Source organism: Delphinapterus leucas, chromosome 10, assembly GCF_059928025.1.
Source record: "Delphinapterus leucas isolate spDelLeu-1000000601 "Yukka" chromosome 10, BTC_Dleu_Yukka2, whole genome shotgun sequence".
NCBI classification, from domain to species: domain Eukaryota; kingdom Metazoa; phylum Chordata; class Mammalia; order Artiodactyla; family Monodontidae; genus Delphinapterus; species Delphinapterus leucas.
In genome coordinates, this window is record NC_143138.1 from 23,132,213 (window position 1) to 23,266,542 (window position 134,330).

The window sequence follows — 134,330 nt, forward strand, 5'->3', positions numbered from 1 at the left end:
GTGAGGTTCTAGCCCACAGGAACTTCACATTATTGTCTTTGTATTCAGAAAGTAGGCCAAAGTACTTAATTTCTCTGAGGGACCCAGGAGCTTTTGGAGTATTCATTCTTCAGGTTGTGAAAGCTATTTCAGAAGATCCCTCTGAAGATTTTGGAAAGAGCTACATAAATGCTAATTCGCTTTCCCTAAACTTTGGATCCAAAGAATGCTCAGAATCCAGCCCTGCCTCCCAGTCCGCCCCCGACCCCCACCCCCACCCCCCACCCCCACCCCCCCACCCCCACCCCCACCCCCACCACCCCCACCACCCCCCCCCACCCCCCCCCGCCAAGAGTTTGACACCCAAGACCTATTTGTGCCTGTGGTCCTTCCTTCATCCTTCTTTCTTGGTTCTATTCACTTCCTTCTGGCTTCTGCTCACACTCCTCAAGGAAGTCTCTTCTGGTCAAGGTCACTAACATAGTACTGTTAATCCTAATGGAGATGTCTCTGTCCTCATCTTTCTTTACCTCTCAGCAGCTTTCCCCATACTTGACAACTCTTTCTTTTTATTTATTTTGCTCAGTTCTTTTGGATTTACTTCACAAAGCTTCTACAAAGTAGTTCTAGTTGGAAGAAAAGAATAGAGAATTATAAGAAAGCTTTATGGAGGCACCATGCAGGTTTGTCGATTTGTAACTTTTTAATATCATTTGCTATATGTGGTATACATAGTAAACAGTAGAAACATGCAGACAGTCTTCATTTTGCGTGGTTTTGATAGGCGTGTGTTTCAATTAACATTTTCCTGGCCAGGATGGCTTGGTGTGTGTGTGTGTGTGTGTGTGTGTGTGTGTGTGTGTGTGTGTGTGTCTTGAATTTGGTGCATGCTTTTCTTACTAAGGATTTTTAAAATCCTCTTGTTAGGTATATTTTAAGACTGTATAAATTGTTTCTTGCTAAATGTATCATTCTGTAGCACACTTTTTCATTTAACATTGTATATGAGATGAATCCACGTTTATACAAATAGTTCATTTTGTTTTCATTGCTGGATAGTAGCCATGGTACGAATATGCTACAATTTCTCTCTCTTTTTCCTCTTCATTGACTTTTAGTTTGTTTTTATCACAGACATGGCTGCCTGCAGTGAACATTTTTGGGTATCTCTCCTTGGTCCCTTGTGTGTCCCGCTAGGATATGTTTGTAGGAGTGGAATTATTGCACTTCTTTACTACAAGATGCCAAATTGTTCTCCGAAGTGATTGTATTAATATATATATATGCTCTGCCCACCCACCCCCCATGCGCCCTGCGACACCTAGTTCTAGTTTTCTTCTTACCACCCCAGCTGCTCCTTCTCAATCTCCTTTGCCGCCTCCTTTTGCTGTAAATTTTGACATGTTTAAGAGCTTTAACTGGACTGCTTATTCTGTTCTTACTGCTTTCCTAATCGCTCTAGTTTCACCCAGTCACAGGATTTTAAATATCATCTATACACAGATGGCTCCCAAATATGTATCTCTACATATTTTCATAGTTTAAAAAATAATCGTGCCAAAATTGGTACTCAAATATATTGCAGATCGGATTGTAAATTGGTAATGTTTTTATGAAGGACAATATGGCAATCTCTGTGCAAATTTTTATTTTTTAATTAATTTTTTTTGATTAATTTATTTATTTGGCTGCGTTGGGTCTTCGATGCTGTGCAGGGGACATATATACACTATTATGTATAAAATAACTAATAAGAACATGCTGTATAAAAAAATAAATAAAATAAAATTCAAACATTCAAAAAAAAGAAAAGCATTGCATATCTATACAATAAAGTACCATAAGAATTAAAAAAAAAAAAAAGGGACTTCCCTGGGGGTCCAGTGGTTAAGACTCTGAGCTCCCACTGTAGGGGGCAGGAATTTGATCCCTGGTCAGGGAACTAAGATCCCACATCCACATGGTGAGGTTAAAAAAAAAAAAAAAAAAAAAAGGACATAGGAAGATTTTTTTTTTTTTTTAATGAATTAATACTTGGCTGCGGTGGCTTCTCTTGTTGTGGAGCACAGGCTCTAGGCACGCGGGCTTCAGTAGTTGTGGCGTGAGGGCTCAGTAGTTGTGGCTCGCAGCCTCTAGAGAGCAGGCTCAGTAGTTGTGGCCCACGGCCTTAGTTGCTCCGCGGCATGTGGGATCTTCCCGGACCAGGGATCGAACTCATCTCCCCTGCAGTTGCAGGCAGATTTGCACCACCACTGCACCACCAGGGAAGTCCCTGCATTTACTTTCTTTACATATCTTTCAATCATCAAAAGGTAAAATAAGGGCATGATTAGTTAACAAATGCAAGTTGTTTGGTCAAGAAACCGACTGTTTTATTATTGTTTTTTTGGCCACGGCGCATGGCTTGCAGGATCTTAGTTCCCTGACCAGGGATCGAAGCTGGGCCCACAGCAGTGAAAGCGCCAAGTCTTAACCACTGGACCGCCAGGGAATTCCCATTTTAAAATTTTATTTTATTATTATTATTATTACTGACCAAATCTTGATTTAAGCAGGGAAGCCCAATCTACAGGGCATTTTTTTTGGTGGTTGGACACAACACTTGTAGTTTCAGCAATCTCAGGACGCCCTCTAGTGTCCATGTGGGCTCAATGCCTCAATAATTAGAAGAAAATCACTTTGGAGTTTCACCTAGGACATCTGATTGAAGCCATTTACCAACACTTCAGGGCTCTCATTATTGGCCCATTCTGTTATCCTTCAAGTTTGCCCATGCCTGTCAGACTATGTCACCCTATCTTTGGATCAGAAAGTGTGATCAGAGCCCCTCTGTCACATCATAGGCCCAAACAGCCAAGGTATGGTGGAGGAAGGCCTGGAGGTCAACGTGCTGAGGGGTGAGGAAGGCCCTGAGGGTGTAGGAGCCAGTCTGGGGGGCTGCAGCAGCCCCAGGTGCTGAGCATAGAGCACTGCCTCTGGATCACCCTCTCTGACCTCCACGTCTGGTCCCTACCTGTCTGTCTGCCATTCCTGTGACCCCAAGGCAATCAAACACTGGATCACCGCGGTGGGAGTGGGGTTCCAGGGTCAGTCAGGTGAGGTCTGGTTTATCCGATATGGTCTTTCATAGACATAGGGAATTGAAACAGGAAACTACAAGCCAAGAATGGCTGGGAGATTTTCCAAATCCTTTAGTTGGAACACAGAGCTCACTGAGGTTTGCTTTTGGAATCTTCTCATCTGTCTTCTTCTCCTCTCACCAGGCATTTCCTTCCCCTCTCCAAAGACCATCTAGTAGAACATTACCTTTCAGGACTGCTTTCCAGATCAGCCAAGCCCAAATCTCCAGATAACTTGTGTCTTGGATCCACACGCTCAACGGCAACCCTGAGGGTAAGTTCAGTGAAATTTAGATTATCCAGTTGGGATCAGTCACTTGGGGGTGTGTGTGGGGGGAGCACTTGTTGGTCTTAACATTAGGGAAGTTATCTATACATCTGTAAATAGAAGCCTGCTTGATGTGGGAAGAAGGGAGGGAAAATATCGTTTTAGTATGTGTAGGAGTCTTCAGGAAAAAAATTACAGACAGCTCCAGAAATGCTAGGACCCACACTGAGTGACAGAGTGACCCACTCATCTGTCACCCAGGTGGTGCCCAGGTGGGCTTCCCAGGAGGTCCAGTGTCATTTAAGTTTCAAGGCCAACATTTTTTGGAGAATCCAGGCCACACATCAGTACATCGGGGACTCAGATTCTCAAGCTGTGAAAATGAAAGAATCCATGCTACTTTCTCAGGTGTGGTGACATTAAAATTACGTAACAATCAGTAATCTATAATTGATGGTATTCTTAGTGTTGCCTTTATTGCTCAGCCAACTCCCAAACCCAAGAATGGATCAAGGATTGTGGAGGAAGAGTTCATTTCTTCCCTCTGGAGGACCATCAGTAGGGATTTCTGCCCTGTGGAGTCCAAAGGAGAGATGTTGCTTCAAGCTGAGTTGGGAAAGGAGACTTGGACTTTTTCATTAAAATTTCGTTTTGCACGTTTTAATACTTCATAATAAGTACTTTATCCTATTAAAAAAGTAAAGTTTGCTCAGTCACAGACAACATATAAAAATGTATAGAAGCAGTCACAGACAACATATAAAAATGTATAGGGCTTCCCTGGTGGCGCAGTGGTTGAGGGTCCGCCTGCCGATGCAGGGGACGCGGGTTCATACCCCAGTCCGGGAAGATCCCACATGCCACGGAGCGGCTGGGCCCGTGAGCCATGGCTGCTGAGCCTGCGCGTCCGGAGCCTGTGCTCCGCAACAGGAGAGGCTGCAGCGATGAGAGGTCTGCGTACCGCAAAAAAAAAAAAAAAAAATGTATAGAAGCAGAAAGATGGGAAACCATCTGGTGTCTCCACTGGGAGGATCATGGTGAGCCCTTTGACAGGCCCTTAGTTCCCACCAGCTGTTTCCCATGTATTCATGTGTCTGTCCATACAGGATTGCATAGCTGTAGTTAGCTGTAGTCATACATTATGAATTACTTTGAATCTTGTTTTTGAAAACATTATTATTATCAGTAAGCAACTTTATATATGATATTACAAACTCTCCTTAAACACTGCTTTTACCAGCTGTATACTATCTCCAAAAAAAAAAAAAAAGGATATACCTGCTCTTCTGTATCATTTTTTACCATTATAAATAAAATCTGATTAATATTCTTTTTATTTTAGGCCACGCTGTGAGGCTTGTACGGTCTTAGTTCCCTGACTAGGGATCATACTCAGGCCACAGCAGTGAAAGCACCTAGTCTTTATTTATTTATTTATGGCTGCGTTGGGTCTTTGTTGCTGAGCGCGGGCTTTCTCTAGTTGTGGCAAGCAGGGGCTACTCTTTGTTGCAGTGCGCAGGCTTCTTGTTGTGGTGGCTTCTCTTGTTGCGGAGCACGGGCTCTGGCGCAAGGGCTTCAGTAGTTGTGGCTCATGGGCTCTAGAGCTCAGGCTCAGTAGTTGTGGTGCACAGGCTTAGCTGCTCCATGGCATGTGGGATCTTCCCGGACCAGGGTTAGAACCCATGTCCCCTGCATTGGCAGGCAAATTCTTAACCACTGCGCCACCAAAGAAGTCCCTGATTCATATTCTTATGCTTAGGGAGTTCCCTAGTGGTCTGGTGGTTAGGATTTGGAGCTCTCACTGCAGAGGCCCAGGTTCAATCCCTGGTCAGGGAACCGTGATCCTGCAAGCCACCTGGCATGGCCAAAAATTAAAAAAAATAAAATTCTTACACCTAAATATCCTTCTATATTTTATTTTAAAATCATAGATTTGTTGAATAGAAATTACTGGGTCAAATGGTATGAAGATTTTTTTTTTTTTTTTTTTTTTTTTTTGCGGTACGCGGGCCTCTCACTATTGTGGCCTCCCACTGCGGAGCACAGGCTCCGGACCCACAGGCTCAGCGGCCATGGCCCATGGGCCCAGCCGCTTCGCGGGATGTGGAATCTTCCCGGACCGGGGCATGAACCTGTGTCCCCTGCATCGGCAGGCGGACTCTCAACCACTGCACCACCAGGGAAGCCCGGTATGAACATTTTTAAGGCTTGTCATACATGTTTTCAAATTGCTTTTCAAAACCACTATGCCAGCTTATATTCAACCCATATTTACTGAGCCCCTACTATGTACTGGGACTGTTCTACATGCTAGAGATACAAGTGGTGACGAGTAGACAAGGTTCCTGCTTTAAAGAACATATATTTCAGTGATACAGATGACAAAAGCAATTATTCTGCTATCAGTGATAATTGCTCTGGAGAAAAATATGGCTGGGCTAGAAGATTGGTGGTGGCAATGGCAGGGCAAATATCTCAGAGAGTTTGTTGGACATGATGTTTCTGAGGACTTGACCTTGGGACACTGGACCTGAATGGAGGAGGGAGCACCCATGTGAGTCTCTGGGGAGGAGGTACACTTGGGGAGTCACAGCAGGGACAGGAGCCCTGGGACAGGACTGGGCAGTGTCAGAGGCCCATGTGAGTAGATGAGTGAGCCGGGCTGCCAGTGGCGGGCTGAGGCCAGGGTGGCCAGAGGGTCCCTGTCATGAGGGGCTTGTAGTCAGTGGTGAGGGACTGGGATTTCATTCTGCCTACGAAAGGAAGACACTGCAGTGTTCTGTGGGATGTGGTGGTGAGCATGTAGTCTGACTCACAGTTTAAAAATTCATGTCATCTGTTACGTGGGTAACAGACAGCAGGGCATGAGAGCCAGCAGGGAGCCCACCTAGAAGGCTAGCCTGTTTACTATTGTGGGGAGGACAGTTCTAGGACGGAAGCAGTAGAGCTGTGAGAAGTGACTGGATTTAATGTTGATACATTTTAAAGATGGCGTGAGCAGTAAGTCAATGAAGAACCACACATTTATTTACTTATCTTAATTCCACACTTGATTCCACGTGGCTTACGGCAACAAACTCAGTGTAATATACACGAATTATTTAAAAAGCAATATAAAAATATAAATTTTAAATGTTGAGACTGGGTTCAAGTTAGAACATTACTAGGCAAGCTGGAATATCTGAAACATTTGTTGAAATGGAGAGTTTACTGTTTACCTAGCCATGGATTTCACTGGCTCAAAATCTCTTATGATTATTGCCTAAAAGAGCCACGGGGTGGGGCCATAGCTCAGGGTCAGTCCCTTGTTTCCTGCTTCCGGTTCTGTACTTAGAGTAAAGCAGATTAATTCCAAGATGTTCAAAGATTAAATCAACATCTACAAAGTCATTGAGTAAATGTAAGAACCTCAGGAATTCAAGGAGATTTTACAGTTTTTCTCAGAAATGACCTCACTGTATGCTGCTGAAGAGATCGTGTCCTTTCTGGGGGCCCCAAGATGTAGGGGCTATTGAGCTATAGCCCTAAATAGAGTTGTTCTTTCTACCTAACGGGTCCCACAAAGCCTTACAGCCAACTTCAGTGGTGTCATCTGAACTAGGATTTTGGTTTTCTGAAGTTGGTTCTATTTGAGCATTTGTGTGGGCTTAAAAGTGTGACAAAGGTTTCCTTGCAATGATATTTCTTTGAGGGAATTTGACATCCACCCTCAGTGGCTCTGACCCTGACCAGTCCCTGGAGGGAATGGACTGTCCTGCACCGCTTTTCAGTATCCCTTTGTGTAGGAGTGACCTGTAGACTTGGAGTCACAGGGTCACCCCATCTCACCTTCCTCCCGAATGCAGAGTGCTTTAAGCCTTTTTTTTGGGGGGGGGGTGTTTGCAGTCTGCTGATCTGATGAGTGCCATTGTCCCATATCCAGAAATAAAGGCACACGTGACCGTAACACCAAAGTCTTGAATGTAGTGCCAAGGTGGGAAGGTTTCCTAAATTTTGACTCTCCATTTACACCAGTGGTTCCCAACTTGGGTACCCGAGATTTACACAGAGAGAGAGCTGGAGGGGGTGGTATGGGATGTCTAGAGGCGGAGCCACAGGTGCCCTTCAGGGTTTCTCTCAGTGGTCTTTGCCTCTCTTTTTTCCTGCGGTTCAGAGGAGTTTGTACTCCAGAAGTCTTTTGAAAAGGGTGAGAGATATTCAGGGATGGCTCTGGGGAGGGAAAAGGATGAGGAGTAGAGACAGAGCCGAGTGCAGCTGGACGAGAGGCGGGGCCTGGCAGGAGAGGGGGCTGGCCTGAGGGCAGCAGGTCTGGAGCCCAGCAGTTCACTGTGTGGAGTCCTAAAGCAAGTGAGGAATGGGGAGAGTGCAGACCTTCTACTGGCCAGAGAAATCAGAATTTGACTTAGTTTTGTTCTTGTGTTTCATCAGGTTCCTTCCTTCCTTCCTCCCTCCCTCCCTCCTCCCTTCCTTCCTACCTTCCTTCCTTCCTTCCTTCCTTCCTTCCTCCCTTCCTCCCTTCCTCCCATTTTTGGCCGCACCGCGCTTCTTGCAGGATCTTACTTCCCCCACCGGGATTGAACCCAGGCCCTCGGCAGTGAGAGGTTGTAGTCCTAACCACTGGACCGCCAGGGAATTCTCAGTTTCTCTGCGTCCTCTCCTTGAGCCACTGCAAACCCGCGAGCCAGAGCGAGCATCGCCCACATGGGCTGGATGCTCTGACCGAGACACTGCCATTGACCAGCATTCTTGAAACTTTACATCAGAAAGTCAGTGTCAAAAAAAAAAAAAAAGAAAGTCAGTGTCTTGTTCCTCAGACTCGCTCTGAAAGCCTTTATCTTTTCTCAAGGACAAATCGAGGCTCAAGGAATAAGGTTTGCCCCGACCTTTTCTCGGCTGGAGGACACTATGGCACCGCGGGTTTGGAACGTGGGTTGAGGATAAATGTGACGGGATCCCTTGTGTCCCCACTGATTTGCGCTTCTTTTTATTAGAGTCCGAGCCTCTCATAAATGTTTGTTTATATTCCGTGTACTCCACTAAAAACATCCCTTTGCAAAGCACTTTGAAAGATTCAGGGCTACGAAAATGTGAAGGATTATCCCAAAATACAGTTTCTGGTGTTGGATTTTAGTTAACATTTTGGTGTTTAAAAATCTGCAACTTATTGACTTTGGGGCTTAGTGTCATGATATTTTTAAGTGGAAATATTCACTCCCTGACCCCCTACACAATATAAATCCCAATTTACACTAAAAGAAGATTCCAATATTTCAGATAAATTTTAAGCCATGAATTATCTCACTCCTTGGAGATACCACTGTCAGAACTTCGGTGAGCAATCTTCCAGGGTTTCATCTATTTAAAATATATATTTTGGGGACTTCCCTGGTGGTCCAGTGGGTAAGACTCCGAACTCCCAATGCAGGAGGCCCGAGTTCCAACCCTGGTCAGGGAACCAGATTCAACATGTCACAACTAAGAGTTCGCATGCTGCAACTAAGACCTGGTGCAACCAAGTAAATAAAAATAAATTTTAAAATAAATGAGATATATATTTTGTAAGTGGTGTTAGTGGCATTATAATTCAGTACGTTCTCTAGCTTTTACAGAAGCTTAAAAGTGTGTTGGGCACATCTTTTCATAGCAATACATTAAAATCTATCTTACTCCTTATATTGGCTGCATGGAACTATGTCGCAAGGCTTTTCTTTGGGGACAGTGGAAATGTTCTACATCTTTACTGTGGTAATGGTGACATGGGCGCGTAAATTGCCAAAACTCAAGCCAGCTGTGCATTTCAAATAGATGCATTAAATTGTATATAAAGTATGTCCCTTCAAAGTTGATTTTTAAAATATTATCCTTTTTGGAATTTGTACTTTGGTTAGGTAAGCAAAATAAACAAAACACCTTGTTCTTGTTGCTAAGAGCTACACCCTGCACATCTGGAGGTGAAGAGTCCTGCTGTGTGCAACTTACTCTCCAGCAGTTCGGCAGTAACAGTAATAGCCGTCTATTTATGCATTCAGAGAGAGATCAAACAGCTATAGCAAACCTTGAATAAATGACAGAACTAGATAAAGAATAAAAATAAACGTTAGAAATCATAAAATTACATCGTTAAAAGTTTATTTCCCCGTAACTTTTTTCTCCCTTTTTCTTCTCTTTTCCTTTCTTCAACCCTTTCCCCCTTCCCTTCCTCCCTGCTTTCTCCACTCTCTCCTTTAGGGCTTATCCCCTGCATATTCAAACACACGAACACACGTGACTCACCTCGGACAGGTCTGGTACCGACGCCCAAGTCGATGCTCACCCGGGCGTTTTGTAAACGATGAAGCGTTGCCCAGCTCCACTGTTATCGTATCATTTCAGGCAGTCACCCCAGTCTTTGAAGGAAGTCACACTGAGTCTAAAGTAGTTTCCTCCCTGAACGTGGCAGAACCTCGGTGGTTTTTTGTTTTTGTTTTCTGGATCTCTGCTTTTCATTCGGGCAGGAAGGACTGGATTCAAAGGCCAGTTCCGCAGCGGGCGCTTTCCTTCCCGGGGGCGACGCGAGGCTGTAGGAAGTGTACTTAGATCCTAGAATCTAAGGGTGGGCCCCGCAGCGGGGTGGGCTGGAAGAAGCAGCTCCGAACTCAGGATCAATCCAGGTGCGGTTTAAAATAAGTCGAGGGGCTTCCCTGGTGGCGCAGTGGTTGAGAGTCCGCCTGCCGATGCAGGGGACACGGGTTCGTGCCCTGGTCCAGGAGGATCCCACATGTCGCGCGGAGCGGCTGGGCCTGTGAGCCATGGCCGCTGAGCCTGCGCGTCCGGAGCCTGTGCTCTGCAACGGGAGAGGCCACAACAGTGAGAGGTCCGCGTACCGCAAAAAAAAAAAAAAAAAAAAAAATTAAAAAAAAATAAGTCGAATTCCAGATCTCTCGTCAGACCTACCGACTCGGAATTTCCGCGGACCCAGGCAGGTCTGCATTTTCGCAGCCTGCAGATGTAGTTGCCGAGCAGTGTGAGGACCAGAAGCCTGAATGCAGCTCACTCCTGTCCCAACCTGCCCATAAGAGCCTTTATTCTGCTTTTATATCCACGAACAACTTCTATTTCCTTTAAACCAGAGTTAGGGGTTGGTTGATCTTCTGAGGGTGCAGTGGGGCCGCGCCTTGGGTTATGGAAGCATCCGCGCTGGCTGCTTTCGGTTTCCTTTCGGGACCCAGCAGCAGTGCGAGAGGTCTGCGCAGAGAAAGATGCCAGTGTGCCGGTGAGCCCAGGGGTACAAAAGGGAGAGTGGAGGGAGAACAGGTAGTTTATAGGGCAGAGCAGGGGAGGCTGGAGGCAGCGTGGCGTGGAGGGAAAATACTTTGTACAAGAGACTAGCTGCGACGCTTGATGAGGGAGGGGCAGCCACGCCCAAATCCGGGAGAGCACCCCAAATCTGGAGTCGTACCTCTCACGAAGAGTAGTTGGCTTTATCTCTCATTGCAGTCATCTCTAAATGCTGTGAGACAAACCTAACATATTAGTATTAGTATTAAAAGTCTTTTTGGGGGGAGAGGGGTTGCGACTCGAATGAGAGTTTGCTGGAGCTGCCACACCTAGCAAGTCTTCGAAAGACGATGGTCTTGGAGGAAAGGGCTTGTCCAGGAGAGCTGGGTTCCATCTGCCTCTATACTTTCACTACCCTTGTGACCTTTCGCAATGAAAAGAAGCTCTCTGAGATGGGACAGGACCCAATCCCTGACCTGCCAAATAAATTATGATGGTCAAAGTAATTAATTAATAAAAATGATGTGAAATCTAAGAAATTGTTAAAACTTCCTGAGGCATGACATTTCCATCCACAGGAAAAGTATTGGAAAAGGATCTTAGTGGAATGGTTACTAATGTGAGGCAGAGTACAACTTTAAAAAAAGCATTTGCAGGGAGACAAAGATGAAATGAACACAGTTCCTGATCCTAAAGTGGCTCATTTTCTAATGTGGGGAGTATAAAATGGTCAGATGGGGTTCAAGGCAGGGCACACTTGGTTCCATCAGGGAAGTTTCAACCAGGGCTAGACCAATGATTCTAAAACTTGCCTACATATTTGGAATCACTGAGGGGGCTTTAAAAGATATGAAGCCCTAGGTTCAACCCAAGGGATACTGATTCAGTTGGTTTTGGCCATGGCCTAGACATATGGATAGTAAAAACTCCCCAGGTGGTTCTATAAGCAATCAGGTTTAAGGACCATGGCGTAGGTATTCCAAAGACCAAGAGATGTGGGTTGGGGATAAGGCACAGCTTTCAGTAGAAGGAGGCTTTCAGGATGGCATTAAATTGCAGGACACCACGCCAGCAGAGCATATATGTACCCAGAGGACAGGGAGGGTCTCCGTGTGCAGAGTCACGGCGGGGAGGCTCTAGGGGTCTGGGGGAGAGGAAGGGCCCTGGCCCAGGAGCAGTACCTGTTCTCTCCCTGAAGCCTGTCCAGGATTCCAGGTAGCCCCGCAGTCTTCCACAAAGCTCTCCCTGCACATGGGCCTGGTAATACTTGCTTTGAAAGCCATCTGTGTCCCAGGACTTCTCCATTTCCATGGCCAAGTTCTGAGCCAAGGACTGGGGCGCTGTAGTGGGTCTCTGGGTGACAGGAGAGGAGGAACTCCCCATCATAGTAGCGAAACCTGAAGCCCCAGGCATGGTTGTCTTCTCGGATTTCACAGCCCAGATCTCCTGGAGGGAATTCACACCTGCAACCCACCCCACCAGCAGTGACTCCTCCAGTCCCTGCTGTCCCTCTGTCCTCACACCCAAGTGAGAAACTCCAGCCAGAGGGCACCCTCCCTGCTCCCCTCCATGTCTTCCCAGGGCTGCTGAGTAATGGCCACCCCCCTGCTGAACTCACAGACCCCTATCCTCTGGCCCCTGCCCCCAAATCCAGTGAAAGGCCTCCCAGCACTCTCAGACCCTCCCCACTGTCACCTCCTTTCTCCTCCTGCAGGGCCAGGATTTCTGCTAGAAGCTCTCTGAGGTCCTTCCACGTCTCTGTCAAGTCCTTGGACTCTGTGTCCCACGTCTCAGCTCCCAGCTCTTCTGCCCACAGCCCCCGGGGTTCTACCCTGCCTGTCTCACGGTCATAGCGCAGGAGGGCCTGGCCATCCAAGCGTCCCGCGAAAAAGCTGAACTGCACAGATCCATCCCGGGACAGCGCCGTGAGGTTGTAATGAAGACTGTGTGATCCTGGGGAAGGGGTAACCGCAGATGAAAGAGCTTTCCGGAAACAAGTGCACATCAAATGTTTAGCAGACAAGTTCTGCTGTCCTGACCTGCTCCAGGACTGAGGATGCAGAACACGCACATGTACAAGGGACCACAATGAGAATTTTTCCAACACAGGGGAAAGAAGAAAAAGAGAAGGGAAGGAGAGGGGAATTGAGGAGTGGAGGGAGGGGTGGAGATGGGCAAACACGCAGGACAAGTGCCAGGACAGGGAGGCACCGGCTCCCTAAGGGTCCAGGCAGGAGGCCAAGGGGAGAAGCTGGCCTGCAGGGGGCAAGGGAGAGGCAGGAAGACCAGGGTGAGGGGAGGTGGAGTCAGAGGGGAGGGAGGGGCAGTGTCAGGCCCAGGATCAGAGGCATCCCTGGTCAGAGGCGGGTCAGGTGAGATGGAGAGCGAGGGCTGCTGCCCGTGGGGCAGGCTCATCATGGACAAGGTGGGCTCAAGGGAGGGTGAGGCACGAGGCAGAGGGGCCTGAGGGGCTGGGCTGTGGCCCTAAGGGAGTGGAAGGTGGGCCAGTACCCCTGGTGGAGGTGAAGCAGTGGGTCTGGGCCCAGAGTGCAAGAGGCATGGGGAGGCCCCAGGTGGGGAGGTGGCTGGACCTGCCAGTGTCCCCTGGGAGAGGTGGGTGTTGGGGGCCTGAGTCAGTGCCATGTGCCCAAGGGTCATGGAGAATTAGAAGGAGGGTTGGCAAGAGAAAATAGAACTGAAAAGCCAAGGTGCACATTGGGAGGGACCTGCATGGTGGGAGTGGTTGGGGGCAGGTCACACCTCCACAGAGGGTGTGGGTCAGGCAGGCAGCACAGGAAGGCAGGGCTAGGGGAAGACCCCCTGTAGGGAAAGGCCAACTGACCAAGTGGCATCAACGAGGATTTTGGATACATGGTTGAGGTAGTGAGAGCCCACTGGGGTCAGTGAACCCAAGAGAGGGTGATGAAGGCCAAGGAGGTGGGCAGTTGGACCAAGGGTAGTATTCCTACTGGGGAGGGAGTAAGGGCAAGGGGCTGCAGAGGAGACAGTGGTGAGGGTGGATTGGGGGGCAGGGGATGAGCATGCCTCAGGGGTGACTCTGGGGGACCTTGGGTTAGGGTGAAGACAGGAGAGGAGGGGTGCTCTGGTTGAGGGAGGGTGAGGATGGCGTGGTGATTCCTGGGAGGAAGCTTGTGATTGATGAGAACGTGGTGATGGCCCCAGGCACTCAGGCAAGGAGTGGAAGCTGGGCAACGTGCCATGGGGGTAGGTGCAGAGGGACCAGGGCAAGTGGAGTCCAGCACCTGAGGCCTGGAGAGTGGAGGTCTCAAGAGGGTGAGGTTTAGGATGCAGGAGTGGGGAAGGGGCAGTGCTGGGGGAAAGGCCCACACTGAACGAGGGCCAAGAGCAGGTGCCTGCACTGGGGCAGAGGTAGGAGGATGGGTGCCAAGACCAGGGGACATGTCCTCCCACAGGGGCTGTGCACTGTGCTCAAGGCCCAGTTATCATTAGCAGCAGAGCTCCCCCTGGTGATGAAAATAGGGTAGTGATGAGGGAGGGAAGTCCCCCTGGGCAAAAGTCATCCCCAGAAATGTAAGGTTAGTGAAAGCTGGGGGGTGGTAGGAGCCATGTGGGTGTCTGGTCCTTGCAGGTCAAGACCCATGAGGGGAAGAGAGGGACCTGTGGTGGGAAAGGGGATGAGGGTGAGGACGCCCTAGGAAGGGATCAGAGAACTGTAGAGAGGAGGGGACAGCAGGAAGGGGCAGGACAAATCCTGAGGGGGCGCAAGAGATGGCAGGGGAGGAGGCAAGGAGAGAACCAGGGGTGGGTACACGGGCACAGCAGAAAATAAGAGTGAACATGAGTGGGGGAGGGGGGAAGTAAGGGAGGAGGGAGGGAGTAGAGACCATAGAAACCACAGGAAGAATCTAGGCCCCAAAGCCATCAGATTCACTCTGTCAATGAAATTAATCAATAAACAATCTATAATAAGAATAGAAAAGAGTTTTATTTGAGCCAAACTAAGGACTAGCCCTGAACCCAGCAGGGTTTTCAGCACAGCACAGGCTTTTATATCTTGTCAGAACAAAGAACATTAAACAAGTCAGGGCTACAGCACGTACACGTGCAGCACATACAGTACGGCCTTGGCACCTGGGAAGGGAGTCTTATCATCAAAGGTGAACCAGCGTTGGAGTCCCAGGAAGAGGGGCATTTAGTCTTTTTTTTTTTTTTTTTTTTGCGGTATGCGGGCCTCTCACTGTTGTGGCCTCTCCCGCTGCGGAGCACAGGCTCCAGACGCGCAGGCCCAGTGGCCATGGCTCACGGGCCCAGCCGCTCCGCGGCATGTGGGATCTTCCCGGACCGGGGCACGAACCCGTGTCGCCTGCATCGGCAGGCAGACTCTCAACCACTGCGCCACCAGGGAAGCCCTAGTCTTTATTTTTAACATGGAGATTCTTTACTTCTGGCCAATGTGCCCTTTTCCTTTAATAATTAAAGCAGATGTACAATGTATGTCTGACAGGCCACAAAGAGGCAAGTTACTTAGCCCAAAGTTCAACTTAGTTCATGTATAAGACAGAATGACTTCCCTGTATCTGAATATGGGAAAACATTTTTTGTCGCTTCTCTCATTGAAAGCCAGGATCGGCCACGGTGCCCACAGCGGTAGGAAGTGTGGTTCAGGGCCCTTGGGCCCTTCCTAGAGCTCCAGTCACTAGAAAGAGACCCTCAACTCCAAGGCCTGGGGCCCTTGAGCGCTGCCTGCCTGGAAGCCCCCTGATTCCCGAGGCCAGAAACGGGAAAAGGGCAGAGCTGAGAACAGGAGGAGAGGACAGCGCTCAGGGGCCTAAGAGGGCACCCCACACACCGGTGGGAAGTGGCCGCCTGAGCGTCGGACCTCCAAGAGCCCTTGATCGCCTCTGACGGGAGCAACCCGGGCTTGGGGGCAGCCTTCCCACCCAGGGCAGTCAGAGGACGCGGATGTGTGAGGAAGAGGAAAGCAGGGAGGGCGGGTGCAGCAGGGGGAGCAGAGGGTGGGAGTTGGAAAGAGACTGAGAAGCGGGAACGTGCTGTGGTGGCCACAGGCCGCGAGCCGCTCCCGGCCCCTCCCCGACCTCCCCCCGCCCCCTACTCCCCCCACTCCCCCCCCCCCACTCCCCACCCCGCTGCACCGCAAGTGAGACGGTCCCCGCGACGCTCACCGAATCCCACCCGGACCCTGAAACCGCCCCAGGCTCCCGGCTGAGGACCTCAATGAACGCCACTCACCAGCGGCGGTAGCCGGGAGCACAGAAAGGGCAGCGCCGGCTAGAAACGGCAGGACAAGGAGTAGCGCCATGGCCCAGACCTTGTCAACCTCCCAGAGGCCCCGGGACAGCAGCCGAGCGGGCGGCACTGAGCTGGGCAGCGGCGACGCACTGGCAGTGGAGACGGCCCGCACGGAGCTTTAAAAACTTGGCCCCGCCCCGTCCCCGTCCCTGTCCTCCCTCCCCCGAGCAGGGACCGCCGTCCGGCCGCTTCCGCTGCCTAGAAAAGCCTGGAGGCTAGAAAAGCCTTAGGATCCCCAGGAAGGTGAGACGGAGGGTGAGTGCAGACAAATGCCGAAGGGACAGGCTCTGAGCAGCAGAAAGTTAGGGCGGCCCCCACCAGAAGCGCCCAGATCACCGCCTCCCTCCTCTGCAAAGAAGACTCCCCGCCTGCACCAGGGAAGGTCTCACAAGGCTGCTTCAGAGACACCCCACGTTTCCGGCCTTTCGGGGCTTCTTCCTTCAGGCACAACTTCTCTACCATAACCCCCTCCCTCCACCTTGCACAGCAGAGGTACTGGCAACAGTCCGCTGAGACCAGATTTGCAGATTTCAGCAGCTCTGCCTCTCAGAAGCCACTTGCCCAGATGAAGGACTCTTCCCCAGAGTTCAAACTCTTCTAGATGTTTCCACCATTATAATCTTCTCCTCCCACTGACTCCAAGACGGAGCCATGTGTCTTTTCCTGTGGCCTCTGCCTATAGGTATCCACACTCTCCCAAAGCAGCCTCTTGATTCAGGCCCAATGAGGTGGCTCCCCATGATCTACCCCAACACCAACCTCTCCCAACTCCCTTTCCAACCTGCCTCAGGACAACTGCGCCTCTGGGCCCATCTGCCCCTCAAACCCAACAGATGTACAGGCAAACTCTACCCCTCTCCCTGCACACCAGCCTCTCTCCCTCCCCAAGTTCTCTTTAAGCATCACCAGCTTGGTCCCTTCTGATCCCCTTTCCCCTGCCTCTCATGGGCTCACAGTCAGCTCCTCCAACCCCTTTTCAGTCCCACTGCAGCTACCTTAGTCCAGGCTTTCATCTACCTCAGCCTAGAGAACTGCAAAGCCTTCCTAAACACCTGCCTGTCGCCAGTTATAACCATAAGGCCCCAGCCATCCACAGCTGCCCCATCTGCAGAATTAACACATAAGGTCTCTACTCCACCATCAAAGCCTGCAGTTGCCACAACCAGCTGTCTGGCATCATCTTCCACTTCTCTGGTGACATCTCCCCTGGGTTGCAGTAAAAGTGGGCTCGCCCCATTTCCTTACCCTGTCCCATCAGGATGCCACTCCCCTCTCATGGATTGCTCTCCTCTGCCTTCCAGCCCATCAGAACTGCACATCCTAAAAGATCTCTTTTACATAGTGGGATTGGTGGCACAACCTCTGGATTATACTAAACACCACTTAACTGTAACTTTAAAAGGGTGAATTATGTGATATATGAATTATACTTCAATAATACTGTAATAACAATAATGCCGTCCTGAAGGCCTCCTTCTCCTGAAAGCTGTGACTTAACCCCAGCACTCATCTCTTAGTCTCTGGAATACCTACACCATGGTCCTCAAACTCAGCTGCTTATTAAAACCAGCTGGAGAGTTTTCACTGTCTGTATGTTCAGGCAGTGGCCAAAACCAATTGAATTAGTATCCCTTGGGTTGGACTTAGACCTTCATATCTTTTAAAGCTCCCTTGGTGATTCCAATGTATTGGCAAATTTTAGAACCACTGGTCTAGGCCATGGTTTGAACCTCCTTGATGGTACCAGGTGTGCTCTCCCTTGAACCCTATCTTACCATCTTATACTCCTCCCATTAGACAATGAGCCACTCCAGTAGCAGGAACTGTGTTCATTTCATCTTTGTCTCCCCTGCAAATGCTTTCTCACATTGAACTCTGCCTGTCACTACTAGCCATTCCACTAAGACCCCTACCCTACACTTTTTCTGTGGATGGAAATCTCATGCATCACAAAGTTTTAACCATTTCTTAGATTTCACATCCATTTTTATTAATTACTTTGAGCATCATAATTTATTTAGCCATTCAGGGATTGGGTCCTGCTCATTCTCAGAGAGAATCTTTTCACTTCTAAAGATAGCAAGAATAGTGAGATGTAGAGGGGCAGATGGAACCCAGCTCTCCTGACAGCTGGGCCCAAGCCCTTTCCTCCATGATGTCAACACTCCTTAGAGGACTTCTTAGGTGTGCAAATCCAGCAAACCGTCTCATTCAGCTCACCCCCACCCTCCCAAAAAAGACTTTCAATACTTTAACGCTAATATGCTAGGTTTGTTGCACAGCATTTAGAGACGATTGTAACTAAAGCCAATCCTACTCATTCTGGGGGTGGAAGAGGCCCTGATGGTATAGGGCTCAGGGTCAGGGTTGCTCCCTGGATCTAGATTTGGCTGCCTCGCCCCCCAACACACACCGGCCCCCCGCCCAAGCTTCCCAGGTTGTCTTTTGTACAAAGTGTGTTCCCTCCACCCCACCCTGCTTCCAGCCCCCTCTGCTCTGCCCCATGAAAGACATTTTCTCCCTCCACTCTCACCTTTGTACCCCTGGACTCACCCGCACAGCGGCATCTTTCTCTCTGCAGACCTCTGGTGCCACTGCTGGGTCCGGAAAAGGAACCTAAACCACCCAGCACGGATGCTCGCAGAACCCAAGGCGCGGCTCGCAGGAAGGCCCTGAAGTTTTCTCTGCTGGGCCAGAGTTTACAGTGAGGACTGGAAATCACCCGTCCCCCAAACCCTGGGCTGAAGGAAATAAAAGTCGTCCACGGATTTAAAAGCAGAATAAAGGAACTTATGTGCAGGCTGGGAGGGGAGAGAGCTGCATTTAGGTTTCTGGTTCTCAAACTGCCGCTTGAGAAAATGAAGACCTATGTGGTCCTCGGAAATTCCGAGTTGGTAGATCCGGAGGGGGATCTAGAATCTGACTTATTTCAAACAAGGTCTTGGTTGATTCTGAGGCGTGTGAATAGGGAAATGCTTCTTCCAGCTCCGCCCCGCCCCGGGCCCCGCTGTTAGATTCTAAGAACCAAAAACTCTTCCTCCAGCCTTGCTTCCGCCCCAGGAAGCAGAGGGCCCACTAAGGATCTAGGAAATACCCGCCGAGAATGTTCCTTCTTCTGTGGGGAACATAATTTAGAGCTGGTGTGACTTCCTTCAAAGACTGGAGTGACTTCACTAAAGGACACAGCAACAGCGGGTCCAGGCACAGCTTACAAACTGCTCGGGCGAGCACCCACTCCCCTGTCTGCCCGCATCTGGCCTGAGGTGGACAGAGTCACCTGTGTTCACTGTGGGGCTCGAATGTGCAGGGGACAAGATGTAAAGAAGAGACCAGGAAAAGGAGGGCGGGAAGGGAGAAAGGGTTGAAGAAAGGAAGAGAGAAGATGAAAAAGGGTGGGAAAATCTACAGGGGAAATAAATTTTAAAATATATTTTTATTATTTCTAACTTATATTTAGTTCTGTCATTTATTAAAATTTTACCATAACTGTTTGATCTCCCTCTGAATACATAAAAGATGGCTATCATCGTTATTGCTGGACTACCTGAGAGCAAGTTGCAAACCTTAGGACTCCTTACCTCCAGATGTGCAGGGTGTCGCTCTTAGCAACAAGAACAAGGTGTTTTGTTTGTTTTGTTTACCTAACCAAAGTACAGATTCCAAAGAGAATAATAGTTTTAAAACCAACTTGGTTGGGGCATACTTTACATACAACCTATATTTCTTTTTCCTCTTGAATATTTTATATAGATCATTAGGTTTCCTTGAAGGTTTGGTAGGACTTAACCTCTAAAACATTCTGGATAAGGTTGAAGGGAAACAATTTTTATAACTGCTTTAACTTATTGACTTGTACTGTCTTTTCCATTGACATAAATTTCTTCAGTTTTAAGATTGTTTAAATCTCTTCTTTGTCTGCAGTGACATATCTCAGACAACTATGTTTTGTTCTTAATTTTGCCTATTTTCTCTTTTTAAAATAACTATTTCAATTCAGTATTTTACTTGGTTTTCTTCTTATAAATCCTCAACTGATACTATTTATTTATTTACTTATTTTTGGCTGCGTTGGGTCTTCGTTGCTGCACGCGAGCTTTCTCTAGTTGCTGAAAGCGGGAGCTACTCTTCCTTGAGGTGCGCAGGCTTCTCGTGGTGGCTTCTCTTGTTGTGGAGCATGGGCTCTAGGGGCGCGGGCTCAGTAGTTGTGGCGCACGGGCTTAGTTGCTCCACGGCATGTGGGGTCCCCCCGGACCGGGACACGAACCCGTGTCCCCCGCATCGGCAGGTGGACTCCCAACCACTGCGCCACCAGGGAAGCCCCAAAGTGATGCTTTTAAAGGTGAAGTCCAATGGAATATACTCAGCCATAAAAAAGAATAAAGTAATGTCATTTTCAGCAGCATGGATGGCCCTAGAGATTATCATACTAAGTGAAGTAAGGACAGAGAAAGACAAATACCATATGATATCACTAATATGTGGAATCTAATTTTAAAAAAAGATACAAATGAACTTATTTACAAAACAGAAACAGACTTACAGATATCAAAACAAACTTACAGGGCTTCCCTGGTGGTGCAGTGGTTGCGAATCTGCCTGCTAATGCAGGGGACACAGGTTTGAGCCCTGGTCTGGGAGGATCCCACATGCTGCGGAGCAACTAGGTCCGTGAGCCACAACTACTGAGCCTGCACGTGTGGAGCCTGTGCTCCGCAACAAGAGAGGCTGCGATAGTGAGAGGCCCGCGCACCGCGATGAAGAGTGGCCCCCGCTTGCCACAACTAGAGAAAGCCCTCGCACAGAAACGAAGACCCAACACAGCAAAAATAAATAAATTAATTAATAAACTCCTACCCCCAACATCTTCTTTAAAAAAAAAAAAACAGTTACCAAAAGGGAAACGTGGGGGGGGAGGGATAAATCAGGAGCTTGGGATGAACACACACACACTACTATGTATGAGATAGATAACCAACAAGGACCTACTGTATAGTACAGGGAACTCTGTTCAATATTCTGTGATAACCTATATGAGAAAAGAATCTAAAAAAGAAAGAATATATGTATATGTATAACTGAATCACTCTGCTGTACACTTGAAACTAACACAACATTGTAAATCAACTATACTCCAATAAAATAAAAATATTTTAAAAAATCAAGAAGTCATACCATGTCCCTCTTCTGCTCAAAACTATCTTATAACTCCCATCTCCCTCAGAGCAAACGTCAAAACCCTTCCAGCATCCTCCAGGCCTTACATGGTCTGGCTGTACCTCTGATCTCATCTCAATTAATCTCTGCTCCTGCCGTACTGGCCTCCTCACTTTAACTGGGACACACAGACATGCTTCTGCCCTGGTGCATTTGCCTGAAGGTTCCCTCTGCCTGGAAGGAACCTCCTCCAGACATCCTCAGCGATAATTCCTCCATGTCCTTCAAATCTCTCCTCAAAGGTCACCTTCCCAGTGAGGCCCTCCCTGACCGCCCTAGTAAAATACCCATTTTCCCTGTCCCCGTACTCACACTCTGGATCACCTTCTCCACTGCATCTTTTCCATTGTACGTATCCCCTAGTAACAGAACACTTTCCTTATTTACTATGCTGATAGCACATAGTCTGTCTCTTCCCACTAGAATACATGCTCCACAAGGCCAGCAATTTTTCTGTTTTTACTTCAATGATGTTTCCCAGATGCAAAATACTGTGTCATATATCTGGCACACAACTGTATCAGTTGAGTGAATGTTCAATGTAAAGCACCTCCCTATTCTAGAGACAGTATCTTTATTACTGTGACCTCAGGCCAAAAGCTGTTTTGTGGCAGCTACAGAACAACATCTACTCACATTGACGTCAGTGCTGCCGGTGTTTGTCTCACAAGTGCTGTTCTCCCCTTCCCACCAACCAACCTTCCTCCGCACTGCCTCACACAAGTATATTTTTCTTTTCAGAAAACAATGATCCTTGACTTATGGGTCCTATTTTCCAACCAAGTATAAACCTAAATTAGACTCTGCTTTACTTTTTTTTTTTTTTTTCTTTTTTTGGCCACACAGGGTGTGGAACTTCCCTGACCAGGGATCAAACACAAGCCCCCTGCAGTGGAAGAGCAGCATCTTAACCAACGGACCACCAGGGAAGTCCTAGACTCTGCTTTATAAATCCATGAGTTTGTACTGGAGCCAGCACTGGGATTACTAGAGCTAAGGGCAGGGAGAGTGGGTAGGCGAGCAGAGCAGAATTCCGACAGGAACTTACCTAAGACGAGACATTATGGTTTCCCGCCTTTCTGCTAATTCCAGAATCTGGATCCTTTGAGAAGGTTGGGGGAAATATGGAAAGAACAATCAAACCCTAGACAAAGGGCAAGAGCTGGATGAATCTGAAAATCCACCTCTGGACACCACAGACTCTCCTGTGTGCAGGGGCAGGCTTGGGCCTTGTGGGGACCACGACAGGCCAAACGACTCCTCCAGCTGTCAGAGGTGGGGGACACCCAGAGGAGAATAAAACACAAACTCAGGCAAGAACCTCTAAAGAAAGAAATAAACAACAAATAACACCCAAAAGATAGGGGCTGAGGACTGGACACAGGTCTGAGCCGAGGCTGACCTGGTGACTTCTTCTGAGATCACAGCTGCTGGTGGGACAAAGTTCTGAAGAGACAAGGACAAAGGAGCTGAGAAGATGTGACCAGGAGTGACCACCTCAAAGCCCACGATGCGGTGAGCACGGAGTGGGCACAGGCCACGTCCATGCTCAGCTCCTCATCACCTCCTCCTGTCCCACCGGCAGCAGACAGAGCACAGCAAGCACACAGATTCTGGAAGGTTCTCAGCGCTTCCATTTATTTTCTCTCTCAAACTTTAAGAAGCCTTTCCTTTATTATCCCATCAACGCCTCATGGCAGGAATTAGAAAAAACAAAATTCATATACAGATTTTATTTCCAACAGGCAAGTAAGACATTATTATTCAGTGTACCACGAAGTTAAGACAGGGATGGAGGTGGCCCAGCCCTGCCTCTGCTGGAACAGGCAAGTGGATCAGGGAAGAGAACACAGGTCAGGGTGGGGAGGGGTCGTGGTGGGCAGGGGTGGGCCAGTCTCCCCACGTCCTCACATTAGGCTACGAGGAACACAGACACATTCAGATGCAGCTGCAGAAAGAGGAGTCACGGGACCTGAAGCCACAAAGTGGGACCGTGCATCACCCAGTTCCCACAAGGCTGTTGCCTCACACTGTGAAAGAAAATAATCATGAACAAATTCAGGTCAGTCATGTAAGTGCTGACCTTCCCAACAGCCCCCCACATGCTCAAATGTCCCATTCAAGGATCCCCACCACCCGGGGCATCCCCTCCGCCCCAACACCTCTCCCAACCTAGGCCCTCCAGGGTCTCACCTTTAGGATCCGTGAGAGACACATCAGAGCCCTGGGCACTGTTACTGCCTGGGGGAGAACAAAACCAGGACGTGGTCAGAACCCACAGGAGAGAAACTAGAGAAGGAACTTTAGGACGGTGAGGCCCCCATGGCCTCCTGTCTGCACCCTCACAAGGGTCTCAGGAATCACAGCCCCTCCACACTTACTTGCAGCCTGAGCGTAGCTCCCTCCTTTCTCACCTGTAAGAAGAAAAGCTCACGTGAGAGGCCAGGGAGAAGACTGAGTTGTGAGATCCTAGAGGAAGCCCCTAGTCCTGGACCGCAGAGAACTTTCCAGAACTGTAACCAAAAATCCAGGACAGGATCAGGAACATGAAGAAAGGAGATGTGGGGGGACTGGACCAGCTGCCCTCCTGGGAGTCTGTCCTTAGCGGGACCTTCCCCCTCTGACCTTCAAGTGCTGAGAAACAGGCCCTCAACTGGAATTATGAAGGTGAAAAATCTGTCTTTCGTTTTCATATGTACTTTATGAAAGGGTAAGTGTTAGCACTCAGCTCCATATTCCACATGTGTGTGTAGGGTACTTTCCAGTAACGAGGCAGGCAAACGTCTACCTGGGCTTGAAGCCCCCAGTGAGACAAGAAAACTCAGATCCTTCCCCACCTTCCCTACCTGAGTGCTTCTTCCTCCAGATCACAGCTCCAGTCACCACGGCTCCAGTGACCACCAAGAGAACCAGGCCAACAATGAGGCCCATGATGGGGACGGTGGGCTGAGTAGGTTCTGTGGAGGAAAGGGAAGGGGCCCTGACCTCAGGCCTGAATCCCGACCTTGCTGAATGTGTCCAGAAGGGCTCCTGCTTTATCTGAGAGGAAGCTCCACCCCACATGTACCTCCTTACCCCATCTCAGGGTGAGGGGCTCCTGGAGCCCCTTGTGCTGCACATGGCATGTGTATCTCTGCTCCTCTCCAGAAGGCACCACCAGGGCCACCCACTTCTGGAAGGTTCCATCCCCTGAAGGCCTGGTCTCCACAAGCTCCATGTCCTGGGTCTGATCCTCCCCATCACGCTGCCAGGTCAGTGAGATCTCCTTAGGGTAGAAGCCCAGGGCCCAGCACCTCAGGGTGACCTCATGGTCAGAGATGGGGTGGTGGGTCACGTGTGTCTTTGGAGGGTCTGAGGAGGAAGAATCAGAAAATTCACACTTAGTGTTACCTTCATGGGCCACTGAAGCAGCATCACGTGACCATCCTGAGAATGAACAGCACAATGGGTTTGAAAATAACAAGCACAAACACCAGACACCAGCCTGGACTCCGGGGTCTGGGAAGATCTCCCAGTCCTTGGCAAGTTCTATGATAAGGATGAAAGCCAAGGTAGGAGGCTCCATGTAAAGGGGAGAATACAGAGCAATGGTCCTGACTTTGGAGGAGGCTGAATGACTCAGAAAAGCTGGAGTCAGGCCTCCTAAGATGTTCTCAGGCTGAGAAGAGGCTTGAGAGAGAAAGTCATGGTTCACAAGATGGGGGTCAGGGTCAAAGGGCGCCGCTGGTCAGTTATTTCAGGGATGGTTTCCTGTTTCTTCCCCAAAGAGACTGGATTCCTTCACTGTCTTTCAGAGAAGTGAGGCCACCGGCGAGTCACTGTCTCGTACAGAATACGAAAACCTGGGCGGATTCCTCCCTCTCCCAACAAGAAGTTGGGGCGGTGTTCCCACAGGGACCCCATTTCCTCCCCTTGTGGGAAGCCAGCTCCAGCCCTAGGGGAGACCAGGGAGGCCCCGTGGCCCCTCGTACCTGCGCGCTGCAGCGTGTCCTTCCCGTTCTCCAGGTATCTGCGGAGCGCCTCTACGCATGCCCCATCCAGGTAGGCTCTGTGGTGCTCCGCAGCACCGGCCTTCTCAAACTTGCGCTTGGAGATCTGAGCCGCCGCGTCGGCCGCGGTCCAGGAGCTCAGGTCCTCGTCCAGGGCGATGTAATCGACGCCGTCGTAGGCTAACTGTCTGTACCCGCGGAGGAGGCGACCGTCCGGCCCCACGTCGCAGCCGTACATCTCCTGGAGGGTGTGAGACCCTGACCCCGTCCCGACCAGGCACAGCGATTAAACCCAAACTGAAAATGAAACCGTGTAAAGTCCCGCCGTTTCCTCCCGAGTCGCGGGGCCAGGCGGGTCCCGCAATGTTGGGGTTGCCCTCGGACCCGGAGACTCGGGGCGACGCCGGCCCGTCCCTGGGGATGGGGGTCGTGACCTGGACCCGGGCCCACGTCGCTCACCGGCCTCGCTCTGGTTGTAGTAGCCGCGCAGTATGTTCAGGTTCACTCGGTAAAACTGTGCGTTTTCCTTGGAGATCCGCGTCTCCTCTTCCCAGTACTTCGGCTCCTCCTGCTCCATCCACGGCGCCCGCGGCTCCTTCCTCGGATTCGGGGCGTCGCTGTCAAACCGCACGAACTGCGTGTCGTCCACGTAGCCGACGGAGATGAAGCGGGGCTCCCAGCGGCCTGGCCGGGACACGCCGGTGTGGAAATACCTCAGGGAGTGGGAGCCTGGGGGCGGGGAGCGGTGAGACCCGGTCCGACCCTCCTCCCGGCGCGGGTCCCCGGGTCCGAGGTGACGGGGCCGGCAGGGGGGAGGGGGCGAGGGGCTCGTGAGACGGAAAAGGTGTGGAGGTCGGAGAAGGGCCGGCACCTGGGGGGGTGGGGAGAGAAAAGGGGGCGGGAAGCAAGGGAGGGACAGGCGGGGACCGGGGTGAGGGGGCGGGTCTGGACCGGGGGCGGTGGCGTGGCTCCTTCCCTGGGAGTCCTGACCCCCGACCCCCGGGGTCTCCTCGCTCCTCCCCGCAGAGGCCGTTCCCTCCCGACCCCGCACTCACCCGCCCAGGTCTCGGTCAGAGCCAGGGCCCCGGAGAGGAGCAGGAGGAGGGTTCGCGGTCCCATGACCTGTATCCTCGGCGTCTGAGGAGAAACTGCGTGAGACGGGTCGGTGGAGATTTTACAACCGGGAACCGCGGGGACGCTGATTGGCTTCTAGAAACCGGACACGCAATGGGAGTGAGGACTGGGGCGTCGTCATGAGTATCCAGTCAGGAGGGTTCGACACAGGCTGTGAGAGAGAAAGTGAAACTCAGGGGAGATGAAGAATCCCCAACACTGAGCGTCCCCGCCCCAGACACCGCCCTGAGAGAGACCCAGTGAGCCACACTCGAGTTCTGGGATGTTGCCCTGATCCCGCTCCTCCTGCACCGAATGCTCTTCGTCATATTGTCTCTCTGAGTCCTGGCCCAGGGGCTGTCTGAGGAAACCAAGAATCCATGCCCAGATTGGGCTCAGCCAATTTTTCCTCCAGTGTTCTTTTGAAACCATCGTGGCTGAACAGGACCATCTGCCTCTCACCCCTTATCTCTCACCCCTTGGACTCTTCTAGAAGAAAACTCACCCGCCAGGGACCTTGATGCCAGAGAGTGAGGTCTCTCTGGGAATGGAGGTGGAGGAACAGGGGTTTTGTGCTTTAAACCTGGAGAAGTTGTGCCTGAAAACACCAGATAGAGATTCCCATATGGATCGGATAGTTTCCTTTGTGTTTGTTAACTATAGCGGGGAGCACAGTCTTTATGATCCGCAAACATCAGGAATCTAATGTGTAAAACTGATTTTGGCCCTTACCAATACAGAAATGTGCCTGAATGGCACTGCCAATCATACTCACAAAGCTCCTAGATTTTACTTTCCCAAACCATGTGTCAGTGTCTCCTGTGTTGCTGTGTTTTAAAATTGTCTTCATTCCATATCCCTGAGTTTGTGTGAGTTGAAGAGGAGCAGAAAAATACCGCCCCAAAATATACCATTCTGGCATACTGATTATTTTGAACTGAAGTTATGATGAAATAAAATTTATATTTTGAAAAAAAAAAATTTATATTTTGGGGGCTTCCCTGGTGGCACAGTGGTTGAGAGTCCTCCTGCTGATGCAGGGGACATGGGTTCGTGCCCCGGTCCGGGAAGATCCCACATGCCGCGGAGCGGCTGTGCCCGTGAGCCATGGCTGCTGAGCCTGCGCGTCCGGAGCCTGTGCTCCGCAACTGGAGAGACCACAACAGTGAGAGGCCCGCGTACCGCAAAAAAAAAAGAAAACCAAATGACATGTTTAATATCTTATAATTAATTTAGAGCAAACAAAAATTAAAGTACAAGAATTTATTTTCCTCCTGAGACACTATATTAGTTACCTGCTGCTGCAAAATAAATTATTCAAAACTTAGCTGTTATTCAAAACAACAAACATTTATTATCTCCCAGAGTGTTTCTGGCTCTGGGCCTCTCTAAAGGAGACAATCAAGTTGTCAGCCAGGGCTGCATCATCTGATGGCTTGACTAGGGCTGCAGGATTCACATGAAACATGGCTCACTTGTACGGCTCTTGGAAGAGGGCCTCAATTTGCAGCCACATGGACCTTTCCATAGGGCTGCTTATGACATGGTAGCTGGCTTCCCCCAGAGCAAGTGATCTGAGCAAGAGAGCAACAAAGATGGAAGCTTAAGTGAGTTTTATGTCCTAGACCCAGCGTCATACACCATCACATCAGCCTTACTCTATCAGGTAGAAGTGAGTCATTAAATGCAGCCCACACTCAGGAGGAGAAAATTAAGCTCCACCTTTGGAAGGGAGGAGCATCAAAGCATTCCTGTATGTGCTAAAACCAAAATTAAAATTAAATATTCTTGGGCTTACCTGGTGGTTCAGTGGTTGGGAGTCCGCCTGCCAATGCAGGGGACGCGGGTTCGTGCCCCGGTCCGGGAGGATCCCACATGCCACGGGACGGCTGGGCCCGTGGGCCATGGCCGCTGGGCCTGCGTGTCCGGAGCCTGTGCTCCGCGATGGGAGGGGCCACAGCAGTGAGAGGCCCGTGTACAGCAAAAAAAAAAATTAAATATTCTTTCAGGATTTTAAAAATCAAATACTGGAGTATATGGTATATACACTTTAACCATACTAGATAATGCTATTTTGAGTTCCAAAGTGCTAGTACCCAACAAAACATTGTAAACCAACTATACTTCAGTAAAAACATAAATTTTTTAAAAAGTGCTAGTACCAACTTAAGCTTTTACCAGAAATGTGTAAGAGTTCATGGAGCTGATGTGTTTACTCTGAAAATGAAACAAACTCAGCTTGGGACTTCCCTGGTGGTCCAGTGGTTAAGCATCCACCTTCCAATGCAGGGGACACCTGTTCAATCCCTGGCTGAGAACTAGGATCCCACGTGCCACAGGGCAACTGAGCGTGCTACAACTACTGAGCCTGCGCCACAACTAGAGAGCCCACACACTGCAACTACTGAGCCCTCACGCTCTGGAGCCCACGTGCCACAACTAGTGAGAAGGCTACGTGCCGCAACAAAGAGCCCGCATGCCACAACTAAGACACGACGCAGCCAGATAAATAAATATTTTTTTAAAAGAAACAAACAAACAAACAAAAAAAGAAACAAACAAACTCAGCTTAAGGAAAGGAAATAGGAGTTGAAAGTCACTTACTTGTTTGCAGAATCACCCAGGCACTTTATTTTCTTCCTTTATTTTACTTTTATTCCATATACCTTGGCATTATAATTTTAGCATATATAGATAATGCTTCCTTTCAGTTTTCAGTATAACCACATAGTATTATTTTATATGTTTGAAACATCCGATAATAAGAACAAAGGAAGGAGAGGAGAGAAGGAAGAAAGCAAGGGGGAAGGAGAAAAGACAAAAGAAAACAAAAGTAAAAGAATGAAGAGGGAAAAAAAGGGAAAAAAAAGAAGAGGAAGAGAGGAATTGGAAGCGAGTATAAATAACTTTTTCAAGGTGAAAGGAGATAAAACAGATTTAGGCAATAACTATAGAGTAATAGAGACTTAAGAGAGCTTTGTTAGTTATCTACTGCTGTGTATCAAACTACTTCTAAACCTTAGCAGCTTAAAACAACAAACATCTATAGTTAGTCAGACAGAGAAAGACAAATATCATATGATATCACTTATATGTGGAATCTTAAGAAAACGATACAAATGAGCTTATTTACAAAACAGAAATAGACTCATGACATAGAAAACAAACTTCCGGTTATCAAAGGCAAAAGTGGGTGGGGGGAGATATAAATAAGGAGTTTGGGATTAACATATACACACTACTATATATAAAATAGGTAAACAATGATCTAATAGCACAAGGAATTATATTCAATATCTTGTAATAACCTGTAATAGAAAAGAATCTGAAAATATATATCAATATATATGTATTTACTGAATCACTTTGCTGTACACTTGAAACTAACACAGCATTGTAACTTAACTACACTTCAATTTTTAAAAAACCAAACATCTATCACCTCAAAGAGATAATACGAAACAAGCGAAATGGAACAGATGCTGGTAGAAGTTGGATAAAGAGAAGGATTTTACAAGATGGAATAAGTAAATAGGTTGTTGGTATACAGATGGAAATTATTTTGTTAGTCCCAGTCCTCCAAGAAACAAATGCCAAAATAGGATTAAACTCAGCAGAATTTTATTAAACATCTGTGAGAGAATATGGAGAGGGAACCAGAAAAGATGAGAGAGCCAGCAGACCAAGATGCAACTCTGATCGCAAGTGATCAACAGAAGGAGAGCTTTCCTGGACTCTCCAAGACCATCAAAAACAATCTAAGCGAAGTTAAGCAAGGCCAGAGGGAGTCCTCAAGTCACAGTTGGTCATCAGAGGAGTCCCATGTCTCCCAGGAATGAGTCTCCCATAGTGTCCCTGCTGTGACCAGTTACTGTCTGGGAACAGCCCACGGGAAGCAGGGCCTCTGCACAAACGCTGTCATAGATTTCAGAGCACAGGAGCGTGGGTCCTGTGCCTTACCTGGGAGTGTGACCCAAACCTTCACACCTGATGGGTCTGGGCCTCTGGAAATCAAACACTTCTGTTATTGGACTTAATTACATCCCTCCCAACCAAATTCTTATGTTGAAGACCTAAAGACCAATGAGACTCTATTTGAAGATAGAGCCTTTAAGGAGGTAATTAAGGCTAAACAAGATCATAAGGATGGAGCCCTAATATGATAGAACTGGTGTCTTTATAAGAAGAGCAAGAGGGCTTCCCTGGTGGCGCGATGGTTGAGAATCCGCCTGCCAGTGCAGGGCACGTGGGTTCGAGCCCTGGTCCGGGAGGATCCCACGTGCCGCGGAGCAGCTGGGCCCGTGCCCCACAACTGCTGAGCCTGCGCTCTGGAGCCCGTGAGCCACAACTACTGAGCCCACACGCTACAATTACTGAGGCCCACTTGCCTAGAGCCCGTGCTCTGCAGCAAGGGAGGCCACCGCGATGAGAAGCCCGCACACTGCAATGAGGAGTAGCCCCCGCATGCTGCAACTAGAGAAAGCCCGCGTGCAGCAACAAAGACCCAACGCAGCCAAAAATAAATTAATTAATTTTAAAAAAAAAAAAGAAGAGCAAGAGACACCAGAGATAGCCTTTTTGTTGTTTCTTTTCTTCTTTTTTTTTTGGTGGGGGTGGTGCTTTGGCCATGCCAAGTGGCTTGTGGGATCTTAGTTCCCCGACCAGGGATCAAACCCGGGCCCTCGGCAGTGAAAGTATGGAGTCCTAATCACTGGACCACCAGGGAATTCCGTCTCTCCCTTTTTCAATTCCCCTGTGCTCACAGAGGAAAGGCTGTGAGGTCACTGTCTGCAAGCCAGGAAGAGAGGCCCCACCAGACACTAACCCTGCTGGCATCTTGATCTTGGACTTCCAGCCTCCAGAACTGTGAGCAAATTAATTTCTGTTTTTAAGTATCCCAGCCGATGGTATTCTGTCATGGCAGCTTGAGCAGCCTTTCTCAGGCTGGGTTGCTGCATTTGTCTGTTCAAATTACAGGGAACGTGAGAGAACCAGCAAGCGCCCAGTCTACCACCACTTCTGAATGGATTCCTCCTGCCCTCATTGTGTGGTAGTAGCTCCACCCCTTTCTGCAGATTAGGGTAAATTACTCCTTCCTCGAGAAGAGGGAACTCCTCTTCTTACCTGCTGGTCTCTGGGCACATGGAGTCCAAACTTCTCTGGAGGCAACAGTAATGTGTAGAGGTGTAGTTCCATGGTATCCTTGTGGCACACCTTATAAAAGTGCCCCTTTTGAGAACCAGGACCCCCAACCCTGTGGAGATGTGAAGGCAGGAAGTGTAAAATCCCCCCCGTGGGTGATTGAAAGTAATGGTAAATGGGGTGACACCTGTTTCCAAACCTTGGTCCTGGACCCACCTTATTTTCCTATTGAGAACATGGCACTATATAAAGGTCTCTGATTTAATAATACACTGCGTCCAGAAAGATGTATCCCCATCCCTTCAAGATGTTTCCTCAAAGATGGAGCTTTAGTTGCATCTTCAGAAGGCCTGTCCAGCATTCTGTGTGGCTGGCAGCCCCTGGGTGATGCAAACTGTGATATGACCAGTGGATCTCATGGTCATGGCCCAGCCTGCACCTCCTTCACTGTGAAGTTGGCCCCTGGTCAGATACTCTGCTAAGAGCAATTCCAAGTCTGTGCATCAGGAATTTCGATGGCCACCAGGTAGCGGTGCTGGCTAAAGTTCTGAGGACCGGAAAAGAAGATCCGTATATGGAATAGGTGTCTGTCCCAATGAAGATGAACCTCTGGCCCTCCAAGGATGGAGGGGGCAGAAAGCAAGTCAATTTGTCAATTAGCAGCTAGTTGGTCACTCAAGAGACAGCGCTATATCAGGGCCCAGTATTGGTCTCTAATGCTGACAAGTTGAACATTCAGGGGCAGGTGTCGGAATTCTAAAGTCAATGTTCACCCGCTCGATGTCCATGCCTCGGCCACAAGAATTCCCTGTTGAAAATCTTTAAACTGTTGATACTGAGAAAGCCTTTGTGAGAAAGGAAAGCAGAAAAATGTTGAAAGTCCCTTCTTTTAATGGCCTCTTTTCCTCGCAAGGACACAAAACATCTTCCTCATCTCTGACTCACCTCTCCTCCTGGGGCATCCCACAGAGGATGGCAATGGCTGGGAAGTTTTGCTCCACTAGGAGGCGGGCCAGGGCAATGCAACGCTGCACAGACCTCAAAAGGATCATTACGTGTTGGGGGAGGGGTGTGGCGGTGAGAATGAGGGGATGTGGGCTCCCAGGCAGGCTGCCTTAAACTCCTTGAGCTCAAAGCCACCCTCAGACATGGCCCTGTCCACCAAAGGGCCCAGGAGCCAGCCCCACACACAAGTGCACAGGCACTAGACTTAAGATTCCCAGGGCCCTGGACCCAGCTTCCCGAAACCCCTGGACCCAGCTCCACCCATCAGTGGGCAGGCATCAGCCCCAGGACACTCTGGGCCCCAGCACCATCCACCAGCAAGTCGATACCAGCCTCGGGACCAGCCTCACATACCAATCAGCAGGCTCCAACACCAGAATCCACTAAACCTCAACTCCCCCCACCAGTGAACGGATACCACCCCCAGGACCACCACAGCCCCGAGTCTGACAGGGCAGGACTCAGCCCACCTACCAGCAGGGCGATGCCAGCCCCAGGTCCTGCTGGGCCTCAGTGCCATCCACCAGCAATACAACACCAGTTCTGGGATACCTGGGCCCAGCAGCCAGAGAACCCAGGTCCTGGCTCTGCCTGCCAATGGGCCAGCACTAGCCCCAGGGCCCAGTTTCACCCACTGGTGAGTGGGCACCAGCCCTGGGATCATCTGGACCCCAACCCCACCCACCAACAGGTGGACACTGGCCCAGGGACCAACACAGCCCCGCAGCCTGCATTGTCAGGACCCAACCAACACACCAGCAGGCTGGCACCAGTCCTGGGACTTCCTAAGCCCCAGCCCTGCCCACCAGCAGGTCAACTCCTGCTCTGGGACACCTTGGGCCCATCAGCCTGCTGCCCTGAGATCCAGCCTCATCCACCAGCAAGTTCACACCAGCTTTGGGACCCCCAGGGTCCCGCAATCAGAGACCCCAGGACCCAGCTCCACCTCCCAGTGAGTGGGCACAAGTCCTGGGATCCCCCATGCCCCAGCCCCACCCACCAGCAGGCCAACACCAGCTTTGGGATACCTTAGACTCCTCAGCCAGCCACCCCAAGATTCAGCCCCACTCACCAGCAGACCAACACTAGATCCGGGAACCCGAACCCACAACCATACCCCCCCGAACCTGGATCTGCCCACCAGTGAGCCAGCTTAGCCCCAGGACCCCCTGGGATCCCACACAAGCTACCTCATGACCCAGCCCTGCCAAACAGCAGCCATCAGCTTCTGCACAAGGCAAGGCCTGGCAATCAACCAGACCAGGGGCCAGCCATGCCTACTAGATGGTCCACAGTAGTAAGCCCACCACAACAGAAGGACTCACACAGCCCACATAGGGGGCACCCCTAGAGCATATAGCTCTGGTAACCAGAGAGGAGTGTACAGCTGGGATGCATAATGTCTCCTACAAAAGGCCACTTTTCCAAGATCAGGAAATGTAACCAATCTATCAGATACATAGAAACAAAAACAGCAAGTTAGCCAAAATGAGGCAACAAAGGAGACTAGAAATCAACTACAAGAAAAAATCTACAAGAAACACAAACACATGGAAGCTAAACAACATGCTAATGGATCACTGAAGAAATCAAAGGAGAAATTTAAAAATACCTAGAGACTATTGAAACAAAAACACAATGATCCAAAATCTATGGGACACACAGAACTGGAACAAATAATCCTAAAATTTATATGGACCACAAAAGACCCGAAACTGCCAAAGCAATCTTGAGAAAAAAGATCAAAGCTGGAAGTATCATGCTCCCTCATTTCAGATTATTCTGCAAAGCTACAGTAATCAAAACAGCATAGTACTGGCACAAAAACAGACACATAATAAACTCACACATCTAGTCAGTTAATCTACAACTAAGGAGGCAAGAATATACAATGGAAAAAAGACAGTCTCTTCAACAAGTGGTGATGGGAAAACTGACAGCTACATGTAAAAGAATGAGATTAGAAAATGTCCTCATACCATACATAAAAATAAACTCAAAATGGATTTAAGACCTAAATGTAAGACCTGAAACCATAAAACTCCTAGAAGACAGGCAGAACACCCTCCGACATAAATAGCAGCAATATTTTTTCAGATCTGTCTCCTAAGGCAAAGGAAACAAAACAAAAGCAAAAGTAACCATGTGGGACCTAACTAAACTCTCATAAGCTCTTTTTTTTTTTTTTTTTTGGTCACGCCGAGTGGTGGCAGTGAAAGCAACGAGTCCTAACCACTGGACTGCCAGGTCCCAAAACTCATAAGCTTTTTTTTTTTTTAATATTTATTTATCTATTTAGCTGTGCCATGTCTTAGTTGCGGCACGCCAGATCTTCAGTCTTCATTGTGGCATGCGGGATCTTTAGCTGCAGCATGCGGGATCTTTAGCTGCAGCATGTGAACACTTAGTTGCAGCATGTGGGATCTAGTTCCCCGACCAGGGATCGAACTCAGGCCCCCTGCATTGGGAACACAGAGTCTTAGCCACTGGACCACCAGGGAAGTCCCAAAACTCATAAGCTTTTTTAAAAAATATTTATTTATTTATTTTTGGCTGCATTGGGTCTTCATTGCTATGTGAGGGCATTCTCTAGTTGTGGCGAGTGGGGGCTACTCTTCGTTGTGGTGCACGGGCTTCTCTTTGAGGTGGCTTCTCCTGTTGTGGAGCACGGACTCTAGGTGTGTGGGCTTCAGTAGTTGTGGCACATAGGCTCAGTAGTTGTAGTTCATGGGCTCTAGAGCCCAGGCTCAGTAGTAGTGGCACACGGGCTTAGTTCCTCTGCAGCATGTGGGATCTTCCCAGACCAGGGCTCGAACCCATGTCCCCTGCATTGGCAGGCAGATTCTTAACCACTGCGCCACCAGGGAAGTCCAAAATTCATAAGCTTTTGCAGAGGAAGTGAAAAACCATCAACAAAATAAAAAGACAAACTAACGAATGGGAGAAAATATTGATATGACCGATAAGGGGTTAATATATAAAACATAAACAGCTCATACAACTCAACATCAAAAAAACAAACAACCCAATTAAAAAATGGTCAGAAGACCTGAATAGACATTTTTCTAAAGAAGACATACAGATGGCCAACAGGCACATGAAAAGATGTTCAACACTGCTAATCATAAGAGAAATGCAAATCAAAACCACCATCAGCTATCACCTCATACCTGTCAAAATAACTATTATCAAAAAGTCAAGGGGGTCCTTCCCTGGTGGCGCAGTGGTTGAGAGTCCGCCTGCCGATTCAGGGGACACGGGTTCGTGCCCCGGTCCGGGAAGATCCCACATGCCGCAGAGCGGCTGCGCCTGTGAGCCATGGCCGCTGAGCCTCCGCGTCCGGAGCCTGTGCTCCGCAACGGGAGAGGCCACAACGGTGAGAGGCCCGCGTACCGCAAAAAAAAAAAAAAAAAAAAAAGGCAAGGTCTTCCCTGGTGGCGTAGTGGTTGAGAATCTGCCTGCCAATGTAGGGGACATGTGTTCGAGCCCTGGTCTGGGAAAATCCCACATGCCGCAGAGCAACTAGGCCCGTGAGCCACAACTACTGAGCCTGCGCGTTTGGAGCCTGTGCTCCGCAACAAGAGAGGCCACGATAATGAGAGGCCCGCGCACCACGATGAAGAGTGACCCCGCTTGCCGCAACTGGAGAAAGCCCTTGCACAGAAACGAAGACCCAACACAGCCAAAAATAAATAATTAAATAAATAATTAAAAAAAAAAAGTCAACAGGGCTTCCCTGGTGGCGCAGGGGCTAAGAATCCGCCTGCCAAGGCAGGAGACACAGGTTCGTGCCCTGGTCAGGGAAGATTCCACATGCCGTGGAGCAACAAAGCCCATGTGCCACAACTACTGAGCCTGTGCTCTATAGCCCGTGCTCCGCAACAAGAGAAGCCACCGCAATGAGAAGCCCGCGCACTGCAATGAAGAGTAGCCCCCCGCTCGCCACAAGCAGAGAAAGCCCGCACGCAGCAACGAAGACCCAACGCAACCAAAAGTAAATAAACAAATAAATAAATGTTTTTTAAAAAGTCAATAGCTAATGTTAGTGAGGATGTGGAGAGAAGGGAACACTTGTATGCTGTTGATGGGAATGTAAATTGGTACAGCCACTGTGGAAAAGAGTATGGAGTTTCCTCAAAAAGCTAAAAATAGAACTACCATATGGGGACTTCCCTGGTGGCACAGTGGATAAGACTCCGAGCTCCCAATGCAGGGGGTCCGGGTTTGATCCCTGGTCAGGGAACTAGATCCCACATGCATGCCACAACTGGGGAACCCGTGTGCCACAACTAAGGAGCCTGTGAGCCGAAACTAAGGAGCCTGCCTGCCGCAACTAAGACCCAGTGCAACCAAATTAATTATGTTTTTTAAAAAAGAAGATGAAAACACTCAATGCTCTGTGGTGACCTAAATGGGAAGGAAATCCAAGGAATAGGGGATATATATATACATGTGGCTGATTCACTTTGCTGTACAGCAGAAACTAACACAACATTGTAAAGCAACTATACTCCAATTTAAAAAAAAAAGAAAATGAAAACACTAATTCAAAAAGATACATGCACCCCAATGTTCATAGCATCACTTTTTACAATTGCCAAGATATGGAAGCAAGCTAAGTGTTCATCAACAGATGAATGGAATACTATTCAGTCATTAAAAAGAATGAAAATTTGCCATTTACAACAACATGGATGACCCTGGAGGGTATTATGTTTAGTGAAATAAGTCAGAGAAAGACAAATACTGTATGTTATCACTTATATGTAGAATTTAAAAAATAAAACGAATGAATATAGCAAAACAGAAACAGCAGGTATAGAAACAAACTAGTGGCTACCAACGCAGAGAGGGAAACGGGGAGGGGCAAGATAGGGGTAAGGGAATAAGAGGTACAAACTACTATATATAAAATAAATAAGCTACGAGGATGTATTATACAGCAAAGGAAAAATAGCCGTTACTTTGTAACAACTTTAAATTGAGTATAATCTATAAAAATTATGGATCACTATGTTGTACACCTGAAACTAACATAATATTGTAAATCAACTATACCTCAATAAAATTTTTTTCATTTAAAATAAATGCAGGGCTTCCCTGGTGGTGCAGTGGTTAAGAATCCTCCTGCCAATGCAGGCGACACAGTTTCAAGCCCTGGTCCGGGAAGATCCCATATGCCACAGAGCAACTAAGCCCATGCATTACAACTACTGAGCCTGCGCTCTAGAGCCCAAGAGCCACAACTACTGAGCCCACGTGCCACAACTACTGAAGCTCATGCGCCTAGAGCCCATGCTCCGCAAAAGAGAAGCCACTGCAATGAGAAGCCTACACACAGCAACAAAGAGTAGCCCCTGCTCGCTGCAACTAGAAAAAAGCCCACTCACAGCAACGAAGACTCAATGCAGCCAAAAATAAATAAATAAAAATAATTTAAAAACTACTACTAGACATAAATAAAACTTATTATATAAAGAAAGACTATTAGATACAGGAATAACAAAAATATACACAGTAACAATCCAGGTTTACATTTATCTATCTTCATCCCTTCATTTCCATGACTATGAGATCCACAGCTCATCCAATAGATTTGAACTGATCCAAACACCAGCTTTTTCTTTAGTTCTCACAGACGAACAAAGCCAAATCCACAGACTCTATTATAATTCAAGACTTAGGACTGCACACTGCAAGTTATTGGATGTTAGTCCATTTTGGAGTTCATAACCTGAAATAGAAACTCAGATGGTTGGGACCTCCCTGGTGGTCCAGTGGTTAAGACTCCATGCTCCCAATGCAAGGGGCCCAGGTTCAATCCCTGGTCGGGGAACTAAATCCTGCATGCCGCAACTAAGATCCCACATGCCTCAAGTAAGACCCAGCACAGCCAAATGAATAAATAAATAAATAAATAAATAAATTAAAAAACCCTCAGATGGTTGAAATGTCTAATTTTCAGGAGGGATACTTCATTATTCGTGCATCATTTAGATTGTCTTACACAAGTTTTATTTTCTTAACAGCTGCTAATCTTGCTTTTAATTTATAAATGTGGTTAGTTTCACTTCAATGTTGAATGTTGTGGGCTGTTTAATCGTATACTAGTTTCCCTTAACTGTAACAACAGTAGTTTGGGCCTCTTATGTCCCAATAGGTAGGACTTTAGCCTGTGCATACATCGCAGTCCAAAAATGAACCATGTATAACCCTATCACCGAGAGACAAGAAGGAAAGCTTCTCTCCTCCAAAATTTTACAGGGATTCTCTTTTTCTACTGAAAAATGGGAACCTGCCAGCTAGTGGGGAACATGAGGTCTCTGACCTCATCTAAAGGTGCTTCAGCCCTTCAAGTTCAAAAACGATTGACCTGCAGGAAGGTCTTCCTCTCTGGTTCCTGGACCCCCACACCATGGAAGAGGCCATCTTCCCTCCGAATTCAGTGTGATGTCCTCCATGGTTTGATGGGAGGGCTCACCAGTTCAACAAAGCTTGAAACCGGTACCAGTGTATAGTGCCCAGACTTACCAGAGAAGGCAAACACTGAAGATGTGCAATGTACAACAGGGACAAGGAAAAAGGTCCCTCTGGGCCAGCAAGAAGAGGAAAGGGAAACAGAGGGAGAAGCAATACTTGACCCAGGTCAATGGGTATGAGCTTTCAAGTCAGGTAGACCTGGGAGTGAATCTTCCTGGCTTTTCCACCAACCAGCTGTGGAGCCTTGAGCACATCCGGCCCAGAGCAGGCCCCAGCCCATACTTACTGAATTGAGTGCTGAACGAAATTCTCTGACCATTTCCTCATCTGCCAACCAGTAATGCAATTCCTACCTTGCAGATTCGAGAGGAGTGAGAAAACACACAGTGCTAAGAAAAACAGACACAAGACATGCAGTAGGCTGGGGACCAGGGTTCTAAAGCAAGTTCTGCCTAACCTGGCAGGAGCATTCTCACACCAGGGAACATGAGTTCCTGGACTCTGTCTGGGGCCAGGTTAGGAGGCGGGCAGGTGCAGCAGAGCAGGGCAGGGGCAGGGCCAGGCACTGAAGCGAGGCCACAGCCCGGAGGGAGCCAGTTCCTGGTGGCTGTTGGGTGGCTCAGACAGCTCCTTGCCTCCCCAGCCATGGTTCTCCCTTTGCCCTGGCTTTCCCGAAGTTGCTGCCGTCGCCTCCTCCTGCCACCCTGGCCGCAGGCACTCCAGGGCTCCCGGAGGTGCTGCTCCCAGGGTCCCAAGGCAAGCACAGAAAAGACTAGCTCCACAGGCGCTGGGCAGATGTCACCTTCCACGGTAAGTGGCACCAAGAGTGAGGGTGGAGGGCAAATGTGTACTGGGGGCAGGGAATCCCCTCCCATCTCACCCTGTACCACAGGCCAGCTGAGTGCAGACACTACCCCCACCCCTAGAGCATGCTGCCTAGTTCCTCAATTCCCCAGCACCCTCCCTGCCCCCACCCCACTCCAGACCTCACGGCACCCTCTACCTACACCCCTCCCTCCCTGCACAGTCCACGAAGTCCTTGAACAGGAATTTCCCCTCATCCAATAGTTAATTATTTCTCAGGGCGGGTTGGGACAGCCAGTTCTCCCCTTCCCATAGGTCACACAGAAGTCCAGTTACAGCCCCTGGGCTGTGATCTCTAACTTCCCCCTCCCCCCAGGCCTATGCCTAAGACAGGAAGCAATACAGGTGTACTGCTGTTAAGATCGTGTGTACTGCAGGCATCGCAATACAGATGAGCTTAAACTAATGGTGCTGAAAAAGAGGAAGGAGGCGGTGAACCTCAGCCCCCTGCCCTGGCTGATGCTCTTTCCTAACACCCCCCTCTCCCAGGACCCCTGGCCCCGCCCCACAGCTGAGCTGGCCCAAGCTGAAGAGCTGCTGGAGCAGCAGTTGGAGCTGTACCAGGCCCTGCTCGAAGGGCAAGAGGGGGCCTGGGAAGCCCAGGCCCTGGTGCTCAAGATCCAGAAGCTGAAGGAACAGATGAGGAGACACAGAGAGAGCCTGGGAGAAGACACCTAAGCTTTCCACCCGTTGCCACTTCACCCTCCTACACTGGAAATACTGCACACTACCCTCCCTCCCCAGCCCTTTGATCAGAAACATCCCAGCCTCTCCCAGGCCACTAAGGAAATGGAAGAAACCACCACAAAGGGCCAGAAATTGCAAAGTAGTGAGAAGCCACGGCCTCTGCAGTCTTTTCAGTAACATCCCCCAGTCTGACACCTCCTACTGACCTCCGCCCCACAGCAGTGTACACAGTCCCCACAGGAATTTACTCCAGATTATGCCCTAAAATAGCCTCACCCCAAAACCAATAAAGGGACGGAGCGCTTACAGACACCACAGACGCATGTGTTTTTTAGTTTTGTTAAAAAAAAATTCAGACAAATCAGGGAAATGGGGGTTTAGGAGTGGTGGCGATGCAAAAGAAGGAAGCCATGGGGTGGGGGACGGGGTCGTCAAGGGTAGGCGGCAGCAGTGTCTCCTTCACCCCCACGCCTGGCATCATCTCCTGAAGAGGAGCAGACTGTCACACTCCAGAATGGATGGGGAGTTCTCTACCGCGTCTGTTCAACTGAAGAAAAACATGGCAGTTAGAATAAGGTATGGAAAAGAAAAGGCTAGGTTGGTAGAAAAGGCCCCCCAGCCCCGAAACACATGCAGATGTTCGTGCAGTGTGTAGGTCAGAGGATACATTTGGGGGTAAAGAAAGAAATACTTCGATGAGAAGTAATTTGATGAGAAGAGACCCCATAAAGAGGTCAACTAAACATCCCAACAGGGCATCAAGATGGGGGTGCAGGGGAAAAAACAGATGACAAATTTGTCAAGTGCCCACTATGCACCAGGGGCTTTAAGAAAAAACCCTCTAAGGAACAAGGAGAACCTAAAGGACTGGGGAAGCCAGTTTCATGAGATCATTACTCACTGTAGGAGGAGATGTCTATCTCATCAGGCAGCTCACTAATATTGACTTCAAAGCGATCCTGCACATCATTGAGAATCTTGGCATCATTCTCATCTGACACAAACGTGATGGCCAAGCCCTTGGTGCCAAACCGGCCTGCTCTGGCCACCTGGAAGGAGACAGATGATAGAATTGGTAGACCCCAAAGAAGGAAGACACCCAAGAGGAGGGCTGAAGATGTATGGTATGAAAAGATAAAGAAACTAAGGGGGTGGGAGAGGACACTAGGATACCTTCCGGGTGTGGGGCTTACCCGATGCAGGTATGTGTCAGAATCCTCAGGCATGTCGTAGTTAAAGGCGATGTTCACCCGCTCGATGTCCATGCCTCGGCCAAACAGGTTGGTAGCCACAAGAATTCGTCGTTGAAAATCTTTAAACTGCTGATACCGAGAAAGCCTTTGTGAGAAAGGAAAGCAGAAAAATGTTGAGATTCCTTGCTCTCAAGGGTCTCTTCCTCGCAAGGACACAAAGCACCTTCCCCATCTCTGACTCACCTCTCCTCCTGAGGCATCCCACGGTGGATGGCAATAGCTGGGAAGTTCTGCTCCACCAGGAGCTGGGCCAGGGCAATGCAACGCTGCACAGACTTCACAAATATCACCACCTGTGTGTGTGTGTGTGTACATATAAGATTGGAGGGGATGTGCGTCCATGTGGGTGTGAGAGAGATTACGTGCAAGAGTTTTCAGTAATTACACTCTTCTAAAAGAACTCCTCTTAGTCCCCATCACGTATTTCCTCTTCTGCTCTAAATATTACTTAGCCTTTCCCTCTTGGCTCTGATTTTTCCTGAGCAGACAGACATGCTGCAGAGAAGGTATGGAAAACAGTAACTAAAATTACCAGACATATTAGGAGACAAGGATGAAGCCACCTCACGAGTGGTAAAAATTTGAACTGAAGTCTGGAAAGACCACGACCGACAGTCCGACTCACCAAAACGTCAAATATAAGAACTTACCCTAATTCTAGAAAGTAGTTTTTAGTGCAAGCAAATCACACCACAGGTAAAGTGATGGAACACTTCTCCCTCAGTTAAGTAGTACAAGAAACAAAACTTAAGAATCGAACAGGCCTAATGTATTTCTAGACTTTCACCACCTTATTAAAACTCTTCAAGGATTTTATAATTTGAGCTTTATTCTGTTGAATATCTATGCCAGCCATGGAACAGAAAAGCAGTTCCCACCTTGCTCACGCTCAGTGCCACCAAAAGACATTTTTCTCTCATTTAATAGAATTTTCATTTAAGAGAATTTCTCCACCATTCTCTTTCACATGACACACATGGTTTCCTCAATAAAAGGATATATTATAGAGGTTCCTGCAACAGTTGGAGACGTGCTCATTCTCCCTACTGGACCTTGAACAACTGACCTGGTTGAATTCAAGGACATCCAGAAGGTCAAAAAGCTTCCGGTTCTTCTCGTTGTCCTTCAGTTTCACGTAGTACTGCTGCAACCCATGCAGCGTCAGCTTCGTCTCATCATCCACGAAGATCTCCATTGGCTGGGGGGGAGGGGGGAGGGAAGGGGTGGGGAACGGGAGGAGGGCAGAGTGGGGGGGTTAAACCTGGGGGGGTGGAGGAAGTTGATCTCCAATACACCCCATGGCGGGATGGGGAGAAGAGAGGAGATTGGAAACCCAACCCCACCCCCAAAAATACCCACATATTAATGTGGTCTTTTCCACAGTTGATCTAATTTCCTTCCTATCAGTTGAGTTTTAAGATTTTCCAACTGAAAATTTTCATGGGAAAGAAACTTTGCAGGGAGGAAAAGACACAGTACAACCACCCAATGGCAAGATGCCATTACCTCAAATGGAGGTGGTGGAGGAAAGAAAACAATGGGAAGTGATTCTCCAAGAGAGAACATGATCCAAACACCTGGGAAATGATGGGAAACAGTGACTCGAGGTCAGAATAATTCCATCAGAGCTGGTTTAATATCGGGGAGAGGAGAAGGACTACTCCATTTTATGCTCTCAACTACGAGAATCATATCCCCATTACAAAGGTGGATGTCTTCCATATCCCCATTAGGACGGTGGAAGATCAGAATGCTTCAGTGGACATAAGTCAAAATGCCATGAAAAGAGAAGCAAAAATTACTCAAGATGAGCAACAACTTGCCCTCGGACCACAAGGAAACAGTTTTAAATAAGACTGGTCTCAACTAAAAATCAAACCACCTGTACTGTTACGTGGAAGGTATCAATAAGTAGTGCTAAGAAGCAGATTCAGAGCAGCAGTTATTCACTCATCTTTAAAAACAAAACAAATCATATACACACACAACCCTTGAAGGGAAGGAAGGCAGCATTAAAAAAAAAAAGGCGGAAATTGACACAAGACTCAACTCCAAAGCCCAACTTTCCTAGCACTCTTCACTAACTTGAAGACATAGCTAACATAAAACCCCAGGGTCCAAGATTTCGGGAAAGGATGTGTGTGTCATGGGAGAAAACCAGAAGCCCAATCTCAGAAGTCAGACTAGCAAAGGTAGGCTTTCTAAAGAGAAGTTCCATGGCTTCTTTCAGATCTAATCTGAGCCCCAAGTACAGCTGAAGAGTTTTGGTCCCATGGGAAGGAGTAGAGCAGGGAGGGAAAGAACACACTCCACTGCTTATACAATGGCCCCGACTAGCCCCAGACCCTAGCACCCACCTGGTTACATCCAAGTGGAGCTCCTCACTTTACCTTTCCCATATCCCTCTAAGTATTAAAAAAAAAAAAAGTGTTTAAAAAATGAAAAAAAATCTACCACCCCATTCAGAACACCCCTCCCCACCAACACAAATGGAGGGAAACAGGGAACACGGCACGCCTTGGGTTCAGGAAAAAAACCGGGAACGGAAAAAGAGGCTGGTTTGGTCCTCGGCTTCCTGGTCAGGTTCCCCGCGGCCTCCGCTGCCGCCATCCACCGCCGGGTGCCGTCCGCATTCCCCCGCCGCGCCACGGTGCTTCTCTGCTGCCGGCTCACATCAACCAAGGTTCCGGATGGGTGCGAGGAGGTACGGGTGGGAAGGAGTATGGACTCGGGGATTGAGGTGCCAAAGGCCCCCACCCCTGGAGGTGGGGAGGAAGCGGATTCATCTGTGCTGTTTGCTCTTCTTTTGGACATGCCCTGCCATCTGTCTGTCCCTCTCTTGCTCTCCTGCCACCGGGACATTATGAGTTTGGGGAGCAGAAGGCTCCGGTTGTATGCTCGATGCCACCTTGAGGGTGCGTGGCTGTAGGGAGTATGTAGGAGACGATGAGTGGGTGGTAGGGCAGAAAATCCTGCCCTCCCCCAAAAGGGAGAAGAGGTTCAAAAATGCTGTGATTAAAAAAAAAAAGTCGAACACTTCCCGCTCTCACGTTAACCCGACCAAGTCTTCCGGAGTTTCCCTGGCGCCCGCGCAGACCCTAACACTAACTGTCTCTGCCTCTGTGTGTCTCTTCAAGGAGTCATCACTCCCAAATGGGCATGTGCCCCCTTCTTGGCGCTTGAAGGACAAGGGAGTCTGGAGGAAGAGGGCGCGGAGGGGGAGGAGGCAGCGGGCGGGGAGTGGAGGGAGAGAAGGTAGAAGGGTATTTACGTCTTGCATGAACTTGCGGCAGACTGGGCGAATCTCTTTGCTCAAGGTAGCACTGAACATCATGACCTGCTTCTCGTGGGGGGTCATGCGAAAAATTTCCTGGACATCCCGACGCATGTCTACAAGAAAAAGGAACTATAGTAGAAGAGAAGCATATATCGTAAACAAAGACCAGAAACAGGCGTACCAATGAGGTAAAGACTGTTGGTAAGCAAGAGTCTCGGTTCAGGGGAAGATTTGCCTCAGGCCTCTCTCTACTCTATTTTCTCCAACCACCATATAATCATATCCATAGTAATAACACAGTGGAAAGAACAATGGATTTGGGACCAGGTTCCAGCTGTGTATTTTAACCACACAAGAAATTAGATGAAACCCCAAAGCCCACAACTAAAACATGGGGATAAAGCCCACTGCAGAGGCTCACAGAGATAAGTCCTCTGAAAAATGCTTTACAAGGAAGGCCCTTCTCCCTAATCCTCTCTCCCCAAGCTCCAACTGTCTACAAATATCGCGCACCTATTACATTCCAGCTGTCAGAGTCCATTCCATGCTTCCTCTGGATCACACTGTCCTATCCAGTCAGGCAAATATGACATCTCTACTTGGAGCCCACCTTATAGCTCGCCATCTAGAATAGCCAAAGATCATTTGGAATGACTTATCCCTGGGGCTATGTCGATCCCTACTCTCTCATTCACCAAATTTGAGTTCTTACAAAACATTTTCCTTACTTAACCCCACTTAGCACACCGGAATACCTACCACACCACACAAACTCCCACAAACACCCTCCACATTAATTCCAGAACTTAAGTCTAGAGATCTATTCAGCTATAAATTCTGACAATATATGCTGAGCTGAGGATGCCAAAAGAGTAGACTGTCTCCTCGTCCAGCTCAAGTTTCTCCCCTATGACACCCACTATAGGGTTTTACAAAGGAGAATGGTGGTGTGACTAATATCCAACATCAGCAAAGTCCCTTCTCTCAAAGATAAACATCACCAAAAGAAAGAACGTAACACCCTCCTCCTTGATCACTAAGGATGCTTAAAAAGCCTAACGAAGACTGACCAGGGAAGCCAGAGCCATCAGTCATGGGTGATAGATTAAGAGTCGTCCTGGCACTGAAGTGCTCCAGTATCAAATAAACATCATTTGGCTCCAAAAGGCAACTCCCAGATCACTAGCCCAGTCCCAGCACTGCTACTCACCGAGCTGTTCAAGCATCTTATCGCATTCATCCAAGATAAAGTGTTTAATGTGTTTGAGATTGAGGCTCTTATTTCGAGCCAGGGCTAGGATGCGGCCAGGGGTCCCCACGACGATATGCGGGCAGTTCTTCTTCAGCACCTCTTCATCTTTCTTGATAGACAGACCACCAAAAAACACTGCGACCTGCCAATCCAGGAGAAAAGAGTATCTCACGAGGAAGGAAAGAATTCAACCTCCCCAAGGTTCCCATCCTTTCAGTTTACTCTAAACCAAGTCTTAGAACACTTCAGAGCTAAAAGGAACATAGGAGATCACCTAATCTAAAATTATTATATACCCCAAACATTAAAGCTAAGAAACAAAAGTGACCTGCCCTAAATTACATGGCTGATCGAGGCAGTGAGGACCAGCACTTAGTTCTTCTGACTTAATCTAACAATCTTCCTTCCCCAAGGCCAGGCTTCACTGTAAAAATGAGGACGGCAAGAAATCACCAGTGTCAAGTACCAAAAAAAGCTCATGGACATCAAGTTTTCCTAAATGACCCCAGATTTTTAAACTCCTTTGCATAAACCCTATGAGATTACTGATTCAGGCTAAATATACTACTCCATGTTAAAACCATTAGGGGAATGGTTGTTGAGGATCTGGGCCTTAATACCCTCTCAAATAGCACCAAAACTGCTTTTTAGTTTCAAGGGGGAAAGATCAGACTGACAGGACCCTAATTCTAGGGTAAATCTAAAACCATTAACTGTGGGACAGGCAGGTTTGCAACAAAACAGGAGATACATAGCATCATCTATGAAGAATTCTTGCCAAAAATGTTCAACTTGAACCAGTTAAGCTTTCAAATATAAATTTCAGTTTAGGGACTTCCCTGGCAGTCCAGTGGTCAAGAAGCCACGCTTCCTATGCAGGGGGCGCAGGTTCGATCCCTATCAGGGAACTCAGCTCCCACATGCCGAGTGGCACGGCAAAGGGAGGAAGGAAGGGAGAGAGGGAGAGAGAGAGAAAGAGTGAAAGAAAGCAAGAAAGCTCAGTTTATAGGAAACACTGGGAGGGAAAAACAAAACAACACAAGGGAGTAACCAGACAAACTCAGAGGTGAGACATTCTGTAGAACTAGCCCAACGTCTTAAACAAATCACTGAAGCATAATTTTGAGCAAAAGAAAGAAAAGTAAGACTATATCAGGACAATTTATATTTGATGTTGACACCAAGACCATCCTCTTTTGAGTCCACAAGGTGATGAGTCAGATCTATAGAGGAAGAAGTGCAATCCTAGCTCTCTACTGAGCTCAATGACAAATGTTTCCACAGTCATTAACAATGGAAACGGTTTCCTGGTTTTCAACTTATAGAATCAACCTACCAACAAGACTGCTTGCTAAAAGGACAGAAAGTACACCGCAATGAAACCGACAATATAAGAATACAAACATACATAACACACACACCAGCTTTCAGACTATGTTTAGATAATTTAAATTAAGTTTTCAAATTCTAGGAGAAAAAGTGTAAACAAGCTAAATAATCTTTCACGAAAAAGTCAAAAAGGCCTTTAAGTTGACAAACTGAGAAAATAGCACCGAATACTTGGTTTCACAGAACATCAGAACTTAAATCTTTTCGTTTTAAGGCCCTCTGGATTACCTATGCACTTTTACCAGGCACAGATACTACTTTTACTACTTTGGTTTTTAACAAATTACTTTTAGTCTAGGGCTATTACTCACACATTCCTAGTTCTACATATAAATTAAAAATCAATTATGAGGAAAATTACAACAATCTGAACAAAAATACTGTTTTTCTTTCACCCAAGGAGGGTACAAAGTCATATACATCAAGCATATGTTTATGCTTCTCAAACCCCAATTACCCGAGGATCTTGTCAGAACACATATTCATACTCGGTAGGACTAGAGTGGAACTCATGCAATCTACATTTCCAACAGGCTCCCAAATGACACTGAAACCACAGGTCTGGGAACCACACCCTGAATATCAATGCACAAGCATATTTATAAAACATGTTAAAAACCAAGGCAAACTATAAAGCTACTCCAAAATCAAAATACAGCAGACATCTCTGAAAGTATAATGCATACCCAAATGAGCCCTAGAATATAAACCTCTTATACACCTAAGTTGCACAAACTTACTACGTACTACATGCAACTGAGATTTGTGTATAGGTATTTAACACCTGTGGGATGTGAAGACTGCTGATCTAACAAGTCTCCAATGCCTCCAACTCCCCACACCCTCACTCCCCCAGGTCTCTTTACCCTGGCTTACCTTGACGTTGGGCATGTACTTAGAGAAGCGTTCATATTCCTTGCTGATCTGAAAAGCCAACTCCCGAGTGTGACACATCACCAGTACAGACACCTGGGGGGAAGTAGACGGAGACACACATACAGTATATCCCTTCACCAGGTATGTCACAAAAGCACACCCAGCAGATCACAGGTGACTACAATTCTGGATCTAAATCATTAACCCCGTGATTACTACAGAATATCCTCATGCCTATCTGTCAAGGATGATAAAGGTCATCTTAACAACAAGCACTCCTGGCTCTGAATGCATCATGTAGCAGAGACGAAAATACCCTTCCTGAACATTACTAGCCAAAATGCCTTCCCCAGCACTCTCCCCAAGTGTACCTGCCCAGTAACTGGCTCCAGCTGTTGCAGTGTAGCCAGCACAAACACCGCCGTCTTTCCCATGCCTGACTTGGCCTGGCATAGGACATCCATTCCCAGGATGGCCTGAGGGATGCATTCATGCTGGACTAGAAGTAGGGGAAAAAAAAGATAAATTAGTTTCCAGAGAACTCCACCACCTTTTTCACCAGGCCAAACCCATTTCTCACCAGTCAATTCTTAAGTTGTTCTTGTCAATTTCCAGACCCTTTCTACCTCTCTGCCCCCTCAATCAAAGTGATTCCCAAATCAGACCTTCCCAGTTCCTTCTAACATAGCCTCTTCCAGCTCCAGGGCCCAAAGTCCTGCTAACAACCCTCTTGCATCTACCAATTGGACGCCTTAGGTGCTTCTGATTCTGTCTGAATGTTCCTTCATCTGTAGCAATCCATGAATTTTGAGTGCCTGCCACAAGCCATTTCTCATACTTAGATTATCATGTTTTGGGGCACATAACCCTGCAACAACCTTGAACAAAATGAACAACTTGGTACATGACCCAAAAGCCAGCCATAAAGGTTTCCAGAGACCAGAGTTGGCCTGGCCCAAGGGTCCAACCAGCTCCTCTCTGGAAATTTTAAACTAAAAGTCAGAGAGACAAAATTTAACACAGGCAAGAAAAAAAGCCCCTCTAAGTTGCTTTTAGATCACTAGCACTTACATGCTATCATGAATGAAAGACCAACTTATATAAACCTCTTCTACTGCTAAAATAGTTTTTGGTACTTATTTCCTGGTCTATCCTGAATATAAGTCTGTATCACCTGAGGGACCATGACCATACGGTTTCCTGTATCCTTAAAGAGCCTAATGAATACTCCATGCCCAACAGAAAATTTACCTTCTGATGGATGCTCAAAGCCACAGTCAACAATGGCCCGGAGCAACTCTGGCTTGAGCAGGAAGTCACGAAAGCCAGAGCTGTGAATGGAGACATAGGAGCCCTTGACATCCTTCTTGGCAGGGGCCTCAGCCCCATCTCCCCCAGCTGCTGTCTCCACCTCATCATCTTCATAATCCAAGAGCTCATTGTCCACATCGTTCTCTGCCATAACTGGGCCGGCAGGGGGAGAAGGGGAGGGGTCTCTGGATGAGTTCACGCAGAATAAGGGAAGACAGAGGAGGAAAGTGGCGGCTTGAGGAACAGTAGAGGAAAAGAAACACAATAGTTTCTGACAGAAGAGCTGGGGAAAAAAAAAGAGAAAACTCATCAGTCATGAGCAGAGCCTTCACCATCTTTTCCATCCCCACACTCTTTCCACTTTCCCTGAACTAGGAAACATTTACCTGGAAAAAAAAAAATAATAAAGAAGCACAAGACATAAAAGCGAAAGGCAAACATAATACTGGGAATGGGAAAAGTGGGCCCAGGGGAAGTGGTTAGGACATAAGTCCCCAAAAAGATAGGATCGGAGAAGGAGAAACCGGAAAGTTGGAAGGGCAAAACCGACTTATAAACTCCTGGTCTGTCACAGTAACAAGGAAAAAAAAAATACACGTCTGAAAAACAGAATACTACTAATGACTTAAAATGGAGAATGAAAGTGACAAAACGAAAAGTCCTCAACGGAAGACCTTGTGCTTTCCCTATAATCTCAAGGTGTCGACAGCAGCCATCAGTCAAGGGTGATAGATTACGGTCGTCATTACGCAAAGCGCTCACTTTTCAAAATGAAAACATCATGTGGCTGCCAACCACCTCTAGCAGCATTCCAGCCTCCCACTCAATAACCTTCTGGAGCTTAAGAAATCCTTGTGTATTAATGACGGAGAGAGAGGCCTAGAGAAATGGCTCGGCCGGGAAAAAACCCACTCCTCCATCATACGATGAATAAAATAGAACACAATAATTAAGAAAGATGTATCCTCGTTCCGGCTAACAGAAGCTTTACCAAGTGACCTTCCATCACCATTATGTTACTCCTAGGTGTAGCTCATTTCCGAAAACACACAACGACACCACTGGTAAACATTTGGAAAACACTCCAGATAATAGTGGGCAGTCCGTGGTGAGAAAAGTCCAACTAGGCCCACAAGTCGGGACTCCTTCCATTCCCACCGCGGACCGAGATAAGCGGGAAAGTGAGAAGAGCCCCGCCCTCTGCAAATGCCCAGGACCAGAAGACACCTAACGCCGCCTCTCACTGTCGCTGGGTTCTGAGGTAACCGAGGGTCCCACCGAAAGAGCGAGGAGCAAAGGAAGCACAATGGCGCCGGGGCCACCATCTTGGATGGGGCCCCCCGGCTTCCCTACCTCCCCCCGAAGTTTCTTGATCTCGAGGGATGCAAGTGATGGAAGTAACAACCCAATCAGACTCCAGCGACCAGACCATAGCCTGTACAAGGGTTATCAGGAGGCCGTGCGACAGGATGGCCGCAGAGAAACGCAGATGGAGGCGGATGGTGCCGAAGGCCAAAGCTTACCTGAGCAAGGCGAAGGCGTATGGCGGCGGTAACAGCGACGAAGGAAGGAATCTGCCTTCACTTCCGGTTCCCGGCTTCCCTCTACCCCGGCCTCCCGCCTTACGACCGCGCAGACGTAAGGAACCGGAAGAAGGACCTTCCACGGTTCTACAGTTCCGCGCGCTCTAGGGTTGCCTTTAGAAAATGCCTGTGTGGAAAAAAAAATTTTTTTAAGCCACTTCTAACTCCTCCGCTACTACCAGTAACAAAAGGCATAAAGGAAACTAGCATCCTCCCCATTGTTATCTTTTTTCTCTTGTCCTGCTCTTTTCCACGCCTCTCTCTTCATTTACGTTCTTGCCGCACAGGCTTTCTCTCTGGGCACCCCTCCGTGGGCGCAGGAGGACCCAAGGTGGCGGGATTTCGAGTTCCCACGGGGTCCTTGGTCCGGTAGTCAAGGTGACCTGGGGACGTTGGCGCTGGAGCTAGGGAACGATCGGCCCCAGGTGTGGGAAGTGAGTCGTGCTCACGAGTCCTAGCCTACCCTTTCACCAGCCCTGGAGCCGGTGGACGGCATTTGCCTAATGTTGGCCGAGGTAGCTGATGCCTTAAGAGTCCTGAGGTTCGTGGGCGTGGGCTGGAATCAGGAAGGGGTTCTGAATCCACTGAGTGGGGGACAGGGTCTAGATTCTGCCCCAAATGTTAACGATAAACGCTAGGGCTTGAGAGTTAAATAACTTTTTATAAGTGTTGTTAATTCTACCGGAATGTGCTTAGCCCTGCCCCCAATAGACCCTTGGTTCAGCCTGGATTTTTTTTCCTGAATGAAACATTTGATATATCTGGCCCCGCTTTTGTATGCTACAGAAGTCAGATGTGACTTAACAAAACTGACAACAGACGTTTGGCCCTTTACCTGTTATCACAACCATTTAACACCAAGGTGTACCATTATTCCCATGCTATATCAAGCAAACAGATTCAGAGAAATAAAGCAACATGTCCAAAGTAATACAGCTAGTAAGGTGACAGAGCCAGGATGTAAACACCTCTCTATTCTCTACTGTATCCTGACTCCCTGCTTAAAGAGTCTGGTTAATAAATACACACTACAGATTACCTCACTGGTTCAAGTGCTTGGTGAAGTAGGCTCGTTTTCTGTGGCCAAAAGAAATAACAGGGATCCAAGGATGATGTTACAGAAGCGCAGTTTTTCAAACCCACAATATCAATCTTTTTCAACAGTATTTATCAACTGCCTGTCCTGTGCCAAATGCTATCCTGAGATCTGGGGACACAGCAGTGAACAGCCCTGTCCTCACAGAGTTCACATAACGGGGGAGACAACACATAAACATGTCAAGTATCAATAGGTGCTATGAAGGAAAATAAAGCAAGGTAAGGGGCAGCATGCTTGTTCCTACACCCCAGCTGTTCTCTACAGTTACCATCTATAGTCCTCAGGTTCACAAAGGAGGAGCCACGTGTTTCTCACTTTAGAGAAAAAATAATGTACCATTTGCTTTTGTTTCTCAAAGCTCCAACACCTTTTAGGTGTTTGGGGAATACATAAACAAGGAACAAGAGTGACTGAAAATGAGAAATGATGAAGCAAAAGGAGGCTGATTCCACCCAGCAATTGATTTGCCCATAATTATTTTATTGACACTTTTTTATTGTTACAAAGGGAAAGTAAGGTGTTGAGGATGTAGAAAGGAAGGCCATGCATCACTTTAGATCTCAGGAAGCAGTAATAAGCATCTGATGGGTCTTTGGGGAAACAGGAAAAGGGGGAAATCCAATAAAGAGAAAGACCAACTTAAGAGAGACAAAAAGAGAGGCTAAGAAATGCAAACATCTTCCTGGAACCACAGAAGAGAGGCTAAATGAGGCCATGATTTAATCTATCTTTTCAGGGATAATAAGGTCTCTGGGGAAAGAGAGGTGGGAAGAACCAATTTTTTAGAGAATTTCTAGGGTCACATAATGAATGAGTAGAATTACAAAGCCACAGACAGAAGTGAGAAAACAGCTATGTTTAAGTTTTGGTAGGTGGGCAGAGAGTAGTAATAATATCACAGGTTTGCCATTTATTGAATCACAGCTACTACATGCTGGAAACCATGCTAAGCTCTTTATAGAATGATTCCTAACCAATGCAACACCCCTGCAAGGTAGGCATTATTATTATTATTCCAACCTTGCAAAGGACACTGGGGTTACAGTTTAAGTAGCTTGTTCTTGTTGCCCAGCCAGCAAGTGGCAGGGTCAGAAGAGGGACCCGAGCCTGCCAGGCTCTGAAGTCAGAGTGTTTTCACATCCCTACTTCTCCATGCTACAAATTTCACAGAGGGGCTGGGTGAGGGTGACTTGGCAGTTTCCAAGCTCCCAGTGAAAGAACAATAAGGAGATTCAGGTCTGAGCAGGATATTTATAAATTTCACAGGAGAATTATTGGATCCTGCTTTCTAGAATTTCTAGGGAATGCAAGGGAGAGAAAGGATTATGGTGGGAGTTGATTTTGACTTGGGGATTTCTTTGCAGGAGGGAACTGGCAGGAGGAGTCAGGCCCTAGGGTGGGTCCTAGGCAGCAATCCGGTAGTTGGGGTGGACCTGGGGCCTGACGTCACAGACCATGCCAAGAAGCTGGGCCAGGACACGTTCGCGGCTTCTCTGCTGGGAGCTCTGCATGCCCTGCACCTGGCGCCTTGTAGCCTGCTCCACCTCAGCTGACAGATTCCCTTGGGAGCCCATGGCCTGGGGGGTGGGAGAAAGGGTGGAAAAGAGAAAGGAGAAAGCAGAAACAGAGAAAGAAGCATCCACGCATGTGGAGGGAAGGGTCCTGGAGCAAGACCAGGAAGAAAGGCCCTCTCCAAAACCACTCCCATCCGTGGAAATATCTAGACACTGAAGAGACCAACATAATGCCCTCTCCCCTAAGACCTGACATGCAGCATCACCCTACAACAGACCGTACCATCCCCACCACCTCACCACCCATGCCCATAAAACTCGGCCCTCCACCCCAAATATCATCATACTCTACAGAGACTGTGGCAATCCCCCCACTTCCACAAGCCGTACAAGTCCTTCAAAACTCCTAGACGCTCTTACATATCACAAAGCTTGACCAATATCATGGTCTTCATCAGGTCCCCTTCAGCCCTTTAGTACCTTATTTTCTTGTGGAATCACCCTGTACACACCTCACCAGATATACCCACCAACTTGCACCCTGGGGTCCCGTCCCAGCCTCCCCCACGACTCACTGCCTGCTGCTTGCTCTGGAATTCCTGCTCTCTCTCTCTGCGGTATTGCTCCACTTCCATCTGTGCCTCCTCCTTTGCCTGCTTCAGACGCCGGGCTTTCCCTGGAGGCAGGAGAAAGGACTGAAAGTGGGGGTAGACCCCACACACACAAAACGTGAGAGCAGGGGTCAGTCCCTCCCAAAAAGTTAGTGCCTTCTCTCAGCCAGCCAAGAACTAGATTCTGACACCCACCCATTTCTTCCCTCCTAATAAGCGCCCCCAGCCTCCCTCCCCCCGCCCCACCAGCCTTGGGTTATCCTAAGGACTCAAATGTTTTCTGTCCTTCCACCCCCAATTTTCTCTCCAGATTCCTAAGGGAGAAATGAGGAGACTCACTCTTTCTGGCATCTGCCACCTTCTCAGCCGCCCGCTTCTCGGCTTGCAGGAGCTGCTGGATACCCTGGGACTGACTGGCCATTTCTGTCGTTACGACCGATGCCGTTTCGGAAGCTACCAAGGTACCAGATGGCTCCCCCTTTTCCCCTCCCCCCACACCGCCTCCTCCTCCAGCTGTTTGCTGCAGCCTTCCACTACCCCTGGGTCTTAGTGCTCCCCTTTTCGCTCAGCCTCCTGCACCGGGTGTCTCCCCCAAACTGATCCTCCCATTGATGGCTGGTCCTCCTCTCCCACCTCTCACTCTGGCAGTATCCAGAAGGACCGCCTGGGGGCAGCAAAGACCAGGTCCAAAGCTGCCTGCTAACTTCACAGCAGGTGCAGGGCTTTCCCAGTCGGAAGGTCTAGGAATGGGGGCAGGGGCCGAGAAGAGACGAGTATTTGAGAGAGAAGGAGGCATAGAGGGATTGAGAATGGGGTGAGGAGGTAAGGAAATTATCACGCGTGGTGTGTTGGGAATAGAGTGTGCTGGGCTTCTCTGAATTCTTCCAACTTCTTTTCCTTTTTCTCCCTCCCATTTCCATCTCCTTTTTCTACACCTTTCCCAATTCCAAATTTCTCCATTCACCTCACGTGCTTTGTCCTGCGGTTGTTTTCCTTGTCTTTTGCTTCCTGTGTTTTTCTCTTTTATGATCTGTCCCTTTCTTGGCCTCACTGTGGTTTTGATTTTTCATTTTCATTGTGATTTTTATCCTGTCTTTATCTCCCCCGTTTTCTCTCTCTTCTCATTTTTTCGCCTATCACTGAACCATCTCCTCTCTCCTCCCAGTAGGGGGAAGCAGGGTTAAACCTCCAAAGAGCCCTTGCTCTTCCTTTTCCTCGTCTGTCGTCCAGTCTTCCGGTTTCAGACGGACCCTTTATCTTAAGTTCCCTAGTTTCCCCCCGGAGGCTAAGGCCAAGGAAACACCTCCCGCCCCCTCGGGGAGGAACGGCATCCGGTAACGCGCCTCACAGTTCATTTCCGTCCTTTACCTGCGTCTCGGCTTGCGCCATTTCCGTCAGTCTAGAGTGTCTCCGCCCTTCCCGCCTCCCTTCCTCGGAGCGTCTTAAACACAGGCTTCGGGCCTACTGCTCCGGGGGTACTTAGGGGGCGGGGGGTAGGTCTGATGAGTAACCCCTCCCCCCAAGTCCCAGAGGGAGAAGCCTCTACATCTGTCTGCCGGGTACATTATATTCAATTTCTAGATCATTATTTGAAATTGTGACTTTTTAAAATTCAGGTTTCTATTGATAAAAATTTCCCCCATCAGTTTCTATTTGTCTTTATTATATAACAAAGTCCTTTATTAAAAATTTACCTGGACTAATGAGCCTCTAAGTAATCATTTATCCTTTTCTCAAATTTCACATTAAAAAAAAGTGACCCCAGCTCCCCTCAAAATTGTTTTCAAACCTATCACCTGGAAAAGGGATGAGGGTTAGGACTGGCCTCATCTCTTGCTGAAAATGTAAGAAGAAATGGGGAACCAAAGGGAGAAACAGAGGGAATATCAGAGATGGAGGGGGAGGGACCATCCAAGGCTGGGGTCCTGACTGCTGCCTGTTTATCCTTCTTCCTCAGCCCAAGAGTTCCATGGCCTCCACTTCCCGACGCCAACGCCGAGAGCGTCGCTTCCGTCGTTATTTGTCTGCAGGACGGCTGGTCCGGGCCCAAGCCCTCCTCCAGCGACACCCAGGCCTTGATGTAGATGCTGGGCAGCCTCCACCACTGCACCGGGCCTGCGCCCGCCACGATGCCCCTGCCCTGTGCCTGCTTCTTCGGCTTGGGGCTGACCCTGCCCACCAGGACCGCCACGGGGACACAGCGCTGCATGCTGCTGCCCGCCAGGGCCCTGATGGTGAGTCTGCTTCGTGGGGAACAAGGTCATGAGCAACTGGTGGGGTGTGAGATGAAGGCCAATGGTTGAAAAATAAGCTAGTTATTTGGTCATGGGACTTAGGGAAATAGTTGACCAAGTTGGCTTGTGGCTGTCATTTGTGCCTTTACATTACTGAGCTACCATTGTCTGAAGAGCCCAGCATTCCCCAAACAGCAACTAGTATTTAAATGACACATCTCTCTAGATTAGTAGCTACTTTGTCTCTTGACTGGTTGTTTGCGTATAGTGTGAAAAGCAGGATAGAGGGTACTCTCTGCAGTTACATTGCCTGGGTTCAAATCCCAGCTCCACACTTAATAGCTGTGTATTCTTGGCAAGTTTCTAAACTTGCCTGATGCTTCATTTGCCCATCTGCAAAATTAAATAACAGCAACCATTGCTGTGTGCCAGACACTTCTCACAAAGCAACTCATTTAATCCTCACAACTACCCTATGAAGGTATAAGTACTAACATCATCCCCCATTTCTCAGATGAGGAAACAGCACAGAGAAGTTTAAGTACTTTGCCAAAGTCACACAGCTATTAAGAGCAAGGGTTGTATCCTAGGCAGCCTAACTAGACTGCCTATGCTCTAACCTGTGTGATACTTTATAGAATCATACAGTAATAATGCGTGTGTTCAAAGCACCCATGCTGTGACGTATGTTTTGAGAATCAGCTGACACAGTACATAATTAGAGCACTTGGCACATGATAAACACTCTAGATACTGGCCATTGTTCCTGTGGTTATCAACAGACCCATACTCTTTCACCCACAGTTCTGAAACTCAGAAACACTCCGAGAACCAAACATTTTTCATCAGCCTACCACCAAACTCATTTGGTAACAAAACCTAACATAAACTAAAGCTAGGCTGTTTATGATGTTTTTATCCTACTGATGTCAGTATTCATATGTTTCACTGCAGAAACATTCATGTGTTTGGTTACTGGGGCTACCCAGTCTCTCCCGGGCTATATAATATACAGTGTACAGTTGTCCCTTGGTATCTGAGAGGGATTGGTTCAAGGATCCCCCTCCCAAGATACCAAAATCCACAGATGCTCAAGTCCCTTTTATAAGATGATGTGGTATTTGCGTATAGCCTACAAACCATCTTCCTGTATACTTTAAGTCATCTCTAGATTACTTAAAATACCTAATACAATGTAAATGCTATGTAAATAGTTGCAGGCAAGCAGCAAATTTAAGTTTTGCCTTTTGGAACTTTCTGGAACTTTTTTTTCCTGAATATTTTAGGTCTGTGGTTGGTTGATTCTGCGGATGCGGAACCTGAGGATATGGAGGGCCAGCTATATGTATACTTTCAGATCAGCTCTCTCAAATCCCCCAACATCTGCATTCTGGAAAGCCTTTGATATTGAGGGTTTCACATGGGGACTTGTTGATACATTAGTGGCAGCAGAGGCAGCTCTGCAGAGGTACAGCCCTCCTAGGAAACTAACAGGTGAAACCCCTTTCCCCTTTTAGAGATTTTCCTTCTATAGTAAGAACATTAGATGAAAACCTTTAGGTTGGGATGAACAACCTGAACTCAGTTTGATTGCTCTTATCATCCCCCAGCTCCCCACGAATATACAGGAACCTCACCCACATCCCCGAAACCTCCCCCATATAGTCAAAAATCCCCTTTTCTTTAATTTCCCTAACATAAGTGAGATAGGCTGCCCTGTTCAGATTTTTTTTTTTTTTAAACTGAGAACAAAGAGAGGAGGTTTACAAAGCGCAGGCACCTAACTCGACAGTGGACATTGTACATGGCAACAGAGCAGAGTGCCCTGAGGCCAACTTCAGACCCCATCCAAGCTCCAGCTCTGCCACTTACAGGCTGTGTGACAGGGACATGCAGCTTAGCCTCTATGAACCTAATTTGCTTCTCTAAAATGGAGGTTGTGGCGAGTAAGTGAGGCAAGCATTTGGCAGTTTTGGTCCTCACTGGATGATAAGTATTGTTATTTTTATTCTTGTATTATTCAATTAAGGCTTTTTAAGTAACAGAAATGTCTCTTACAGTATGGTAGGTGCCTCCTTCATTGTACTGAATTCTAAGAAGCATGTGAGAATGACATTATGGTTCCATTTACAGATGAGGAAAGCAGGGCCTAGAAGGTTCAGGACCTTGTTGAAATCTCACCTACACTCAGGTCACTCCCAAGCCCTCTCAGGCCTCCCTTCCTCCTGGTCCCCTGCCAGCCCTACCACCAGGTGGCCTTCTAACTCCTTGGTAGAAAGGCCTGTCTCTAGAGACCACTCTGCCTTAAAATGCAGGTATTTCCCTTGAACAGATGAAATGACCCAGAGTCTCCTGGGGGAGGGTAGGTTCCCTTCAGTTTCCATGTTCAAGGGATGTGCCAGTTCACGCTGAATTGGCTGGGCTGGGTTGTCACACCTAGTGAGATGCCAGTGAATGGCCACTACCTTTGAGGCTTTTGGTAACACCTCATGGGGAAGTAGTCTTAGCTGTCAGAGACCCCTGTATAAACACACCTTAGTCCAACAATAGCCATTCTCTACATACAGCAAGAATGAGTGAACATTGAGAAACGGGGTCGTTTTCTCACAGTCTTTGCAAAAAGATTAAGTCCAAAGCCAGCTTGTGTGTTTGTTTTCTTTTTTTTTTAATGTAACATTCACTGCACCTGTGCCAGCACAGTATTAGACATTTCCCATCCTTTACCCACTTTGATCTGCTCAGTAGAAGTAGGCTGTGGCCCTGCTTTGCAGATGACTGAGCTGTCCGGTTTATGTTCTCTTTGCTTTCCAACCTTACGTCCCACGGCGAGCCCACAAACCCGAGACTCCTGCTTCGTGACTCTGTCTTCAGTGACCCCAAGCATGTTTTCAACAAACATGCTTGTTCTTTTATCTGCCTCTTGCCCGTCGCCTTCCTGTCCGCCCTACTAAGTTTTCCACCTTGCTAGATTATTCTCCCTTCACAGCCCAGTGTAAGTCCCCACCTCCTCCTGGAAGCCCTCTCCAACCACCCCGCCCACTGTTACCTTTTCTTCCTGTGTCTCAGTTGTCACTTAATATAAACTTCTGCTCTGGCATTTTTAAAAAGTGTTTTGTGCCAATTAGTATGAACATCTCATTAATGTAGAAATCATGTCTCATTATGGGGAGGACAGTGCTTCCATCACTAAGAAGTGCATTTTTACTCCACAAAGCTTTTTCTTTCACATTTACTTTTCCCAATATAAAAGTACAACATGTTAATTAAAGAACATAAGGGAAAAGTTGATCTATACTGCTAAATTGGTGGTAAAGTTGGTGTTTCAAATCACTGGAGGGGGTGGTGGTGAACTATTTAATAAACAATACTGGACCATTTGTCTTCTCTGGAGAAAAATAGTCTTACCTTACACCTGACTTAAAAGTAAATTACAGCAGATTAAACACCTATATGTGACAGGAAATGCATGGGAGGGTTTTCCCTGGGGGGAATAAAACTTGGAAAACAGTATCAAAGAAAACTTTAGCTTTATCTATGATTTTTTTTTTAAGGAGTTGCAAAATGAAAATATATTAACATACCTTATGGTAGGAATAGGGTTACTTATCATACTATACTTTGTACTTTTTTCCTTTTTTTTATATTTCTAGAAATATAGTAGGAAAACACACAAGGGCATAATCTTGGAGTGGAGAAAAACCTTCCTAAGAATGAAATAAAGTCAAAAGCTGTAAAATGAAAATATTGATACAGATTTAACTACAGTACAATTTTGAAAAGACAGATGGGAGAAAATAGCTACAATATATGTGACACAGACACAAAGGGTTGGTATCTATACTATATAAAGAGCTCTCATATCTACACATATAATTTCCAGGGGAAAGTAGACAAAGAATATGAAATTTTTCATTAATAAAGTCATTTTTTTAATCTATCAGATGGGCAAAATTTAAAGGGTTGGGGATATTCAGCTTTGGTAAAGGACAACACAGGCACTGATATATTCTTTTTTTTTTTAACTTTGATAATTACCTAGTTCATTTCAAGAGTAATTGAATAATATTCTTTATCGCATATAGAAAAAGATTCCTGAAAGTGATAAAGCTATAACCTCATCAGGTGCTCATATATTCTTGATGGCACAAACTTTTTGAAAGCAGTTTGGCAAAATTGCACATGTCGTTTGACTCAGAAATTCCAGTTCTGAGAATCTACCCCACAGAAGTACTGTAAGGAGTCCACAAAGACACATACATAAGACTGATCATTTTTGAAAACAAAGTCTTTCTGTTGGGGGTGTGAAGATTTGTTTCATGCACACAGTGGAACACTACACAGTCATAAAAAAGAATGAGGTAGACTGTGTATACTCCTGTGGAAAATATAAATGAGGTGTTAAAATGAAAAAAGCAAGTTGCCAAACAACATATAGTAGTATGGTCGCATAACTGAAAAGAAATTGTGCGTTATGTGTTTATATAAACCAAGAGAAGACTAGAAGGGACCACAGCAAACTGTTAACAGTGATTAACTTTATTCTTTAGTCTTTAAAAAGAAAAGAAAATTTCATATTAATTATGTCCCTTTCACATTAAAATATCAGCTAAGGTTGAAGGAAAGCCACCCATAGTCTACCACCCAGAGACTAGAATGTTTACATATTTCCATCCAGTCTATCTTTTTCAAGCATGGGGTTTGGTCTCTTTTTCACAGAGCTGTGATTGGATCCTATGTACAGTTTTGCAGCCAGCTTTTTCCACACACGAACATAATTTTTAGTGGCTATTTAATATTCTGTACCAGATTTTACTCATGATGTTTTATAGTTGGAAGCCTTACCCCTTAAAACCTGTGAATTTAAAAACCTTCCACCCACCCTCACACCTGCTGTGAGCCCTGGTGGGATATAAGCCGTTGAAAGACAAGACCAGGTACTTGCTGGGAGGGACAAGTTGGGAGGACTTGTGACAGGTCACGTCAGTACTAAAGAGAAGCACCCCCACCCCTCCTTTTGATGTGGTTTGGGTTGGATGACGCTCAGGTGTGCCAGAAGATGGGTGGGGGCAGTGGACCTTGGCCAGCCAAGTCTGGACCCTTCTATCTTCTGCTTTCCTGGCAGTGACAGGACAACCCTTCCTCTCACTCATCGTTTTGCCAGGTAGCCAGCATGTTCTAGCACCACTGAATAAAGATCTAAAGACTGCCGGCCCACTTCTTCCTGCCGTAGGGAGAGAAACTAGGTCCACAGGAAGGGAGGGTGCCTCACTCATCTTCCTCTGTCCTGAGAGTGCAGAGGTGGTTGGCGACCATGGCAGGTGGCAGGCTGGCCAGGCGTAGGGTGCTGGGTGGGCAGTGAGGAGAGCAGCATGGCGCTCAGCTGATGCGTTGAGGTCAGGGCTCAGGAAGAGGGGAGCTCAGGAATGTCAGTCCCTCTCCTATTTCCCCCCAGCCTCCTGTCAGCCAGGCCCTGAGTGGAACCCTCTGTCTCAGCCCCGTTCCCCTGCCCTAGGTCAGCAGTCATTTGGAAAGAGTTTGCTCTGCTGCTGGGAACATTTCTATGGCTCAAATTCATTACTGGGCTGGACTCTCTACCTCTCCGTCCCCCTCCCAGCATCCCCTGGCTAAGGCTGGCTGAGAGAAATGCCCCTGAAAATATTTATCTTATGCAGCTTATTGAAAAGTGATATAAAGAAAAGTATTAAGTATTTGTATATTTAGAATGGTACAAATCAGGGTGTTCAGGTATTTTCCCAGTCTGGAGAACATAGTTTTGGGTGAGAAACACAATGAGAGGCATAAAGTGACAATATTTTCAAGCCAAAAATGGAATATATAGTCAAAGGGTTTTGACATCACCCTAGGTGGCTGGAGGCAGACCAGAAAATGTCATTGACATAGTAGAGCTCCCAGGACACTAAATTAGTTTGTGAAGACGCAGGTCGGTATATTTTAAACTACCACACTTATCACGCATGTGGTTAAGTATCAGTAAATATTTGTCAGTGATGGTGATTTCCTAGCACCCAGGAGGCATCCATGTGGGCAACCCTTCCATTGCTCTAAGACCAAGAGAGTAAGTAACCTGTAGGATTCAAGATGGCGGCCCTACCAAGGAGTGAGAGTTCCAGCTAACTTTTGCTCACTGCTCTCCCACAAACAGCCTACACGGATTTCTTCCTGCCACTGCTGAGTCGCTGTCCCTCTGCCATGGGAATAAAGAATAAGGATGGGGAGACCCCAGGGCAAATTCTGGGCTGGGGACCCCCCTGGGATTCTGCTGAAGAGGAGGAAGAAGATGAGGCCTCTAAGGAACGGGAATGGAGACAGAAGCTGCAGGGAGAGCTGGAGGACGAGTGGCAGGAGGTCATTGGGAGGTTTGAAGGTAAGGAATCCATTTCCATCCACAGCCGCCCTTCTTCCTCACTGGCTGCTTTTCCTACACCCACTCCACGAATGCTCCCACTGGCTTCCTATGGTCCCTTCTTCTGTGCTGCCCCACCTCTCTTGCCTGTCACCTTCTCATGGCCTCCCTACGACCACCACCTCCCACCCTCCCAAACAGATGATGCTTCCCATGAGACCCAGGAACCCGAGTCCTTCTCAGCCTGGTCAGATCGCATGGCCCGGGAACATGCCCAGAAGCGCCAGCAGCAGCGCGAGGCAGAGGGAGCCTACCGACCCCCACGGGCTGAGGGCTCGGGTCAGAGCTGGCGGCAGCAGCAGGAGGAGCAGCGGCTCTTCCAAGAGCGAGCCCGGGCCAAGGAGGAAGAACTGCGTGAGAGCCGAGCCAGGAGGGCACCGGAGGCTCCCGGGGATCGAGTGCTGGAGCCAGCCAGGGCCGGGCCCAGGGCAGAGCACCCCAGAGGAGCGGGGAGGGGCAGACTCTGGCGCTTCGGTGATGTGCCCTGGCCCTGCCCTGGCGGAGGAGACCCAGAAGCCATGGCTGCAGCCCTGGTGGCCAGGGGCCCTCCCTTGGAGGAGCAGGGGGCCCTGAGGAGGTACTTGAGGGTCCAGCAGGTCCGCTGGCACCCCGACCGCTTCCTGCAACGATTCCGAAGCCAGATTGAGACCTGGGAGCTGGGCCGAGTGATGGGAGCTGTGACAGCCCTTTCTCAGGCCCTGAATCGCCATGCGGAGGCCCTCAAATGACCCCAGGGAAAGAGCAAGAAACTGCAGGAAGTGCAGGGAAGTAAGAAGGGTAAGGTCAGGAGACCGGTGCTGAATGGCAGAGGATGTGGGGCGGGAGCAGAACTTGTAATGAGCAGGGGTGGGGGGATGCGGGCCACCACCACTGCTCCTTGACTCTGCCATTTCCTAATAAGACCTGGTTCCACATCTCACTCCCGGTGTCTCCTCTGCCTTTGTCCATCACTGTGGTTTTCATCACCCATAACATCTCCTTTCCCACTCCACCTGCCCAAACCCACAGCTCCTGCACACCTGCACCATGCACGCACACCCTAACTCGTGCCCTCAGCTGGAGACTAGGAGCCCCCTGCTTGCCTGCCCACCCGCCCACTAGGGCGGCCCTAAGAAGGCCCAGCTTGCCCTCCAGTCTCTCCACTCCCTACACTGGGCTCCTCTCCACTCTTCAGTCAGCGGTTGGAGAAATAGATGTGAACAGAGGCGAAAAGGGGAACAAAACCAGTTTCCCTCCCCTCCCCAGCCAGAACCACATCCTCCTCCCCACTTAACACCCCCTTCCCCCAACACAGGGCTTTCCCTCTGCTGAGTCACTGAATGATGTGAATTGGGGGCAGCTGGAGCTGGGGGACCATGAGGAGGCTGTGGGAGGATGGGAGATAGAAGCAGAAAGGATGGAGGAAGAGCCCTGTGGGGCAGTGGAATTTCGGTTGCTAAAATTAGGAGCAGGGGAAGGAGGCGGAAAGGGCCAAATTATGTAACCTGGGTTGTCTGTTCTTGGGCAACCAGGGATCCACACCCGAGGCCATCCCTCGCCTCTAGCTTCTTAGTCCCGTCTCTCGTCCTCTAGGGCCCCGATTCTCGGCTCGCTCCATCGAGCTTCTGCCCCCATCCCAAACCTGGGCTTCATCTCTGGGCAGCCCAGTCTTGGCCTTCCAGATAAACATCCCCTTTTCCTGAGGTTGAGGAAAGGGCCTGGAGGGCAGAGGGAGAGGGTCCAGGATTCCCAGGGCGTGGGGTGGGGGAGGGCACCCTCCCTTCCACTGTTCATACTCAGTCCCCACCTCAGCTCCCGGGAACTGGGGTAGGGAGTTTGCAGACAGCACCAGACCCCACCGTCACCAGCAGGACACAGCAGGAACTCAGCAAAGAGAAAGGGCAGGACTAAGGAGAGTACAGGCATGCGCTGGCACGTGCACAGTCTGCATGTTGTCTGCATCAGAGAATCATGAATCAGAACTTATTTTTCAGGTTTGGAATGGAATGCCGGTCTACACAGGAGAATCCCAGGAGTGGAAGTGGAGGGCAAGAGGTGACAGGGAGGGGAAGCTTCTGGAAGCATGGAAACATGGGGCGGGTGTGAGACCCTTGAAGAAGACAGAGAGCCAAGAGGCCCCAGGTCTCCGAGGGACCAGGCGGATGTTCAGGGGGCAGGAGGAGGAAGGGCTGGTGAGAAAGATCCTGTGAGAGGAAGCTGCTGTGATTCAGAGAAGAGACTGCGAGCTGTGAGCAACCCAGGCGTCCGGTTCCTCTCACAGGCCAGAGATTTCGGAAGTGGCATGCAAAGAGCTCAGGTTGGGAGTGGAGGCGGGGTTGGGGTTAGGACCCCTAAGCTGGGGGTTGAGAGGTAAGCAACAGAAAACTTTGGTGTCCAAATTTGTTCCTTCATCCAGCAGACTTTTGTCTGGTTTTTGAGCACATCATTTGCCCTTCTGCAAGAGTCACATAAAACTAAAGCAAAACAAGCCCTGATACCTGGCCCCCCAGACCTCCCTCTTCTCAACGTCTCTCCCTGGTGTCTGGCCCCCAGCCCTGTTGGGGGTTCCCCTGAGATGAGGGCTGTTCACTTTCTCTGACCACACGGTTTCCGCTTCTGTGTCTCTAATTTCCTAGGCTGATAAAAATACTGAACCCTAGAGGCCCTGGCTTCCTCTGACCCCCTGGGGCCAGGCGGCAGGCATCCTGTCCTCCATGGTGGGGGTGGGGAGGAGGAACCAGGGATCCCCAAGGGGTGACTCAGTGCCTACCATGAAACACTGGGGAGGTAGGAGTGTGCATATCTCGCTCTCTAGACCTGGAAAGAGGAATCACTTCTCAGAGGAGGATGCGTTGGGGTTCAGTTAGAGAAATGGGATTGGGAATGAGACCGGTGAGATTGAAGAGGGTCAGTTGGGGGATCGGGTTGGGGCAGGTTTGGATTAAGTTAGGAGAAGGGTCTGGGAGGGACTCTATTCAGTGCAGTTCAGCTGAGCATCAAATAGCCCAAAGATAAATGCAAACTCTGTTTCAAGCTTGCCATCCGATGGGGGAGGCAGGCCCATACCTAATCAACTGACTCAAGGCACGCTGAGTAAAAACGAGTAAGGTACAGTGGATGTGCAAAAAGGGGAAGGGGAGGTGGATTCCAGCTGAAAGCACCTGGGGGTCTCTGAGGGAGGAGAAGGCATTTGATGAATGGGTAGGATTTCTGTGGGAGGGGGAGTGGAAGGGCCCCAGAGAGGAGTGAAACAGCTTGAGCAGAGGCCAGGAGTCAGAAAACAGGAAAGACAAGTGTCCTGAGGTAGATGAAGCACAGGTGTGAGGGAGCATGTGCTGAAGAAAGGACACAGAATGTCCAGGTAAGGGATTTGGACCTTATCTGTGGGCAGTGGCACTGTGACAGCTGTGAAGAAGAGGGAGTACAGGGGAGTGCTGCAGGTGTACAGACAAGGAATAAAAATAGCTGCCATTTTGGGGGGCCGCATACTATGTGTTAACCATGTCAAGCCCTTTTCCTAATGTCAGAATCCTGCCAGCAACGGTCCAAAGGGGAGGTGGTGGATCTCCATTATACAGATGAGGAAACTGAGGCTCACAAGTGTACCATAGCTTGCTTAAGGTCACACAGCTCAAAAGTAGTGGAATTAGCATCAAACGCATTTTACTCCAAAACTTGTGTACTTTCTACTTAGGTCCCAATAACTCCAAGTGGCGTTAAAGGAAGGAACAGATTTTATAAACTGACAGGGATAAGTCATTAGGTCATGCCAACTGATTGGATGGTGGGAGTGAGGGAAGAGGAGTCTTAGATGACTCCCAGTTTTGAGCCAAGGGCATAGGAAAGACGATGATACCCTAAACCAAGGAGGTGTGTGGCTAAGGGGAAAATGAGTTAATATCAGACATACAATCAAATTTTTATTAAGCACCTGAAAGAAGCAGGGTGCTCTGCTAGGCAATGGATATGAATGATATAAAGTCACTGCCCTCATAGGGCTTGCAGTCTAACGAAACAACATACAGACAAGGACCAACTACATGTGATGACAGGAGGTGCACCTGCTTAGAGTAATAAAGTACTCAAGAAAGTCCTGCGGAGTTTGAGGTGTTAGCATGACACTCAGGTGGAGATTTCCAGTGAGCAGGTCTGGAGCCCGACAGAAAAGTTGGGGCTGCTGGAGGCATAGGTTTGGGCATCATTCCTTTTCCAGTAGAGATGGAGCCTCTGAGTGGACAGGATCCCCAAAAGAGGGTGACCAGAAGAGGCTTGAGGATGATCAAAGGAAGAGGAACCAATAAAGGAGAGAGGTTGGGGGAGCAGTCAGAGAAGTAGGGCAAGGGAGAGGTATGCCAAGCAGAGACTGGGCGGCCACATCTGATGCTTCAAAGAAGTCTAGTAGGTGAGAGTTCAAAAGATCCTTTGGGTTCAGGAGCTAGATGATTACAAATTTTGAGAAAACAGTTTCCACTTACCAGAGGCACAGAAATCACTTTACGTAGGTTAAGGAATGAGTGGGAGGTGAGGAAAAAGAGGTGGTGAGTACAAAGGCATAGAATGGTGAATACTGAAGGTAACAGTATCATCTCTAGCTCAACCCACGAATTTTACAGTGAGGAAAATTTTACCAGTTCCCGAAAAAGTGGTTAGTTAGGGGGCTAGTCTCTTTTGAGACATCACACAGAAAAGGAGGATGAGAGGTGGATGGACATTTAAGGGAGAAAGTCCAGGGAAGGCTTTTTATTTTCAAGAAATAAAGTTGAGTACGTAAAATGAAGGCGCATGAAAAGAGAAAGATACTGAAGACAAAAGAAAGGCGGGAAAGAGCATGGTAAACATGGGCAAGTGGGAAAGAGTACAAAGAATCAGCCTTGGACAGGAGAAAGAGTCCTCTGAATCAAGAAGAAAGGAAAAAGGAAACAAAGTGAAGGGAAAAGAAAGCAGTAAAGAGATCCACCTTGGATGGCCTTAAGTTCAATAAAAAGATGATAGCGTCACCAACTGAGAGTAAAGAGGTGAGGAGGCGTGGAGATTTAGAACATCACCTGCAGGAGAAGAACAAGGGAATCAACAAAGATTAGGGATCACTGTGGGCTTTCTGAGGTTAGATGGTCAGGATTAGTCGTAGGCCTCTTATGAGGACATGACTCTCCTGCAATGCTTGGCAGCCTAGGAGAAAGACCCAAGAATGAGACCATTGAGTTTACCCAAATCAAGTTTTTCAAGATTTTCTTGATAGAATATCAGGAAGGGAATGAGAGATGAAGAAAAACTTATCTAGATATACAAGTTGTTAAGCACATGGTAGAGATGTTGGTGGAGAAGATTGTGCTGTGAAGACCAGAAGAACGTGGAAAATGCAAAAGGCATGGACTTCGAGAGAGGAGGAGGTTATCAATGATGCAGAGGGGAGAGAGGAGAACAGTGGCCTCTCTTCTGCACCCCCCCTGCTCCTAGTGATGGGTGTGGAAGAAAGAGCAGCCTTCACCAAAGAAGGAACATTATTAGGGAAAAGCCAGGTTTCGAAGTACCAGAGGAAGTTGCTTTCAAAAGTGAAATAGAGGATTTGAGGAGTTCCATAGAATACTGTGAAATGGATTGGTAGAAACATCCTTTGTTGGGTAGGGAATCGGATCCAGGGAGGTTAAATCCCAGTGAGAGTTCAGAAGGAAACTAAGTCTGGAGGATTTTGCTTCTGGAAGCAAGAGGCTGCTGCTTCTGGAATTTAGGATGGGAGCTACACTGCATTTATCCTGAGGGAAAACAGACACTTTGAAGGCATCTTAGGGGGATACGTAAGGTAAGGTATCTCTTCCAATTCCATGGCTCCCATTGTTGACTCTCTAGTTCTCACATTGCCTCTGAAATCTAGACTCATATATACGACTGCCAAGTGACATTTCTGGGCAAGGCTTGAATATTATCCAAGACTTGGATGTCTGTCCAATAGGTTTAAACTTAAATCCAAAATTGAACTTCTGGTTCTCCCATCCCATCAGAATCCTGCTTCTCTTCCAGTCTCCCCGTCTTCTACCCCACCACCATCCATCAAATCCATCATCTGGTCCTGTCAATTCTACCCATGAAATATATCCCAGTATATCCCAAATTTGTCTACTTCTCTCCATCTTCATGGTGGCCACCATCTTCTCCCCAGGATTACTGCAGTTGCCTCCTAACTGGTGTCTCTGCTTGCAGTGTTACCCACTACAGTCTAGTCTAAACACAGGAGCCACAGTGATCTTTTAAAAATGTAAATCCGGGCTTCCCTGGTGGCGCAGTGGTTGAGAGTCCGCCTGCCGATGCAGGGGACACGGGTTCGTGCCCCGGTCCGGGAAGATCCTACATGCTGCGCAGCGGCTGCGCCTGTGAGCCATGGCCGCTGAGCCTGCGCGTCTGGAGCCTGTTGTTCCGCAATGGGAGAGGCCACAACAGTGAGAGGCCCACGTACGCAAAAAAAAAAAAAAAAATGTAAATCCAATCACCTCTACCTCAGACCTCCCTCCCTCCTCCCCCCACACCCACGCAACATGTGCACAACCTGACACCCTCCAGAGCTTCCCATGGTTGAGTAAAATTCAGGTGCTTTACTCGTCCTTGCAGGTCCCTGCACGATAGGGCCCCTGCCCCTGCTCCCTGACCTCATCTCCCACCTCTCTCCCACCCTCTCTGCTCCAGCCACACTGGCCTCCTTTCTGTTCCTCAACACCCTCAGCTCATTTCCACCTTCCGGCCTTCGCAGTAGCTGTTCCCTTTACGTGGAATGATTCTCCCCCAGACCTTCACTTGGCCACTCTTGTCATTTGGGTCTCAGCTTAAAATGCCATTTACTCAGAAAGGACTTTCCTGACCACTGTGTCTAAAGTAGTTCCCTGCCACTCTTATCACATGGCCCTGTCTTATTTCCTCATAGCCCTACTAACTGCCTTCTTCTTCAGTGTGTTTCTTTTCTGCCTTGCCTCACTAGAGTGGAAGCTCCACAAGTGCAGGTACCTTGCCTGTCTATCCCTACTGCCTGGAACAGTGCCCAGCACATACATAGTAAGCTCCCAATAAAGACTTGTTAAATGGAGGCATGGATGAATAATGGGGAAAAGCAGGATAAAGCTCAACTTTAGGTTTGTGGTTCAAGTTGAACTTACATTTAGAGTCAGGTTTAACTATAGGGTTAAGAATGGGGATGAGTTAGTTCCAAGATTAGCTCTAGAAACAGGGCTGGGTTAGTTTAGAGGATAAGTTTATTTGGGGGTTCATTTATTGAGATGTTTAGATTTGAGGTTAGGGTTGAGTTTGAGTTGTGATTTGGGTTGAGGTTAAATATGGGTTAGGATCAAAGTTGATATGTAATCCCACTTCAGGTTTTGAGGCTAGGTTCAAGTTTGAGACTATTGTCATTTCAGCCTTATTTGGAGGGCTCAGAGATTTCACTAGTTTCTCCACAGAGACCACTGTAGAAACTGTATATCCCTTGGTTTGGAGCACAAGACTCCAGTCATCACCCCTCCCACTCAGGGAAAGCCCCAGACCAACTGCTGGCCTCCTCAAGAAAGAAACTGAATTTCACACAACCTCCAAAACTGAGATTGAAACCAAGATTGGCCCATCTCAAGGAGCATCCTTCAGCACATTGCAAATGCCTGTGACACGGAGCTTCGACCCAATTCTCACCCTTCATTCCTCTCTGTCTCTCATGTCTCCCCATCACTTGTCCTCACCTTCCCCTTTTTTTCTTCAATGCCCCAGTCTCTCTCTCTGACCGAAGTTTCTCCGTTTCTCTCTATTTCTCACCGTTAATTGCAACACCATTTTACATTTTAATATAGCCGAGTTCTCCTAGTCAATGGGCTCCTACCATTGGAGAGGCAGAAAGAGACAGCAGGAAGAAAAAGGGACTCCAGAGAATGAGGGACACAGAGGAAAGGAAAGGAGCAGGGACCAAGAGGGAGGCCAACAGTGACACAAGACACAGTGAGGTTAAAAGAAACAAGATGAAGCCAAGATAGAGACAAAGGTATTTAAAAGAGGCATCTGTGGCTACCCTTCTTCCGCCATCACGTCTGGTCAGCCACCAAGACCTGTAGATTTTGCCTAGAAACTCTCTCCTCCTCTTCGTTCTCCTGCTACTGCCTCGATTTAAATGCAGGCTCTTGTCACCTCCTTGCTGAGTTGTTGCAAACCCCCCCTAACTGTTCTCCACACTTGTGGTTTCCCCTGCAGACCCCAACTCCCATTTCTCAATTCATTCTTCATGTAGCATCCAGACTCATGTTTTAAATATACCAATCTGGGTGGGTCCCTCTCTCACTCAAAACTTTTGGTAGCTCCCCATCACAATTACAATGAAATCCAAACCTCTTTTCTTGGTTTTAAACCTCTCAGGATGTGGTCTCAGCTTACCTCCCAAGCCTCGTCTCTGTTCCTTTTATGTGTGCTCACTTGCACAGGTTAGTGCACTTCATACTCTCTTTTACCTCCAGTCTTTGCACCTTCTATTCCCTCTATCAGGAATGCCCTTCACCATCTTTGCCTTGATACTAATGCCTGAATCACCTCTCCCCCAGGCCAAGTCTGATGGCTTTACTGTGGGCTGCCATAAGCCCACTGTCACGGAACCCACACTAGTCTTTGAGCTCCCAGAGGTCAGGACGCTCAGTAAATGTTTGTGAAATAGAGAGGAAGCTAAAGAGATGGAATGAAGGAATTCCCTGGTGGTCCAGTGGTTAGGACACCGCACTTTCATTGCCGTGGCCCGGGTTCAATCCCTGGTCAGGAAACTAAGATCCTGCAAGCCACGAGGCACAGCCAAAAAAACCCAAAGAGATGGAATGAAAAGAAGTAATAGGTTCGACTAGGAAGGCATGAAAGGCAAAGTTGCAGGGCCTCAAGTAGCGGGGAGGAAAACAGAACTAGCTGATACACACCCTGAATATCACTTATGTGCCACAGGACACCAAGACACCTCAGGAACTTTCTGCCCAGTGCAACAGAGGGAGGGCTTTAGTTTCCATCACCACCATCCTCAGCCCCAGCCCCTCCAAAAACCTCCAAATGAAAGCATAACAAGCTAGTAAGAGGAACAATAATATGTGAGGGGCCAATTGTTATTTTCTCAAGCTCATGAAATGTGACTAAAATCATCTTTAGAAACCTTGCTTTTTTTTTTTAACCTGCAACCTGCAAGCTAAGTGAAAACTCCTCATGTTCAAGAACATTCATATCAAGATTTTTCATACTAGCCAAAAACTAGAAACGAACCAAATGCCCATTAACAGAAAAATAGATAAGTAAATTAGAGTATATTCACACAACATCACATCACAATGAAATAAAAATCACCGATGCACACAACAATATACATGAATCTCACAAACATAACGTCAAGAGAAAGAAGCCAAACACAGATGAGTAGAGTCTGTGTGATTTCATGTATATGAGGCTCAAAAGCTGGAAGAACTAATCTATAGTTGTAGAGGTCAGAAAGTGGTTGGTTATCTTTGGAAGGTATGAACTGGGAGGGGGCACAAGAGAACCCTCTGGGGACCTAAAACTATGTTGAACTGGATGGTGGCTACATGGCTATAAACAGATGGAAAAGTTCATCAGGCTGTCCACTTAGGAGAAGTGCACCTCACTGTACCTGAGTTCTGCATCAATAGAAGGGGGAAATCCTTAATGATTTTACAACAGTGTATTGGCTTTACAAGTGCAGCTGCAAGACAAGTCCCTTTGCTGTCCCCACTCTGCCCTAGGTCACCACCCTTAAGCTCCACCTGTGTGGAATTCTGAAGCATCCCCTGTAGAGAACTTTAGCAATTGCCACATTCCTTGATCCTGGAATGTGTTTGTTTGGGGTTATATATATCTGATCTGTGGAGCCCACTTGAGGTTGGGATGAGGTGGAGGGCATCCTTCAGCAGTGAGACAAGACCTCATCATACATGAGTTCATGGCTCATCGTGAGCTGAATCTTCCAAACCAGAACACTTTTGAGAGTAAAAGGGGGTCCATGAATATTTCTACCAGGACAACAGGCATAACCCAGGATGTACCAGGCAGGAGGGTATATAATGGAACTTTTGATATGAAACCTTCCAGGCAAACTGGAAAATACACACACTGGGACAAGTGTGACTTGAGTCTCTGGGACAAGGACAGGGGTACAAGAGGAGGAAATGTGCACAGAGAGAAGCCTGTAACCAGCCAAGGGTGCAGAGGTGTTATACATAATTGCTCTTCAGGGAACCGGGCCTCCAGCCCACGCCCCAGCTGCTCCCCTTCTCCTCCTCCTCTGAATTTACTGTCCCTTCTCTGGAACTCCTAAGCCTGACCCCCGCTCCCTGGGCCTCCCAGCCCACGGTTCCCCTGACCCCACTCCCTTTCCCAGAACTCAGTCGTCTGAGCCCCCAGCCTGCGGTTCTCTCCTAGGCCTCAGCCTTTCCTGCCTTCGACTGAAACAGCAGCATCTTCTAAGCCCTGGGGGCTTCCCCGGGCCCCAGCCCCGGCCTAGAACCCGCCCGCCGCCTGCCACGCTGCCACTGCCGCTTCCTCTATAAAGGGACCCAGGCGTCCCGGCCAAGGGCACCGCACAGCAGGTGAGACTCTCCCACCCCATCTCCTTGGGCTTCCCCGGCAGTGAACTCCTTCCCCCGGGGCGTTCAGTCCCTCCGACTGGGCTTCAGCCCCTCCTGCACCTCCTGCTTGGGCCTGGGCCTGGGCCTTGGTGGGTTTGGTTTTGGTTTGTTCCCCTCTCTCTGACTCTTTATCTGTCAATCTCTTTCTCTCTGTCTGTGTCACACAGTCTGATCCCTCTCTGTTCCCTTCTCATCTCTGTTCGTCTCTCTCTCTCTCTCCCCCTGCTCACCTGGGGTTTCCCTGACTGCATCTTGTCCCCTTCTCTGTCTGTCGCCCCGTCTCTCAGGGTGGCTGTCTCCACGGGCAGGAGGCCCGTCTTCCGCATCGTGCCCCGCCCCGCTCACTGTCTCTCTCCCTGCAGGTTCTCCCCATGACACCACCTGGACGTCTCTACCTCCTGAGGGTGTGCAGCACCCCCCTACTCCTCCTCCTTCTGGGACTGCTGCTGGCCCTGCCGCCCGAGGCCCAGGTGAGGCAGCAGGGCAATGGGGACTGTGTGGGCAGCCCAGCCTGACCTTGGGCCTGAGGACCTCTCTGACTCTGTCCTCCCCTAGGGGCTCTCTGGTGTTGGCCTCCCACCCTCAACTGCACAGCCTGCCCATCAGCACCCCCCGAATCACTTCACCCGAGGCACCTTCAAACCTGCTGCTCACCTTGTTGGTAAACATTCACCTGCCCTCCTAGACATGTAGCCCCCAGCCCTCCTCCCATCCCCCTTCAGGGACCCAAGCATCCCCTCCAGCTCACCCCCACTCCCACTCCCTTCTGTCCTCCCAACCATCCCCCAGGAACTCAGTCCAGCACCTGCTTCCTCAGGGATTGAGACCTCTGACCCCCAGGTCCTTGACCGCCATCCCTTCTGGCTTTCCCTAGGAGATCCCAGCACCCAGGACTCACTGCGCTGGAGAGCAAACACGGATCGCGCCTTCCTCCGCCACGGCTTCTCTCTGAGCAACAATTCCCTCCTGGTCCCCACCAGTGGCCTCTACTTTGTCTACTCCCAGGTGGTCTTCTCTGGGGAAGGCTGCTTCCCCAAGGCCACCCCCACCCCTCTCTACCTGGCCCACGAGGTCCAGCTCTTCTCCTCCCAGTACCCATTCCACGTGCCTCTCCTCAGCGCTCAGAAGTCCGTGTGCCCAGGGCCACAGGGACCTTGGGTGCGCTCGGTGTACCAGGGGGCTGTGTTCCTGCTCACCCGGGGAGACCAGCTATCCACTCACACAGATGGCATCTCCCACCTGCTCCTCAGCCCCAGTAGCGTCTTCTTCGGAGCCTTCGCTCTATAGAAAAATCCAGAAAGAAAAAATTTGGTTTCAAGGCCTTCTCCCCATTTTGCCTCCATTCTGACCACTTCAGGGGTCACCACACCTCTCTTTTGACCATTCCATCAGTCTCAAGTCTTCCCCCGTTCTCGGCACCTGGAGCTTCCAAAGAAGGAACTCTAGGCACCCCAGGGGACCACACCTTCCTGAACCACCCCGGATGCTCGGCTGAGGACTTCAAGCCTGCCTGGAAATGCCCACCCAGAGCCCTTCGTCTGCCCTGCCCGTCTAGGGGGCCTTGCCCTGGACATGGAAGGGGAGCTGACACATGAGGGAGCTTGAGTGGATGACTGGGGGCAGGGAGGGGGGTTATTTATGAAGGGAAAAATTTTTAAATTATTTATTTATGGAGGATGGAGAGAAGGGGGACGGCAGAAGAAAGAGATAATACACCCAAGAGACGAAGAGTGAGAGGGCGTGGGCACAAGGATGACCTAGCAAGAGAGAAAAAGAGTGGGTCTGAGGGAACAAGGGGCTCTGGAAGGAAGTGAAAGGCTCCTAAGAGCCAGCCATTGCCTGACTGGACACCCCACGAGGAGACGTCTGACCCTTGATGGAGCCCAATAAACCTCTTTTCTCTGAAATGCTGTCTGCCTGTATCTGTCTGTCTGGGAGGGGAGAATTCCCCAGATGTCTCTAAGGAATGGAAGGAGGACAGGAATCAGAGGGACAGGAGCTGTGGGCGTACAGAGAGGCCTAAGGGGCTCTGGTGAAATGTGGTGGCCTCGCAGGGGTGGGAGGAGATCAGAGGATAAGCTGAGAAGACAAAGGAAAGATGCAGGTCCAAAGTCTGGAGGAGTGGAGGTCGGGGAACCCCTGAGGAATGGGGGTGACAGGAGGCTTCTGAGGAGCAGTGACCACACTGAAGGGTGTTTGTTTGGGACTGTGGAGGAGCAGCATGAGGCCCCCGGAAGACGTGGCCATGCCAGGGCCCTGAGGAATGGGAGAGCCTCCAAGGCTGGGGGACTGGAGAACCCAGGGGACGTTTCAGGAGACGCGGTCACGTGCAGGGGCTCTGAGGGCCAGGGCTGTCTCCAGGAAACTGGAGGGAGCAGGGAGTTCTTTGCAGATACATGGCCACACACAGGGACTCTGAAGGGTGGGGTCTTCGTGCAAAAATTGGGGCATCACATGCCCTTGGAAGTCAAGACTGAAACCAGCACCAGAGTTTTGCTGAGTCCCGGGTCAGAGTGAAAGGAGAAGGCCTGCCGTGGTGGGGTTCGTGAATTCCCAGCGTCAGTTTCACTCCTCTGGGGCTGTCCCAGGCTTGTCCCTGCCATCCTCTGCCAGTCCTTGCAGAGCCTCAAGCTTCCCTTCCTCCAGCTCCTCTTGCCCCCAGGGACCGAAACACACATCTCGGGACCCAGCACAGCTTCCCCCAAGTTTTCTCTCCATTAAGGACTCAGCTTTCTGAAGCCCCTCCCATTTCTAGTTCTACCACTACCTGAGTCCGGTCTGGAAATCAGAAGGAAATAGGCCACAGAACTCATCCCCCAAAGAAATGGAAACAACGGGAACTGGGGGGCACGGGGAAATGGGGTCCAGCCTCCAGGGTCCTACATCTACAGCAGTAACTGGCCCAGGGAGCCCCCCTCAGAATTCGGGTGGGTAGGGTAGGAAGTATCCTTGATGCCTGGGTGTCCCCAACTTTCCAAACCCCCGCCCCCGTGATGGAGAAGAAACCGAGACAGAAGGTGTAGGACCCGCTACCGCTTCCTCCAGATGAGCTCATGGGTTTCTCCACCAAGGAAGTTTTCCGCTGGTTGAATGAGAGCCTTTCCCCGCCCTCCTCTCACCCCAGAGCGTATAAATGCAGCTGTTTGCACACCCAGCCAGCAGAAGCTCCCAGAGCGAGGACACCAGGGGACCAGCCAGGAGAGAGACAAGCAACTCCAGAGCCCCCTGGAAATAACCTCCCAGACCACACACCCCCACCCCGACAGGCAGCCAGACGACTTGCTCCCTCTAACACACCCAGCCACAGGGCTCTACCGTCTCCCAGCTGGACTTGAGCCCTTCAGAAGAAGACGCCATGAGCACTGAAAGCATGATCCGGGATGTGGAGCTGGCAGAGGAGGCGCTCTCCAAGACGGCAGGGGGCTCCCAGGGTTCCGGAAGGTGCTTGTGTCTCAGCCTCTTCTCCTTCTTCCTGGTCGCAGGAGGCACCACGCTCTTCTGCCTGCTGCACTTCGGGGTAATCGGCCCCCAGAGGGAAGAGGTGAGTCCCTGGCCAGCCTCGGCTCGTTCTTTCACCCAGAGAGAAATGGGAGAGAAAAGGGGCGAGATACAGGGTGGGGGAAAGAGGTGTGCTGATGGGGAGGCTTGGGGAGGAAAACAGTGGAGAAAGATGGGGAGGCAGGAGGAGACGTGGAGAGAGATGCGGGAAGAGAAGGAAGGATGGAGAAATAGGGTGCCTGGCACATGGGCGACGCTCTCTAAATATTTGTCGAATGAATGAATGAGTAAGCAGGGATTCAGATATAAAGAGAGATGTGTAGACAGATAAGGGATATGGGTAGAAAGATGGGGAAGAAAACAAGTCATCTGGATAAAGATGGTGAGACAGAAGGAGATATACCAGGTATGAAAGAGAGATAGGAAAGATGAAGCTAAGGGTGTCTGGCACACGGCAGGAACTCAATGAATGAGCTGTTAAATGGATTATGGATGAATGGGGAGAGAAAACGAGACGTATCAGTGCAGAGAGTACAAGCTAGAGAAGCAGCCGGCTGTTTCTCCTTCAGGGGTGACTTGCTTTGATACTAATCCTCCTTCTTCTCCCAACAGTTCCCAACTGGCTACTCCATCATCAGCCCTCTGGCTCAGACACTCAGTAAGTGTCTCCAAAACCTCTCTCCTAATTCTGGGCTTGGGTGGGCGTAGGGGTTGGTCCTGGGATGGAAGCAGTAGGGGAAATTTAGAGTTTGGGTTTGGGGGGAGGAGGAAAGGAGGTCAAAGTAGTGGGATATTTTCTGGGAAGCTTAAGGGTCTCTCACCTTCTTCTTTTCTCTTTCCTCTTCAGGATCATCTTCTAAAACCTCAAGTAACAAGCCCGTAGCCCATGTTGTAGGTAAGAGTTCTGAGGATGTGTCTGGGGGATGAAGAAGCAGATGGGATGGGGAGGGGTAGGATTTGGCAGCTGAAGCCAGGCTGAGGGTAGACAGACCTTGGAGACAGGGTGAGAAGGACTCACTGAGCTCAAGGGGAGGGTGGAGGATACTTAGAACTTGAAGGGGATACTCAGAGCCTCATGGCCAGATGGGATGTGGGAAGACAGACAGAGGGGACAGGAACCGGATGTGGGGGGTGGGGTGGGCAGAACTTGAGGGCCAGGATGTGGAGAGTGGAACTGACAGGGTCACAATGACTCACCCCTCCCTCTTTTTCTCCCTCCCTCCAGCCAACCTCAGTGCTCAGGGGCAGCTCCGGTGGCTGAACACATATGCCAACACCCTCCTGGCCAACAGCGTGAAGCTGGAAGACAACCAGCTGGTGGTGCCGACGGACGGGCTGTACCTCATCTACTCCCAGGTCCTCTTCAGGGGCCAAGGCTGCCCTTCCACCCACTTGTTCCTCACCCACACCATCAGCCGCATCGCTGTCTCCTACCAGACCAAGGTCAACCTCCTCTCTGCCATCAAGAGCCCTTGCCAGAGGGAGACGCCAGAGGGGGCTGAGGCCAAGCCCTGGTATGAGCCCATCTACCAGGGAGGGGTCTTCCAGCTGGAGAAGGGTGATCGACTCAGTGCTGAGATCAACCTGCCCGACTATCTGGACTTTGCTGAGTCTGGGCAGGTCTACTTTGGGATCATTGCCCTGTGAGGGAGCAGGACATCCATCCTATCCCACCTCAATTACTTTATTATTTACTCCTTCAGACCCGCTCATCCCCTTCTGGTTTAGAAAGAGAATTAGGGACTCAGGGCTGGGCTCCAAGCTTAAAACTTTAAACAACAACAACACTTAGAAATCAGGGATGCAGTGCCTGGACAATGGGGCACTGACCACCACCAAGAATTGGAACTGGGTCTTCTGGAACTCACTGGGGTCCTTGCGTTTGGATTCCTGGATGCAACCTGGGACACCCAGAATGTGGGGGCCAGGGGACCTTGGGTTCTGACTGGAGCATTTCAGAACATTCCTTGAGAAGATCTCACCCAGAACTTGACATGAGTGGACTTCAGGCCTCCCTTTCTTCCAATGTTTCCAGACTTCCCTGAGATGGGGAGCCCAGCCACACCCCAACAGGGCCAGCTCCCTCTATTTATGTTTGCACTTGTGATTATTTATTATTTATTTATTATTTATTTATTTACTAATGAATGTATTTATTCAGGAGGTCAAGGTGTCCTGGGAGATCCAATGTAGGGGCTGCCTTGGCTCAGATGTGTTTTCTGTGAAAACGGAGCTGAACTGTAGGTCATTCCCACCCCGCCTCCTGGTCTCTGTGCCTCCTTTTGCTTATGTTTTTAAAAAATATTTATCTGATCAGGTTGCCTAAATAATGCTGATTTGGTGACTGACTTGTCGCTACATCACTGAACCTCTGCTCCCCAGGGGAGTCGTGTCTGTAACCGCCCTACTGGTCAGTGGCGAGAAATAAAGTGTGCTTAGAAAAGAAATATGGCCTCTTTCTGGGAATTAATTCTTCATTGGCCTCTCCTTTGGGGTGAGACGTGGCTCCCTGAAGTTCTTTCTCCACAGGGCTTATGATCCCTGCACCTCACCCCTTGGACTGCTGGGGCTCAGGAGACCCTACATAAAACAAAGCCCCACTGAATATGCCCCTCCCCCAAGAAAGGAACCTGAACTTAATTAGCTCGCCCTCAGGGGACTGGAATTTCCAACTCTGGGAATTCCTATCCAAGTGGGGGAAATCCCGCAACTCAGGTGAGATTTCCGGCTGTTGCCGCCTGAGCAAAAGACCCGGGGAGCGGCCACATTCTCAGGTACCTGAATCACAGCCAAGGGACTTCCAGGCAGTCAGGCACCTGGGCTCCAAACCGCCTGATCCCGCCCCACGCTCCTCCCACTGCCAGCCCAGTCCTAACTGTGCAACCTGAACCAGTCGCTGAACCTTGTCTATCAAAGAGAAGTAGGAACGCCCACCGCACACGGGGCCCCCTGAGAACAGAAGACCTAAACTCTTCACAACAGAGCAGCTAGCGGAGCACTCGGTGAATTCTGGCTTTCTCCTTTTTCCCAGTCCCCGGTCTTCTACCCACCTCCATCTCTCAGTGGATGGAATTGAAGAGGAAGAAGAAAATAAAAAACAAGGAATAAGATGTAGGTGAAGGACCCACCCCCCCATGCCAGCTTGGTCTCCCTGATTTTCCTGGCGAATGATGAGGAGAGGGATGGGAGGTGGGTGAAGTGGAAAGAGAAATGCATTCCTCCCCTCCGGGAAGGCTCTTCTGGACACAGAGTCAAAGACAAATATGGAGTCAGAAATGAAGACTCAGAGAGTGGCAGCCCTCACTGGGCTCTGAAGTTGGGCTTTCCTTCCTGCTAGGGTTGCCAGGCAGGGGGAAAACTGTGCCGTGTGCCACAGAGGTGGGGTGACCCGCTGGGGTAACCTAGATAGAGCCTTGGATCCTCCTCCAGCTCGGGGCTGAAAGTCGGTCATGGGGTGAAGAGGCTGCTGTTACTCACTCTGGGGCCCCGACACTTGCCCACTCATGGAAAGGGGACCTGAAGTGTGACTGAGGGGTGAGGACCTTCCATCCCACCCTGGACAGGGCCAGGTGACATCAGTTTTTCCTCCTCCCCAGGTTCTCCCTGGTGTCCTTGGGCACTATCCCCACCCCATCTCTCTTTCTCAACCACCCTCCCAACTCCTTCAGCCTCCTCCCTTCACGCCCGAGTCCCCACCCCCACTCCCCCGCTCCCCGAGCTGTGGGTCTTCCCCTGGAGAAGAGTCGACTGAGGCTAACAGGGCCTTCAGGCAGCTAGCAGGGCAGAAACGCTGTCCCCTCAGTGCTTCATTATCAGCCCTATTCGGGTTTACTCTGCTGGCTGGGCCTTTCTGAGTGGTACTTGCCTTCCCCGGTAATGACCCCTGTCACTACCGGGAGGGACCCAAGAGAGAAGAGTGCAGTGTTGAGTCTGTGGGGACCATGTGGCCTTGAGAATCAGGATGCTTGGAGATGCTTTGGGGTTTGTGGAGAGCCCTTTCCTTCTACCCTCTAAATGGGCTAATGCTGGGGCAAGGCCATTCAGAGGCAGGGGTGGGTGGGACCCACAGATCCCCATCCCAGGGAACAGAGGCCATGCCAGGTGTTATGAATTGTTTCAAGCGACCAGAAAAATACAGAGACTATTTAACCAACATTTGTGTACCCGCCCTGAATGAAGACACGTTAGCATCTCAGCATCTGTACGGGCAGCACTAAAGCTTTACATTCTTTATTTTCACCAGGCTCAAAATCAGTTTCCAAACAGTCTTCTACATTTTCGCCAAGGTCATGGGGTCCCTGGTGTCTGGGTCCCCAATATCTAGGCTGATTCGTTCACATACTCCCACCATGCAGTAGTCGTTTTAGGGACGCGGGTAGCCCTCACCCCACCATCACCGCCCCAAAGAAGGTCTTTCCTCTCCTGTAGTCCACCATATCGGGGTGACTGATATTGACGTACACTCTCTCGCCTCTCCGGAGCTGCACCAGGCCGCCGAACCCCACGCTCGTGTACCAGAGAGGCCCGTACTCGTGCCTCTGGGCGGGGTCCAAGACCGGGCTCACGGTCTCCGCGCCCTCGAGCAGTAGCTCGGGACTCCCCGATCCATAGGCGCCCCCCGCCCGGTACAGCCGACTGAGCAGCGTGACGGAGCGGTCCAGGGGGTCCCCGCCGGGAGGGGGCGCCCGGCCCCGGTAGCCGACGTGACAGTAGAGGTAATAGAGGCCATCCTGCGGGAGGGCCAGCCCCTCGGCGCCCGAGAACTGCGTCCCGCTCCTCAGAAACGCCTCTTCTTTCTTCGCCTCCCAGCCTAGCCCCTGCCCCGTGGTCCAAGCGCCTGCGGAGAAACGGGCCAGTTGGCTCTCGGAAATCCGATCCTGAAAGGAGTGATCCAGGCCTGGGACTTCTGGGAGGGTGGGCCTGAGGGACAGTTGGGGCTTTTAATCCCCTGCAGGAGTCCAGCCGGGCTGGGGGAGCGGGGTGATGGCGCTCTCTCTGCAATGAGTACGAGTTGGGACTGAGGGCACCTGGGTGTGCGGTACAGAGCGCTGTGGTGGGGAGATCCAGGCCGGGTTTTGACTCCTCCGGCGGAGGGGGAAAGCGAGAAGCTAGAATGCTGGACGAGCAGAAGAGTGCGTACTATAGCAGCGGTGAAGCAGGTGGGCTACCCAGCACGGCAGTAACAGAGCAAAGGGACTCTAACTGTGGGCGAGCAGAACTGGCACCCTTGGACTCTTCAGGTCTATGAGATCCTTACCAATGAGGTGGGCAGCCGGGAGCCTGGGGCTGAGATCTGTTTCTGCCTCCTCCTCCACTGGCAACTCCCGGGACTCTGGAAGGGGCGAAGAGTCCACGGTTGGGGGCAGGGCAGCCACCCACGTGTAGTCACCTTGAGAGGACAAGGCGCCAGGGCCCAGGGATGGGGCACCTGGATTCCTGGAGGAAGAGAGTATCTGGGGATGCTGATGGATGGGAGCTGGGAGTCCCTGAGGGCAGAAGCAGGGGAGGGGGAGATGGTCGGCTCTTACCAAATCGCTGGTGGGCCTGTGCTTGGGCGCCTGGGTCAGCGGTCCCTGTTACCTGAGTGGGTGGGGTCACAGGGCCCAGAGTTCAGTCTTAGCTGATGCCAGCCCCACCCCTCCCGTTCCCAACATAGATGCAAGCTCCAGACTTGGGGTTTCTCCCACCAGCCCCAGCCTCAAAACACACCTCCCTGGAATGGAGAACAAGTAAGGCATCTGTACTTGGGCAGAGAGACAGAGGCCCAAGTATGTCTTGGGAAGAGGAGAAGAGACATACAGACAACCAGAAAGGGGCTTGGTGACATCAGGGCACAACAGCATCACAGGAACGTGGAAAGAGGACCAGCAAAGAGACAAAGGAGACATCCTCACTGGGGGACAGCCAAGCCAGCTGAGCAGGAAGAGGCAAGAGGCACAGCCAGAGGTGAGGGAGCGGCAGCAATATACGGCCCTTGGAGGATTTGTGGCAGCCACTCACCAGTCCTCCCTGCTCCTGGGGCACCAAGGCCAGCACAGCCAGAACAGTGATAGGCACAGCCAGCAGGAGGGTCACCAGGGAAGTGGCTCCTGCAACAGCCAGCAGGAGGCATCCCTTCGCCTGGGGCCGCCTACCCCGGCACTCCAGCCCCAGTGCCCCCATTGAGACTGAGCCAGGGCCAGGGCAGGGGGGCTTTCATACCTCAGGGGTGGGGCCACCCCCTCCCTGTAGACCCACACACCTGGCTGGGACTTTCCGAACACCCCTGCTCCCCTCACCCTGCTTCCTGTTTACCCAGAGCTAGGGTGGGGCAGCTGGATGCCTGCGTTCTCTGAACTGGGGAGGGAGCTGGGGTGAAGAGACAGGCATTCAGGGTAGAGCTGGAGGGGGCCTTGGAGATCTTCTGACTCAGTGGGAAGGGAAACTGAGGCCCAGAGAGGGAAGCGTGCTCGCAGAAAGTCGGCAGCTGCAATGAGGACACAGAACTCCAGATTGCTAGTGTGGTCTTCATTCTTCTTCTTTTTTTTAAATTAATTAATTGATTGATTGATTGATTTTGGCTGCGCTGGGTCTTCTTTGCTGCGCAGGCTTTCTCTAGTTGCGGGAGCAGGGGCTACTCTTCGTTGCGGTGCGCGGGCTTCTCATTGCAGTGGCTTCTCTTGTTGCAGAGAACAGGATCTGGGCACGCGGGCTTCAGTAGTTGTGGCACGCAGGCTCGCAGGCTCTAGAGCGCAGGCTCAGTAGTTGTGGCACATAGGCTTAGTTGCTCTGCAGCATGTGGGATCTTCCCGGACCAGGCATTGAACCCGTGTCCCCTGCATTGGCAGGTGGATTCTTAACCACTGTGCCACCAGGGAAGTCCCTGGTCTGCATTCTTCTGCACCCCAGAGGTGGGTGCTGGAGGGAGGGCTGCATCCATATCCCTGAGGTCAAGGGCTGGAATAGGAGGACCAGAACTGGAATCTTCAGGGATGGATGTCTAGGTTCCAAAGAAGAACCTGTCCCCACACTGGACTGACCTCCTCCTCCCATTCCCTTGTGCCCTCCAAGCCCCCAGAGCTAGGTGAGAAAGGCAGAGTTAAGCCAGTCCACGGTGATGGCAGCTGAAGGGGGCCTCAGCCTCACCACTGACTATTAACTCACTGAGGAGGGATGGAAATAGAGCATTACCTCCCTTGCTACACAGAGTGTAACCAGGAGAGCGATGAGGCATCCACCCCCAAAGAGCTTCACAGTCTAGAATGGCTCCATCCATTTAGTAGATGCTGACTAAGTGTTAAGTGAAGAAAGGAAAAAAGGATGAATGAGTAAGAAAACAAAGCAGTAAGGACCAAATGAATGGTGTAGTCGGCAGAGCAGTAGGAGTTGAAGGGAGGAAAAACCAGGTCAAGAAAGTTGGAGGTGGTCCCAGATCATTTCCCCTTCTTGATATCTCTGTGTTCAGGTAATAATAATAACAACATAGCTAATGTCCAGATAGCATTTGGTATGTGTCTGCCACTAATCTACACACTATATATAATAATGCTCTTTCTTTCTTCCTTCCTTTTTCTTTCTTTCCTTCCTTCCTTCTTTCTTTCTTTCTTTTTCTTTCTTTCTTTTTCTTTCTTTCTCTCTTTCTTTCTTTCTTCCTTCCTTCCTTCCTTCCTTTCTTTTTGGCCACACGGAGTGGCATGTGGGATCTTAGTTCCCCAACCAGGGATTAAACCCGTGCCCCCTGCAGTGGAAGCGTGGATTCTTAACCACTGGACCTCCAGGGAAGTCCTATAATAATGCTTTTAATCCTGATAAAAACTCTTAAGAGGGGAGCTTCCCTGATGACGCAGTGGTTAAGAATCACGGGCTCTGCGACAAGAGAAGCCACCGCATTGAGAAGCCGGTGCACCGCAATGAAGAGTAGCCCCCACTCGCCACAACCAGAGAAAGCCCGAGCACAGCAAAGGAGACCCAACGCAGCCAAAAATAAATAAATAAAAGAAATAAATTTATTTCAAAAAACCCAAAAAAACTCTAACAGGAAACTGAGGCACAAAGAAGTTAAAGAACTTGTGAAAGGTCACACAGTAGTAGCAGAGACAGGATTTGAACCCAGGCAGTCTGGCTCCATACCGTTAACCACAAGACAGTTTAAAAACTGAGTACTGACTTCAGATTTGTCCATTTCAGGGTATGTAAATCTTACCTTCCTCACTCCCCCCAAAAAAGAATAGGGAAACAAATATTGAACTTGAGTCAATGATAAGCATGGTAAAGGGTTTAGAGGTAAAATGTACTGATGTTTGCAACTTTGAAAGGTATCAAAAAATGAGATGGATTGATAGATATGTGATAAAGCAAATATATAGAAGAATATTAATTGTAGAATCTAGGTGGTAGGGATAGGTTCACTGTACAATTCTTTCAATTTTTTTCTATGTTTGAATGTTTTAATAATAAAACATTTTGAAACAATATTTTCCTACTGTCCTGCATGGGAACACTGTGGATGGGAGAAGGGAAGGAAGTAGCAGAAAATTTCTGAATCTGGAGAAGGAAATGCAAATGCTTATGGGCCCAGGCACCAGATCTCCTCTTCAGTCCTTGCTTCCACATGAGCTCCCAAGTCTTCACCCTCCTCAAGGACTAGGTGTGCCATCCTCCAGCATTTATCTCCCTCTCCATCACAGTGCCACTATGAGGCCTTCATCTAGGTCCTTGGACTACCACCCTTACTTTTGTGCTCAATATCAGAATGCTGCTCGCTGCAGGAAGGCCACCTGGATTGCCCACACCTCTTTTCCCAACACCAACTTGTCATCAACTTTCTGTCCTAGATCTATCAGCAGTGCTCATGTCGATCTAGTCTCGCTGTCTCTGACTCTCCTGTTTGTTAATCAGTCAGCCAAGTGCCCTGTTAGATACAGCCCCAGAATACCAGCAGAGTTACCCAAATCCACTGGAACTCCCAGTCTGCCTTGGGAGCTGGAGTGTGTGTCCACACATACCAGGATCATGAGCTCTCAGCGACACAGTGTAATTGGGAAAAGTGAATCAGGGTAGGCATCTAGAAGGGATATGATCACTGACGACTTGCGGGATCAATAGGATGGCTGGAGGGCTTCCCTGGTGGCGCAGCGGTTGAGAGTCTGCCTGCCGATGCAGGGAACACGGGTTCGTGCCCCGGTCCGGGAAGATCCCACATGCCGCGGAGCGGCTAGGCCTGTGAGCCATGGCCACTGACCCGCGCGTCCGGAGCCTGTGCTCCGCAACGGGAGAGGCCACAACAGTGAGAGGCCCGTGTACCGCAAAAAATAAATAAATAAATTTTAAAAAATAGGATGGCTGGAGCTGACAGGGATCACAGGCTGAATTATAGTCCTAGGAGCCTGAAAGGAAAAGATGTTGTAACCCTAACCCTCAAAGCCTAACTTTCTCTCCTAACAATGCTAGGGAGGCACCCAGGCTGGGGGAGAAGTTAAACCAGAGGAGGGGCAGGAATGTCTGAGGTGGCAACACTTTACCCAGGCAGCTCCGGTCAGTCAGGAGTCTGTCCAGCCGCAGGCCACAGACTCTAGGTAAGCTGGGCGAGAGCAGGGAACCCTCATGAAGGAAACACAGGGAGGGGACAGTCACCCCCAGAGTGAGGTGAGTCTAAGATGAAGGAAGGGAGAATAAGGCTTTGAGGTTCCCTGGGCCCTGGGGGAATCCTGTCTGGCCTCTGCCTCCGCTTCCCAAAGAACTGTAAACAATCCACTTCTGCTGCCACTCCCCGTCATGGGCACCGCAGGCCCTCCTCTCCACCTGTGCTTCTGCTCCCCACCTGCCACCCCCCCCATGTCCCAGCCTTCCTCTTGAACCCAGGATGGTCTCAGTTTCCACACCCTGGTCACTGCCTCTGGCTCTGGATGAAGTCAGCGGCCCCCTCTTTGCCCTCAAACAGGAACCAGTGGTTGTAGGGCAGGAAGTGCCTGAGGGGAAGTTATGGGCCCCAGACGCTCCTCCATGCCCCGCTTCAGCCCCAGCAGTATCTGCCCAAGGGAAGCGGCTCTCCACACCAGCCAAGCGGGGGGGCCCCCCTTTCCCAAGTTGCTCTGGGGCTGAGGGAGCGGCCGTAGGTGCCAGGTGGCGCTGAACACCACCTTCCCTATTTTCCCACCAGTCGCCATGCACCCTCCAGACCCCAGCTCCTGCCTCAGCCCCCTCACCAGAAACTAGAACTATCCAGTGCTGGAGAGGCCCCTATGAACCAGTTGGTCAGCCTAGGGTCGGAGAAACAGAGTGGGCTCTGGAGCTGGACAGAGCTGGCCTTGAACCCCAGCTCTGCCACTTCTGGGCTGGACGTCCTTGTCGGAGTCCAGCCTCGAGTCTCAGGTCCTTCACCAAGGAAATGGGCACCATAATACCCTACATTGTTATGGGGATTAGCAGTGACGAATAGAAAGAGCCCAGTTCAGGGTTGGCACATAGCTAAGGCTCCTCAGCCTGGGAAACGATTGTAACAGGGGCCCCAGACTTTACAGATGAGGAACTTGGGGCACGTGACTCACCCCAGGCCATTTAGCCTGGAAGAGCAGCGCTAGGTTTCCCAACCTGCAGGCTAGTCTTCAGTCCCCAACCTAATGGAAGCTTGTAAGACAAAAGGTAAGGTAACCCTCCGCTCAGGGAGGGTTGTGGTGCACAGGGAGCAGTGGATAAAAAGCGGTGTGTGTGCGGGTCGTGGGTAGGTGGCCAGGGTCTCTCGGGGCCAGCCAGTGCAGCGGACAAGGGGCTTCATGGGGAGGCCCAGAGAGGGCAGCAATGTGGTGGGAGGTTTCTGAGGGGCGAGTGGTCTCGGCGACGAGCGAGGTAACTGATGAGTCATGGCCACCTCTGGGACGAGGTGAGGGAACACAGTCTGGGGTGAAGAACCTCTGAAAGAATGGTTTTCTGCCTCTAAAACTGCTGGAGAAAGGAGCTGAGATCCCCGACCAACGAGGAGGACGGGGTAAGCTGCAGAGAGAAATGGGCTGTCTGACACTCACCCCTTTTCCCTGCAGAGATATGCCCTTACCTATATGGGGGCCTAGGGCTGGGGGTGCTTCTGTTCCTCGTCATGGTCATTCTGTCCGTCTGCCTGTGTCGGCTCCGTGGGAGAGGTGAACCCCACCCTCACCTCCCTCTTACCCCCTCACCCCTCACCCCCGGGCAACACCCTGTGCCGTCCCCCCCACACCCTTTCCTCCTGTGCTCCCAGACGCCCCCATCAACCCTGACTCGCCCCTCCTGCCTGAGGAAGGGGGTAGAAGTTGGGGGTTGGAGAGGGGAGGGGAGAGTGTCCAAAGAGAGGGACCTTGGCTTTTGGCTGTGGGAACCACAGGGAGGTTGCTAAGTGAGGAAACACCTGCTGGGGGTGGGGAGAGTGGGCGAGGAGGGCTGGAGGTGGCACAAGGGAGGCAAGGGCCAAGCCGAGCTGCTTCTTTTCTTCCAGTGAGGAGGCTGGAGAGGAGCTGGGTGAGTCTGGGGCAGAGAAGTGCGTGATGGGGCAACAAGCGGGGGCTGAGGTTGGGGGGCAGGAGAAGAGGGAGAAACGAGCCGGAGAGACAGAGAGACAGAGGAAGTAAGAGAGAAGCAGAAAGAGGGAAGTAAGGGATGAGAAGAAGAGAGGAAAGGAAAGGGGTAGAGATGGAAAGAAGAAATAAGACAGAAAGGAGAGAGAGGAAGAAATGAGGGAGAGAGAGACAAAAGTGAGAGGCAAAAATCAGAGAGAGAATGAGAGAGACACAGGGAAAATGAGAGAAATCAAGAGAAAAAGTAAGAGAAGGAGATTAAGAGTGATAGAGGGGGAGAGTGAGAGAGTAAGAGAGACACAAAGGGAAAAGGACAAGAGAGAGAGACGGAAAGAGAGAGAGGGAGAGAGTGCGCAAATAGAGGCAATGAGGTAAGAAAGTGGGGCAGGGGAGCAGTGAGAACTCAGAGGGCAGCGTCAGGGGAGGGAGGCTCCTGGGGACCTCCTGTCAGCACCCTCTGTCCCGGCCCCAGGCCCAGCTCTCGCAACAGGAGCTCCACTATGCGTCCCTGCTGAGGCTGCCTGAACGGGAGGGACCTGACCTCGGCAACCAAGAAAGGGAAGGCAGCCAGGAGGACCCCAGCACGGACTATGCCTGCATTGCCAAGAACAAACCCATCTGAGCACCCCCAGACGCCTCGTCCAGCCCAGGCGGGTGGTCAGGGCCACGCTGTAAAGACCAGTAAAGACCCAGTAAAGACCATGGTCTCGCCACCCTCTGTGTCTCAGGCTTCTCCATCTACCTCAAGCCCCAGCTCAACAGGGCCACCATCAAGACCTAAGCAACTTACCCTCCCACCCATTCTTACCCACCAGGGATCCACTGGGTGAAGAAGGCTGTTTAGGGACCCAAGCTCCCCTGAAGGCCAGAAAAGAGCACTTGTCTGTGGGCCATTGAGAGGTAGAGCTAATCATGTCTGATATCCCACTTTTCTCAGGACAAAGGGCCTTAGCCTCCTGGGTGGGAGAAGGAGGCGTGTTGAGCCTCAGGGTGCTGGTGGGAGGGGACTCTAGGCACAGCCCTGGGAAGCTCCCTCCTTGGACCTTTCCAGACTAGACTTGGTAGAAGGGAGAGTAAGAGTTGGGAGAACCCAGAACAGGACACATTGGGTCATCTAGAGCAAGAAATACACAAAAGGAGTTAATGGTGGGGCAGAGAGGGATTTATTGGGGGGTGTCTTGAAGAACTTGGGATCCCTGGGGTCTGAAATCACTCATCAGAGGCCATCCAAGGAGTGGCAGTGTGCTCCCATGTGACAGTGGCCTGGTGGAGAGGCCACAGGAGCAGCTCAGTGCTGCAGCCTCCTTCTCTTCGTGGTCTCTGTCTCCACCTGCTCCAGCCCTCTCAGCGCCCCTCCCATCTCTGCGCCCATTGTCCCGGCTCCACTACTCACATTTGCCCTGGTAATAGATGGTGCTGCCCATGGCCACTGAGAGAAAGCTGAAGGCATAGAACCCAGCCCGAAGGAGGAAGACTGTGCCGGCAGCTAGCTGAGGAGGTCCTGCATGTGGGTGGGGATGGCGAGGGGGAGAAGGGCTTAGGAAAGGAGGCCCTGGGAAGAAGCGTGCACAGGCTTAGGGAGGACAGTGGGCCTCAGGGAAGGACTCTTGACTCGACTGCCAGGGAGAGTGGGGCCTCCGGCCAAGGAGGCACAGCTTCCCAGCACCTCACCTTTCTCCACAACCAGCAGAGTCCCATTCCCTGTTCCGACACCCAGGCCCAGCACCTCCACCCTGCACACGTAGACTCCGGCGTCACGGGCTCGGGTGTCCCAGATGTGCAGCTCAGCCTGGTGGTCACAGAGGAAACGGGAAGAGGGGAGAGGGGCCAGGCGGCCCCTGAACTCTGCGGTCTCATTCCTCACCTCCTTCCCTGGGGCCACTTTGTCCTGGTACCACGTGACAGAACCAATGGCCAATTTCCCTTGGCTGGCATTGAAGGAACAGGGCAGGAAGGCAGGGGTGCCCTCCTGGGTACGGATCTCAGGGGGCTGGGACACCCAGAGAGCACAGGATCCTGGGGGCAGAGAGAAGACCCAGAGAAACGCCTCCCCAATTACTCCAAAGAGAAAAGACAAGAGAGCTTGCAGTAGACTATCCCTGCTGTACCCCACCCACAGAGGGCCCAGAGGGACGAGCACTTTAGATGTCTCATTAAGCCTTTCCTCTTTACCAATCTAATTTCTTAACATTGCTTATTAAATTGTTTTTCAAATTCTTTCCCATACCAACTCTCACCCTCACCCTCTCCCATCATTCTCCAGTTCCATTCACTAGTAACATTTTGCTGAAATTTAACTTGTCACAGTGAAAGTGAAGCTCATTCATGAACGTGGCTGCCTAGTTAACTAATACCATTAATTATATTATTCCAGGTATTATCTTAGTACTAATAGCATTCTGTTGCATACCATCCTTGCTACTTTGTTTTTTTTGTTGTTGTTGTTAAAGAGCATCAACTAGGGCTTCCCTGGTGGCACAGTGGTTGAGAGTCCACCTGCCGACGCAGGGGACACGGGTTCGTGCCCCGGTCCGGGAAGATCCCACATGCCGCAGAGCGGCTGGGCCCGTGAGCCATGGCCGCTGAGCCTGCGCGTCCGGAGCCTGTGCTCCACGATGGGAGAGGCCACAACAGTGAGAGGCCCACGTATGGCAAAAAAAAAAAAAAAAAAAAAAGAGCATAAACTAATTAAATCTCCAGGTGAAGACATGGCTATAATTGCTTGGGATCCATATTTAACTTATCTAAAATGATGAATTAAACCAATTATTAAAATTCTTGATTAAATTCTCTAGTTAATGAAATTTACCAATCAGTCTTCTATTTCAGTGATTCTCAAACTTGAGAGCACGTTGGAATCACCTGGAGTGCTTGTTAAAACAGATTCCCAGGCCCCACTCCCAGAATTTTTTATTCAGTGGGTCTGGAGTGGGTCCTGAGAATTTGCCCTAGGTCCCCGCTGACGCTGATGCTGGTCTGGAACCCACACTGAATTTAGTCAATGAATATGTCTGACAATTAAAATCAGTTTCATTAATAAACTTAACTTAGATTTAATTAGATCTCCTAAACTCCTAATTATATGTAGACCCTAGATAATAAGCCTTGTTTAATAAGTTTATTAAACTCATCGAATTAAAACTGACCCCTTAAAAAGATTTGACCCCTCCCTTCAAGCCCCTCCTTCCTTCAAGCCCTTTTTTACTGGTTCTTTAAACTTTATCTTGTTAGGAACGTGGCTGGGAAGGAAGAGTTCTAGGATGGAAGCTGGGGAATGACCTTCCCAGCGGGTGACGTGGAGGGAACTGCGAAGTGGGGAAGCCCACTGGGTATCAGCTTTATTGAGGGATGCCCTGCTTTCAGCCCCCACCCAACCTGCTCCCCCGGGACATCTATGTCCAGCCTCCCCCATCCTCCATCCTCCCAGCCCCACACCCCTCAGGGTCCTGGGAGAAACCCCTGTCACCTGGATGGACCGTGATGAAGATGAGGAACAGCATCCGGGCCATGTCGAAGGGTGTTCCTGTTGACGAGGGGGACGTGAGCAGTGAGGTCTGGGTGGAGGAAAACGACCCACTAGTTCTGACCAGGACTTTGGTCACTGGATGGGGGTGGGGAGCTTCCTGTGACACACAGGACTGACACATCACTTACAAAGGACCTCAACGCCCTAGGGCCTGGGGCATCAGACGCATGCTTCCCTGAGGAAAGAGGATGCTGCTGACGGTGATATCTGGGTCACTAGGAGGTGGGGGCAGCATGTGGGCATGTTGCCTAAGTGTTTGAGGGGGAGGGGGGTCTTAGATGGCCGGTGATGCTAGGGTGGGTGGGTGGATAGGTGAGACCAGGATGTGGTTCCCCTATCTTTTGAGGTTCAAGAAGACCAACCCTTTACCAAGAATCAGCCTCCAAGAGCCTTTCTGGGCTCAGAGCTAACCTACTTCCCCTCCCCTTGGCTCAATAGCGCCCAGGTCCACCCTATCCATTCCCTTCCTTCGAGTCCGGCCCTCCCCCAGGGCTGCTCTAGAAATTCTGTAAATGAGAGGATTAGCAGAAGTCAGTTGATTGGTCGTGGCGACAGGGAGTTGCCAGGGACTTTGTCTGTTTCACTTAGGATGTGTTGACTTGGGTGGATTGGCAGAGTGAGTGCCGCTGATGGGGAAGTTTGGATGCATTCACATTCAGATCCCCATTAAAGGAATACACCTCTTGCAGAGGTCTGCTTTACCAGGTGTGTTCTACACAGATTTATCACCCACTGGTCAATTCACTCATTTTTTATTTTATTCATTATTTAGCTAACATTTATTGAGAAATCACAAAGTGCCCCCATTACATGAAATGCATTTTGACAGACCCAAATGAAATACACATTATGTTACACATAACTCCAAGGTTATGCAGGGATTAGTACAAGAGTATGCAACACACTCTTGTACATGTATTACACACCTACATGAGATAACACAGCACAGAGAAAAGAGGATGATGTGTAATATGCTGGGTGAAGCCTGCCCAGCCCTCGCCACACATTTTCCCTCTGGCTCCTTTTATATCAATACATATTCTTTCTTTCTGTCCGAGTTTCTCGCTGTTTCACAATACATCCATAGATTGTGCAGTCCTAATCTCCACTGCAGTGATTTGGAGCATTTTTGGAGAAGTAGTAATTTTATGGTTAAGAATGCTGGCTCGGGGCTTCCCTGGTGGCGCAGTGGTTGAGAGTCTGCCGATGTAGGGGACACAGGTTCGTGCCCCGGTCCGGGAAGATCCCACATGCCGCGGAGCGGCTGGGCCCATGAGCCACGGCCGCTGAGCCTGCGCGTCCGGAGCCTGCGCTCCACAACGGGAGAGGACACAACAGTGAGGACACAACCGCAAAAAAAAAAAAAAAAAAAAAAAAAAAGAATGCTGGCTTGAAGTCAGGCTGTGATCAGCTCCCCTACAAACTAGTTACATAATCTTGAACAAATCATTGAACCTCTCTGAACCACCTAGACAAGCACGGTACCTCACAATCTGGGAAGGAGTGACTCAGCCACTCTCTTTTAGTGGAGTGGCTGCCTCCTCAGGGCCATCTAACCAGAGGCTGTGGAAATGAGGTGCCATGGCAAGGCAAGGGCTGCCCCCTGGTGGTCACAGAGAAGGGGGAGGCCTGAGGCACCAACATGTGGCTTTTCTCAACTGGGCCTTAATTCCAGCTTCTGCCCTGTCCCTTACCTTGCCTTGTCTTATCAACGCCCCATCCCCATCCCCAAAGGGTCAATGTGGAGCAAATTGTCTCTTGTACTCAACTGTGGGAACCCCATGGTTTGGGGAGGGAGGGAAGATCACCACCAGTGGAGTGGGGGTGAGGGGCTGGAATGGGCAACTGGCCTGAGGATAAAACTCTGTATTTCACAGGGCATATAATTAATCACATGGCACTACTCCATGTCCCAGGGCAATGCAGCTTAGAAGCCAAGTCAACATAAATAGGAATCATGGTTCCCCTACTTACTGTAAAATGGGAGTAGCATCCGTCAGTTTTCAGACTCCACTGTAGTGGAGGGTCAGTGTATGTTAGCCTTTATCTCCTCCCCAGTCCTGAGCTAGAATGACCAAGATTATAGCTGGGCCTGAACTCAAAGGTGCTTTGCTCTTTCAACCTCTTTTGTCCACCTAAGATTTCCAGTATCCAAAACTGTTGTGGATTATGAAGACAGTACTTGGCTTTTCTTAAAGTCCATCTAGAATAAACCCTGGTGTATGTGTGGATTCAAGGACCCTTTCAATAAATCTGAGACCCTCTAGGGCACTTTAACCTGTGGGATGGGAACTGCTGTGCTCATAAGCTCAGCAAACTCAAGGATGTAACTTTTCAAAAGAAACTTTTACCAGGTACTCAAGAAGAGAGGCAACAAGTAGGAAAGTTGTGAAATGGATGTACACACGTCTCTGGTCTGATTGCTTTAACATCCAGCTGTGGGTTGCCTTGAGGGTGGTCAGGGCCAACAAACTCCCAACTTAGAGCTTAGAGCAGGAAAAGAAGTGAAAAAAACAGAAGGGATTCTGGAATCCCAGCACAAGTGATCCCATCTCACCTAGTGTTTCCTCCTCTACGTGTTGGCAAGGGTGAGACTTGGGTGACTTCTCCTCCAGCTGAGTCCTTATAAATATTTTTCAACTAATTAATGGTTCTCAGGATATACTTTCAACCTCTGACCATGACTTCTCTGAGGTTCACCCCACCTCCTTTGGCCTCTCCTTCTTGCTGTCACTGTCCAACTCCCTCACATTCACCAAGAGCAGACGCCCGACTCTCCAGCTTCCTCTCTATTTCAATCTCTGCCATCTCTCTGGAAGATTTAATGTCCATGTATATGACATTATATACAGATGTAAATATATATATATATATATATATATATATATAGTAAAGTACATAGATCTTAAGTGTACAGTTTGATGACCTCTGGCAAATATATACACTCATGTAAACAGCACTGCAATTGAGATACAAATCATTTCCACCACCCCAGGAAACTCTCCTATGCCCCTCTTTGGTCAATCCCCTTCCCCTCCCAGGAGCAACTACTGATTTATACCCCTATAGATTAGTTTAATCTGTTCTTGAACTTCATACAAATGGAATCATATAGTATACACTACTGTATCTGGCTTCCTTCATTCTGCATAATGTCTGTGAAATTCATCTATGTTGTTCCAGGTATCAGAGGCTTGTTCCTTTTTGTTGCTGAGTGGCATTTCATTATATGGATGTACCGCAGTTTGTTTATCCATTCACCTGATGATGTACAATTGGATTATTTCTATTGGTTTGATATTATGAGTACATCTCCTATGAACATTCTTGCACACAATTTTCAAATTACTTTTCTATGCACTAATTTCACAGTTCCTTCACCTTGTCCACTCCATCCATCATCTTGACTCTACATGACCTACACCTTTGATCTTTTCTCCATTTTACCTCTTCTTTCACAGGGACATAAAAGCAATCAGACCTGAGTCCCTCCCAACTCCTGTACCCTCCACATGTGCTTTCACACCATTCTCCTGTTGGAAGACTTTTGGGATGTTTCTCTTACCTTCAGTCAACTGAGCATCTACTATGGGCTTACCTAGGCAATTCTGTCATAGCCACATTTTTTTTTTAGTAAATACATTTATGTATGTATGTATGTATTTTGGGCCGCGTTGGGTCTTCGTTGCTGTGCGGGCTTTCACTAGTTGCGGTGAGCGGGGGCTACTCTTCATTGAGGTGGCCTCTCTTGTTGCAGAGCACCAGCTCTATGTGCGCAGGTTTCAGTAGCTGTGGCACGCGGGCTCAGTAGTTGTGACTCGCAGGCTCTAGAGCGCAGGCTCAGTAGTTGTGGCACACGGGCTTATTTGCTCCACAGCATGTGGGATCATCCCGGACCAGGGCTCGAACCCATGTCCCCTGCATTGGCAGATGGATTCTTAACCACTGCACCACCAGGGAAATCCATAGCCACAGTTTTAACTACTGCTAGTCTCTGTCGAGTCCCCAGTCTATATCTCCATCTCAATTTGTACCTTTACCTCAGGCCTCTTTCTGAGATCTGAGTCCAGATTATCTAACTTCCCTCTAGACATCTTCCCCAGAATGTACCACAGGCATTTCAAAATCATCAGTGTCTACCCAAACCGGGTCAGCCTTCTATATTCCCCACGCCAGTGAATGGAAACAATCTACCCAGTCACTCAAAGCAAAATCCTGGGACTTATCCTATTCTGCCTTCTCCCTCCATTCCCCCATCCAAAAACCCCAAGTGCCATCCATTCTGCCTCTGAGATATATAAGTATCTTTCTCTGCCTTTTGATTCTCACTGCTAGTTAAGGCCCTCATCATCTCAGGATGAAACTAGGACAATTGCTTCTCCGATGGACAGTGGGTTTCTTCTCAATATTCATTCCACGTCTCCCTATCTGAGCATCAGGGCTCATCCATCTATTCAACTATGCCTTTACTGAGTGCCTTCCACGTGCTAGACATCCTATCTTCATCTTCCCTGATCTCTCTTTCCCTTACCTCTCTCCTTATCTCTCATATATCTCTGTCCACAGCTCTATTTATTGTCTCACCAGCTTTATTTTTTATTTTATTTTATTATTATTATTTTTTGGGGGGTACGCGGGCCTCTCACTGTTGTGGCCTCTCCCGTTGTGGAGCACAGGCTCCGGACGCGCAGGCTCAGCAGCCATGGCTCACGGGCCCAGCAGCTCCGCGGCATGTGGGATCTTCCGGGACCAGGGCTCGAACCTGTGTCCCCTGCATTGGCAGGTGGATTCTTAACCACTGCGCCACCAGGGGATTCCTGGTCATTTCTTTTTGTTACTCATTTTTTTTTTTAAGCTTATCAGTTTGGGTTTTTTTTTTAGTATTTATTTATTTGGTTGCACCAGGTCTTAGTTGAGGCACGTGAGCTCCTTAGGTACAGCAGGTGGGCTCAGTTGCGGCTTGTGGGCTCCTTAGTTGTGGCATGCAAACTCTTAGTTGCGGTATGCATGTGGGATCTAGTTCCCTGACCAGGGATCGAATCCGGCCCCCTGCATTGGGAGCGCAGAGTCCTATCCACTGCGCCACTAGGGAAGTCCCACTCATATTTAAATGAGATAGATTTTTCTAAACTATTAACAGGAGGACGTTTGGTGGGGGGTCAGAATGGCTTTCCAGACTTACAAGTACAAGGACTCCTCCTCTTTTGCCATCACAATGGATTATTTCCTTAAATTTGGCACCTCTGTGTAGCCACTACCTCCTTGGCCTCTGAGAACCTCTCCCAGTTAAGTAAGCATTTACCCCCAACCTTAGGCTTCTTTATTTCACAGGAGACCTCACAGGCTGCCACCTCCCAAGTGCACCTAAGGTGGTGCACTTAATATTAGGAGAATTTTGCTGCCACATCTGGGTCCCTTTGGCTGCTTTAAAACATTCTCTCTCCACCTTTACGGGTATTTGAATCTGTTCAGTCAGCACTGCCCTCAGCTTTTCCCTCCAGGGGTGAGGCCTTTCCTCCCAGGAGGGAATATTTGCTTTTTTTTTTTTTTTAGCAGTTACCGGGACCCTCGCTACTCCCCTGCTCTTCTCAGAGGCACTCTTGGGGAATGCCTGCTCAGCGGGGAATTTGGTCACACTGACACATAAATCGGAGTTTGTAGGTACTCTGTATCTCCTAGCTTCACTGAAAATGTAGCGCGCGCGTGCGTGCGTGTGTGTATGTATGTGTGTTTCCAATCTCTTTACAGGAGTCAAGAGGGGAAATTTAGAAATAAACTGTTGTCACATTCCCCTCAAAGCCCTACAAGGAGGCATTTTAGAAAAGAAAAGGCTTTGGCAAAAGCGATGTTGGTGACTCGGTTATGGTTCTCCAGAGCTGTACCTCGTAGACTCAGAATCCTAACTTGTTTTCCTGCCTCCCGGAAAGCCTCTTGTTAACCAAGCCCCTGAGTCTGGTGCATACACCAGGATGCCCTTTTGTTCATTTACAATAAGAAATAGAGCTACAGCAGAGATCCGTTTCTTCCCAGCCCCCCACACTCCCCCCATACACACATATACACTGTATCATTCAGGTTCTCAAATTTGGTTCATTTGAGGAAATAGTTTTGTTTTGTTTTTTTAATTTGGCTGGGCTGGGTCTTAGTTGAAGCATGCGGGATCTTTAGTTGCAGCACACAGGATCTTTTTTTAGCTGCGGCATGCGGGATTTTTAGTTGTGGCATGCGAACTCTTAGTTGCAGCATGTGGGATCTAGTTCCCTGACCAGGGATGGAACCCAGGCCCCCTGCATTGGGAGTGCAGAGTCTTAGCCACCGGACCACCAGAGAAGTGCCCAGAGATAGTTTATTTACCAAGGTGCGGGTCAGGTATAGGGGAATCACAAGGCATATTGCAACCCCGGCCCAAAGGGATGAGGGGAGGAGAGATTACAGCAGTGGTTTTTACTCATTTTGTTCCACAGATCTCTTCAGCATTCTGGTAAAGTGTAAAATAAAAAATATAACAAAGTAAAACAATTACATTGAGTTCCAGTTATCAAAATATTAATAAAATATTGGGATAGAAAAAAACATGTACTTATTACCACATTAAAAGACAAGCGATTTAAAAGAGAGGCAAGTTGGGACTTCCCTGGTGGTCCAGTGGGTAAGACTCCACGCTCCCAGTGCAGGGGGCCCGGGTTCCATCCCTGGTCAGGGAACTAGACCCCACATGCCACAATGAAAGATCCCGCACGCCACAACTAAGACCCGGCATAGCCAAATAAGTAAATAAATATTAAGAAAAGAAATACAGGCAAGTTGAAGTTAGACTTTAAAAAAGATATCAGTGCAAAAGATGTTGTTGGCTTGAGTAAGAACTTTAAACTGTGAAGTGGTCTTTGACAAGGCAACACGTGTAATGTTGGACGTGAGAAGAGGATGTATTTTTTCTTTTCCAAATTCACAGACCACCTGAAAGTTATTCCCTGGGCTTCTGAAACCTGGAAAAGGACAGCATCATGTAGAGCAGGTTGCCTGGAGAGGAGCATTGCCCATAGATGGAGGTGTCAGCCAGCCTGAGGTGACCTTGTGGGAAGGGAGTCAGAGGAATGAATACCCTTAACTTAATGTGCTCCCTCCTGTTGTTCTCCTGCCACGCTCCCCATCAGCCAAGACAGCTAGAAACCAGAGGTGCCCTTGATATAGTCTGTACAGGTTAGTCTCCTGGGGCAGAGAACAGAGTGGGAGAGGGAAAATGGAGGGGCAAACAGAAGACATCCAGGCCCACACACACACACACACACACACACACACACACACACACACAGAGACAAGCTTTCTGGCCAGTGTATTTTCTTCATGTAGGTACACAGGGGACCTAATTCTAACCAGGAGCTCCCCTGGAGAGTGGACAGACATCCATACTCAGACATCCGGACACGTCCTCACCTTAGGACTTTGCGTTTGCTGTTCCCTCTGCCTGAAATGCTCCCCTCCAATATATCCACGTGGCTTGTTTCCTCACCTCCTTGAAATCTTTGCTCAAATATCACTTTCGCAGAGAAGCCTCCCTAAGCACCCTATTTAAATATGCAGTCTGGGCAGCCCTTCCTATCTCCTTCCCTATTTTGTTCTCCATAGGCACCTACCACCTTTAATATACTTGTTTATTTTTATTGTCTGTCTCCCCCAATTAGATTGTCCACGAGGACAAGATTTTACACTTAATTGGTTCATTGGCCCTAGAAAGGTGCCTGGCATATAGTAAGCACTCAATAAATATTTGTTGAATGAATGTATGAATAAAAAAATAGATTCCCTCCACTAGGCACCAAGACCATCGGGAGGGCAGGGTTGCAGCTTTCTCCTCAGGGGGAGAGGAAGCTGTGATAAAGGGAACTCAAGAGGCCAGAGTCCCCATCAGCATCTCCCCCAATCATGTGGGTCAGGGAGAGGGCAGTGAGAAATGAAAACTCCCAGCTGCAGAAGGGGAAATAGGTTGGGGGGCGGGGGAGAGAAGGAAAGGTGCGCTTATCAGTGCTGGGGCAGAGTGGCTGGAACTCGGGGCAGGGAGCTTAGACAAAAGTGTCTCAGTGAGGGGGACGCACTGTCCTGGCCTCCCCTAGAAGCCACTAGCCAAAAAGAACAGCAAAGGGGATAAAGAGTGTGCCTAGGGAAGACATTTATCAGAGGCTACTCCCCACTCTGTTGAGCCCACAGTGACCAGCAGCGCCCCACCCCTAATGTTGGCCTCACCCCCTGGCTCTTGTATCCACCAATGCTATCTCTCTCAGCACCACTGGCCTCCAAAGAATCTTTTTTTTTTTGGGCCGTGTCATGCAGCTTGTGGGATTTTAGTTCCCCCACCAGGGATTGAACCCGGGCCCTTGGCAGTGATAGCGCCACAGTCCTAACCACTGGACCACCAGGGAATTCCCCCAAAGAATCTACTGAAATTCTCAAATTCCGGAGCTCTGTAGATTTTACTGAAAATTCCAAAGGAGATAAGAGGAGGGGATTACATTGCACATCCTAAAGCAAACAAAGGCTGCTTTGTCAGACACTTTCATATTTCCAAGTGCCTCTCTGGAGCTGACAGGTGGGAAGTGAAGTACCTCTCCGTTTCCAGACCCTGCACCCCTCTTGCCACCCTCCCAGATCTGCCAGCAACTTCAGGTTCTTCTCCCATCCACAGTGCAGAAAAATTCAGTGAGCCTTTCCTCAGCTCCCTATCCAAACCTGCGTGTCCAGACTTGTGAAACCTGGGCCTCAGTCACCTGAACCTCCAGACCTGTTCAGAGATTCTTTGTTCCTGAGAATAAATGCCCCCTGGGGTCTTACTGACCTTCCCCCACTCCTTTGGTGGCTTATCGAAATATTTCTTTCACACCCACACTGGGCTCCCCTTAAGAGGAATTAAGGAGAACGTTGTTTTCTCATCTCTTTTCTACACCCAGCTCCCCCTTCTTCCTGGGTGCTAGTGTCAGCAGAAGTTGATGGGGAAGTGAGGCCTGGAACTCAGAGGAGGAGGAAATGAGGGGAAAGGGGAAGTTTGGGAGGGAGGCCTCCAGGAAGCTGGTGGGAGAGGACAGCTGGCAGACAGAGAGGCGCCCAGCCTGGTCTGTCTCCTCCAGCATCTGCTGAGCTATGAGCCAAACCAGGGATTTACAGGGTAGGGAAGGTGGAATAGGCAGGACCCTAAAACGGAAGAAAGAAGGTGCACAGTCCTGGGCTGTGGGCTGGGAATCTGGCCCATGAAGGCAGAATTGTGATGGCTTCAGGCTGGGCTTGGGGGTGAGGAGAGGAAGGGGGCAGTGAGGCTACATTAACCTTTGCGCCCCTTCAGGAGGAAAAGCCTTTGGGCTGCTGAAGGCCCAGCAAGAAGAGAGACTCAGTGAAATCAACAAGGTAAAAGGAAGAACTAAGGGGCGGGGCCGGGTGGGGGGGCGTCCAGGAGGGCTTACCCAGGTTCTTGCTTTCCCCCACAGCAATTCCTGGATGATCCCAAATATAGCAGTGACGAGGACCTGCCCTCCAAACTGGAAGCCTTCAAGAGTGAGGGGAAAACTATAGGGGTGGAGAAGTGGGTGAGGAGGGTAGGATTTCCCCAGGAAGAGAGCAGACGGCAGAAACGAAGTTGACTTTTGGGGTGGGAAGAAGGAAGGCTGCCTCTATTGCCATCCTGGTTATAGTCCCTTTCCCCGGCCTGCCCCTCTCAGGAGCCCCTCTAGTTCCCTACACCGTACCAGGGCCCTCAGCCTCCCAACCTTCACACTTCCTCTACCTGCCCCACCTCTTCTTCATCTTCCCCCCCTACCTAGCGCTCGGTCAGTCCCTACCCTGCCCCTGCCTGGGACCCGCCAGCCAGTGCTTACCCTCTCTGCTTTCTCCCCTCACCCAGAGAAATACATGGAGTTTGACCTGAATGGAAACGGAGATATCGGTGAGAAAAGGGTGATCTTCGGGGAGTGTGCAGATCTAGGAAGAGGGAGGTCTTTCCCACAGTGCTCCATTCCCAATGGTTCGGGAGAGGGCCCATCGACCAGGGTAGGAAGGGGAATGGGAATGAGGAGGTAGAGGCAACAGAGTGAGAGACGCTCCCACTCTTCTTACCTCCATCCTCTGCCTCTAGATATCATGTCCCTGAAGCGAATGCTGGAGAAACTTGAGGTCCCCAAGACCCACCTGGAGCTAAAGAAATTAATCAGGGAGGTATCCAGTGGCCCTGGGGAGACTTTCAGCTACTCTGACTTTCTCAGGATGATGTTGGGCAAGAGATCTGCCATCCTAAAAATGTGAGGGTCCAGTTCCAACCTCCCCTATACTTACCTGTTTTCTCTCCCCCCACCTCCATCCCCAGGTTCACCTTCTACACATTACTCAGCATGCATTTCTCTTCCGTCTTTTGAGAGACCCTTCTAAGGTGCTATCCTCATCCGTGCTCTGGTCCCCACAGCCCCCAGTACTCCCACTCCTGCCCTTTCTCCTTCTCCTCCCACCCTAACAAACCTCATCCTTTTTCTGGACTTTCACAGCAGCCTAAAATTTATTCTCTTGAGAGGACTGTCCCCTGATCCCTGTGTCTCTTCCCATCTCAATCAGGATCCTGATGTATGAAGAGAAAGCAAGAGAACAGGAGAAGCCAACGGGTCCCCCAGCCAAGAAAGCTATCTCTGAGTTGCCCTGATTTGTGGTGAAGGAGATGTGGTGGGATTGAAGGGGCTTCTATGACTCCAACATGGAAAAAGAACACAAAATTGTGAGCCAGAGCTAAACTAATTTAAATAAACTACCCTCCTTCAGATCAACAGATCAGCTTGGTCACTGTTTGGGGGATTTTTTTTTCCCTGGGTTTGGGAAGGAGTGAAGCATCTTTGAGGGAAGGGTAGCAAGGATTTGCCCATATGAGCAATCCATCAACAATTCTGTAGTATGTCTACTATAGCAGATGGTTTTGTACACCAAGGGGGATTCCAGATGTATAAGATAGCCTTGATCTCCCTCAAGGAATTTAAGTGAGATGAAAAGACATGTACAGACTAAAAATATATCATCCAAGCTCATGATGAAGAGCAAGGATTACCTTGAACCAACATTCTCTATGACTATAAGCTTTGTAACCTCAATGATTATTCATCCTCTCTGAGTCTTTCATTTGAAAATGAGAGTAATATGATCTACCCTGCAGTGCCTGACATATCATAAGCCCTCAATAATGTTTAAAACTTGAATGAATGGATGGATGGATAGATGAAAGAACTGGTGTTATTGAATTAAGTAAAGGATTCACGACACTATAAAGCCTGATAATTTAAGTGAAAATGAGTCTTGAGGTCCTGTTGGGGACAAGCTACAACAACCGAGTCTATCTAATAAAAGGAAAAGGGGCTTGTATTAGGAGAGTACTGAGGGCAGATTCTGAGCATACAGGATCCCTGGATGGCAGAAAGGGTTAAAAAGCCAGTTCCAGGGAAGGCAGGAGCCTGAGAGTTCCCAGGCCTTTGGTGAGGCTATTCCTGGACTTTTCCTCCAAGGGGTCCAGATGCATTAACTCCAGCAACTCCCAGTCATTGGCCACTATTTCAGATTTCCTTACTCCCTGGAAAGCAAGAATCGAATTGGCCCAGCTTGTTTCATGTACCAAGGACAGATCAGGCCCCTAGGGCCACTCATTTTGGCCCTTTCCAATGGTAAAGCCAGGTTGGCATCCTAAAGAGTGCTACAGTAAATGTACAGGACTTCAGATGAGGACGAGATCAATGTGGGTTCAATAAAATATCTGAATATAACAAAATTAATAGCTAAGCTTTACTGAGCACCTACTATACACTGGGTAGATGCTTTCTGTGTATTAATTCATTTAATCTTCTTGACAACTCTGACGACAACAAGGAGGATAGGAAGGATCTGGAGCTTAAACAATTTGTTCATTCAGGATAAATAAATTGGGTTATATTTACACAATGGACTACTATTATACAGCAGTAAGAATGAACAGATTACAATAACATGCAACAGTGTGGATCAATTTCATTAATACAATGTTGAGCAAAAGAAGACAGACATAAAAGAACCCTTACTGTACAATTCCATTTATATAAAGTACAAAAACAAGTAAAACTAATATATATTGTTAGAAGTCAGGATAATAGTTAGCCTTGGGGGAGGGCAGTGACTACAAGGGGCCCTCGGGCAGCTTTTGTGCTAGTTAAGGTTCTGTTTTTGGTTACATGTTTTGCTCAGTTCATGAAAAGTTATCAGAATTTCATATATATATATACATAATACACATATATATTACACACTTTGATAAGAAGAATTTTTTTTTTCTTTTTTGGCTGGGTTGGGTCTTCATTGCTGCATGCAGGCTTTCCCCAGTTGCAGCGAGCAGGGGCTACTCTAAAGATGTAAAAAATCACTTATTGGACATCAACTATGTTCCATTCCCTATTCCAGGTGCTTGGGATAGAAGAGTGAACAAAACAAAGATCCCTGCCTTTGTGAAGTTTACATTCTGTTGTGGGAACTGGTGTGGGAGGAGGACAGACAATAAAAAGTAAACATAATTTAAAATTTATATGATCTATTAGAAGATGACAACTATTATGAAAAAAAGAGAACGTAGAGCAGGTTAAAGGGAATGAGGGGTGCCAGGATGGTCAGGGAAGATTAAAATTTTGAAAGGGTAATCAGGAGAGGCCTCATTGAGGAGGTGACCAACACTGGGCAAAAACTTCAAGGAAATAAAGGAGTGAGCCATGCAGGTTTCTGCGGGAAGAGTCAGTTGGGCAGAGGGAAAAGGAGCAGAAGGGCCCTAGGGTAAGACAGGTCTGTGCAGATAGGCAGAGCAATAAAATCAGAAACATAATAGAGGGCCAAGTCATCTAGGGTCTTGTGGGCCACAGTAAGGACTTTGGCTTTTATTCTGAGAGAAATGGAGAGGCAATGCAGGACTTTGAGCAAAGGAATGCTTTGAAAACTCCTCTGAGAAAAGGCCCCACTCTGACTGCAGTATAGAGAATAGACTGTAGGAGCAGAGGTAGACTTAGGAAGACCAGTTAGGAGGCTGTTACTGTAACCCAGGTAAGAGATGAGGACGGCTCAGATCAAAGTGGAAGCAGTGGAAGTGAAGAGGTTGGATTCTGGATAATTCCTCAATATAGGATTTCTTGTCTGATTGAAAGTGGAGTGAGATAAAGAAAGGAGTCAATGAAGTTTCCAGGATTTTTGACTTAACTGGAATTTTTTTTAAATTAATTTTTATTGGAGTATAGTTGCTTTACAATGTTGTGTTAGTTTAACTGCAATTTTTAAATTGTCATCAGCTGAGATGTGAAGGCTGTGGATAGAACAGGTATTAGAGGACTGGAGATCAAACTGTTCAGTTTTGGACGTACTGAATTTGAAATGATCTGTTAGATACCCAAGAGGTGATGTCAAGTACATAGCTGTGTATACAAGTCTGGAGTTTTGGAGTGAGGTCTCTGATGAATAGACACATTTGGGAGTCATCAGCATATAAACTTTATTTCAAGCCATGAGACTGATGCTCTTGGCAGTTTGGGTAGAAGGTGGGGATGAAGGCTTGACTGGAGTGGGTTTAAGAAAGAATGAGAGGAGAGACATCGGAGACAGTGTATATGGATAGGTCTTCCAAGAAATTCTGCTGTGGTAACTGACCTGGGAAAGGGGACACGAGTGTCATTTTGAAAGTTTGAGAGGGACTTCCCTGGTGGTGCAGTGGTTAAGAATCCACCTTCCAGGCCTTCCCTGGTGGTGCAGTGGTTAAGAATCCCCCTGCCAATGCAGGGGACACGGGTTCAAGCCCTGGTCTGGGAAGATCCCACATGCCGCAGAGCAACTAAGCCCGTGTGCCACAACTACTGAGCCTGTGCTCTAGAGCCTGCAAGCCACAACTACTGAAGCCTGCAAGCCACAACTACTGAAGGCTGCACGCCTAGAGCCCATGCTCCGCAACAAGAGAAGCCACCACAATGAGAAGCCTGCACACTGCAACGACTAGACCCCGCTCACCACAACTAGAGAAAGCCTGCGGGCAGCAACAAAGACCCAACATAGCCAAAAATAAATAAATTAAAAAAAAAAAAAAAAAAAAGAATCCACCTTCCAATGCAGGGGATATAGGTTTGATCCCTGGTCCGGGAACTAAGATACCACATGCCATGGGATAACTAAGCCAGCGCACCACAACTATTGAGCCTGCACACCACAACTAGAGAAGCCCGTGTGCTGTAACTAGAGAAGCCCATGCACCTCAACAAAGAGCCCACATGCCACAACAAAGACCCAGCGCAGCCAAAATTAAAAATTAAAAAATATATAAATAAAAATAATTTAAAAATAAAAAGAAAGTTTGAGAACTGAAGTCATCTCAACCATCTTTAATGAGCCTCAGGATAAAATTCTTACCAGAGTATTGCTAAATTTTCTGCTCTCATTTTCCATTATGGACAGTCAGTCCTTTAATTTAGCCACACCAGCCTAGGCATAGGTTCCAAACCCATGCCTCTGCTTATCAGTTCACTGGGCCCAAGATGTGCACTCTCTCCTCAAACTTGCTAAACCTTTTTTTTTTTTTAATTTACTTATTTTATTTATTTGGCTGCATCGGGTCTTAGTTGCAGCACACAGGATCTTTGTTGTGACATGCGGGATCTTTCGTTGTGGTGTGCGGGCTCCTTGTTGCGGCACACGGGCTTTTCTCTAGTTGTGGCGCATGGGCTACAGAGCACATGGGCTCAGTAGTTGCAGCGTTCAGGCTCTCTAGTTGTGGCGTGCGGGCTCAGTAGTCGTGGCATGCAGGCTTAGTTACCCTGAGGCATGTGGGATCTTAGTTCCCTGACCAGGGATCGAACATGTGTCCCCTGCATTGGAAGGTGAATTCTTAATCACTGGACTACCAGGGAAGTCCCCTGGCTAAATCTTAACTAGTTCTTCATATCACTTAATAAGAGTCACATTTTTCTAGAAGCATTTCTGAACCTGCTCAGGCACAGTCTGATTTTTATTCCTCTACTTCTATAATATTCTGCGCATATCTCTGGTGCCTTCAGAACATCATTGTTGACAATGGGTCACTTAAAAAATCAAAGAGGAAATTTTAAAAAGCTGGAGACAAATGAAAACGAAAACACAATGATCCACAATCTATGGGATGCAGCAAAAACATTTCTAAGAGGGAAGTTTATAGCGATACAAGCCTAGAAACAAGCCTACCCCTGGAAACAGGAAAAACCTCAAATAAACAATCTAACTTTGCACCTAAAGGAACTGGATAAAGGAACTAGATAAAGAAGAACAAACAAACCCCAAAATTAGTAGAAGGAAAGAAATAATAAAGATGAGAACAGAAATAAATGAAATAGAGACAAAAAACAGAAAATATTAATGAAAGAGCTGTTCTTTGAAAAGATAAACAAAATTGATAAACCTTTAGCCAGACTCATCAAGAAAAAGGGAGAGGGCCCAAATCAAAATCAGAAATGAAAAAGGAGAAGTTACAACTGACACCACAGAAATACAAAGGATCATAAGAGATTTTTACAAATAATTATACGCCAATAAAATGGACAACCTAGAAGAAATGGACAAATTCCTAGAAATGTACAATCTCCCAAGACTGAATCAGGAATAGAAAATATGAACAGATCAGTTACCAGTAATGAAATTGAATCAGTAATTAAAAAAAAAAAAAAAGCCTCTCAACAGACAAAACTCCAGAACCACAATGCTTCTACCAAAGATAAATTCTACCAAACATTTAGAGAAGAGTTACCAGGGCTTCCCTGCTGGCGCAGTGGCTGAGAGTCTGCCTGCCGATGCAAGGGACAAGGGTTCGTGCCCCAGTCCGGGAAGATCCCACATGCCGCGGAGCGGCTGGGCCCGTGAGCCATGGCCGCTGAGCCTGCGCGTCCGGAGCCTGTGCTCCGCAACGGGAGAGGCCACAGCAGTGAGAGGTCCGTGTACCGCAAAAAAAAAAAAGAAGAGTTACCATCCATCCTTCTCAAACTATTCCAGAAAACTGCAGAGGAAGGAACACTTCTGAACCCATTTTATAAGGCCAGTATCACCCTGATACCAAATCCAGATAAAGATATCACAAAAAAATAAAAATTATAGGCCAATATCACAGATGAACCGAGATGCAGAAATCCTCAAAAACTATTAGCAAATGGAATTCAACAATACATTAAAAGGATTGTACACCATGATCAAGTGGGATTTATCCCAGGGATGCAAGGATGGATCAATGTCCATAAATCAGTCAATGTGATACACCACATTAATAAACTGAGGAATAAAAATCATATGGTCATCTCAACAGATGTAGGAAAAGCTTGTGATAAATTCAACATTCATTTATGATTAAAACTCTCCAGAAAGTGGGCACAGAGGGAGCATACCTCAGCATAATAAAGGCCATATATAACAAGCCCACAGCTAACATCACACTCAATGGTGAAAAACTGAAATATTTCCTCTAAGATCAGGAAGAATACAAGGATGCCCACTTTCATTCAACATAGTATCGGAAGTCCTAGCCACAATAATCAGACAAAAAAAAGAAATAAGAGGAATTCAGATTGGAAAGGAAGAAGTAAAACTGTCAGTTTGAAGATGACATGATACTATACATAGAAAATTCTAAAGATGCCACAAAGAAACTACTAGAACTCACCAATGAATCTAGTAAAGTTGGAGTATACAAAATTAACATATAGAAGTCTGTTGCATTTCTACACACTATCAATGAATTATCAGGAAAAAAATTAAGAAAACAATCCCATTTACAATCACATCAAAAAGAATGAAATACCTAGGAATAAATCTAACTACAAATGTAAGATCTGAAACCATAAAATTTCTAAAAGAAAACATATGGAGTATGCTCTGTGACACCAATCTTAGCAATATTTTTTTGAATATGTCTCCTCAGACAAGGGAAACAAAAGCAAAAATCAACAAATGGGACTATATCAAACTAAAAAGCTTTTGCATAGCAAAGGAAACTATCAGCAAAATGAAAAGGCTGCCTACAGAATAGGATAAGATACTTGCAAATAATATATCTGATAAGGGGTTAATATCCAAAATATACAAAGAACTCATACAATAAAAATAAAAAGATTAAAAAATGGGCAGAGAAGAAAAAAAAAAATGGGGACTTCCCTGGTGACGCAGTGGTTAAGAATCTGCCTGCCAATGCAGGGGACACAGGTTCGAGCCCTGGTCTGGGAAGATCCCACATGCCGCAGAGCAACTAAGCCCATGCGCCACAACTACTGAGCCTGCACTTTAGAGCCCGTGAGCCACAACTACTGAGCCCACATGCCACAAATACTGAAGCCCCCACGCCTAGAGCCCATGCTCCGCAACAAGAGAAGCCACCCAACGAGAAGCCTGCGCACCGCAGCGAAGAGTAGCCCCCGCTCGCTGCAACTAGAGAAAGCCCACGCACAGCAACGAAGACCCAATGCAGGCAAAATAATAATAATAAAAAAAAATACTATAAAAAAAATGGGCAAAGGACCTGAATAGACATTTTCCAAAGAAGACATAAAGATGGCCAATAGGCACATGAAAAGATGCTCAACATCACTAATCATCAGGGAAATACAACTCAAACCATAATGAAATATCCCCTCACACCTGTCAGAATGGCTATTATCAAAAAGACCACAAATAACAAGTGTTGGCAAGGATGTGGAGAAAAGGGAACCCTCTTTCAATATTGGTAGGAATGTAAATTGGTGCAGCCACTATGGAAAACAATATGGAGATTCCTCAAAAACTTAAAAATAGAACTACTATATGATCCACTAATTCCACTCCTAGGTATTTATCTGAAGAAAATGAAAACATTAATTCAAAAAGATATATGCACCACTATGTTCATTGAAGCATTATTTATAACAGCCAAGATATGGAAGCAACCTAAGTACCCATCAACAGGTGAGTAGATAAAGAAGGTATAGTATATATGTACTATGGAATATTACTGAGCCATGAAAAAGAATGAAATCTTGCCATGCTGCGGAGCAACTAAGTCCATACGCCACAACTACTGAGCCTGCGCTTTTGAGCCCGTGAGCCACAACTACTGAGCCTGTTTGCCACAACTACTGAAGCCCCCAAGCCTAGAGCCCATGCTCTGCAACAAGAGAAGCCACCGCAATGAGAAGCCTGTGCACCTCAATGAAGAGTAGCTCCCCACTCGCCGAAACTAGAGAAAGCCTGCGTGCAGCAACAAAGACCCAGCACAGCCAAAAAATAAAGAAATTTATAAAAAAACAAAACTTACAGAGAAAGAGATCAGATTTGTGGTGGGGGGTAAGGGATGGATAAAGGCAGTCAAAAAGTACCAACTTCCTTGGGCTTCCCTGGTGGTGCAGTGGTTGAGAGTCCGCCTGCCGATGTAGGGGACATGGGTTTGTGCCCCGGTCCGGGATTCCGCGGAGCGGCTGGGTCCGTGAGCCATGGCCGCTGAGCTTGCGCGTCCAGAGCCTGTGCTCCGCAGCGGGAGAGGCCACGACAGTGAGAGGCCCGCGTACCGCAAAAAAAAAAGTACCAACTTCCAGTTATAAGATAAATAAACACTAGGGATGTAGCGTATAGCATGATAAATATAATTAAAACTGATGAAAGTTGTTAAGAGTAAATTCTCAGAGTTCTCTTCACAAGGAAAAAAATACATTTTTTCTATTTCTTTAAGTCTGTAACTATGAGATGATGGATGTCTACTAAACATTGTGGTAATCATTTCATGATGTTGGTAAGTCAAATCATTATGCTGTACCCCTTAAGTTTATATAGCGCTGTGTGTCAATCATATCTCAATAAAACTGGAACAAAAAACCAACGTAACACTATTGGCTCATCAATTGTAACAAATGTGCCACACCAGTGCACGAAGTTAATAATAGGGAAAACTGAGGCAGGGGAAGGAGTATACGAGCATTCTCTGTACTTTCTGCTCAATTATCCCGTAAACTTAAAACCGCTCTAATAAAAATCTATTTTATACATTTTTAATGGTTAAAAAAACATAGCTGTTGAATGATTTGCTGAACGGGTAGTAGGAGCAGAGTAATAGAGTAATAGGAGACAAAGGAGGGAAATGGTACTGCATTTCGTAGAATTAAACTCGTTGTGAAGCGAATGCAAACTGCTAATAATATCAGATATACAAATATATTCATGAAAATTGTAGATTATAAAATTAAATGCCCGTCTTAGTCATTGGTTACCACTATTTTGATGAACAGGTTATTCGTAGCCTATCTTTGTTCAAATGATTTGCATATATTATGCAAATAAGTAGAACTACCCACAGAAGGCATATGCTGTGTGATGCTCGCCCCTGGCCCCTTGGATTGGCCCGTCAATCCACCTTATTTGCATGACGTGATTTAATAAATGAAGGCCCGCCCCCCTGGTGCTTTCACCTCTCGCGAAGAGAAGCGTGAGTTGGGACTCTTCCCTGGTTACGTAAGCTCCGCCCTCCGGCAAAAAAAAAAAAAACCCTTCTGCCCCGTCTTCCAGCTCCGTCTCCTTCGCCGAAAGCGCCACGGGCCTAGGATCGTTTCCTTCCACTTTCGGCGTCCCTACGTCTCTCCGTTCCCATCTCTCCACGAACGCACGACGCACGCTCCGCCTCTTTCTTCCCCTATTTGTCGTGCAAATTCTGCGCCCCGGCCGACCGGCGCCGCATTCCCGCCCCCTCTACACGTCTCAACGGCCGACGCCGGGGGCCTGCCACTTCAGCCAACCGGCGTCCTAGCGCCTGTAAGTCCCTCCTCTTTATGCAAATAGCCTATGTCAGCTTCGCACGCTCTGCTTTTTTTAATAAGGATAGCCCTGGAAGTAAAGAGGGATAGGGTAGAAAGCTCCCCGCCCTTTATGCAAATTAAGGGGCGTGTTTATGCGCGGTGGGAGGCGGCGGGGGGGCGCTCCCGGGGGTGGCGGTTGCCCGGATGGGCCGTTAGTCGGGGCCCAGCCGCGGAGTGAGCGAGGGAGACGGGAGGAGCCGAGCCCGGCGCCATCCGCCGCCATCCGCCCCCGCCCCACCGCCATCCCACCCCGGGGAGCCCCTAAGCCCCGGTTCCGGACCCCCGCGCACCCGGCCAGGTGAGTCTGGGCGAGCCGAATGCTAACGCCCTTTTCCGGCGCGGGAGCAGCGGTGGCAGCGGCAGCAGCGGCGGTGGCGGGCCGGGGGGAGGAGAAGCTGCCATTAGCCGCCGCCATTTTGTCCTCCTGCTGCCGGGCCCTGCCTGCCCCTCCCCCTCCGATACTCCCACCCTGGGACCCGCACTTCCAGGCTTTCTCTGAGTCTATGGCCTGCCCTTACCCACTCACCTTGTGGCTTCATGGGGCGACCCCCCACTCCTGGGCCGTAACCCCCCCGCCCCCCGTTGCGCTCCTGGCCTTTCACCCGTATTTGTGGTCCCCTTCCCTGCCGCCGCTCTAGGGTGGGCCGCGCCTGACTGTCCTCTTCTCAAGAGTCTCTCTTCCTTCAGTGGACCCCTCCCATCATCCAGCGCTAAGGTTCCCCCTTCTTGACGCCCCACTTCGCGTCGAGTCACTCCCACTCTGGAGCCCTGCTTTTATCCCGCATCTGTGCTTTCTACGTTCCTCAATTTCTTTTCTGCTTTTTTCATGTTTCCTTTCTTATCTCCTTTCTGTCCCAACCCCGCCCTTTCTCCTGGGTCTCTTGACGTTGCTCCCTTACTTTGGTCTGCATCCTTTTCCTACCATTCCCGCTTACGTGTATTATTTCCCACCTGCTTTCGTATTAATTCTCTTTTATTAGTTTTAGTTTCTTCACTATTTTTCTGTCCCTTTTTCCTTCATAAATTTATTTTCAAAGACTGGCCTCCTTAAACACCTTAAAAGCAATCCTTATCTAACCTGTCTTAAAGTTCTTGATTTGGGTTATCATCCTGGTCCTGTCTGGATGTCTCACCAACTCCCATCTCTTTCCTTTACACCATTCTCTATAAACGAATGCCTTGTCACCCAGGAACTGACCGATGTTGGAGAGTTTGGCCGGCTTGGGGAGCAAGGGGTATTAGGGAAAGAAATGACTGCCGATGTATGTTTTTATTGGGGGTAGGAAAATGAAGTTGGTTCCGGCTTCGGCCCCATGGTTACATGGTATGCTTGAGGTGGGTCCATAATGGTTTGTTTCTCTCACATCTACATAGGGTAAACCAGAGCCCACCGGTATTTCATCTGCAGACAAAAATTTTTCCAGGAGCTGGGTTGGGGGCAAGTGTAGGAAAAGACAGGCTATCCCAAATACTTGGTTCTATAGCTTGGGAGTATGTAGAGCCCCATTTGTTCCCTCAGGAATTCTTTTGCACCAGCCCCCAGTCTGGCTGAGCAAGCTCATAAAATCCTTAAACTCTGGCATACCTTCCTGCAAACCTCCCCGGATGGGAGTGAGGCGGCTGGGAATAGAACCTGGCACACAGGAAGCTGGTATCTAATAAGTAGGGGATCTAAAGCTCTGTTCCTTACATGATGGAGCTGTATGCGTCTTTCTGGTTTTCTCTGGAGCTTGGACTTGCCCTTTTTTATTGTAGGTCTCTGAAATGATTTTGGTGGAAAGAGATTATCACTTGTGGGCATAACGAAGAGGCTGCTACACTTTATATAGACTGGTACAAAGGGAAGAGTGTTTGTATTAGAAAGATACTGGATTTTTATTTGGGTTTCCTTAGCAAGAGGTGTCTGGGGGAAAGAGGGAACATGGCATTTGGGCTCCGTGGGGAGCTAAGTAGGTAATGGTTGCTTAAAGTGACTGGGGTGTTTAAATAGGCTGGAGGAAGAGGCACTAGAGGGCCACATATCTGGGCCCCTGATGAGAATAAAAGGGAGCCTACGAGTCTAAGCTTCTGTTGGAGTCTCTAAATGGAGCAGAGACTGAAACACTTGGTATCTGGCCCACAGGCTCCGGCACGTTTTGGGGGAGGTGCCTGCAGGACCCAACGTACTCAATGAGCTTCCAGCGCAATGTCCGATCGCTCGGGGCCGACTGCCAAGGGGAAGGATGGAAAAAAGTATTCCTCGCTCAACCTGTTTGATACATATAAGGGCAAGTCCTTAGAGATCCAGAAACCCGCTGGTGAGGGTCCTGCAATGATGTTCCTAATTATAGGAGGCTGGGCATGAATGGGGCACATATTTCAGAGCTCTTCGAAGGGAAACAGCTATGGTACATACATCCAAAGGTTAGAGAAACACTAGAGACTTTCTAATTTTATCTTGGCTCCCATGGGGATGTTGCGCTTTGGGTGAACACCAGTACCCTCCTACAAAGGCGTGTCTGTGGTTTCCCGTCTTTGGACACGTAAGAATTGGAGGCAAAGAAATGTGGACTTGGAGAAGTCTGGGGCCAGCTTGCTCCCTGCAGGCTCAAGATCAACCATCCCACATAGAAGTATTGAATGTAAAGCATCTCAGCCTTCTTTCCTGATAGAATTTCAGAGGTTGCCTAGGGCAAAGGGAGGGAAGCTTTCTAGGAGAAGTTTCGTTTCTAAGAGAAGATATTGAGGATGTCTAAATGGGACCTAGGGTAGGATGCTGTCAGATCTCTTATATAAAGCATTTTTCACTCTCTTTCCACCTTTTCTCCAGTTGCCCCTCGCCATGGCCTGCAGAGTCTCGGGAAAGTTGCCATTGCTCGGCGTATGCCACCCCCAGCCAACCTTCCAAGCCTGAAAGCCGAGAACAAAGGCAATGACCCCAACGTCTCACTAGTGCCGAAAGACGGAACAGGATGGGCAAGCAAACAGGAGCAGTCCGACCCCAAGAGGTAGACAGAGACCTGGGAGACTTAGAGTTATGAATATTTTAACTTTGAACTTCAGAATGAATGGGGGCTTGGTCTAGCCTGGCCACATGAGAGTCAGACCCTGTCCTGCCTATTGTAGGACCCCTGTTAGATGACTGATGAATGGTACCTTTAGCTTTCTGTCAGATGTAAAGAAAGCTTGAAGAATAAAGGACAGCCTATGCAGGGTGACGAGCTTATGGTATTTTGCCCTAATACTTGTTAAAAGTAGGGAGTAGACCTGGGTTCAGTTCCTGTCCTCCACCAGTTGGAGAAGCAGTGGAGCTGGAGCCATCTCAGACTCTAACCTCATCCTACCATCCCCTCAGTTCCGATGCCTCAACCGCTCAGCCGCCGGAATCGCAGCCACTGCCGGCTTCACAGACGCCTGCCTCCAACCAACCGAAACGACCCCCAGCAGCCCCCGAGGTATCTGAAGAACTGGATGTTATTTAAGGGGCAGGGGCAAGAATGGCTTGTAGCTTCTCATCCACGTCACCATTTATTATCTCTGCTTCCCCAGAACACTCCTTCGGTTCCAAGCGGGGTAAAGTCCTGGGCACAAGCCAGTGTCACCCATGGAGCACATGGAGATGGTGAGTGCAGGGCTGTTTGGGGAGGTCTCTTTGGGCACCATAGTAGGCAGGAGTCCTCCACTGTACCTCCACTGTACCTCCTCATTCCTCTTTGGCTAAATTTTGGATCCCATATTCAGTTTTATGGGACACACATGAGCAAGTTTGTCTCAGAATTAACTGAAGGTGAGGAGGATGTCCCAAAACTGACCTTTTTTCTTGGGGAATGAACATGTAGTACGTAGGGGGTGAGTTTGGAGGCAGAACTGGATCTGCTACCTATCAGACCCTTCCACTCTCATGGTGCGTCCTCAGTAAATGTACTTGTGTCTCATACTTTTGCACCTCAACACCAACAGGTGGAAGGGCATCAAGCCTACTGTCACGATTCTCTCGAGAGGAATTTCCGACCCTGCAGGCGGCTGGCGACCAGGACAAGGCTGCCAAGGAAAGGGAGTCTGCCGAACAGTCGTCTGGGCCCGGACCAAGCCTCCGCCCCCAAAGTGAGTGGCCGCCATTAGTGAGTGAATGAGTGGTTACCTTTTGGCCAGGACACTACCTTATTCCGTCTCAGAGTTAGCTGCTAGCTTATTCATCTTTCTCCCCATCATTTTCAGCTATGTTCTCTCTGCCTTTTCCAAAATACAGATTCTACAACTTGGAGGGACGGAGGTGGGCGTGGCCCTGATGAGCTGGAGGGCCCGGACTCCAAACTTCATCACGGCCATGATCCCCGGGGTGGGCTGCAGCCTGCAGGCCCACCCCAGTTCCCTCCCTACCGCGGAATGATGCCGCCTTTCGTGAGTTTGGATATCTTGTTTTGGATTGGTTGTGCTGGAAGTTAGAGAGTTAGGAATTAGGGCTTAGTCTTTGGAGGGGACACATGGAAAGCAGGGGCCTGTGACATATAGTGAGGGTGGGAGGATAATAGGTCTAGGGAGCTGGTAGGCTATTTGACTGTCCCTCTGAGCAGCTACTATTGGGCCCTTTTGCAGATGTATCCCCCATATCTCCCGTTCCCTCCGCCCTATGGACCCCAGGGGCCTTACCGATACCCCACTCCTGATGGGCCCGGGTGAGTAATCTAGGTCTGGGTTTGTGGTTGGGGACAGGGGAAGCCTATTGGGGAGGAGATGGTTTTCTAGCCAGGAGGCTCAGTCTCGTATGTGATTATACAACATGCCGTCTTTTAACCTCTTCTCCCCTTTGCTTTTTCATACACAGCCGTTTCCCCCGTGTGGCAGGCCCCCGAGGTTCAGGGCCACCAATGCGCCTCGTAGAACCTGTGGGTCGGCCTTCCATTCTTAAAGAAGATAATCTCAAAGAGTTTGATCAGTTGGACCAGGAGAATGATGATGGTTGGGCAGGTGAGTGGATACTAAGGACCAAGTATTTTTGTTTTGGTTTGGTTTTGGTTTGGGGTTTTTTTGTTTGTTTGTTTTGGTTTTTGGTTTGGTTTGGTTTTTGGCTGCACTACACAAGTTATGAGATCTTAATTCCCCTACCAGGGATTGAACCCAGGCCCTCAGCAGTGAAAGTGTGGAGTCCTAACCCCTGGACCGCCAGGGGATTCCCAAGTATTTTAGTTTTAAAAAACAAAATCTGATGAGGAAAAAACGGGTTATACAGGACTTCTCTGGTAGTCCAGTGATTAAGACTTCACCTTCCAGTGCAGGGGGTGCAGGTTCGATCCCTGGTCGGGGAGCTAAGATCCCACATGCCTCGTGGCCAAAAACCAAAACATAAAACAGAAGCAATACTGTAACAGATTCAATAAAGACTTTAAAAATGGTCCATATAAAAAAAAAAAATCTTAAAAAACGGGTTGTGTGGGAGAAAAGCAGACACTGAAAGGTAGGGGAGATACGTGGAAGAAAGCCAAGTCCTGGTAGAGAACTAAGAGGAGTGAGAATGAGAGTCATGGTGGGGATCTGGATGCCAGTGGGAGGAGGGCAGTTGGCATTAGTAGTACATCCTATCACGTAGTTCCTGTGTTCCAGAAAATATGAGATTGGAGAGCAGAATGCTTGGGTTACCACTCTTCACTATTCTCCTCAGGGGCCCACGAGGAGGTCGACTACACTGAGAAGCTCAAGTTCAGCGATGAGGAAGACGGGCGAGACTCCGATGAGGAGGGAGCTGAGGGCCAGTGAGTTCGGGCCCTCTGGGGAGAGGAGGGGGCTCCGTTTCTCTCATGGTAATATACTCTTAAAGGAGTTGGGTTGCAGCTGATTTTAATTCCACTGTTGGTCTGCTCACAGCAAGGAGTCCCAGTCAGCTGCTGGTGAGGAACGGCCCCCTGAAGCAGATGGCAAAAAGGGCAACTCCCCCGGCAGCGAACCACCCCCTCCCAAGACGGCCTGGGCAGAGACCTCTCGGCCTCCAGAGACAGAGCCGGGGCCTCCTGCCCCAAAGCCTCCCCCACCCCCACCTCACCGGGGCCCCACCGGGAACTGGGGCCCCCCTGGGGACTACCCAGTGAGTGTCTACAATGAGGGGTTGAGAGGGTCAGTTGTGGGAGATTAGTTTCAGCTGAGTAATTGAAGCAGTAGTAATAAGAGGAAGCTGGAGGGAGGACCGAAAATGGGCTGCAGGAAATGTAGAGCTGTGGAGCATCTCTGGAAAGGTTTGGAAAATCGTCGGTGTTAGGCGAGTCTGGGTGAAAAGAGAAACTGGGATGCCAGTTAGGAAAAACAAGGAGACCTGGATGTTTGGGTCTCTGAAAGAGAGGAAACGACTAGGATCATGAGTTTGTCTCTACCCTGAGAGGCCATCAGCCCCTAGGCCTGGTCTTTGCACCTGCAGCTAGAGACAGTTGATCAGTCTGTGAAAGCGATCATAAGAAACATAATGACTGATACCTCTGGCCCTGCTGGGTCTGCCCACTGACAGGATCGCGGGGGCCCTCCCTGCAAGCCCCCAGCACCCGAAGATGAGGATGAGGCTTGGCGGCAGCGGCGAAAGCAGTCTTCATCTGAAATCTCCCTGGCTGTGGAGCGAGCCCGGCGACGGCGAGAGGAGGAGGAACGGCGCATGCAGGAGGAACGCAGGGCAGCCTGTGCCGAGAAACTCAAGCGACTCGATGAGAAGTTTGGGGCACCTGACAAGCGGCTCAAATCGGAACCTGCTGTACCACCTGCTGCCCCTTCTGCCCCCGCTCCACCACCTGCGGCCCCTAAAGAACTCCCCGCACCTCCAGCTCCTCCACCGGCACCAGTCCCGACACCTGAAAAAGAACCAGAAGAGCCGGCACAGGCCCCTCCTGCCCAGTCCACCCCCACTCCAGGTGTGGCTCCAGCTCCCACCGTGGTGAGTGGTGGTGGCAGCACCAGTAGCACCAGCAGTGGCAGCTTCGAAGCCAGCCCAGGTATGGAGATGGTGATGGATACTACCAGGTGTCAGATCTCTTATCTGCTTGGGGTTGAGGGTGCAGGTGGTAAGGATGTGAGTAAAGGAAATAGAAGGCAGTTGTTTTGGTTTATTGGACCATCGGTGGTAGGTGGTAGGAGCGAGAAGGGTCTTTTCACTTGTATGGACATCCTAGAGGGAAAGGTTTTGTTACTTGAATTCCTGAATAAGTAGTGACCTGAAACCACTTCCCGTAGGCCTAGAGTGGAGCAAGGCTGAAGAAAGTGTCTGTTAACTTTTGATGGTCTCATGGGAAGTTAATGCCACCACCGTTGGCTTTTGAGAGACCATGAAGTGTTTTCATGGGTTTTAAATGGGATGGTCTTAACCTTTAGTGGGGGAGCTAGAGGTGAGAGCTGAAATTATGGGGGTGTTCATGGAATATCTGTCAGGGGACTAGACCACTTTGATGAGTATCTTTTCTTCCATGCAGTGGAACCCCAGCTACCCTCAAAAGAGGGTCCTGAACCACCAGAAGAGGTTCCTTCTCCTGCCACGCCCCCAGCCCCAAAGGTGGAGCCCAAGGGTGATGGTGTTGGTCCTACCCGGCAGCCCCCCAGCCAAGGCTTGGGCTACCCCAAGTATCAGAAATCATTGCCTCCTCGTTTCCAGCGGCAGCAGCAGGTGAAACTAAGTTACTTCCCCTCTTAAAGGCTGCTTTTCTTGGATTTATCCTATCCATGAGTTACTTTCTGGGACTCTCTACCATTTCTCTTTCCTTTGTGTCACCCTAGTTTCCATCTAGTCGAGGTATTTGTTGCACTTGCCGGTTTTTGTTTTTTGTTTTGTTCGTTTTTTTTGTTTGGGGCCTTTGATGCCTCTCTCATCCCCTTTTGTCTTTCCCCAGGAGCAGCTCTTGAAGCAGCAACAGCAGCAGTGGCAGCAGCATCAACAGGGCTCCGCCCCACCTGCCCCAGTGCCCCCATCACCACCACAGCCTGTTACCATGGGGGCTGTGCCAGCTCCACAGGCTCCGCCACCACCCCCCAAGGCCCTGTACCCAGGTGCTCTGGGCCGGCCCCCACCCATGCCCCCTATGAACTTTGATCCCCGCTGGATGATGATTCCTCCTTATGTGGACCCCCGGCTCCTTCAGGGCCGGCCCCCTCTGGACTTCTATCCTCCTGGTGTGCATCCCTCTGGTAAGGGGCCATAGAAGAGGGAGGGGATGGTGGACCCCTTAGTCCTGGGAAGTGGGTATCAGCATCTTGCTACGGGGATGAAGGGCCACCAATTAAGAGGGGAGCCTAGCACTGCTGAGATACCTCTTTGTTGCAGAAATGAAACAGTGGTCCTTCTTTAACAGGATTTCCCTGGATGGGGGGATTAATTGGATTCATCTGTAGGGAAGCTTAGTGGATAACTGTGTTTCAGGAGTGTGGGCAAGGCCCAGGAGATGGAGGTGCCGACATTGACTGGGCTGACATGGAGGATTAACTGGGGAGATGCTTTTTGGGCTGGAGGGTTTGTAACATAAAAAAGGGTGGTCTTTCTCATACTATTTTGTTTCCTCAGGCCTAGTTCCCCGGGAGCGCTCAGACAGTGGAGGCTCAAGCTCAGAGCCATTTGAGCGCCACGCACCCCCACTCTTGCGGGATCGCGGCACCCCACCAGTGGATCCAAAGTTGGCCTGGGTAGGAGATGTCTTCACCACCACACCTGCTGACCCCCGCCCACTTACCTCACCACTGCGCCAGGCTGCTGACGAGGATGAAAAGGGGATGAGGTGAGTCTGAGTAGAGAAATGGGTGGGTTTCCAGTGAAAATATCTAGGCTAGGAGAAAAGGTACTTTGGGTTATCGGTGAAGTGATAGGGTTAACGTGAAAGGAGTGTCTGGGTTATAATAAAGTGTTCTCTTTCCCCATCTAGTGGGTTTTCCTCGTCTTAAGATACTTAATTTCCATTCTTTTCTGTCTCCCTCTTCAGGAGCGAGACCCCTCCAGTACCTCCCCCACCACCCTATCTGGCCAGTTATCCGGGCTTTCCTGAGAATGGAGCCCCTGGGCCCCCAATCCCTCGCTTCCCCCTGGAGGAGCCAGCTCCCCCAGGGCCCCGTCCACTCCCCTGGCCCCCAGGCAATGATGAGGCAGCCAAGATACAAGCTCCACCACCCAAAAAGGAAACCCCCAAGGAGGAGACTCCACAGCTGACCGGGCCAGAAGCAGGTCGAAAGCCTGCCCGTGGAATTGGAGGCCAAGGCCCCCCGCCACCTCGCAGAGAGAGCCGCACTGAGACCCGCTGGGGCCCTCGTCCAGGCAGCAGTCGTCGTGGAATCCCTCCAGAGGAGCCAGGGGCCCCTCCCCGCCGTGCTGGGCCTATCAAGAAACCCCCCCTGCCTGCAAAAGTCGAAGATCTGCCCCCCAAGCCCCTCGAACAGGGGGATGAAACCCCCAAGCTTCCAAAGCCAGACCCGTTGAAGACAGCAAAGGGGAAGATAGGTGGCCCCAAGGAGACCCCACCCAGTGGGACTCTTTCCCCTGCCCCAAGGCTTCGGAGGGACTATTCCTATGAGAGAGTGGGTCCTACCTCTTGCCGGGGTCGGGGCCGAGGGGAGTATTTTGCCAGAGGGAGGGGTTTTCGGGGCACCTATGGGGGACGGGGGCGGGGAGCCCGAAGCCGAGAGTTCCGTAGTTACCGGGAATTCCGAGGAGATGATGGGCGTGGAGGTGGGGCAGGGGGACCAAACCATCCTCCTGCTCCCCGAGGCCGCACTGCCAGTGAGACACGGAGTGAGGGTTCAGAGTATGAAGAAATCCCCAAGCGGCGCCGGCAGCGGGGTTCAGAGACAGGCAGCGAGACCCATGAGAGTGATCTGGCCCCCTCAGACAAGGAGGCCCCGACACCCAAGGAAGGAGTACTTACGCAGGTCCCTCTTGCTCCCCCACCATCAGGAGCACCCCCTTCACCAGCCCCAGCCCGCTTTTCCACTGCCCGAGGTGGACGAGTCTTCACTCCCAGAGGGGTGCCATCACGCCGGGGTCGAGGGGGAGGGCGGCCCCCTCCCCCCATTTGCCCAGGCTGGAGCCCCCCAACCAAGTCTCTGGCTCCAAAGAAGCCTCCAACAGGTCCTTTGCCTCCAAGTAAGGAACCTTTGAAAGAGAAGCTGATCCCAGGGCCCTTGTCCCCCATGGCCCGAGGAGGCAGCAGTGGAGGCAGCAACATAGGCATGGGTGTGGAAGACGGAGAGCGGCCCAGAAGGAGGCGACATGGGAGGGCTCAGCAACAGGACAAACCGCCTCGTTTCCGGAGACTGAAACAGGAACGGGAGAACGCTGCCAGGGGGGCTGAGGGCAAGTCCTCTTCCCTTGCCCTTCCAGTCTCCACTCCTGGACCGGAGGAGGCGCTCACAACGGTAGCAGTGCCCCCACCACCTCGCCGGGCAGCTGCTAAGTCTCCCGATCTGTCAAACCAGAACTCAGACCAAGCCAATGAGGAATGGGAGACTGCCTCAGAGAGCAGTGACTTTGCCAGTGAGCGCCGGGGGGACAAGGAGGCTCCGCCAGCAGCACTGCTAACCCCCAAAGCTGTGGGGACTCCTGGAGGCAGTGGAGGTGGAGCTGGACCAGGCATTTCAGCCATGTCCCGTGGAGAGCTGAGCCAGAGAGCCAAAGATTTGAGCAAGCGGAGCTTCTCGAGTCAGCGGCCAGGCATGGAAAGGCAGAACCGGCGCCCAGGCCCAAGCAGCAAGTCTGGCAGTGGTGGCGGCAGCAGTGGAGGTGGCGGGGGTCCTGGAGGGAGGACCGGCCCAGGGCGAGGGGACAAGAGGAGCTGGCCCTCTCCCAAGAACCGAAGGTGGGTACAGACAGGTGATTAAGTTTATTCTTAGGGTTAAAAAGTTGGGGGAGGGGAGAAAACCTGGGGGAAAGGTGTGGTTGGGTGCTGTGGAGTGTGAGATCCGAGGGCGCAGGGCACACCCTTAGGCACACTAGGTTATCCATGTCTAGGTAAAGTAGCTGGAAAGCAGTTGACAGCGTTGGGAACACCCATATTCCTTGCTTTCCCCTTGATCTTTACAAGTAGAATTCCTTGGAAGTGCTCAGAAATGGGGAATTCCGTGGCTGTCCAGTGGTTAGGACTCGGCGCTTTCACTGCTGGAGCCTGGGTTCGATCCCTGGCTGGGGAGCCGAGAATCCCATAAGCCGCACGGTGGGGGAAAGTGCTCAGAAACACCTGGATTTTAGCGCAGAGGACTGGTTGGTTGAAGGTGGAGAGGTAGAAGAGATTTGACTTGTAGAGAAGATGTAACAATTCTGTGCATACTGGAACAGATGCTCTGTTTTCTTCAGCCGTCCTCCAGAGGAGCGTTCCCCAGGGCTCCCTCTGCCTCCCCCACCCCCCAGCAGTTCTGCTGTCTTCCGCCTGGACCAAGTTATCCACAGCAACCCTGCTGGCATCCAACAGGCTCTGGCCCAGCTCAGCAGCCGCCAAGGAAGTGCAGCTGCACCAGGGGGCCACCCAAGGCCCAAGCCCGGGCCTCCGCAAAGCCCCCAAGGCCCTTCCCCTCGGCCCCCAACCCGGTATGACCCTCAGAGGGCCAACAACAATGAAGTCAGTTCGGGTAAGCTGGAGGGGCTGAGGGTGCAAATGTCTCCATCCCCAGAGAAGGCCAGGTGCTGAAGGGGGAGGAATCTGGCCTGGGAGCCCTGATGCTGGGTGTCTGCACTGAGGGTGGAAGGGTTGGGAGGTGGAGTACAGAGGGAAAAGCTTGGTTCAGTGATAGAGCAAGACATGCTGACGGATTTCCCCTTTTCCCCAGACCCCCACTTGGAGGAGCCAGGGCCGATGGTCAGGGGGGTGGGCGGGACTCCCCGGGACTCTGCCGGGGTTAATCCCTTCCCCCCCAAACGGCGAGAGCGGCCTCCCAGAAAACCGGAGCTGCTGCAGGAGGTAAGGGATGGGGCTTGAGGTGATGTTTCACTGCTCTCACTTTCAAAGGTTTTCACTTAGGTTTTCTTCACTCTTTTTCCTATTTCTGTCATTGTGTTTTCACCCCAAATTCTCAGCGTTAGTCGCTGTTTATCTCCCACGTCTCCCTTTTTCCCCACAACTGGGGCACTCTGTCTCAGGTGCTTACATTCCCCAGTTCCCACCTCATTCATGTTTTGCTTCTGGTCTCTCACCTTTAGGAATCTTTGCCACCTTCTCATAGCTCTGGATTCTTGGGCCCCAAACCCAAGGGCCCAGGCCCTCAGGGAGAGTCCAGAGATGCAGGAACAGAGGCCCTGACCCCTCACCTCTGGAATCGTATACATACTGGTGAGTTAAGCTGAGCAGAAGGAAAGGACTGTGTTAGAGGGCTTAGAGAGCGAGGCGCGCCGCAGAGCCATCTTCTCTCACTCCTGTTGTGTTGGTGCTCCTCCCAGCCACTAGCCGGAAGAGTTACCAGCCTGGCTCCATGGAGCCTTGGATGGAACCCCTGAGTCCTTTTGAGGATGTGGCTGGCACAGAGGTAAGTGAGGGTGGGAAGGAGTCTCTGAGCTGGGATTTCATTGAACACTGGTCATACTTCCCCACCTATGCTGGGATGAGTATGGGGCTGTTGCATCACGTAGCTGCCTCCTTTCTGTAGTTTGTCTATGTGTGTACCACAGTCAGGTATTGGGGTGCTTTCTACTCTGACCTAACTCCTTCTCCACTCCTCTCAGATGAGTCAGTCTGACAGTGGGGTGGACCTGAGTGGGGATTCTCAGGTGTCATCAGGTCCCTGCAGCCAGCGAAGTTCCCCTGATGGAGGACTCAAGGGGGCAGCAGAGGGGCCCCCCAAGCGGTCTGGAGGCCCCTCCCCCCTGAATGCTGTTCCTGGTGAGGGTCCACCTGGCTCTGAACCCTCTGAACCTCCTAGGAGACGGCCACCTGCCCCCCACGATGGGGACAGAAAGGTAAACGACCAAGAAAGGATCAGAAGAATGTTTCTGGGACTTTGACTTTGGCCTTACCTTTGCCTCCCCTTTCCTCTGCCTGTGTGTGCTGATTGGGGCTTCCTTTTCCTTTCCCCAATCCTACTTCACTGTGTTGCCCTACCCAGGAGCTGCCCCGGGAGCAGCCTCTGCCCCCTGGGCCCATTGGCACAGAACGATTGCAGCGTACAGACCGAGGCCCAGAGCCTGGCTCCCTCCGGCCATCCCATCGACCTGGCCCTCCAGTCCAGTTTGGTACCAGTGACAAGGTCTGTGTAGGCTAGATCCGGGTGTCTTGGGTTGGGTGGACTAGAAGTGGGATGTGGAGGACACATGTCTGAATCATGGGACAATCTCTCCTGCCTCATGATCACAGGACTCGGACTTGTGCCTAGTGGTGGGAGACAGTTTAAAAGCAGAGAAGGAGCTAACGGTATCAGTCACTGAGGTAAGTGGGAGAGTGAGGTTTTGGGGAAAGACCTTAGACTTCTAGAGAAGACGTCTGGGAGTGACTTGGGCATCCAGGTTGCCCAGATAGCCCCCTTGACAAGGCTTGTCCTTCCCAGGCCATTCCCATAGCCCGAGACTGGGAGCTGCTCCCCAGTGCTTCTGCTTCAGCTGAGCCACAATCCAAGAACCTGGGTTCTGGGCACTGTGGCCCAGAGACCAGCTCCTCAGGCCAACGCTTGTACCCTGAGGTCTTCTATGGCAGCCCTGGGCCTCCCAGTTCTCAGGTAGGTCCTACTTCCTATTCCAAGACTCCTTTCTGCCCCTTTCTGTAGTCTCCTAATATCAAACCTTTCCAATTTGTAGTTTTTAACACTTTTTTTTTTTGTCATTTCATTTTTCTCCCTGCTTTTGCTGTAGTGGGTGGGGTGAGTGAGCTTTTCTTGACCAGGAAAACTGGAGCTATTCCATACTTGCTCTCCTGCAGGTTTCAGGGGGAGCCATAGACTCTCAGCTACATCCCAACAATGGAGGTTTCCGCCCTGGGACACCCTCATTGCACCCTTACAGGTAAGACTAGATCTCTGTGGATCTCAGAAGGAAATGGAACTGTGTTTCAGGGGAAGAAGGAAGGGGAATACATTTCTAGGGTACCTGGCGGCTAGTGGACTTAACAGTACTGCTCAGACTAAAGGAGTAAATGACTTCGGCTTCCCAATTTCTTTTCAGATCACAGCCCCTGTACCTCCCCCCAGGCCCAGCCCCACCCTCGGCACTGCTCTCTGGGGTAGCTGTCAAGGGCCAGTTTCTGGATTTCTCCCCACTGCAAGCAGCAGAGCTGGGGAAGTTGCCAGCTGGAGGAGTTCTCTACCCTCCACCTTCCTTCCTCTACTCTCCAGCTTTCTGCCCCAGCCCTTTGCCAGACCCACCCTTGCTTCAGGTAAGAAGAGGTGGGGGTGTGCTGGGCTTAGGGAGTTAGGGGTGGGGTGAAGAATGCTTTTGGGGGAGTTGACTTATTCCTCCCTGTTCCCCAACAGGTGCGACAGGATCTGCCATCCCCTTCAGATTTTTATTCTCCTCCTCTGCAACCTGGTGGCCAAAGTGGCTTCCTCCCCTCAGGGGCCCCTGCCCAGCAGGTACCTTTTATCTTCCCAGTTCCCTTTTGTTCTGTTCTCCAGCTTCTAGCTTTTTTTGTTACCTGTTTGGACTCTCTCCATGGTTTTCTGACATTCCTCCCTGCCCCAACACACACTCCCATGTTTCTCGTTACAGGTGCTTCTACCCATGGTGGACTCTCAGCTGCCTGTGGTGAACTTCGGCTCCCTGCCACCAGCGCCGCCTCCTGCCCCACCCCCCCTTTCTCTGTTACCTGTGGGCCCTGCTCTGCAGCCCCCCAGCCTGGCTGTGCGGCCCCCACCTGCTCCTGCTACTCGGGTGCTGCCTTCACCTGCCAGGCCCTTCGGCCCTAGCTTGGGTCGAGCAGAGGTAAGGTACAGGAACTGAAGTGCTAGGGAACCCCAAGAGTTAGGGGTAAGGATTTAGCATCTCGAGATAAAAGCGTTGAGAGGCAGGATGCTCATGAATTTTTTGTCCTTCAGCTGCACCCAGTAGAACTAAAGCCGTTCCATGATTATCGAAAACTGAACAGCAACCTTGGGGGACCTGGGTCATCACGTACTCCTCCAGCTGGAAGGCAAGAGAAGGGAATGGGGATGCAGACTGCCTATCCATCTCCAAGGACTTACTTTCTTTGGGGACCAGGGGCAGGTCTTAAGGTTGCCTCAAATGCCATTCCTCCTTCAGGTCTTTCTCTGGCCTCAACTCCCGTCTCAAGGCCCCACCTTCCACCTACAGTGGAGTCTTCCGCACCCAGCGCATCGACCTCTACCAACAGGTGAAGGAGAAACCCCTGTGGTCTCGTCTTAATTTAAAAGTCACCACCTGAGTTCCTGTCCTTTCATCCTTGACCTCCCTGTTTGACTTAACTCTTCCACATGTACCTGTCCCCCAGGCCTCCCCACCAGATGCCCTGTGCTGGACGCCGAAGCCTTGGGAGCGGACGGGGGCACCTTCTCGAGAAGGGCCACCCCGAAGGGCAGAGGAGCCTGGGCCCCGAGGGGACAAGGAGCCTGGATTGCCCCCACCCCGCTGAGGGAGTGCCCTTTGCCCCCCTCCCCCCCGGGGCTTGTATATAGATTATAAATATATAAGGGGGAAAGGGGTGGGTGGGGAGGGGTTGTGGGGCTGGGGCCTCGCTTCCCCTCCTCCCCCCTCCCCTGGTCCCCTATCCCTGGGGCCGTTTGTTAAAAAAGAATAATAAAAGGATTAAAAAAATATTTCCAAAATGATTTTGGGGATGGGTCAGTTGTTTGCAATCTCCTGTGTCATAGTTCAGTGCCACGTGATCTGTAGAGTGGTTTCAGTCAGGGAACCATTTCCCGTTTACCTCAGTGATGTAACAGAACTACCTCAGAACAAACTTCTGTTGTATCTTTAAAGTTCTGTGGGCCAGGAATTAGAGCTGGGCTCCACTTGGGCAAATCTTGTGCCAGTGAGTGAGGTTGGTTGGTAACCAGTCAGTCAGCACCTGAGAGCTCCTTGGTCCTATAGGGCTTTTGCTCACATGTCTGGGGCCGTGGTGGGACATCTGGAAGGCAGAACTCCATTGGGTTGTCAACCACTGTCTCTGCATGGCTTCTCTGGCAAGATATCCTTAGTCATAAGGCCTTTTAATGTCCCTCCCTGAGTCAGTGTTCCAAGAGGTCTGGGCAGAAGCTGCAAAGCTTACAACCTGGCCTTAGGTTTCTGCCACGTTCTATTTGCCCAGCACAGACTAGCTAAAAAGGGGAAGGGACAGCAGAGAATTTGCAGCCACATGTCCCTTTGGTCGTGTCTACAAAGAAAGGAAGTGCTTTTATAGCTGTCACATGTGTTCAAGCACAGAGCTTGAACTTGGTTGGGCTCCTTGAACTGGGTAGCACAGTTCTACCATAGTCAAACTTGGTTGAGTTACACTGGTACCACTGCACGCTAGTCAAGACTACAGGTCTGCAGCTGCTTGGCAATTAAGTGGTTTGAGAGCCCTATCCTAGCATGTGCTAGGATATAGGTTTCTTTAAACCATGTAGGTTTCTTTCATCTCATTTACAGTTTTCCTTGAAAATGGCTGACCTCAAAACAGGCTTGTACACTTGTTGTGCTGCACGAACAGTAAAACATCGTACTGCACATCTGCTCGTGGTAAAATGTTAAAAGCTGTCTAGTATAGGTGGGTTCCTGGGAATTAATTTATAAAACCAACTTCATAGAAGATTAAGGGGCTTAGACTACTTAACGAAGACAATTTAGAGACCAAAAGAAAGAGCCAGGAAAATCTGACTTTATTTCTTAAATACTGTGAAGGAAGAGGGGAGAAATGGTCCCCTGATGATGGAGGGCCATGGAGCAAAGAGCTAGGGATCCTCAGCAAAAGCCCTGTGGGCATTAGGGAAGCGCTGGGGGCTGTAGTTAGGGTCTTCCTGCAGTCGCTTTTGTATATCAGCCCGGAGCTAGAGAGAGAGAGCAAAGCAGGTTGGAGTGGTACTGGCCCAGCCCCTAGGATCCCAGCAAGCACACAGAAGTCATCCCTCAGGAGCTAACATTTCCCCACCAGCCATGTACTGTCCAGTAGCCCAATATGGCATCACTGAGCCTTCCCAGATGCCCCTAGGGGAAAACATTTTAAAACCAAGTAGTAGCCCCAGACTGACCAGTTCATCTCTGAAGGGATCCAGGGAAGAGGGACCCTAGCCCAATCCCTCCCACTAAACCATCCCTATGCTGCTTCAAGGTGGGGGCACCTGCTGCCTGTAGCTCTCCTGAACCTCTGGTGCCTCCAGGTCCCGGCTCAGGCTCTCGGGGCTCGTCAGGGGCCGAGCTCCGGCTGCCTTAGCTGCCCGGCTCACGGCCTCTGAGAGAAGCAGCTGGGGGCCCTCACCCTGCATCGTCTGGGGGATGGGGTTGAAAGGGAAAAGAGGATCAACATCAGATCCAATGTCACCACCCAGCTCACCCTTTCCATGAGTCAACCACTGAGTCTCCATGCTAGCGGAGAGAAGGGAAACAGTCCATGTGTCATTTTGACAGCAGAAATGCCTTCCTAATTGTGTTTGGCTCTGGCCAAAAACACCATTGAATGTGCTGGACTTGGTCTTCAAAACAAGAGGGGCAGAACGGGTCAAGCCACCCAGTATTCACAGCTAGCTAGTCCACAAGAGGAAGCCCACCTTAACGACGATGGGCCCTGGTCACATGGGGATTGGGCAACTGAGGGATGACAAGGACTGCTGACAAACAGACTAATATAAAAGTGTGGGGCAACAACCGTGAGCAAGTCTGAGCCAGAATGGTTTCCTCATCAATTAAATCGGGGGACTAAACTAGGAAGAATTCTTTCCAGCTCTAATTAGTTTGACTCTAAGCACAACAGGGGAATTCGGATAAAGAGCGATCCTCAGGGAAGAGGCAAACCAACCTTGCGTCTCTTGGCAGGCATACCACTGAGGTAGGCATCGCTCAGTGGGGGCTGCGGTTTCACCTTCCGCTGGCTGTGAATGTCCTGCTGGATAATAGGAACCCATTCCTGCGGAGGAAAAGATAAGAAAATAGTCATTCCCACAACTCTCAGCCTGCCTTAGCCCACTGGACCACCTCCTGACACTCACTGGGGGGACTGCAGCTGCCCAAGGTTCTGTCTCGGCTGAAGCTCCATCCTGCTCGTCTCGGGTGCCCCCCTCAGGAGCAGGAGGCGGACCTCGGGACATGGCCTCTTCTGCTGTTGTCCCAGGGGCTGGAGAAGCATTCTCCCGCTGGCAGTCAGACAGTGGGAAGACCCAGGCTTCAGAATTCTCAGCCTCCAGCCCTTCCGGCCCCAGCCCTCCACTCCACATTATCTGGCTCCTCGACCTCTCCCTGGTACCTGAGGCTCAGGGGGAGTTCTCTCTGATCCCTGAATTTCCATTGGCTCCTCAGGAAGCGTCTGTGCAAAAGGACAGAGAAGGAGACCACCACAAAAGGCCCTCTCAGATCTCTGCAGTTCCTTCGAGTCCCCTGATCCCATAGCCCATCAGGTCCCTTACCTGAGGGGGATCACCAACCCTGCGAACATATCTGAGAATGGCATCAGGGCCTACAGGCATGTGCTCCAGTACCACCTGAAGCCTCAGTCCCATCATAGTGGTGAGCCAGCTCACCAAGGACGGATTCACTCCACGAGACATGCGACGCTGGGGGGCAGAAAGCAGACTTGGAACACAAAACCCTCAAACAGCTTTCGAAAGATACCAAACAGTAAAGGATGGCAGTTTTGAGAAAAAGAAAAAAGAAAAGAAAACTGCAGGATACCAAAGAAAACAGAAACCTGAGGAAACAAAAGGCTGGGAATCTGGGACTGGGTGATGCTTACAATTCGGCCATTGATGACAGCAGCAAGCTCCATCTGCTGTCCCCCCAAGCAGTGCAGGTTCAGGGCCAGGCATTCAAACAGGCCCTGGTTACACAGCTCTAGCAAACGGGCCCCAAATCCACTGTCTGTGGGTGAGAAATAAGGACGGAATGCTGGCACCCAGCAGCCCTGCACATCCAACATGCCCCATTCACCTGGGCCCAGCGAGCCCCTGACCTGTGCAGTGCATCACGTGAGCAGCAATGCTATTAAATTGCTCTTGGAGAAATTCCAGGTTTGTCCGGATGATGTCCACACCTGGCTGAACTTGCACCAAAGACTGAGAGACAAAACACACAAAGACCCCCAAATCAGAAGCCCTGAGAGACTGGGAGCCATGGGCTATCCTGACCAGAGCCAGGAGAGGAGGGGATGGGGAAGGGTTACTCACAAAACTCTCCCGCACGTATTCTTCTAGCCCCGTGATCAATGTGTGGGTTGCCATCTGGGGGGCGGTGTGGGGGGAAGAGAACAGCACAAGTTTAGAACCAAGTCCCACACCCCTCAAGACACTTCCCCCTCCTCCCCAACCAAGCCCAGGGCTTGAGCTGGGGCAGTCACAGCTTTAGGCAACGGACAAAGTTAGGAATAAGGAACTGAAGATGAGAAGAAGAGTTCTGGGCCCAAGGTCTTCATTTACCCGGATGTTACCAGGTGTGGGCTCCTGGCCACCTAGATAGTGCTGGTGGAAGAAAGATCGCAGCTGGGGCTGGAGCCGCTGCAGTGGCTGGAAATGCCCGTGGAGAAGCATCACCACATCCACCATGGAGAAGTTCTGGCACAGAAGAGAGAGCAGTGCCCCAAAAAATCCTAGGGACAGGGGCAGAAGGGAGCAGTGGCCTTTACCACCTGGCCTGCCCATCAGCCTCACCCCACCTTGACAATACCCCTAACAAAGGCCATCTACCGTCCCCTGGTTGCCCCTCCCTAGAGAAGGCCAAGGCACCCCCATTTGCTCACCGAGAGCCCCATCAGCCCCAGGCTCAAAGATGTTGCTGGATCCACTGAGGCGTTGTATGAAAGCAGCGATACTTTCACTGCTGCCAGCCCGAGCCCCCAGGGAGCCCAGCAGGGAACTCAGCACACCCTGCACCACCGAGGTGAAAAACTCCAGCGGCAGGCTCTCAGGACCCAGGCCTCCAGGACTCCCTGCGCCACCAGAGGGGGACCCTGGTGGAGGCACCGTCTGCTGTTCTGGGGCCGGAGGCGGGGGTGGGGGCGGAGGTGGCGGAGGTGGTGGAGCAGCTGTTTGTGTCGCCTGCCCCACAGAGAAGGAAGGAAGAACAGAAGACAAAGTGAGAATGGGGACAAGGGCATAAAAGGGCATCAGGAAGGCACAAATCAACAGGGGTCTGGAAGACGTGGAGCTCTATTCCAGTCTTTGCACCTTAAAGCAGAATACACACTGTAGCTTCTCCAGAGTAGAGTCAGGTTGAGAGTTACCTCTCTCCCTCTGATTGAGTTAGGTCAGAAAGCAGTGACCCAAATTACTATGCTTCTCTCTCCAAGCCCTGTTTTCCTCATCTCCAAAATGGAGGATTCAGAGTCAATAAATTCCCAAGTTTCCTTCCAAGTGGCAATATAATGGCAACAAGACTCCAGTGCCTGGCTGGGCCCAGGAATAGGAAGGGTGAAGTGAGGAGCAAGCCAGCCACTCACCTGCAAGAAGTCAGTCATGCCCTGGAGAAAGGCAGGGACACCAGGCATCGCCACAGTAATGGTGGGAGAAGCCATGCCAGGCCCTCCAGCCCCTGGCCCTGCAGGCCCCAGCAGGTTCCCCAGGAGCTGAGAGAACTGAAGATCAGAGGCGGAGGGTTGAGGAGGTGGAGGCTGGGCAGGCCCCCCGGGGGCAGGGCCAGCTGTGGTAGCTGTGTTGGTGGTGCCGGCACTGGCTGACGCAGTGGCAGGGGCTGGAGGTGGAGCCATTCCTGGGGTCCCCTGAGCTATAGGGGCCAAAAGAGGAAAGTTGAAATCTCAAGAAAATCAAGACCCCACAGCATCTCCATTCTGGTCTTCCCAGTAGGAAAGCAAGAACAAAGGAATATGGAGAGAACTGGGAAGTGCCAGTGAGGAGTCCGGGAAGGGAGCATCAGCCTTCAGAGCCAGGGAAACCTCTTCAGTTTGAAGTGGGGAAGAACAAGTACTCACCCACAAGAACAGGCTGCATAAGAAGCTGCCCCACGAGGCCACTCACCATCTGGGCTAAAGAGGCGTTGGTACCCAGACCAGCGCCCGGCTGAGGGGAGAGGAGAAAGGCAGGCTTTCAGTCTTGGCCTCTCCATGCCCCACCATAGAATTTTCTCCCCACACTCATCCCCAATGGAACTCCCCCACCCCTACTCACCAGAGCCCCCGAGACTGGGGGCCCCCCAGGATGGGAAGGCCGAGCCTGGGGCGGGGTGGGCCGGGCAATCACCACCCGGGTGGGAGCTGTCGGGAAGCCTGGCACCTGCTGTCCTGTGGGTGGCAGAGGGGAGAAACCAAAGAGGGCTGAGGGCCGGGCCCCAGCCTGCCAGTGGATGATGCCCACCACCGTGGTCCAGGCCCCACCTCCCAGGCTTCCCCTTTTAGGTCATTACCTGCGGCCGCGGAGGCAACAGCTGCCACCATGGCCTGATGTGTGATCTGGTGGGCGACGGCGTGCATGAACTCAGGGGGCAGGGAGGGCAGCTGGATGTGGGTGGAGCCTGGGGGGTGGGTCTGATGTAACCTTGAACCTGGACCCCCTTCAACCCACCCACTTGGCCCTACCCCTTCTCTACCCAGAGCTCAGCCTGCTCTGATGCCCTCACTCTTACCCAGGGTCTGGCCATGACCAGGGGGTCCTAGGGGGCCAGTGGGAGCACTCGGAACTCCACCGGGCTGTGTGCCAGAATCTGGGCAAGGAGACAGAGAGAGTGGTCCTGAGACAGGCGGGGCCAAGGCCTGACTGTATCCTCCTGAGATCGGCGCGCTTCAGGCTTCCACTCCCCCGACCACAAAGCCTGCCTTTCACTCCATCTAGCCAAGGAGGAGACACTCCCTTCACCATGCAAACAGCTCTCTGAGGACAAGTAGTTCTTCCTGCCCCTCCCCTCCCACACCAACCAGAAGAGCTTCTGCTCGATCCCCCTGCCACCGCCATCGGCCCTGGCCTCCCCTTCCCCACCCTGGCGCCCTCACACCTCAGCGCCAACCCCACCTCCCACATCGCGCTGCTCTTCTCTGCCAGCGACTGTTCCTAACTCACCTTGAATGTTCATGTGCATCATAACCACGGGTTCCACGCTCTGGTGGGAAATCCGGATGA

The 134,330-nt window shown here is 49.7% G+C and overlaps 13 protein-coding genes, 2 long non-coding RNA genes and 4 other non-coding genes across 46 annotated transcripts in view; 8 read left to right on the forward strand and 11 right to left on the reverse strand.

Annotated features, from left to right (window-relative positions):
* Positions 1-332: 332 nt before the first annotated feature.
* LOC111170649 (uncharacterized) lies at positions 333-14,817 on the reverse strand. Of its 2 annotated transcripts, XR_016394583.1 has the most exons (4): positions 10,300-14,817; positions 9,640-10,189; positions 3,286-3,366; positions 333-605 (listed from the first exon to the last, which is right to left on the reverse strand). It is a non-coding gene; the product is annotated as an uncharacterized LOC111170649 (long non-coding RNA). The 2 variants fall into 2 exon arrangements; XR_016394582.1 differs by having other exon boundaries at positions 333-3,366.
* Positions 14,818-22,736: 7,919 nt separating this feature from the next.
* On the reverse strand, positions 22,737-26,299 carry LOC111170644 (BOLA class I histocompatibility antigen, alpha chain BL3-7). 3 transcript variants are annotated; one of them, XM_022566078.2, is made up of 8 exons: positions 26,174-26,299; positions 25,578-25,847; positions 25,101-25,376; positions 24,205-24,480; positions 23,976-24,086; positions 23,511-23,543; positions 23,323-23,370; positions 22,737-23,159 (listed from the first exon to the last, which is right to left on the reverse strand). In XM_022566078.2, the coding sequence occupies exons 1-8, from the start codon at positions 26,235-26,237 to the stop codon at positions 23,155-23,157; spliced, it is 1,083 nt and encodes a 360-aa protein (XP_022421786.2). In that variant the 5' UTR covers positions 26,238-26,299; the 3' UTR covers positions 22,737-23,154. The 3 variants fall into 3 exon arrangements, with proteins under 3 accessions (XP_022421786.2, XP_022421788.2, XP_089774670.1); XM_022566080.2 differs by lacking the exon at positions 23,511-23,543; XM_089918544.1 differs by lacking the exons at positions 22,737-23,159; positions 23,323-23,370; positions 23,511-23,543 and adding an exon at positions 23,584-23,642.
* Positions 26,300-38,681: 12,382 nt separating this feature from the next.
* MCCD1 (mitochondrial coiled-coil domain 1) lies at positions 38,682-40,863 on the forward strand. Its single transcript, XM_022566109.3, has 2 exons — positions 38,682-39,668; positions 40,212-40,863. Exons 1-2 carry the CDS (start codon positions 39,345-39,347, stop codon positions 40,398-40,400), a joined length of 513 nt encoding a protein of 170 aa, XP_022421817.2. The 5' UTR covers positions 38,682-39,344; the 3' UTR covers positions 40,401-40,863.
* On the reverse strand, positions 40,735-49,918 carry DDX39B (DExD-box helicase 39B). Its single transcript, XM_022566101.3, has 10 exons — positions 49,708-49,918; positions 48,828-48,955; positions 48,457-48,549; positions 46,150-46,333; positions 44,934-45,052; positions 42,729-42,860; positions 41,846-41,955; positions 41,603-41,747; positions 41,311-41,458; positions 40,735-40,956 (listed from the first exon to the last, which is right to left on the reverse strand). Exons 1-10 carry the CDS (start codon positions 49,916-49,918, stop codon positions 40,940-40,942), a joined length of 1,287 nt encoding a protein of 428 aa, XP_022421809.1. The 3' UTR covers positions 40,735-40,939.
* Positions 46,022-46,098, reverse strand: LOC115802023 (small nucleolar RNA SNORD83). Its single transcript, XR_004022385.1, has one exon. It is a non-coding gene; the product is annotated as a small nucleolar RNA SNORD83 (small nucleolar RNA).
* A 559-nt stretch (positions 49,919-50,477) lies between the features above and the next one.
* LOC115802022 (small nucleolar RNA SNORD83) lies at positions 50,478-50,555 on the reverse strand. Its single transcript, XR_004022384.1, has one exon. It is a non-coding gene; the product is annotated as a small nucleolar RNA SNORD83 (small nucleolar RNA).
* Positions 50,556-50,684: 129 nt separating this feature from the next.
* On the forward strand, positions 50,685-64,472 carry NFKBIL1 (NFKB inhibitor like 1). 4 transcript variants are annotated; one of them, XM_022566105.2, is made up of 5 exons: positions 50,685-52,667; positions 54,885-55,035; positions 56,532-56,808; positions 62,972-63,193; positions 63,374-64,472. In XM_022566105.2, exons 3-5 carry the CDS (start codon positions 56,544-56,546, stop codon positions 63,958-63,960), a joined length of 1,074 nt encoding a protein of 357 aa, XP_022421813.1. In that variant the 5' UTR covers positions 50,685-52,667; positions 54,885-55,035; positions 56,532-56,543; the 3' UTR covers positions 63,961-64,472. The 4 variants fall into 4 exon arrangements, with proteins under 4 accessions (XP_022421813.1, XP_022421812.1, XP_089774692.1 ...); XM_089918566.1 differs by lacking the exons at positions 50,685-52,667; positions 54,885-55,035 and adding exons at positions 55,795-56,133; positions 56,331-56,418; XM_022566104.3 differs by lacking the exons at positions 50,685-52,667; positions 54,885-55,035 and adding an exon at positions 55,290-55,396.
* ATP6V1G2 (ATPase H+ transporting V1 subunit G2) lies at positions 51,509-56,563 on the reverse strand. The gene is made up of 3 exons (XM_022566110.3): positions 54,914-56,563; positions 54,539-54,639; positions 51,509-54,026 (listed from the first exon to the last, which is right to left on the reverse strand). The coding sequence occupies exons 1-3, from the start codon at positions 54,993-54,995 to the stop codon at positions 53,853-53,855; spliced, it is 357 nt and encodes a 118-aa protein (XP_022421818.1). The 5' UTR covers positions 54,996-56,563; the 3' UTR covers positions 51,509-53,852.
* LOC111170661 (uncharacterized) lies at positions 61,324-77,812 on the reverse strand. Its single transcript, XR_002643474.3, has 2 exons — positions 77,140-77,812; positions 61,324-75,123 (listed from the first exon to the last, which is right to left on the reverse strand). It is a non-coding gene; the product is annotated as an uncharacterized LOC111170661 (long non-coding RNA).
* LTA (lymphotoxin alpha) lies at positions 71,105-76,938 on the forward strand. The gene is made up of 4 exons (XM_022566108.3): positions 71,105-73,803; positions 74,205-74,312; positions 74,398-74,503; positions 74,717-76,938. The coding sequence occupies exons 2-4, from the start codon at positions 74,214-74,216 to the stop codon at positions 75,127-75,129; spliced, it is 618 nt and encodes a 205-aa protein (XP_022421816.1). The 5' UTR covers positions 71,105-73,803; positions 74,205-74,213; the 3' UTR covers positions 75,130-76,938.
* Positions 77,140-80,233, forward strand: TNF (tumor necrosis factor). Its single transcript, XM_022566107.3, has 4 exons — positions 77,140-77,383; positions 77,953-77,998; positions 78,188-78,235; positions 78,566-80,233. The coding sequence occupies exons 1-4, from the start codon at positions 77,198-77,200 to the stop codon at positions 78,985-78,987; spliced, it is 702 nt and encodes a 233-aa protein (XP_022421815.1). The 5' UTR covers positions 77,140-77,197; the 3' UTR covers positions 78,988-80,233.
* A 1,307-nt stretch (positions 80,234-81,540) lies between these two features.
* LTB (lymphotoxin beta) lies at positions 81,541-83,553 on the reverse strand. Its single transcript, XM_022566235.3, has 4 exons — positions 83,341-83,553; positions 82,869-82,920; positions 82,598-82,672; positions 81,541-82,177 (listed from the first exon to the last, which is right to left on the reverse strand). The coding sequence occupies exons 1-4, from the start codon at positions 83,500-83,502 to the stop codon at positions 81,723-81,725; spliced, it is 744 nt and encodes a 247-aa protein (XP_022421943.1). The 5' UTR covers positions 83,503-83,553; the 3' UTR covers positions 81,541-81,722.
* Positions 83,554-83,664: 111 nt separating this feature from the next.
* On the reverse strand, positions 83,665-92,472 carry NCR3 (natural cytotoxicity triggering receptor 3). Its single transcript, XM_022566219.3, has 4 exons — positions 92,332-92,472; positions 90,537-90,881; positions 90,259-90,366; positions 83,665-90,128 (listed from the first exon to the last, which is right to left on the reverse strand). Exons 1-4 carry the CDS (start codon positions 92,372-92,374, stop codon positions 90,082-90,084), a joined length of 543 nt encoding a protein of 180 aa, XP_022421927.2. The 5' UTR covers positions 92,375-92,472; the 3' UTR covers positions 83,665-90,081.
* On the forward strand, positions 87,842-89,578 carry LST1 (leukocyte specific transcript 1). The gene is made up of 4 exons (XM_022566220.3): positions 87,842-87,960; positions 88,356-88,454; positions 88,787-88,809; positions 89,338-89,578. The coding sequence occupies exons 1-4, from the start codon at positions 87,939-87,941 to the stop codon at positions 89,485-89,487; spliced, it is 294 nt and encodes a 97-aa protein (XP_022421928.1). The 5' UTR covers positions 87,842-87,938; the 3' UTR covers positions 89,488-89,578.
* An 8,262-nt stretch (positions 92,473-100,734) lies between the features above and the next one.
* On the reverse strand, positions 100,735-100,808 carry TRNAD-AUC (transfer RNA aspartic acid (anticodon AUC)). The gene has a single exon. It is a non-coding gene; the product is annotated as a tRNA-Asp (tRNA).
* Positions 100,809-101,445: 637 nt separating this feature from the next.
* Positions 101,446-103,184, forward strand: AIF1 (allograft inflammatory factor 1). Of its 3 annotated transcripts, none has more exons than XM_022566233.2 (6): positions 101,446-101,548; positions 101,723-101,784; positions 101,865-101,931; positions 102,278-102,319; positions 102,509-102,671; positions 102,979-103,184. In XM_022566233.2, exons 1-6 carry the CDS (start codon positions 101,524-101,526, stop codon positions 103,061-103,063), a joined length of 444 nt encoding a protein of 147 aa, XP_022421941.1. In that variant the 5' UTR covers positions 101,446-101,523; the 3' UTR covers positions 103,064-103,184. The 3 variants fall into 3 exon arrangements, with proteins under 3 accessions (XP_022421941.1, XP_022421942.1, XP_022421940.1); XM_022566232.1 differs by having other exon boundaries at positions 101,509-101,593; XM_022566234.3 differs by lacking the exon at positions 102,979-103,184 and having other exon boundaries at positions 101,447-101,593; positions 102,278-102,423; positions 102,509-102,623.
* An 8,746-nt stretch (positions 103,185-111,930) lies between these two features.
* PRRC2A (proline rich coiled-coil 2A) lies at positions 111,931-127,904 on the forward strand. Of its 9 annotated transcripts, none has more exons than XM_089918553.1 (31): positions 111,931-112,182; positions 114,349-114,523; positions 115,036-115,213; positions 115,561-115,660; positions 115,755-115,827; positions 116,166-116,309; positions 116,455-116,606; positions 116,802-116,881; positions 117,031-117,173; positions 117,865-117,955; positions 118,068-118,284; positions 118,699-119,173; positions 119,648-119,838; positions 120,062-120,356; positions 120,730-120,940; positions 121,142-123,007; positions 123,484-123,773; positions 123,972-124,102; positions 124,342-124,471; positions 124,579-124,664; positions 124,861-125,094; positions 125,241-125,381; positions 125,489-125,560; positions 125,679-125,846; positions 126,047-126,129; positions 126,289-126,499; positions 126,597-126,695; positions 126,832-127,044; positions 127,158-127,252; positions 127,363-127,453; positions 127,571-127,904. In XM_089918553.1, exons 2-31 carry the CDS (start codon positions 114,412-114,414, stop codon positions 127,709-127,711), a joined length of 6,513 nt encoding a protein of 2,170 aa, XP_089774679.1. In that variant the 5' UTR covers positions 111,931-112,182; positions 114,349-114,411; the 3' UTR covers positions 127,712-127,904. The 9 variants fall into 9 exon arrangements, with proteins under 9 accessions (XP_089774679.1, XP_089774677.1, XP_022421952.2 ...); XM_089918551.1 differs by lacking the exon at positions 111,931-112,182 and adding an exon at positions 112,398-112,524; XM_022566244.3 differs by lacking the exon at positions 111,931-112,182 and adding an exon at positions 112,398-112,524 and having other exon boundaries at positions 123,502-123,773.
* LOC115802028 (small nucleolar RNA SNORA38) lies at positions 114,706-114,836 on the forward strand. Its single transcript, XR_004022390.1, has one exon. It is a non-coding gene; the product is annotated as a small nucleolar RNA SNORA38 (small nucleolar RNA).
* A 1,018-nt stretch (positions 127,905-128,922) lies between the features above and the next one.
* The window catches only part of BAG6 (BAG cochaperone 6), a 10,975-nt gene continuing 5,567 nt past the window's right edge, over positions 128,923-134,330 (reverse strand). For 6 of the 12 annotated variants that reach the window (XM_022566248.3, XM_022566251.3, XM_022566246.3 and 3 more), the window contains 17 exons: positions 134,271-134,330; positions 133,840-133,917; positions 133,621-133,728; positions 133,386-133,498; positions 133,190-133,277; positions 132,701-132,984; positions 132,002-132,299; positions 131,682-131,851; positions 131,433-131,486; positions 131,219-131,321; positions 131,003-131,127; positions 130,677-130,823; positions 130,517-130,576; positions 130,263-130,406; positions 130,073-130,180; positions 129,399-129,545; positions 128,923-129,107 (listed from right to left, as the gene is read on the reverse strand). The exon at positions 134,271-134,330 is cut by the window's right edge and continues 193 nt beyond it. In XM_022566248.3, the coding sequence (XP_022421956.1) occupies positions 129,012-129,107; positions 129,399-129,545; positions 130,073-130,180; positions 130,263-130,406; positions 130,517-130,576; positions 130,677-130,823; positions 131,003-131,127; positions 131,219-131,321; positions 131,433-131,486; positions 131,682-131,851; positions 132,002-132,299; positions 132,701-132,984; positions 133,190-133,277; positions 133,386-133,498; positions 133,621-133,728; positions 133,840-133,917; positions 134,271-134,330 (2,183 nt within the window). In that variant the 3' untranslated portion in view covers positions 128,923-129,011. The remainder of the gene's footprint in view (positions 129,108-129,398; positions 129,546-130,072; positions 130,181-130,262; positions 130,407-130,516; positions 130,577-130,676; positions 130,824-131,002; positions 131,128-131,218; positions 131,322-131,432; positions 131,487-131,681; positions 131,852-132,001; positions 132,300-132,700; positions 132,985-133,189; positions 133,278-133,385; positions 133,499-133,620; positions 133,729-133,839; positions 133,918-134,270) is intronic. The other 6 variants (XM_022566255.3, XM_022566252.3, XM_022566256.3 and 3 more) reach the window with 3 other exon arrangements.

Coding starts and splice junctions, on each gene's coding strand:
- LOC111170644 (XM_022566078.2), bottom strand. CDS start 26,237: ATGGGACCGCGAACCCTCCTCCTGCTCCTCTCCGGGGCCCTGGCTCTG. Junction 25,848..26,173: donor TCTGACCGAGACCTGGGCGG/GTGAGTGCGGGG, acceptor CCCCGCCCCCAG/GCTCCCACTCCCTGAGGTAT. Junction 25,377..25,577: donor CTACAACCAGAGCGAGGCCG/GTGAGCGACGTG, acceptor GGACGGGGTCAG/GGTCTCACACCCTCCAGGAG.
- MCCD1 (XM_022566109.3), top strand. CDS start 39,345: ATGAGTTCCTGGACTCTGTCTGGGGCCAGGTTAGGAGGCGGGCAGGTG. Junction 39,669..40,211: donor GGCAGATGTCACCTTCCACG/GTAAGTGGCACC, acceptor CCCCTCTCCCAG/GACCCCTGGCCCCGCCCCAC.
- DDX39B (XM_022566101.3), bottom strand. CDS start 49,918: ATGGCAGAGAACGATGTGGACAATGAGCTCTTGGATTATGAAGATGAT. Junction 48,550..48,827: donor TGGAGCCAGTTACTGGGCAG/GTACACTTGGGG, acceptor ACTTCCCCCCAG/GTGTCTGTACTGGTGATGTG. Junction 41,956..42,728: donor ATGTCCTTGAATTCAACCAG/GTCAGTTGTTCA, acceptor ACACACACACAG/GTGGTGATATTTGTGAAGTC.
- ATP6V1G2 (XM_022566110.3), bottom strand. CDS start 54,995: ATGGCCAGTCAGTCCCAGGGTATCCAGCAGCTCCTGCAAGCCGAGAAG. Junction 54,640..54,913: donor GGTGGCAGATGCCAGAAAGA/GTGAGTCTCCTC, acceptor TCCTGCCTCCAG/GGAAAGCCCGGCGTCTGAAG. Junction 54,027..54,538: donor TCCAGAGCAAGCAGCAGGCA/GTGAGTCGTGGG, acceptor CCCACCCCCCAG/GCCATGGGCTCCCAAGGGAA.
- NFKBIL1 (XM_022566103.3), top strand. CDS start 56,077: ATGAGTAACCCCTCCCCCCAAGTCCCAGAGGGAGAAGCCTCTACATCT. Junction 56,809..62,971: donor TGCCCGCCAGGGCCCTGATG/GTGAGTCTGCTT, acceptor TCCCACAAACAG/CCTACACGGATTTCTTCCTG. Junction 63,194..63,373: donor GGTCATTGGGAGGTTTGAAG/GTAAGGAATCCA, acceptor CCTCCCAAACAG/ATGATGCTTCCCATGAGACC.
- LTA (XM_022566108.3), top strand. CDS start 74,214: ATGACACCACCTGGACGTCTCTACCTCCTGAGGGTGTGCAGCACCCCC. Junction 74,313..74,397: donor CCCTGCCGCCCGAGGCCCAG/GTGAGGCAGCAG, acceptor GTCCTCCCCTAG/GGGCTCTCTGGTGTTGGCCT. Junction 74,504..74,716: donor ACCTGCTGCTCACCTTGTTG/GTAAACATTCAC, acceptor GGCTTTCCCTAG/GAGATCCCAGCACCCAGGAC.
- TNF (XM_022566107.3), top strand. CDS start 77,198: ATGAGCACTGAAAGCATGATCCGGGATGTGGAGCTGGCAGAGGAGGCG. Junction 77,384..77,952: donor TCGGCCCCCAGAGGGAAGAG/GTGAGTCCCTGG, acceptor TTCTCCCAACAG/TTCCCAACTGGCTACTCCAT. Junction 77,999..78,187: donor CCCTCTGGCTCAGACACTCA/GTAAGTGTCTCC, acceptor TTTCCTCTTCAG/GATCATCTTCTAAAACCTCA.
- LTB (XM_022566235.3), bottom strand. CDS start 83,502: ATGGGGGCACTGGGGCTGGAGTGCCGGGGTAGGCGGCCCCAGGCGAAG. Junction 82,673..82,868: donor ACAGGCCCACCAGCGATTTG/GTAAGAGCCGAC, acceptor CGCCCCTTCCAG/AGTCCCGGGAGTTGCCAGTG. Junction 82,178..82,597: donor CCCGGCTGCCCACCTCATTG/GTAAGGATCTCA, acceptor GTTTCTCCGCAG/GCGCTTGGACCACGGGGCAG.
- LST1 (XM_022566220.3), top strand. CDS start 87,939: ATGGAAGCTTGTAAGACAAAAG. Junction 87,961..88,355: donor GGAAGCTTGTAAGACAAAAG/GTAAGGTAACCC, acceptor TTTTCCCTGCAG/AGATATGCCCTTACCTATAT. Junction 88,455..88,786: donor GTGTCGGCTCCGTGGGAGAG/GTGAACCCCACC, acceptor CTTTTCTTCCAG/TGAGGAGGCTGGAGAGGAGC.
- NCR3 (XM_022566219.3), bottom strand. CDS start 92,374: ATGGCCCGGATGCTGTTCCTCATCTTCATCACGGTCCATCCAG. Junction 90,882..92,331: donor CTTCATCACGGTCCATCCAG/GTGACAGGGGTT, acceptor CTCTGCCCCCAG/GATCCTGTGCTCTCTGGGTG. Junction 90,367..90,536: donor TCTGCTGGTTGTGGAGAAAG/GTGAGGTGCTGG, acceptor ACCCACATGCAG/GACCTCCTCAGCTAGCTGCC.
- AIF1 (XM_022566232.1), top strand. CDS start 101,524: ATGAGCCAAACCAGGGATTTACAGGGTAGGGAAGGTGGAATAGGCAGG. Junction 101,594..101,722: donor CCTAAAACGGAAGAAAGAAG/GTGCACAGTCCT, acceptor GCGCCCCTTCAG/GAGGAAAAGCCTTTGGGCTG. Junction 102,320..102,508: donor GAATGGAAACGGAGATATCG/GTGAGAAAAGGG, acceptor CTCTGCCTCTAG/ATATCATGTCCCTGAAGCGA.
- PRRC2A (XM_089918553.1), top strand. CDS start 114,412: ATGTCCGATCGCTCGGGGCCGACTGCCAAGGGGAAGGATGGAAAAAAG. Junction 116,882..117,030: donor CCCACTCCTGATGGGCCCGG/GTGAGTAATCTA, acceptor TTTCATACACAG/CCGTTTCCCCCGTGTGGCAG. Junction 126,130..126,288: donor CCCTCATTGCACCCTTACAG/GTAAGACTAGAT, acceptor ATTTCTTTTCAG/ATCACAGCCCCTGTACCTCC.